The following is a 144,179-nucleotide window of genomic DNA, read 5'->3' as shown; positions in this document are numbered from 1 at the left end:
CGGTTTTGCTACGACTACAATAAAAGATGATTTGATAATGATACAATTACTACGAACTGAGAAAACAAAATAAAAACCCTGAATATGTTGAATCAATAATAACAATTCGTGCATAGAAGTGTGTGTCTATGAAAAAGGTTACTGTTGCAGCAGAAGCTATTCATCAAAACTTTGAATACGATGACACTTGTATCTCTCGACGCTGGTACAAACGTAAAAATGAGATATCGGACTGTCTTTGTCTGACCAAATAGAGAGAGAATGTAGAGGCTACTCTTAATTAAAATTATACTACTGTCCGCGTGAAAAGCATTAGCCTTTACCGAGTTAGCAATTAAACCTTGGAAAAAACCGGAAATAGAAAGGAAAACACGAAAAGTCATTGTGTTTCATAGAGTTAACAGAGTTCATAGAGTTTCAATTGATGTCATTAAGTGTGTGCAATCAAGAACAGTGTATACAGTGTGTGATAAGATCGACAGAATTGTAAGAACAGTGTGGGTTAGTGGCTAAATGCTCGGTTTGAAACTTGTGGTTGCGATATTCGTGAGTTCAAATCTAGTGGAATGCGAGCTTTTAATTCCAAGATTTTAATAGCTATAGGTGGACATACTGAAGTAGACAGACGCGCAAACACACCCATAGTCACACATGCACACAAACTTTAAGATATATATATTATCATTATTATATTAGAGTTATGCTACCATAACACATAGGTCTTTTTAAAGATTTAGAACTTTTCTTGTAATTTTCACTGGTGAAAAGTTATGACTATCATAACTTTGCTACAAAGGAAGCTGCAGCAACAGTCGATATCATTCACTTTTAATAAAAGTGTCACATTCAGAGTAGTCTTAGATCAAACTTGACAGCAAATCTACACATTTGAATTACTCCTTTTATGTATGAAAATAAAATAATGAAACATTCATGCTCTGAGTCAGTGACACGTTATTGGTATGCTCAGGTATATTTTTACTCGACTCTCTTAAACTTTGCTTGCTTTGCTTCCTCCCGTTTCTGAAAGATGTAGAGGCTTAGTTAATACAATTATACGATATTAAAGTCTAGATTTACCTCCTCCTTGAGTACCTCTACAATAATACCAAACCTCTTTTCTATGAGACTTGTTAATAGGTCTGTAGTTTAATAGTCGATAGTTAATAGGTCAGTAGTTTAATAGTCAATAGTTAATAGGTCTGTAGTTTGTTAGACGATAGTTAATAGGTCTGTAGTTTATTAGTCGATAGTTAATAGGTCTGTAGTTTAATAGTCGATAGTTAATAGGTCTGTAGTTTAATTGTCGATAGTTAATAGGTCTGTAGTTTAATAGTCGATAGTTAATAGGTCTGTAGTTTAATAGTCAATAGTTAATAGGTCTGTAGTTTAATTGTCAATAGTTAATAGGTCTGTAGTTTAATAGTCGATAGTTAATAGGACTGTAGATTAATAGTCAATAGTTAATAGGTCAGTAGTTTAATAGTCAATAGTTAATAGGTCTGTAGTTTAATAGTCAATAGTTAATAGGTCAGTAGTTTAATAGTCAATAGTTAATAGGTCTGTAGTTTAATAGTCGATAGTTAATAGGTCTGTAGTTTAATTGTCAATAGTTAATAGGTCTGTAGTTTAATAGTCGATAGTTAATAGGTCTGTAGTTTAATAGTCGATAGTTAATAGGTCTGTAGTTTAATAGTCAATAGTTAATAGGTCTGTAGTTTAATAGTCAATAGTTAATAGGTCTGTAGTTTAATAGTCGATAGTTAATAGGTCTGTAGTTTATTAGTCGATAGTTAATAGGTCTGTAGTTTAATAGTCAATAGTTAATAGGACTGTAGATTAATAGTCAATAGTTAATAGGACTGTAGATTAATAGTCAATAGTTAATAGGACTGTAGTTTAATAGTCGATAGTTAATAAGCCTGTAGTTTAATAGTCGATAGTTAATAGGTCTGTAGTTTAATAGTCGATAGTTAATAGGTCTGTAGTTTATTAGTCGATAGTTAATAGGTCTGTAGTTTAATAGTCAATAGTTAATAGGACTGTAGATTAATAGTCAATAGTTAATAGGACTGTAGATTAATAGTCAATAGTTAATAGGACTGTAGTTTAATAGTCGATAGTTAATAAGCCTGTAGTTTAATAGTCGATAGTTAATAGGTCTGTAGTTTAATAGTCGATAGTTAATAGGTCTGTAGTTTAATAGTCAATAGTTAATAGGTCTGTAGTTTAATTGTCAATAGTTAATAGGTCTGTAGTTTAATTGTCAATAGTTAATAGGTCTGTAGTTTAATAGTCGATAGTTAATAGGTCTGTAGTTTAATAGTCGATAGTTAATAGGTCTGTAGTTTAATAGTCGATAGTTAATAGGTCTGTAATTTAATTGTCAATAGTTAATAGGTCTGTAGTTTATTAGTCGATAGTTAATAGGTCTGTAGTTTAATAGTCAATAGTTAATAGGACTGTAGATTAATAGTCAATAGTTAATAGGACTGTAGATTAATAGTCAATAGTTAATAGGACTGTAGTTTAATAGTCGATAGTTAATAAGCCTGTAGTTTAATAGTCGATAGTTAATAGGTTAATAGTTAATAAAGGGAGCGAGTGGTACTGGAGACTTGCCAGCACCTTCAGCATCAAAGCACTTCAAAGTGCCAGTATAATTTCTCACCAAGTAATAGTATAAATGAAGATATCTTTAGTTGGAACTATTTGGAGTTTGATGCTAGCATAGACCTATTAACTATACTATTATAGTTAATAGGTCTATGAATGCTAGTAACTAGGCATATATTACGGCTTGCCTCTCTAGTCTCTGTCTGTTCTTTTTTATTGCCTTTAGCGCGCAAGCAAGGAGTGTTTCATTTGGATCACTCAACTACAACAAGTGCAGAAAAAGAGTCAAGTGATACAAAATCAAGTTTTGCTGATCAACCTACAAGCAAAGCAAATTCCACTGATCAGCCCATGACTGTTATAAGTTCCACTGATCAAACTATGACTAACCTAAATCAACTCGATCAAGCCACTTGCAAGAAATTGCCAGCACACTGCATCACCCTGTAAGGAAAAGGAGAGTACAGTTTGTCTGACTTTGTGTCAAGGGAGCAAGTGTTGTTATGTATAACAGAAATAATCTGACTTAAGTGTCAAGGGAGCAAGTGTTATTATGTCTAGTAGAAAAAATATGACTTTAGTGTCAAGGGAGCAAGTGTTGTTATGTATAGTAGAAATAATCTGACTTAGTGTCAAGGGAGTAAGTGTTGTTATGTATAATAGAAATAGTCTGATTTAAGTGTCAAGAGAGCAAGTGCTATTATGTCTAGTAGAAATAATCTGAATTATTGTCAAGGGAGTAAGTGTTGTTATGTCTAGTAGAAATAATCTGATTTAAGTGTTAAGGAAGTAAGTGTTATTATGTATAGTAGAAATAATCTGACTTATTGTCAAGGGAGTAAGTGTTATTATGTATAGTAGAAATAATCTGATTTAAGTGTCAAGGGAGTAAGTGTTATTATGTATAGTAGAAATAATCTGACTTAGTGTCAAGGGAGTAAGTGTTATTATCTATAGTAGAATTAATCTGACTTAAGTGTCAAGAGAGCAAGTGCTATTATGTCTAGTAGAAATAATCTGAATTATTGTCAAGGGAGTAAGTGTTGTTATGTCTAGTAGAAATAATCTGATTTAAGTGTTAAGGAAGTAAGTGTTATTATGTATAGTAGAAATAATCTGACTTATTGTCAAGGGAGTAAGTGTTATTATGTATAGTAGAAATAATCTGATTTAAGTGTCAAGGGAGTAAGTGTTATTATGTATAGTAGAAATAATCTGACTTAGTGTCAAGGGAGTAAGTGTTATTATGTATAGTAGAAATAATCTGACTTAGTGTCAAGGGAGTAAGTGTTATTATGTATAGTAGAAATAATCTGACTTAGTGTCAAGGAAGTAAGTGTTATTATGTATAGTAGAAATAATCTGATTTAAGTGTTAAGGGAGTAAGTGTTATTATGTATAGTAGAAATAATCTGACTTATTGTCAAGGGAGTAAGTGTTATTATGTATAGTAGAAATAATCTGATTTAAGTGTCAAGGGAGTAAGTGTTGTTATGTATAGTAAAAATAATCTGACTTAGTGTCAAGGGAGTAAGTGTTATTATGTATAGTAGAAATAATCTGATTTAAGTGTCAAGGGAGTAAGTGTTGTTATGTATAGTAGAAATAATCTGACTTTAGCGTCAAATGAGTGCAACTTAAAACATAGCACTTCACTCTGGCATGTGAGCTTCTTTTTGATTAAAGCTTACTGTCAAGGTGTAGCGATTATAATGAACATGTACAGTGTAAATGGGCTTGTGTAACTCCTTACAATTAGTATATAAAATTGAAGGAAGGTTATTCTCAGAAAACATGTAAGAAGACTGTTGTGTCATGTAAGAGGAGTGAAGTATCATGTAAGAGGAGTGTAGTATCATGTAAGGGGAGTGTAGTATCATGTAAGGGGAGTGTAGTATCATGTAAGGGAAGTGTAGTACCATGTAAGGGAAGTGTAGTATCATGTAAGAGGAGTGTAGTACCATGTAAGGGGAGTGTAGTATCATGTAAGGGGAGTGTAGTATCATGTAAGGGGAGTGTAGTATCATGTAAGGGGAGTGAAGTATCATGTAAGGGGAGTGTAGTATCATGTAAGGGGAGTGTAGTATCATGTAAGTGGAGTGTTGTATGATGTAAGAGGAGTGTAGTATCATGTAAGAGGAGTGTAGTATCATGTAAGGGAAGTGTAGTATCATGTAAGAGGAGTGTAGTATCATGTAAGAGGAGTGAAGTATCATGTAAGAGGAGTGTTGTATGATGTAAGAGGAGTGTAGTATCATGTAAGGGGAGTGTAGTATCATGTAAGGGGAGTGTAGTATCATGTAAGGGGAGTGTAGTATCATGTAAGGGAAGTGAAGTATCATGTAAGGGGAGTGTAGTATCATGTAAGGGGAGTGAAGTATCATGTAAGGGGAGTGTAGTATCATGTAAGGGGAGTGTAGTATCATGTAAGGGGAGTGTAGTATCATGTAAGAGGAGTGTTGTATGATGTAAGGGGAGTGTAGTATCATGTAAGGGGAGTGTAGTATCATGTAAGAGGAGTGAAGTATCATGTAAGAGGAGTGAAGTATCATGTAAGAGGAGTGTAGTACCATGTAAGGGGAGTGTAGTATCATGTAAGGGGAGTGTAGTATCATGTAAGGGGAGTGTAGTATCATGTAAGGGGAGTGAAGTATCATGTAAGGGGAGTGTAGTATCATGTAAGGGGAGTGTAGTATCATGTAAGTGGAGTGTTGTATGATGTAAGAGGAGTGTAGTATCATGTAAGAGGAGTGTAGTATCATGTAAGGGAAGTGTAGTATCATGTAAGAGGAGTGTAGTATCATGTAAGAGGAGTGAAGTATCATGTAAGAGGAGTGTTGTATGATGTAAGAGGAGTGTAGTATCATGTAAGGGGAGTGTAGTATCATGTAAGGGGAGTGTAGTATCATGTAAGGGGAGTGTAGTATCATGTAAGGGAAGTGAAGTATCATGTAAGGGGAGTGTAGTATCATGTAAGGGGAGTGAAGTATCATGTAAGGGGAGTGTAGTATCATGTAAGGGGAGTGTAGTATCATGTAAGGGGAGTGGAGTATCATGTAAGAGGAGTGTAGTATCATGTAAGGGGAGTGTAGTATCATGTAAGGGGAGTGTAGTATCATGTAAGGGGAGTGAAGTATCATGTAAGGGAAGTGTAGTATCATGTAAGGGGAGTGTAGTATCATGTAAGGGGAGTGTTGTATGATGTAAGAGGAGTGTAGTATCATGTAAGAGGAGTGTAGTATCATGTAAGGGAAGTGTAGTATCATGTAAGAGGAGTGTAGTATCATGTAAGGGGAGTTTAGTATCATGTAAGAGGAGTGTAGTATCATGTAAGGGGAGTGTAGTATCATGTAAGGGGAGTGTAGTATCATGTAAGAGGAGTGTAGTATCATGTAAGGGGAGTGTAGTATCATGTAAGGGGAGTGTAGTATCATGTAAGAGGAGTGTAGTATCATGTAAGGGGAGTGTAGTATCATGTAAGTGAAGTGTAGTATCATGTAAGGGGAGTGTAGTATCATGTAAGGGGAGTGTAGTATCATGTAAGGGAAGTGTAGTATCATGTAAGGGAAGTGTAGTACCATGTAAGAGGAGTGTAGTACCATGTAAGAGGAGTGTAGTATCATGTGAGAGTAGTGTAGTATCGTGTATATGTTTTTAGACTAAACAGTAAAACTGAGATGACAGACGTGGGTGATTTAAAAAGTTTCACACCAGATAAAAAGCCGAAAAAAGAAATGGCTCAAAAGGTACTGTAATAAAATTTATATTTTCAGCAATGACTTTGAAGCTATGAACTTATAGTATTTTGATCAGTTGCGATAAAAAATGCATCGTGACTCTTTCATATAGTGATATCGCTGTTGATCACATGCAGCGGCAGCAATCTTTTACACACAGTCATTCTGCAGTCTTTCACAAATAGTAAACTCAGTCTTTCACACACAGTGATAGCACTGTCTTTCATGTACAGTAATACTGCAGTTTATTATGTATAATACAACTAGAGTATCTCACATAAAGGAGCCCCACAGCTTGTTTTAAGCACTAAACTCACAGTCTTACAAGGTTCTACGAAATCAAAGTTTATTCTAACTGCTCATATTTCTCAGCTTGCTCTATTTAATGCAAATTCTTTTTGTCTTTGCAATAGACATACAGTTGAAAAATAGATTTGAATGTTTTTATGTATAATTTTCCTATGTTGGGGACTCTACCGCTACAGACCTAGGGTACACCTTTTTGTTCTTTGGATTTCTTCATTGATCTTTATTTCAACCTCAAAATGATCGCTATGCATGTGCGACTAAAACAGCTTCATTTTCTTTAGTTTTGCTTTTGCCCTCTTGACTCTGGTGCTACATTACTGCCGATTACAGAAGCTCTCCGTATCGTTCTACTTTGTTTGACATCTTAACATCTGTAAGCGATAAGCTGTGCCTGAGAAACACAGTAGTTGCTAGTCAGACAAAGGAGTAGATATTGTAGAGAGTCAGAGAGTAGTTGCTAGTCAGTCAAGAGAGTAGATATTGTAGAGAGTCAAAGAGTGATTGTTAGTCAGACAAGGGATTAGATATTGTAGAGAGTCAGAGAGTAGTTGCTAGTTAGACAAGAGAGTAGATATTGTAAAGAGTCAGAGAGTAGGTGCTAGTCAGACAAGAGAGTAGATATTGTAAAGAGTCAGAGAGTAGTTGCTAGTTAGACAAGAGAGTAGATATTGTAGTAAGTAAGAAAAGTTTAAAACTACAAATATTTTCAACATTTGTATCTCAAGGTTGGCTTTACATATTTATCCAGCTTTGAACAGTAATTTTTGAACTCAATTGTTATAATAACAGTACAATAACCCCTCCAACATCTTGTGTCGTAGACAGTACAGTAACCCCTCCAACATCTTGTGTCGTAGACAGTACAATAACCCCTCCAACATCTTGTGTCGTAGGAATTGTCTGATAAAATGAAACCAGATGAATCTCCCCATCTTCCGCCAATAGAAGCTCTAGACTCGTCAACTGAAGAAATTTTGACGTCTAATGCAGGAAACAAAAAGCATGTCATGCGTATTCTTTGTACTAACATCAAAGTAAGCACTCAGTTACACTCATGCACTCACATAAATGAAAGCTTTTCAAGTTTTCAATGTGTCGAAAAAAAACGTGTGTTGAAAACTTGTCAAGTTTTGATCAAATGTTTCTTTTTCGACACATTTACACGGTCAACAATCTACAGAATTGCGTGTATAATTGACCTGAGTGAGCCTTTTCACCTACATTCTTTGTTTTGTTTTGAAAAAGGAATATTCTTGAACTCCGAGGCACCAAGACAAGTTTTAGTAGGCTAATCTCAAGGCCATTTAATTAAAGGGTGCATTCAGATGAGTTTTACAGCCACTTTTTAACTGCAGTCAAACTTCAAGATATATCAATCCGTTGCAATATTTGCAATGCATGTAAAATTGGTTGGTGTTGGAGCAGACCTTCCTGTAACAATACATGTTAATCTACTTACGTTGTTGCGGAGCTGAAAAACAATGATGAATATTTCAAGAATATGTGTGCATTGCAAAATCACTTAATTATATAAAATATGTAAAAAAGCCAAATATAAAAACTAAATAGCTAAAATAATATTAACAACAAAGAGGTTTGTTTGAATTGAACTGATGATTCAACAATGGATGGGATTGATGCTTGAGGGAATAATAAGATGATATGGTGTAATTTACTCAGACCATATAGTAGTGTAAATAAACTTGAGGTAAACATTCTATTATTTGTAAGTTTTTTTTAGATGTCTACCAGCTAATTTACCTTTACAGTACATGGTACTCCTCATAACTACCTATCATAGTACTCCTCATAACTACCTATCATAGTACTCCTCATAACAACCTATCATAGTACTACTCATAACTACCTATCATAGTACTCCTCATAACTACCCATCATCGTACTACTCATAACTACCTATCATAGTACTACTCATAACTACCTATCATAGTACTCCTCATAACTACCCATCATCGTACTACTCATAACTACCTATCATAGTACTACTAATAACTACTTATCATAGTAGTCCCCATATCTACCTATTATAGTACTCGTCATAACTACCTATCATAGTACTCCTCATAACTACCTATAATTATAGTACTACTCATATATACCTATCAGATGAATAACTGGTGATACACTTGCAGGCACTGAGTGTTTTGCTATCTACCAGTCTGATCTATTGTGGCTATACATCTTTTTCTGGGATATTGGGAGCTTTCGTTACCAAGCAGTATCACATTCACATAGATAGTTACACTAACGGTGAGTATTGTAAGTATATAATATTAGGTCACATCTGCTAGTAGGGACTAAATAACTATGTATACTAGTAGTTATCTACTAGTATACAGAGTAAGAAATTTCTTCTAGTAGTTATCTACTAGTATGGACTAAGTCTATGTATCTTAGTGATCACTTTGAAATATTTAGAACACTTTTGTTCAGATGATTTTTAATGAGAGGCTAACAGAGTCCTTTTTATCCAAGATTAATATCAGTCTAATGTTGTGTGCTGTGACTGAAGCTTCAGAATAAGGTTTTCACAGTTGTCTACACAATGATTTGTCTAGAGCATATGGTGGTTGTTTCAGCTGCCTATTAAACTGTCCCCAGCTCTAATTATATACTGAGTAACATACTAGTCTCATAGTAGCACCAAGTACCAAAATTATTAATGCATAGTGCTGCAGATTCCACTCTTGTGCTTTAGTGGCGTTCTAGCAACAACAGTAACAAAGCGATAATTTCGTGGAGGCTTTGTAATGTGCCTTTGGAAGAAACCTGCTATTCACATAAAAAATTTTGCGATTTTTCAAAAACCCTATGTTGCAAATATAGTCAAGTTTTTCTCCCCTTCCCTAGGAATGATGCTGTTTGGCGTTGGGTTGCTAGTCATGTCTCTTGTTTACATACCCATAACTCATCACGTCTCCTTCTCATCCTGTACAGTACAAACAGTCGCTATATTTGGTATGCTCGCTGCTCAAGTAGCCCTGCTCTGGGAAGTGAATGAAGGTTTGTACTCCAAATATTCCGCTGTTTTTAGCCTTGAACTATCCGAATGCCGGGGTAATAAAATGAGTACCCAATGAACTTGAGTAGCTTATCTCGTAAGCTAGTAGTTTAAACTATTACTAAAACAATAGCCGTGTTTGAAGCCAGCATAATAATCAACTATGTTAGTTAACAACCCCAAGAGCTTTGAGAGTGAGTATTTTAACAGATGTAGTGAATGTCTTCACAATCATGCATCGTTACAGTCAATCAGACATTGTAGTGTAGTGGGTTAATCGCTGGACTGTAGTCCTGGAGGTTCTGAAATCAAATGCAGTGTGATGGAGATTTTCCAATCCCTGATTTTAATCGCTATAACTGGGCATAGTGACAACACATAAACAAACTATTTATTGATATTTATATATAGAAGTTCATGAAATTTTATTTACCTTAATTTAAATGTGATTTCTACCGTGTGACCATTTCATACTAGAGCCAGAATCAAATACAAATTCCATTCAGGGACACTACCCAGGCATTATCTCAAACTTACGACTGCACTACCCAGGCATAATCTCAAACTAACAACTGCACTACCTAAGCATCATCTCAAACTAACGATTGCACTACCTAGGCATTATCTCAAACTAATGACTGCACTACCTAGGCATTATCTCAAACTAACGACTGCACTACCTAGGCATAATCTCAAACTAACGACTGCACTACCTAGGCATTATCTCAAACTAACGACTGCACTACCCAGGCATTATCTCAAACTAACGACTGCACTACCTAGGCATAATCTCAAACTAACGACTGCACTACCTAGGCATTATCTCAAACTAACGACTGAACTACCTAGGCATAATCTCAAACTAACGACTGCACTGCCTAGGCATCATCTCAAACTAACAACTGCACTACCTAAGCATCATCTCAAACTAACGATTGCACTACCTAGGCATTATCTCAAACTAATGACTGCACTACCCAGGCATTATCTCAAACTAACGACTGCACTACCTAGGCATAATCTCAAACTAACAACTGCACTACCTAAGCATCATCTCAAACTAACGATTGCACTACCTAGGCATTATCTCAAACTAATGACTGCACTACCCAGGCATTATCTCAAACTAACGACTGCACTACCTAGGCATAATCTCAAACTAACAACTGCACTACCTAAGCATCATCTCAAACTAACGATTGCACTACCTAGGCATTATCTCAAACTAATGACTGCACTACCCAGGCATTATCTCAAACTAACGACTGCACTACCTAGGCATAATCTCAAACTAACGACTGCACTACCTAGGCATTATCTCAAACTAACGACTGCACTACCCAGGCATTATCTCAAACTAACGACTGAACTACCTAGGCATAATCTCAAACTAACGACTGCACTACCTAGGCATCATCTCAGACTAACGACTGCACTACCTAGGCATTATCTTGAACTAACGACTGCACTACCTAGGCATAATCTCAAACTAACGACTGCACTACCTAGGCATAATCTCAAACTAACGACTGCACTACCTAGGCATCATCTCAAACTAACGACTGCACTACCTACCTAATTTATGTAAAGATTCTAATCAAATTGATATACTATAAACAAACCTACCACATTCTGACAAACTTGAAAGAAACTGGTAGAATTACATGTATATATGGTATCTGATGCTTCAATCACCTACACATAATGCTACCATTGTTGTTTAAAAGAAGTGGCCATTTGGGATTCCATATATGACAGTTTTTCATCAAGCAAACGGTGATATTTTCAATTGATGTCGTACATGTAGATATGGTACCATATAAGCCTTGTACCTGTTGTATCTCATAAATCCTACCTACATTTAGTACCGAATAAATGTGACAGTCTATGAGTTTGAGATCTTGTGGATCTCATGTAACACCCAACACCTTTGCACTTTCCAGCTCAGTTCAGTGGACTAATGATAATTTATGGAACATTCTTTGGACTGAGCACAAGCGCCACCTATGGCTGTGGTATGGAAGTTGTGCCCTACGAGTACGCCGCCACCATGTACTCCTTTGTATCGACTTGTAACGGAATCGGAGCCCTCCTTTCTCCTTACGCAGCTGGTTAGTTCATGTCTCACATTATTTTTTGTCTATAGGGCTACTATGTACCATACTCATAGAGTTGTCATATACCACACTCATAGAGTTGTCATACACCACATTTATAGAGTTGTCATGTACCATACTCATGGAGTTGTCATATACCACACTCATAGTTGTCATACACCACATTTATAAAGTTTTTATGTACCATACTCATAGAGTTGTCATATACCACACTCATAGAGTCGTCATACACCACATTTATAGAGTTGTCATGTACCATACTTATAGAGTTGCCATATACCACACTCATTGAGTTGTCATATACCACATTTATAGAGTTGTCATTTTACACACCTATAGAGGTTTGATGCACTATATCCATAGACTTACTATCTGCTATACCTATAGAGTTGCCATAATATAACAAATGTGCTGTCACAACTAGTAGTTCTATGTCTTTACCTGTACCTAAAGGTAGCTGTAAGTCACTCTTTCTACATATTTTAGGTTTTAATATTTTTACACAGTTTCTTTGCGATATACATCAGTGAAAACAGCTGCCAATATATAGCAATACGTTGATAGTTGCACTAAACTCAGCCAACGGAGTTGTAATCCCTTGCATTTCTGTAGCAAGATGTTACCGCTTGCTCACTAGATTGGCTGGTTTTAAAATGGTTTTCCCTTTGAAAATCTATGAGGAGCAACTTATTCTTTTTGCTCATAAATATTTAGTATATATTATCATTACTGTTATTATTATTATTGTTGTTATTATTGTTGATACTTTTGAGTGTAACGTAAGTGAGAGATAATATATCAGATTAATAGCGAGTTTTTTTTCATAAAATATTTTGCTGAAAAGAACCTTTTAAATACGCTGAAAAGTTTCATTACTTTTACTAAAATAACTTTTATAGTTCATTAAAGCTTTATAGACAGAGACTGCAATAGGTTGACAGGTTCTTTAAAAATATTATTGTAGCTAAAGGTTGGCATGATGTGACAGGTGTTTTAGAACAATATTGTAAATAAAAGTTGACAAAAGGTGAAATGTGTTTTACAATGTCATTGTAGTTAAATGTTGTCAAAAGATAACAGGTGCTTTAGAATACTATTGCAGTTAAAGGCTAACACGAGGTGGCAGGTGCTTTAAAATGCATGAATTATTGCTGACAACTCAAAACTAAAATCTGTACAACTCCTGGTAAAGTGTGTCTCTCACATCAACTCTGGTGATTCACAGCCTACATTCAAGAGAAGGTCCATGCCAAAGGAGGAATAATGCTGGCAGCAGTTCTCTCCTTAGCAGCTGGACTCACACTTCTGCCTCTCAGTTTTATCAACCTACGCAAGCCAAAAAAGTACGTATCATCCTTTGTGGGACAGCAAGAGACAGTCGTACACACAGGCTTTCGCACAAAATATAGGCGTTATTAAAATGGTGAATGATCTGTGAGCTGGAGCAGTTGATGAAAGAAAGATTTTGTTTTCACAGCTGCTGACGGTTATCAATTACAGTATTAAAAGTCATGGTTTGTATTCACCTTCCATTTCTGTCATATTTAAATGCCAAGGCAGAAAAGCAGTGGCACCTGCAAAGGTTCAATTTGATTTTAGTGTGCATTAATTCAGTTCAAAAGGATTCTTTTGACTCACCAATAAATGAAACTATCTAGCCATGAAGTGGTGGTCTACCTGCTTTAAACAGCTAATATGAAATAATATGACCTTTCATCATCCTTGTCTGAGAGATCTGAGTCTGTTGAATATACAGGCAAGTAACAGTACTAACTTACACATGCATGTATGTAGAGATACAACAGTACTAATTTACACATGCATAGAAATCCAACAGTACTGACTGACACATGTATAGAAATCCAACAGTACTGACTTTCACACAAGTAGAGATATAACAGCACAAACTGGTACTCTACGCCACTCTGCTACATTTTCTCTCTATCCCCACTCTACTGACTCTTAAACTACTACCTACTCTCTCTATCCCCACTCTACTGACTCTTAAACTACTACCTACTCTCTCTATCCCCACTCTACTGACTCATAAACTACTACCTACTCTCTCTCTATCCCCACTCTATTGACTCTTAGACTACTACCTACTCTCTCTATTCCTACTCTACTGACTCTTAAACTACTACCTACTCTCTCTATCCCCACTCTGTTGACTCTTAAACTACTACCTACTCTCTCTTTATCCCCACTTTATTGACTCTTAGACTACTACCTACTCTCTCTATCCCCACTCTACTGACTCTTAAACTACTACCTACTCTCTCTATCCCCACTCTATTGACTCTTAGACTATTACCTACTCTCTCTCTCTCTATCCCCACTCCACTGACTCTTAAACTACTACCTACTCTCTCTCTATCCCCACTCTACTGACTCTTAGACTACTACTTACTCAGCCTGATTATTGGTTTAAAAAGCATTTTTGCTACCATTTAATAACAGGCTAGTGGGCAACAACAACCGTAAATAAACATAATGTTTCTTCCGGTGATACAAACAGTAACCATGATTAAACGGTCACTTTAGTTGTACTTGAAGCAAATGCTAAATTTTTTAACAACTGGCCAGAAATATGCGATTTGATTAGCTTGTTGGGCAGACATGTCTCTAAACAACTTATGGTGTCCTTATATTAAACTGAATGGCACTGCTGCACTTGTACCAATTCTTAAAACATCCTACACTTTAATATACATGAATGGCAATAGTATTTCTTCATTCATAAATAGTTGTGAAACCTACTTTGTGAACACCGATGGTGAATATAGCACGAGTTAGTTGCCTGTTTTTATCTTGGAATATCTAACAAACCCTATTGTCCTTAAGTTTATATTTTACTTTCATGTTAGGTAATATTTCACTTACGGTAATAATTCAGTTTTCATGCATTTACATGTATGTCTATCCAAATTGAAAAATTGCTCGAAGTGCATCATTCTGTTGCCTCAAAAATCAGATTAGTACTTACACTGGTCATAAGAAGACTTCAGCTAGTATGAACTATAGCAAACAAAGCAAAGAGTTCTTACTCTATAATAACTTTAGGAAAACTAATGCTATAAAAACTACAAGTTCTAACATAAATGTACTAAAGTTGTCCTCTACAGATGAGGAACAACTCCAATTTGAACTATTCAAAACTACAAGCTCTTCAACTTATTGTAGGTGTTTATTGATTTTGGCTGGTAAAAAGTTGAATAGTAATAAACACAACAAGTTTATTTATGTAATTATTGACCAATATACTTGCCGACTAAATTAAGTGAACAGGGCACCAGTATACACACCATAAATACTCTACCACTATCCAAGGTAAGTGAGTTACGCCATGTATTTCTATCACTCACTCTACCACTATCTAAGGTAAGTGAGTTACACCATGTATTTCTATCACTCTACCACTATCTAAGGTAAGTGTGTTACACCATGTATTTCTATCACTCTACCACTATCCAAGGTAAGTGTGTTACACCATGTATTTCTATCACTCACTCTACCACTATCTAAGGTAAGTGTGTTACATCATGTATTTCTTTCAATCACCCTACCACTATATAAGGTAAGTGAGTTACACCATGTATTTCTATCACTCACCCTACCACTATCTAAGGTAAGTGTGTTACACCATATATTTCTATCACTCACTCTGCCACTATCTAAGGTAAGTGAGTTACACCATGTATTTCTATCACTCACTCTACCACTATCTAAGGTAAGTGTGTTACACCATGTATTTCTATCACTCACTCTGCCACTATCTAAGGTAAGTGTGTTACACCATGTATTTCTATCACTCACTCTGCCACTATCTAAGGTAAGTGTGTTACACCATGTATTTCTATCACTCACTCTGCCACTATCTAAGGTAAGTGTGTTACACCATGTATTTCTGTCATGCAAGTGCCAAGTATTATTGGTACTTTGCCAACAAACATTATGCTTTTTAGCTAAAGCTTTATACAAGCTAATATTATATAGTACTGTCTCATTATAGCTATTAATAATGCTTGTAGCTTTTTACAAAGCTTTTCTATGACCAAACATATAAATACTTGGGTTTTCTGTTATCAAATCAGTTGTCTCTGGAGTGTGCAATAAACCATTCCTCTAATTTAATACTCTATTTAATTGCTTCTGTGCAGAAACATAACAGAAGCTAATTGGCGACAAGGATTTCTCTTTTGAACAGTTACAAAGAGTTTTGTTCAGATTTTATCATTGATAAAATCGATACAAAGAGTTCTAGTTTATTACAAGAGTAACTGTTCAAAATTGCACCACTACAATGGCAGAAGTAGCAGACCTGATCAAGCTAATGCAGAAGCAGCAGGAGGACCAGAGACAGCAGCAAGAGGAGCAGAGAAAGCAGCAAGAAGAGCATAGACAACAGCAGCATGAGGAGTTCAAGCAGCAAAAAGAGGAATACAGACGTCAGCAAGATGAAAGAATGGAGGAATACAGACGTCAGCAAGATGAAAGAATGGAGGAGAATAAGAAACTGATGGAGCTACTACTACAAAACCTACAACGGAAACAAGAAACAGCTGCAACCGCTGTTCCAGCCTTCCCAGGTTTTGACCCAACAGCAGAGCTACTAACAGATTACATAGACAGATTCAACACATTCATTGCAGCAAATTCTATTCATCAAGACAAGATTGCTGGCACTTTTCTCACCAACCAACAGCCTACACTCTACAAGCAGCTTAGTAATATGGCAGCTCAGCTTTCAACACCCAAGCAGATCAACGACCTCAACATGGATGAAATACTGGAATTTCTCAAAGACCAGTATGACCTTAAGCGCTTCATTGTTAGAGAGCGTTACAAGTATTGGAGTGACATGCAGAGGAAACCTGGAGAAACTATTCAAGAGTTAGCTGCCAGAATTCGTCAAGATGCAACTACATGTGCCTTCATAGACATTACAGATCCATTAGATGAGGTTCTCAGAACAAGATTTATCTGCTCTGTAAACAATGAAGCAGTTCTCAAATCTCTCTTCAAGGTCAAGGACAATGAACTCAACTTCAACAAAGCTATACAGGTAGCACAGGAAACAGAAGAAGCAGCTAAAGTTGCCAAAGAGACAGTTTATGGAAACTCGTCTAAAGTCAACAAGGTTGCTCAACAGAAATCAAGATACAAACCAATCCAGAAAAACAACTCTACACCTGACAAGCAGAAGGAAGGAAAGCTATGCTACAGATGTGACCGAACTAACCATACAGCGGATGACTGCAGATTCAAAGCAGCCACCTGCAACTTTTGTTCTAAACAAGGTCACATAGAAAGAGCATGCAAGAAAAAGAAATCATCTGCAGCAGAAAAACCAGTAAAGATGATAGAATGCACATCAACCAAGATGGTGAAACTTGCTGAAAACATCAAACTGGAGGGAGACAACTTCACACTTGAACTGGACACTGGAGCATGTGACAACTTCATCTGTAAATCAATATGGGAGAAGCTAGGAAAGCCAAACCTAAAACCTACTACAGTTAACTACAAATCAGCCTCAGGACATCTCATAGAGACGCTTGGCAGATGTGAGCTAACTGCCCAATTGGATGCACAGAAAGAAGTCAGACTACCATTTGTGATTAGTGCTGTACAAGATCTCAACCTACTAGGAAGAACTGCTATACAGCAACTAGGCATCTCTATTGATGACAAGCTACAACAGAACCTTGTATCAACAATCACAGAGAACCAGCCAGATGGGAGGTTACAAATCAAGTGTAAGGAGATGTGCAAAGAATTTCCAGAAATATTCAAAGACGAGCTAGGATGTCTCAAGAACTTTGAACTAGAGATAAACTTCAAACCTTCAACAAAGCCAGTCTTCTGCCGACCCAGACCAGTTCCTATTGCCTTGACAGAAGAGCTCAACCAAGCATACGAAGCAGGTGTAGCTAAAGGCATATGGGAACCAACTCAATTCAACCAGTATGGAACACCAGTTGTACCTGTACGCAAATCGACAACAGGTCAAGCTGCAGGGAAGATCAGAGTATGTGGAGACTACTCCAAGACTATCAATAATCAGCTAGAAACACATAGGAAACCTATCCCACTACCAGAAGATCTAATCAGAAAACTAGGTGGAGGCTATTGCTACACAAAGATTGATTTAGCAGATGCCTACAATCAAATATTGTTGGCACCAGAAAGTCAACGACGACTAGCACTATCAACACACCGAGGAGTACTACTACAGAAGAGGTTGCCCTTTGGCATAAGCTCAGCACCAGGGTATTTTCAAGAAATCATGGAGCAACTGACACAAGACCTCCCAGGAGTAGCAGTATACCTAGATGATATACTAGTGAGTGGAGCCAATGCAGAGAGCCATCTACAAAACTTACGTCGACTTCTTCAAAGATTAGAAGAAAGAGGGCTCAGATGTAGAAAAGACAAGTGCTGTTTTGCTCAACCTACAGTAGAGTATCTGGGACACAAACTCACTTCAAAGGGAATCACTAAAGGAAAGAAGGCAGATGCAGTACAACAGATGCCAGTCCCAACAGACTTAACTCAGCTAAGATCTTTCTTAGGAGCTACACAATTCTACAGCAAGTTCATACCCAATCTGTCACAACTCACAGGACCATTGCACAAACTGACACGCAAAGGAGAGACCTGGAAGTGGGGCACTGAACAAGAAAAGAGCTTCAACAAACTGAAAGATATGCTATCAACTGATAGTGTCTTAGCACACTTCAACCCAGATCTTGACACTGGAATCTCATGTGATGCTTCAGAAACTGGACTGGGAGCTGTACTATTTCATCGTTATCCTGATGGAAGTGAGAGACCAATAGCCAATGTTTCAAAAACACTGACCAGCACACAGAGGAAATATGGACAAATACAAAAAGAAGCTCTTTCAATCATATTTGCTCTAAAGAAGTATCACCAGTACCTGTATGGTCGACGGTTTATCTTGGTAACTGACCACAGACCTCTTCTCACACTTCTAGGACCTACCAAAGGAGTTCCAGCTCTAGCAGCCAACAGACTAGCAAGATGGGCACTGGTACTAAATCAGTATGACTACACCATAGAATACAGATCTACCCAGCATCATCAAAATGCAGATGTCCTCTCAAGACTGCCAGTTGGACCTGATAAAGAGTTTGATGCAAGAGAAGATGAGGATGATGTTGATACAGTATGCACTATTCACACTATTGGACAACAGCTCAACTCTACAGACTACAATGTTCTAGCAAAGGAGACAAAGAAAGACCCAACACTAGCCACAGTAATGCGCTACACAGCAGAAGGATGGCCTGGTAACAAAGAGATGAAGGAGACTCAGCTGTCACTCTTCCACAAGATCTCAGATTCACTTTCTATCCCTGAAGGTTGTCTTCTATATGGCAACAGAGTAGTCATTCCTGTCAAGTTACAACAGGAAGTATTAAAGATCCTTCACCTTGGACACTTTGGAATGGAAAGAATGAAGAAGCTAGCTCGAACTGCTGTCTATTGGCCTCGCATTGACTCTGATATAGAGGAGACAAGCCGACAGTGCACTGCCTGTGCTGAACACCAGAAGCTTCCACAGAAGTATCCTATACATCCCTAGATGCTACCTGAGAAGCCATGGAGTCGTCTTCACTTAGATCATGCAGTGAACTTCATGAGCAGCCAATGGCTAGTGATGATAGATGCCTACTCAAAGTATCCATGCATACACAGGACGTCATCTACTTCTACCAGAGCTACCACAGACATCTTAGAGGAGATATTCGCACACTTTGGATACCCTCACACCATAGTCACTGACAATGCTACCAGCTTCACCTCAGGAGAGTTTCAGCAGTGGTGTCAAGAGAGAAGCATTGTTCACCTCACTGGAGCACCCTACCATCCAGCTACAAATGGCGCAGCTGAAAGACTAGTACAATCCTTCAAACAAGCCATGAAGAAATCGTCACTCTCACCTAAATCTGCACTACAACAGTTCCTGATGCACTATAGAAGGACACCACTTCCTACAGGATACTCTCCCAGTCAGCTGCTGAATGGAAGACAGATGAGATGCAAGATTGACACCCTATTGCCATCACCCGCACACATAGCACAGTTTCATCAATCCAGAGAAGTCAACCGATCGGCAGAAAAGACAGTTAGCAAGATACACAGCTACAATCTTGGAGCACCATGCTATGCCTTGTATCATGGACCTAGACGCAACAGACAACCTAGATGGGTTCCAGCCATTGTTACTAAGATATATGGAACTCGTAGTCTCAATGTCAAAGTGGTACCAAAGGGACCTACTTGGAGAAGACATGTTGAACAACTCAGACCAAGATACTCAACAGAAGAAGATCAAGACCCTGGAGATAAACCTGATATAACAGAGGAGACAAAACTGCAACTACCAGCCCCTACAACTGTAACAGAGCAACCTCCGTCTAGAAGAAGACCACGCAACCCTCGTCTACCTGATGGAGATGAGTATAGCAGAGACAAACCCCGAAGGTCTAAGAGAACCAGAAAGAACCTTTAGCTTAGTGAGGAGGTGTCATGCAAGTGCCAAGTATTATTGGTACTTTGCCAACAAACATTATGCTTTTTAGCTAAAGCTTTATACAAGCTAATATTATATAGTACTGTCTCATTATAGCTATTAATAATGCTTGTAGCTTTTTACAAAGCTTTTCTATGACCAAACATATAAATACTTGGGTTTTCTGTTATCAAATCAGTTGTCTCTGGAGTGTGCAATAAACCATTTCTCTAATTTAATACTCTATTTAATTGCTTCTGTGCAGAAACATAACAATTTCTATCACTCACTCTACCACTATCCAAGGTAAGTGTGTTACACCATGTATTTCTATCACTCACCCTACCACTATCTAAGGTAAGTGTGTTACACCATGTATTTCTATCACTCACTCTACCACTATCTAAGGTGTGTGTTACACCATGTATTTCTATCACTCACTCTGCCATTCACGGGTATCTAAGGCAAAACAGCAATAAAAAGCTACCTATATTAATTATGAGTTTTTACTTATAATTTAAAATTGTATTTCAGCTGTTATATTGTTTAATATAATGCATGTTTTAATGCTTTGTGTAATTGAAGTATTTATTGTTGTTTTGTTTAGCTCTGAAATGATTCAAACAAAATACAATGTATTTTTTTTAAATTTTGTTTCATCATACGAGTTTTTAACATACAAAGCAAATATCAGAGCGGATTAACTTCATATATTGTCAAGGTATGACTCCAACAATACTTGAGATACAACATCCTTCATAGAGTGTGAAATGCGTTTATTTCTCATGATGTGATGCACTGCATGCCACGTGCTGCAAAAAGTAACAAGTAACAGCACATAATACAACCTTTCAGAAAATGTGACACCAATGTATAATAGCAAACGGTCCAATATGGTTACTAGATGTATTTAAGCAACATATTACGGCACCTTGTCAACCGAGAGTTCCACAGATGAACGCAGACAGCAGCAAGTCCAACAACTTCACCTCTTCAGCTACCTCATCACACAAAACAAACCAAATATCCTGCTATGTCTTGCTTCCACATTTCTCAACTGAAGAGAGTATCGGTTTATCACGATTGGACATTTTATTGGTCTCTCCATCATTACTGTTGCTTGTCGATTGCGCCACAACCTGGCCTACACTTGCGTCTGCACGTGCACTTTCTGCTTGTTTGGTAGCAGCCACTTTTTGAGATGCTGCCCCAAAGAGAGAGTATTGATGTACCTTGATGTCATTTAAATCCCATCCCATAAACTGGCTTTTCTTTTGGGCTAAAACAAAAACATTACTTTTTAGAAAGATGCCAAATAACCAATAGGGCTGTTGAGTAAGGGCATGGTAAGAGTTAAGGGCATGGTGAGTATACTTGCATGTACTTTAATGGTTGGATTATATTAAGCTAGTTTTGGCTCGATGTACTGTCTAATTTTAGATGTCTGTACACAATTAGCAGAAAAGAAGCCCTAAAAGGACCGTCAAATAAAAACCTCATGCATACGCAGTTAGACAACAGATGATGGCAAAAGAAAAAATGGAGCTCTTCTAACAAATCGACAACTCTTCAAACGTAATCGAAATGAAAATTAAAGAAAAGCAGAAGTCCATTGTAATACTATATTCCAATGACTAATGGTTCTAGGTTTCTCTTCTGCAAAATAGCTCCAGCCTGATATTGCCAATGAATCGATTAATGATGGATAATATCAACTTGAAACTAAGAAGTTGAGAACCAGGTCTCACCAAGATTACCTGTGCAAAGAGATCAGTTGCATTTGCCGAACTACTTGCAAACATTACACTCAGCTTATAACCACATTCATGACTTCCGGAACTTGCCGCAACTTACGTACAACATAAATAGTGACACGTCGCATATGGCAATAATAACACAGATAGGTAAGAGGTAAGACAATTCTGTTGGTATCGATGCTCTTGAAGAAGGCCAATGTAAAAAAGTGAAGTTGTCACTTTTTGTTGTCATTCAAAAAAGAACTAGTCACTTTTCTCAGAGTAACATAGGATTTGATATTTATCAAAAAAGGTTGAATATAATATTTAGCCAGGTACGAAAAAATGGAAAATGTGTACAAGAAATTTCTGATTATATTAATAGATTTTCCTACCACAGTCCAATTTTTCTTTTTATATCTTTTACAAAAGTTTGCATTTTTATATTAGTAAAATTGTCATATTCAATTATGACATGTTTCTTAATACAAAGAATGTTGTAATAACCATGAATAGGTTTTAGGTAGCAGAGTGGTCACATTAACAGCACACAACATAGTAACATACAATAAACGTGTAATATGAGGACTCATTCTTTTGTCTACACGTTTATCAGCCAATAAAACTGAGCAATGACAAGAATCTTATGTGGTTTTCTTCCTTGCAACTTGTATTGCATCTTCACAAAGGCTACCATTAAGATACGATCCATGCATCTGGCTTTCCAAATGCCTTATCATTTACCGCATAAAAAAGCTTATTTGCACGTTTAAAAATAAAAAGATAGGACTTCATTCCAACTCTCTTATATTCTACGGCTGTGATTCTACTAAATGTGCTGCTGTAGCTCATGCAATAAGGATCCCTTGATGATAATCACAACTAATATAATAGTAAGCATTGAAGCCAGTCTGGTCATTTTAACTCTTTGCTGCATGCTAATGGTGTAACAACTACACAAAAGATTGTACGAATTTAGATCAGCAGCAGACCACTTAAAAACGCTTAGCATGTTGTACTAACGACACTTATCATGTTACTTCAAGTATTTAACATGTCTCATTATTAACAACTCATTCTCCAATAACACCACATATCTTTGAAGACGTATGAGAATTTTCGATGAGAATACTTCATGAATTCAGATAGAAGGCTTTTTTCTTCTCACTAATCACATCCGCTCCTGTGCAGAAGCCTTATTGTGATATCACAATAATTTCACAATAATTCAGATAGTTTCTCGTATGCCTTGAGCTTTGCTCAAGGCATACGAGAAATTACATCAGAACAACCATGGCAAACATTGCAGCCTAGGTGCACAAAAAGAGTAAACAAAGTAAGGCTACATCTAGCCAACATTGATTTATAACCATTTATTTGCGGTACTTGTACTCTTATTCCAGCAAACCCCCGACTGACGATTTTTTCGCTTCGTGGTTTGAGACGATTTCGAATAAATGACTAATCGCTTATGGAGTGTGATGTCTTAGATTACTTTCATTTTAAAAATCATATAGTGTAAAGTTGAATCGTTTTGCATCAACTAGCACAACGAACCTGGTGAAAGTTTATTCCAGTCATAACCGGCTTCTTCTGTTTTTTTGATTACTTTAGGCTTCCAAGCAAATTGATAGAATGCTACGGCAATAGCATTCCATCCTACCAAAAACCTAACTATATTGAGAAGAGGAATCGGTGCTCCGGCCTTTCCAAAATTGAAATTTCTCATATTCTTGGAGACAGTACGTGAGCCATCGGCTCGAGACCGCCTATTTGTCTACAAGAAAATTACGGCAAATGCGCCGTGACAAAAACTATCAAGCAATGAATCGTTGATATTAATAGACCCAGAGCCGTATAGCTTCACAGAGGCCCGCGGCCAAAACCGGAAACAAAAACGCTTGTTTCTAAACAAAGCTGATCGACATACTGATCTCTAATAGAATTTCATTGATAATGCTTATCTAATTCCTTTGGAGATGCATTATGCATGGCCATCGTCAACAGAAGAGCTAAAGTCAGGAGTTCACATGAAAAAGATGAAAGGTTTTATGGGTGATGAGTGGAGGCTTATGGGTAATGAGTGATCCCATAACAAGAATGTAAAAAAGCATTGAGAAATACTGTATGCTTTTCTGGTGTTGACCTAGATCGTTGACCTAGCTCTGTCATATAGATTATGATGACCTAGCTCTATCATATAGATTATGATAACCTAGCTCTGTCATATTGATTATGATAATCTAGCTCTGTCATATAGATTATGATAACCTAGCTCTGTCATATAGATTATGATGACCTAGCTTTGTCATATAGATTATGATAACCTAGCTCTGTCATATTGATTATGATAATCTAGCTCTGTCATATAGATTATGATGACCTAGCTTTGTCATATAGATTATGATAACCTAGCTCTGTCATATTGATTATGATAATCTACATGTAGCTCTGTCATATATATATTATGATAACCGAGCTCTGTCATATAGATTATGATGACCTAGCTCTGTCATATAGATTATGATGACCTAGCTCTGTCATATAGATTATAATAACCTAGCTCTGTCATATTGATTATGATGACCTAACTCTGTCATATATATTATGATAACCTAATTCTGTCCTATTGATATAGATTCTGTCATTTTTTGATAGTTCAAGATGTTGGATTAAGTTTTGGTGGTTGAGAAAGTCAACATCGACTAAATGTGCATTTTTGAGGTACATACTTTGATTAATACTGCGCTTTTGTGTTTCAATATTAACATACTGTAGTGTTTAGTAATTCCGATGTCTATGACTGAGGAGAAGAAAAAGGTATGTTAAGACTTTTGGACTAGAGCTAAACGAAGCGAGACGAAAACGCTTTGGATCTGACTAGTGAGCGAGACGCTATGTAAGCTGAGGAGAGATTATAGCCACCATCACCTTTCCGGTCAATGCCGCTTATGCCGTAAATGTCGCATTACGCTATATGGTGTCATAAGAAAAGACTGCCTGATGACAGCATGAGTTAAAAAAGTTCAGACAGCGTTGGTGGGAAATTCAATCGCGGATATATATAAGAAAATGTTGGTTGGATTGTTTCTGGGAACTCTATCTGTGTAATATCTCTAACAACAATTGTGTTAAAACATGGCTGAGAGTACCAAAGATGATAAGTTTTGCAACAGGATAGACTTTTCAAGTGATAACCTGGCTACAGCATAGAAGACATCCAAAATGCAGTTTGAAGTATAAAAGATAACTAAAAAGTATTCCGCTATAAGGGACGAAGAGCACATATCGAATGTGTTAGTACAGATGGGAAATAAGAGTGTGCCCATTTACTCAGTTTAAATTTAAGGATACATCAAACTAGAAATTCCCCTGTCATACAGCCCATGACCAAAGTGATATTGGAAAAAAGAAAGGGTACTGATGGTTGAGAAATGCGATATTAGCCGTCAAATGGCACTGCAGTGCAATAGGATAACTGCAATGGTAGCTGTAATGTACTGGGTGTTATTATGTACAACAAACAGCAATAACGAAAGGAAAAGATTATATGTTTATATATCTCCTCGCAATAGGAAAAATGCAATATTAGAAGTAAAATGCACTGATATTATTGGAATAACCAATATTATTAATATAGTAATACAGTAATAATAGAAAACCAATGCACAATTTTGTTTACATTTCAAAACGTCACAGCTAACAATATCAAGAAGTTGTGATGTTTATATAGATTTTTAGAAAATCTATTTAACAAAACTATTTACAAAAAATAATAACAGTAACATATTGTCTAACATCGGTCACTATATACTTCGATCTTGTAAATTCGAATGTTTATTATAATTAAATCTTATAAAATTGAATAATTATTCTTATAATTAAATGTTATAAAATCGAAATATTGTAATAATCTCATGAGAATCGTTAGAAAAAATATCGTTGTTATTTCCTTTACTTTCACTTGGACATCAGTTGGAATACCAAAGTACTCATAAGTGTCCAAAATGTCAGTTACTTTGAAATCGGCAAAAAAGAAACGATTACGTTTCAGTACTTCTACGTTAATTACAGAAACCTTCGGCAATTGGACAATGTTATAGACTGGTCAAATGTGCACATTTTTTTCGTAAAATGTGCACAACTTAATGATTCTATTCTCTGTCGCTTGGCGTTTGATTTGTAGGTCCTAATTTTGAAAAAAATAACACTCGTCAAGTTTTAATAACGATTTTAGGTCGAATTAATCTGTCTATTTATGTATAATCCGATCAGATGGGTAAGGTTTAGGAAATTTCTATGTTTTCTAAGTTTGTATGTGTTTTGTATCGTTATTATACTTAAACGACTCCATTGAACAATGGTTGAATTTGTTGATGAGATTTCGGTACAAGGGTTTGTGATGGCCGTTGATGAATAATTTTCGTGAGTTGTGTGCACATATGCATTTATCATAAATCACCCAAACAATCCCTTCACTCGTGTTTGGTCGTGGGGTTATCATAAATACCCAAACAATCGCTTCGCTCGTGTTTGGTCGTGGGATAAGCAAATGCTGGACACTATTATATTGTGTGAACTCCTCAAGAATGTTATATATGAGCGGCTAAATTCAATATGACGAAGCAAGAAGAAAATTTCATTCATCAACTCATAGTGGAACTACAGAACCAGGCAGATAATATGACTATGGTTTAATGAAGAATGACCTAATTAATGCCCTAATTAGTGACCGAATCGTAGTGGGTGTCAAGGATAGCCATCTAAGAGAATATCTTATGGATATTGATAATCTAGATTTGAATAATGTAGCGAACAGCAAGACAAAACAGTCGAAGCACGTAGAAACCAGTAAGACAGTGAGAGAGAAGCCATGTGACGTCTGTAATAAAACGTTTCATCGTGGAAAGTACTGTCCAACCAAATTCTCATTGTATAAAGCGTGTGGGAAAAGGGGCGGATAATCAAATCCTTCAGGTAACGGAAGAAGGAAGAAGTCGTTGTTTAATTAGGATGTAAGGAGAAAAGAGCAAAACAGGTAGTTCATAGTTCACAACCTTGTCACACTTCTCCTTGGCAAGCTATCTGAAAATTGCGGCTTACTGACTTCACCTATTCACCTGTTCAAGCAGCATTTGGAAGGAACAATCCCCAAAGCTTTTCACAGAACTGGGCGCGATGATAGCATTAATTAAGATTATTCTGAAGAAAGATCACATGCCATTTGCGCAAGCAGTTCCATGTAGAGTGGCAGCAGCAAGAAGAGAACCGCTAAGAAAGGAGTGATACTATGTTCTCATGTCAGTCAGGAGATGCAATTGCGTGAGGTCAATCAAGTTGTGCCATTGCATTACACGATAACTCGTCTAAACTTGCTTCTATCACCATGGCTCTATACCAGCAACACCTATCTTATTTTTAAGACCAGGCCGGAGGATAGTCTATAACTGGCAGGCCGTGGCCTAATAATAATAAACAAGATATTACATATGTAGACTGTGCGCATTATACAAAATCCCAATGGTTCATCGTAAGGTTGGTGGTTTGATTTGGTTGGCAATAAATATAAATACAATTAATTAAGTTTCATGAGTTGGAGTGTTCATTGCAGTTGTATACTACACATTCTGCTCTGAGACTTATACTTGAAGCCATGTATCATAACATACAGTGTAACAAGAAACACAGCAAATTGTATGTAATACACAGGTTATTCTGACGATACATCAACTATATTCATGATGATATATTAATTCAGATAGAATAAACAAGCACTTACTCCTAGAGTCTTGGTGAATATTATAGCATGAAAAATAAACTATCTAGTTAAACATAACCCACGATGTATTATAGAGAATGAGATCACAACTCCAAATATAAAGTAACAATCCATAAAGAGAACATAACTTTTAGTTGTATTGCAACAACAGTTTGGATACAAGTTGAGTTTGTTGCAAGACAGTGGAAGGTTTGAGCAAAATCTGCTCTCTGACTGCCAAGCACTTTTTGTGACACTTGGAAACCGAAATCTTAATGAAAAACAAATAAAAATCATCTAACAATACATCAAAATCTTGAAATTATTCAGTTAGCTCTATTCAACTTTTATTTATGTCACCATACTTCTATACTAGAGCATAGTAACCTTTAATCTTCACATTCCACTGAGAATAGAGTTCTCTCATAACTGAGACACTGGCAGTGATAGTGTTACCTGTAATTAGAAAAGTCAGCCAGTAAAATACTACATATAGTCATACATGATACTGGCCTAGAATTGAACAAGTACATTTAGCATAGCATGATGCAAAGATTTTATTAGCTGTACTTAAGTCAGTATCCATGAAAGTAACTTTCCTACATGCCTGAATAAAAGCTACTACCAATTCTTTCACTGAGGGTTTTCTAATGATTGCTGCCATTTATAAATGATATGCTGCCTATCATAAATTATATGATATGAATGATATGCACTGCCTGTGTAAAGTTTGCTTTAAAATTATTCTCTCTTTACATTTATCCTTTTCTATGTATTTCCTATTTTTATGTATGAATATAATCTTATGTTTGTGCATAGATTATGTATTTGTCATTTTCCAGGTATTTCAGGTGTTTCTATGGCCATTTTATTTTGCCTGTTGTCTGTTCAATAGCAGCCATCTTTGGGTCTTTGTTCAGCTGTATCACTTCGTCTTACAGCGTCCTCTGTTTAGCTCCTGAAATTATGAAGACTTCAGGAGACTCTAGCTATTTTTTGCTGTTGTCTGTTCATGGTTTCTAGATATGCGTTGAAGCATTTCTCTCTTTTAGACAGAACTCTTTTGGCATTTTTTCTGATATATCTAAGCCACCGTTGAATTATTAGTTTTGAACCCAAAAAACTTATTTAATCACCAAAAATATTAGCTGTAACAGCTTTTAACAAGTCTTGGGTTAGCTCCGCAGCCATGTAAAATAATTTCAAACAGAAACATATAGAAAAGTTAAATACATTGCGCGGTAATTAAACTGCTTGTTGATAGGATTACCACCAAAATAGCAATATGATGATATTATTTAGTCATTAACAAACCATTACTTGTGGTACTGTTCATGTCTTGCAAAATTATGGTAGAATCACTGGATGGTTGTTAGTGTTTATTTTTGAAAGCCATTTAAATAAAATAGTCACATGTTGTTTTTAAATTAACTTTAACAATATTTTTTATTACCAGTTATTATTATTATTATTGCAGCAGATTCCCAGATCAAGACAACGGTGTATGTGAAAACTTAAACATTATATTCTTGAGAATTTTCCACAATTCTAAAACTGCCATTATCTGTTCTGTTACAACATGAATTTAGCTAACTATATACAGATTAAACATAGACATAAATGGCAGACCACGTCAGTTGCATAGGTCTGTAAGATTTCATTCTTCTTTTTCTTGATGTCTCCCTTGACCCTGGTCTCGGTCAAATTAGATTAAGCAAACCAGATTAAGGATGCTGATATCAGGGGTGGTCCAGCTATAGCAAAGTGTTTGAAAGAATCGGGTGTCATTACAAAACGTATAACGTTGAAATCCAACAAAACAGAGTCCCACAGTGTCATGGCAGGCAAAAAATGATATGATATTTTATATATGAAAGCTAATATAAAAATAAAGATATTTTTATATATGAAGAGAGTGCTAACATCTGTAAATTATTCAACAAAGTGAATAAGTAACAGTGTCGTGGTCAGAAAAGAAAATGACTTTTGTTGAGTTTTTAGGAATGAAGACATGCGTGCAAAGTTATTATTACAAATCATTGTCCAATGATTTAGGCGATGTATTTAGTGAGCTAGATAATGCCTGGGTGTATTCACTGTGATGGGAAATAGGTTTCTTCAAATCAAGCGCAATGGTCAGTCCAGTGACCTGACCACATTTTGGACACCTTTTAGGAAATACGAGTGGCTAAGAATGCCTTCTGGGTTCTTATCTAGTCAAATAGATTGTAGAGAAGTTTCTGGCCACGAATCTTAAATAGTATATAAGTTATGACAAATTTGATTTAAATCATCCTATGGTAGATTGAGCGACATGTATATTATTAATACGTTAACAGAGCACAGTCTGAAATAGGGTGAACTAACAATTTAGGTGACAATTGAGGTTACAATTTATGATGTTGAGACTGCGTGACTATCTACTGTAGTCATGATAGTGTATAAGCCAAGAGCTGAGCAAGTGGCAGGTAATAGCAGGTGTTGTGCAGAGCAAGTGGCAGGTAATAGCAGGTGTTGTGCAGAGCAAGTGGCAGGGATAGCAGGTGTTGCTCAGAGCGCCAACAGAGCTGCTTTGAAATCTAGGCTCTAAAGCCTGGTTTCCATATGACAGCGCAAGGATCGTGCGCGGCCCAGTGATCGTGCGCAATGCATTTTTTGGGCCGCGATGCAGTGTTTCCATATCGCGTGTAGGCGCCATGCTTGCATTGGACAGGGTGGATAATTTCCTTACTTTTTCATATGAGAGACATATTTCTTCGGAAAAACAGTTCTCCGTTGCGAACTTGCACTGTCATATGAAAACCAGGCTTACTCTTTCGCACAGGAGACCGATTTCTTCGGAGCCACAGCCCGCCGTTTGAATTGTGGGATAGGTTGAAAAGGTCTCGCGGTGTATTGTGGGATACATCATCGCACGCACCCATCGCAAAGATCCATTCTGTTGGATCTTTGCGATCAGCGTACGCACGTCGCGCGATCGTTGTGCGCTGACGTTTCCATATCACAGCTGGCCTACGCACGACGTCGTGCGCCTTGTTGTGCGCCTTGCGCTGTCATATGGAAACCAGGCTTAATGATCAGACTGTCATTGTCATTTAACTTTAGTTTTTTTGATCTGATCTCTCCGGACCCAACAACCAAAAAGATGTGCCACTCTCTGAATATGCTTACAAGATCAATAAAAAACTAAAATGGATCCAGAATTCATTTTACAGAAAAGCACTATAGTAGAAAGCTGGCCAGCAATACCACTTCACCTACTTGAAGCAGTGAAGCCTTTTTAACCTGAAAGAAAAGCTAGCAGTATTAGATGGTGTTTTATGCAGGGGTACCAAACTCCCACCAAACTCATATTCCCACGAAATTTAACGTTTAGGATACTACAGAAACTACATAAAACTGTTACCAAGAAATGACATAACTGTCACTGGCATAACTGCTACAATTAGACATACATGTAGCTATTAGCTATTTGATGCAATTTGATAGATAACCGTAATGTAAATTTTGTTTAAGTCAGCCTTTAACAATTCAAAGAATGCAATTATACCAATTAATACAATGGTATACCAATTATAGTATACCAATTATAGTATACCAATTATAGTATACCAATTATAGTATACCAATTATAGTATACCAATTATAGTATACCTATACTGTCAATAGGAAGCCATGATACTTCTCGAATGTTGAGTGAATAACCACACACAAATCGACAGCAAAAATGGTACAATAAAGGATCTCAGGATCTTGTTTATTTTTGTATATCGGCTCAATCAGATAAATAAATAGCAGCAGGGACAAGTTACGTTGTATATCGGCTCAAGCAGATAAATAAATGTCAGCAGGGACAAGTTACGTTGTATATCGGCTCAATCAGATAAATAAATGGCAGCAGGGACAAGTTACGTTGTATATCGGCTCAATCAGATAAATAAATGGCAGCAGGGACAAGTTACGTTGTATATCGGCTCAATCAGATAAATAAATGGCAGCAGGGACAAGTTACGTTGTATATCAGCTCAATCAGATAAATAAATGGCAGCAGGGACAAGTTATGTTGTATATCGGCTCAATCAGATAAATAAATGGCAGCAGGGACAAAGTTGGAGAAGTTATCATACTTTTCTTATCCTGTTTCTAACTATACAACTAAATATGGCACTGAGAATAAATTGAGTTAATCTTAGACAACTCGATATACAACCAGATGAGTGCTATGACTTAATTATGACATCAGTGCTATGACCGATGTTCTTAAGTCCGTCGACTTAGGAATATCAGCACCTGCAGCAGGTGCTGATGTTCCTAAGTCTCTGTTATTACCTGAGCCACTTCACACCCAAAAACTGCCAGTGGATAAGCTAAAATCTAAATCAAGAGTTAACGAATTCAAATAGCGCACTTACCACCTCTAAATGGTGAAATGATATGATGACTATGAAATGTAGAAAGACAAATCAACGCTATCTCGTTATACAAGCTCTAAATAGCAGCCTGTTGGAGTATCTTACGTCTTTATACTTTTTTGTTCTCAGCAAAAAGAACAAACTGAATGTATTGCTGCATTACATCATATGTATTATGTGTATTTAAATTTAGTGGTTTGAATTACCAAGTATTTTGTTTGTGTTTTCTGTTACCTCTCATACCATATCTATGCTTTTTCTGAATATTGTAAAGGGAATCTTAATGCGATGTTCCTTTATATTGTGTCTGTCTTAACTTCATACGTACAAATAAAATGTCTTTCCATAATATTTTTGGTTTCCGTTTATTGGATGTTCATTGTGTATTTTTAGTACCCAGAGTGGACTTTTGATTCAGTAAACATGCTAACACACAATACCCCCACAATAACCTGTCTCGTATCCTTCAATCATTTACTTTAATAAACAGTTCCTGGGATTTTTTTCATCATGGAATAGTAGTTATTCCCCATATGTATTAGCAGCATTCGATGTCTTCCAATTATCTCACTCTTCTGCTTCACCGATTTCACCATTACCAATTCTATGACGTCTTTCCTTTGGTTGTTCCTCTCTGACTTGCTTATTACTATGGTAACCTACTTTACGCTTGCGACTCGAAGGACTTAGCGCTTACATACGTTTATACCGCAACAGTCTGGCGCATTAAACTACAGTAATTCTATTACAGCTCTAGCGAATCAATGTTGGCTACATCGTATCTACATGTATCGTTCAGCCGGACATATCGGCGGAGAATCTAGTTAGTTTGACACGCCAGAGCGTAATAATATAACATCAGTTTTCACCTTAAATGAGTATTATGCGTTTTGTTGTTTTTTGTAATATAAAATTACATACACAAAAATGCTACATTGTATTTTTTAAATAACAAAACAGTTTAATTAGCAATTTTGAATGATCAATTATTTTACATAAAACAGTCATATTTGTTTTTTCACGCGCAACTTCACAACCTATATTTTAACCGGAAACCTAAAAACACATCTGCGTAGTTTTTGTATTTGTTAACTCGATTTCGTTCTAACGAACTTCAGCTTGTAGCCTTGGGGCTGTTATCCAAAATGTATAGTGTCTAAAATAATACAGGTAACGCGATTCAATGGGAGAATGTGTTTCATAGCACCGTTTAGGCTAAACGAGACTAGATTTACAGACAAGAAAGTATTTCCATATCATGCAAAATATTAGCTCGGCCTTGAGCTTGTTTTATTCTAGATTTTATTGTTCCAACTTGTAATTTGTCATAGATAAATGCTTTAGTTTATTTATCTTGGTAATTGCCCCTTTCTCAAATGATTAAGGAGTACCGCATGATGCAGGTCTCCGTTTAGCTTGTTGCAGGCTTTACATCAGATTTGGTGGCCGCGTATATTAAAGAAATCAGTCCCGGTTCGTTTTGTCTCCGAAATATTTGTTTTCTTAATAGCTAGCGATTGATAGCCTCACGTTCGCGCTTGCATCTCAACTTGTATTACGTTGATGTTAGTGCCATTGCTTACCGTTAATCTAGTCATTCATCTATTATTTCAATATGCACCACAATGGCGAGATAATTTAATTATATTGTATGAATTCCGTACATACAATCTCGCAACCCCGCTAGTAATCGATGACCATCATTCAGAATAGCTTATTGTTGTTGATAGAACTAAACCTAAAAAACAAGGTGTTCCGTCAGACCTACTCTTGTTGATTCACAGGCTTTAGGAAAATGGCACAACAATATGGAGAATTTGTTTGGTTTAGTAGTAAAATAGCACTGTGTACCTTAACGTTTGCGCAGACATTGTTTAATCCTCACTTTATTTTCTATAAACATACTATAAAAGGTAAAAAACACCAACTCAAATTTATGTTGTTACATTGGTACTTTTTGTTGTTAGAAGCATTAAGTTTAGCATTGCTTGTTGATTTTGTTATGATTATACTCATAGTTATTTCAAGTTTTAGACAAGCATAAAATATAAATTTCACGTGTTTGTGAATCTAGATTCTCTCTCTAAGAAGCTTTGCTGTGCTTAGAAATATGTTAAGTATTCGCATTTAATAATATAAATATTGTTAAATGCGATGTGATGCATAAGCAATACTAGTTTTTGAAGTGTAGATGTAATTTCAAGATACCAAATAAGCTTTTAAAAACCATATCCAAAGCAACTTGCCTGACAAAAGCTTAGCCCAACAATTTATTGTAAAACTCCAATATTGTTTAAGTAGTATTCCTTAGCTTTTGGTAGGGTATCGAGTCAGGAAAGCACCATAAAAAACTGGTTCAGTGATATTTCACCAAATATTTATTTAGTGAAAACTACCCTACAGGATGAAAGTATTCGTATTCGCTAAGTTAAGTTTCGCGCAACTTGCCTCTATCATGCATATTCGCGGACTAATTTATTCGCGGAGGAACACAATCACTCTCTATTAAGAGTTAACTCTAATGTAGCTAGCAATAGAGTTAACCCTTCACCTGCGTACACCCCGTGTTTAGGTTTCTATTTAGCTGACAACTACGAGTTGATTATGCTAAGCTATAAATTTTTGGCTTCACCCAGAGGTTTTCATGAATGTGCATCAATTTGGAAGCCTTTGATGAACCCACAACCTGTAGTAAGTTATGAGTTTTTTCGACGTAAAGCGCTGCAGGAGATTTTTTGCGATGATGATGCCGTGCCAAATTCTGAATAACTTGTGACAACCTTGAATAATTTTGTATAAAGAAGTGTGATGCGTTGGCAATGGGGTTAACTCGAATTCCGGGCGATGATTTAAAGAAAATTTGGAACTCGGCTACGTTTACTACTTCTGCCTAGCGACTAGTTTTTAATTTGAGGCAGTAGTTATTCTCCCTTATGTTTAAAAATAGAACTAATTATTCGCGGAATTTAATAATTCGCGGGATCGGCTGTTCGCGAAATTGCGAATTATTAAATCCATCGAATATTTTCATCCGGTAGGGTATACTTTTTTGAGATTATCTTTGAAAGTTGAGGTTTTCTGTAAGCAGATGTGAGCGCGAGATGTGAAACCGAGTTGGTCGAGAACCGAAGCGTTCGAAGACCAAGGTTCCACTGTACTTCAGATGGCAGCACAATTCACCATTGCAATAGCAACTTTGAAAAATGGAGTTTACTGATCAGTTTAATCATCCTGAAATAAATTCCTAATTAGTTAATGGTTATGCAATCTAGCTAGAGTTTTGTTTAATCAAGAAGTCGTGAAATATAAACTGGTTGTTTATTGGGTTGTGGTGATTGTAAACACATGAACCTTATCAAAGAAATGGTTAAGTATATTGGATAACCTTTGTGAACAAGACTGTTTTTCTAACAATGTATTATTTTTAAGGAAATACATATTTTTTATAATCAAGTAAAACTATTTACAAAATATGTAATGGTTTAGTGTGTCGTATAAATCATTTTATTGAAACATTGCGAACACTCTAGCGACCAAACGAGGCAGATCAACCAGTCTTTGGTTTTGCTACTAGTTGACCCAATCACACGTGCGGTATGAGTATATATTTGTTGTACATTGGAGGCTTGGCCGCAAGTCATATTAATTTGTCATTTGTAACTCACAATTAAGAGTCTTGTCTCGCATAGATGTTTCTAAAGTAGTCTTATGCGGTCATTTTTTGGTTGAGGTTGTGGTTTTACTATACTAATTTTGAATTTTATTTTCATTAAAGCTGTAGTGATAACATGCATTTGACTTGCTGACCTCCCACAGCACAATTACAACAAAATGCGTTAACTACAAAAATGTTAACACACGATCAACTTGGTTTGCAAGCCTGCCATGCTCTAGCAAAATAATGCAACAATAATTCCATGGATCAAATTGCCTGGAACCAGCAATGTTTGATTCAGATACACACAGAGACATGCATATTGCTAAAAATATTTGTTGCAAAAGTGTAAAGGAGTCATGCTGTGCATAGACTGTTTGATTCGGTAACCTCAGCGTTGATGAAACATTCATATTGGTCAGATAAATGTCCAGTTTTAATGCAATGCTTCAACAGATTCATGAACAGTAAATCAGCCAAATTAACTTTTATATATATATATATATATAGATAAAAAACTGCATCCAAGTGATATGATTGGCAAATTTGTTTTTGCTTTCTAAGCAAATTATTCAATGGGGGTTACCACAAAAGTGCTTTTCATCTTAAATAACTGCAGCTTAACTGAACCAAAATTCCAGCCTAAACCAAAGCCGACAATTTATAACAGGGTATGGAGCTCAGATAGTTTTCAATTTTCTTGTCGCCAGACTCCTTGGTCACCACTTACAGTTATGAGCAAGCTTTCCCATCTCTCAAATTCACTGCTTCATTTTTTTCTGGTAGACTGACAGTCCCGTATGCCATTGAAGGCTGGCAGATGCAATAAGTGTGTCCAAAATTGTTTGATAGTGTGGCATAGTGGTTTGCTCACCTGTCTACAAAACTCGTGTTTCAAGGTTTAATTCCAGTGCAAAGCAGATTCTTGTTTTTATAATTTCAATGCTATAACTGGACATACAAAAACAAACTAACAATCACTCGAATTTATATATAGACTAGCCGAATGGTTGCATAGGTAATAGAATAATTATTTAAAGAATTTGAGTAACTTATCTGGAAAGCTAGATCTTCACTAAAATCTTCACTAGAACACGCGTGAAGGTCAACAGCATTAGTTATTAACTCCAAGAAAGCGTTTGAAGCCCGAGTGTCTCAATCAATGTAATGATTATTTGCCGAAATAATATTCATGGTATTCTGTCTAGCTGAATGGTTCTGTTCACCGCCTCTCAATCTGGAGGTCCCAAGCTCAAATCCAGTGCTGTGGGGATTTTTGATTGCTAGATTTTAATTCCTATAATTGGACACAAGGTTTAACCAAAAGACAAACACTGCAATTTATACATACAGTCAAACATGAATAACTCGAACTTCACGAGACCGAGCGAAAGTGTTTGAATTATCAGAGCGTTCAAATTATCAGAGCACTGTCACAAGTCCATGTATTTACTTATTTATTAGTAGATACATGTACATATACAAACTATAATATAAATCAAAAGCACAAATGGCTTATTTCAAATTAAATGCTTCTAATGTAAAGTTTAAAACGTTTTTATCAAAAAGTGTAGAGATTTTTCTATCACTTGAGATTGGTTAGTTGTTTGAGGTGATGTTATTGCCAGGACGTTTTATTAGATTGACATTGGCAAAATGTCGCAGAGCCACATTTTCTTCTTTTTAGGCTCTGCCCATTTTTGCTCTTACGCAAAAATGGGCAGAGCCTAAAAAGAAGAAAATATATATAAGCTATATGAGCACACTCTGTATATGTTTGAATGTGGTTCATTGCCTGTCATACATGTATGCTTATGTATATTTTAAACATGAATCAGTACTTAGAAATATAAAAATGTGCAAGATCTGAGATGGAATCTTGATTGTTGTTGAAATGCTCAAAAGAAAAGACATCTTTTTCTTTTGAGCGTTTTACCCACGATCAGTTTTGCCGATTTTTCTTGAAGTTTATGCAAAGATTACCTCACTTTACCTGGCTTCCAAAGGGCAATCGCTAAGCGGATGTTTGGTATAAATCAAATTTCACCAAACCTTTAGAAAAGTCGTTGACAAAAATATTTTGCCGATGGTGGTAATAACGACGCTTATAAATTACGAAAAGTTGAAGTTTACCTCAATGGCTTGGAATAAAGTGATTTTCTAAAGCGATAACAACCGTTTCGGTAGCTATTGGGCAAAAAACAGTTCGAGTTAACAGTGTTGAGTTCGAGTTATCTATAGCAATTTATCATTGCGTGGGAACGGACCAAAGAAACCGTTCGAGTTAACCATGTGTTCGAGCTATCCGCGGGCGAGTTATCCATGTTTGACTGTATATATATATATATATATATATATATATATATAGATAAATAGATACATACTTTTTCCAACCACCACTTTTGCCGAAGTTGCACGAGTTGCTGAACTGCCAAGATTCTGTGATTCTCTGTTACTTTTTAATTGGTTATTAAAGTTCTTCATTAAAACTTTATACCTAAACGACCCGAGTTATCTAAGAATGCAATAGGTAGCTTCATAATTTTTCACAATTTCAAGTTATTGGCGTAGAAGTAGTTCGTATAAAACGTTTTGAAAACTTAAAACACTATCAACTTACATACAATATTTTAAATTTTATCCAGTAACAAGTAGTCTTCTGTCACTTGATGAAAACATGCATGTTTACAATCTACATGTACTCTGAAACATCTACTCTGTCAACATGTTAGCTAGTGATGTGTGCTTGCTCTGTGTGATATTGTATGCAAAATGCTAGTCTAAGTTTCTAAATGCTTACCTTTCCTAGAAAAGAATTATGTGTTATGCAATATAGTTTAGATCAGGGATCGCCAAATGATTTTGGCCATGATCCACTATAGCCCAATCTGAAAAATTAAAGATCCACAACAAGCTGAAGATATGCCTTTCTCCTTTTACCAAACAAAAGCATGCAATTATTTGTGTATATCTTAAAACAAGGCGTCAAATACAATTTAAAAAATTTTTATTATACATAATTTGATTAAAAATCAGTGAATGAATGTCCTGGAATAAATATGTCTGATATCAGTGAGAAAAATGATGTGTTAGCTTTGACTTCACAATACCATCAAAACGTGGTTTCTTGCTACTTACATCAACTCTTACAAGTTCTTGAAGATGAGGATTTGTAAATCGTGTTCTATGATCGTTTTTCACAAAATCCATTGCTAAAAACAATGATCCACATAGGTTAGTTTCGGCGAAGCGAGTAAGTAGCCTTCTAGCTACACTAGTAGTTATTTGGTCCTTTTCCAAGCTTACAGGTGGTGACCAAATAAATGACCAGAAACATTTACAAAAAACATTTTTTAACTAAATTTTTAATATAATGCTTCAAGAAATTTTGTCGACATCCAACTTGACAGATCCACTAATAAGGCTAGAAAGATCCGGTTCTAGATCCGCTATTTGGCTATAGCTGGTTTAGATTATTGGGGATGTTTAGGCTTTGAGAGTTAGTAAATCATATAGTCTGGCTGCTATAGAGTTTTGAATTGTAAACAAGCTGTGTTCATCCATGTCTTCTTGTCACACTTCGTAAAACTAAGTTTGATAGAAACCATCTTGTGTTAGGAATCTATTACCCTCTTGTGTTTGGAATCACCATTAGAATCTACAGAAATTTTGCTATCAGTTGGAATGATCAACTCAAAACATTTAATTTTCAACTTTAGGGACTTATATCCAAGGTAAAACATGGTTTTCGTTTTTTGGCTAGTTACTGCGCAGCAGGGTTCCATTCCTGGCAATCTCTTCAATAGATTGTGCTTTATTTTAGATCTGTCGAGATAACTAACCCTAAGGCAACGTAAAGAAGCACATTCTATCGAATGTATTGAAGCAAGGATGAGTGAGTATTTGTTCTGTTATCTCTAATCACGCCAACTCTAAATCTTGATCTGCAAAAACTTGTCTCCGTGATTACCATAAATGTTTTTAGCTATAATGCTTAAAAATAATGTTGCAGCTTCATAAAATATTTTCCAATTTCTTAACATATGGATCTACAGTGGATCAAATTATTTCACATATGTTGTAGTGGATAGCGTACAAATGATCTGTTCAATAATTCTTTGTCTATCACAAGAATTTGTCTAAAATATATGTTGAAGTTAGGAATTGTTATTTGGCATGCATAGCAAAAAAGTCTGGGAGGTATTCAGTATGCGAAAACATCAGAACTTTTTTGTTCCAACTCTGATTTCAGAGTTCAAAAACTGGCAGTTGGACACGATTGCATTACCATTTGAAACAATTTGGCCAACTTGTTAGTCTAAAATAAAATTTTAATATTTCACCAAAGAAGTACCTTATTAATAAAACAATGATCTCTTCAAATGGTAAACATTTACTAGTTATCAAGTTACAACATTTAACTATTTACAAGACTAGTTATCCGAATATGTAAGATTTGAGTCATTTGGGGCCTGTGCATAAGTAGTTGATATAAAAACTGACCAAGTAACCACTGAACCATGGGAATATTTTTTTTACAACTTTACTCTTTCTTGAAAAGGATCAAGTTGCCTTAGCTCTACACAAAATTGGAGTCGCCTACTCAGTTTTATTTAAAATTATTATCGTAAAACATGGACATTAACATCGAATGTTGTACCTAGTGGTAAGGATTATTAAGATATTACTGGTCTATTAGATGAGGCATGGAAAATGACTGGGGGACTGAGATGAGACTTTCACCCTAATTTAATATTGAACTTGAACTGTTAATGGAAAAAGGAGTGTTTAAATTATTCTAAAGTTTAAGCTAGTGAAATCTGAATCACTATAAATGAAATATCATATCATTAGTGTAATGAGATGATTAAATTGTACGTCTGTTTCCTGTCATTAATATCTCATAGCACTTAAGTTCGTTTAGGAAAGCTTTAATTGAGTGTAACTGCTTGTTACCAGCTTGATGTTAGTACTTGAATATTCTACAACAACTACACTTACAGATAGTAGACTAGTTATTCACTTCTGGACACTTATTCAGCTGATAAGCCAGTGATAGTTTGGTACTTCAGCCTTGTTACTCATGCCTAAAAATCCAGATTACAAGTGGCAAAGAGGCTCACCTTGTAAGTCATCATAGGGGACTTTTAAAAATGAAATCTATTTGATGTGCTACAATACAAATTGCTTATAAAATAAACGTAAATCTATTAATTACATTATACTCTAGCTTTGTTGGCTGCACTTTCAAAATGGTTCTTCTTCAGATGTATGTTCGGAAGCTGATTTTTTTAATCTCTGACCTCACGTCAAACATTCGTTTGTACAAAAGAATGCATTAATAAATCCGGCATGGCACGCTAGCAAACCTTTCATGAAGCTGGCTTCCTGAAAGCCTGGCTTTCCTTTGCCTCTATGTCTATGTATGGCAGGAACTGCCATACATAAAGGCTTTTCTTTGCTTCATGTCTATGTATTGCAGGAACTGCCCATTCTCTTATTTGATCATGACAGTCCTCGCTGGGTAATTCGCTTCCCTGATTAGTTAGCTCATGTCTGTCTCATCTCCCTCCCTCATGCATCATATTTGCTTGATGAATGGGTTGTTGATGCAGTTGTCCTTGGCTACTTAGCAAGTGTAATAACCATGGAGTGCCACACATTTGATGGATGGTTTTCGCATAACCCAGTATGCTCTAATTGTAATCACATTCACGTACGCCTCTCTTAGTAGTCTCCTTGGGTATAATAAACGTTCATTCAGTCGAGTCGCTATCTCTTTATGTAGCTTCTAGTGTCCCTGCAGCGCACATTCTCCTTTCATGCACGAACAGCTAACAAGTTATTCCGGTAAGTCAACCTTGTTTATTTTGTTGCGAACTTCTTCCTATAACTCCAAGGGCTTGACATTCATTTGCCTTTCACTCTTCCTTGCTTCAGGGGCTCAGTTTGTTGTTTTAACTGTTCATGATGTTCTGAAAGGGAGGAGGCAATACAACCTTTTTCCTTTGTTTATAGTTACATCAGTGCTATGGGCCACTTTATTTTGATCCTTTGACTAATTTACCGTATGGTGATAGTGGCGACACTATAGACAACCTATTCATATGATCCATCTATTTACCATTGCATCATCATACGCTCTGTTAATCTTGCTAGTCGAATCTACCATTCAAAAACTTGTAATTGTGATGCGGTTTGTGTGAAGTACACATAAATTGTCCAATGTGCGTTACATGTAATTCTTCAACATTGACTTGAAAATATAAGGTCAAATTACTTCAAAAAACACCCAGGTTATTGACCAGTTCAGCTCATATGCTAATTATTGCTAGTCCAAGATAAATTCTTGAGTGGTCAGTTTAAATGCGGCACAGGCATGAAGCATGCAATTGCATTAACAAATCTTTCTTCTCCCTTACATGATTGGCTTTCCTTGATCGGAATTGCAAACACCTATTCTCGACATTGTGTATTTAAGAGACAGTTCTACGTATTGTCACCCCAGCAGCCATGTCTTTGATGAGTCAGAGAGCACCTGCTGATATCCTTCATTTGTTATCAGCTTTGAGTGGCCGCACTTGACATTCAAAGGTCTTTTGGCATTATTCACTCTATGGTGTAACAGTACATGGATTGGTTGCTAACGGTTTTCCAACAACTGTCAGTTTCGAAGCATTGCTTTAATATCTTGATATTGTTTTTTCACTTACCTTCATGGCTTACTAAGTCAAAATTTGCAATGAAGTATGATTGTAAGGTATCAAATTATGTTTTTAACATGTTATTAGTCGTTGACCGCTGCCTGACTTGCCAATACATTCTCTGCTCCATTAGTCAAACACGGCGTGTTTACGAGAGACGAAATACGCTAGTAAACAAGAGCCTGATATCAGCGCCAGGAGCGCTGTTTGGTACGCAACTATTTCAGCGTCTCCTCTTATCATCCCCGTCACCTGATACGAGGAAAGAGATACTGTTTTTCCCGAAGGAGCACAATGGATTTGGAGTCATAGGAGGGACTGCGCAATGTTGGATCAATGATTTCATCATAGAGCTCTTGTGTACTTAATAGGCCTGACCTTTCGAAGCACCCTAAGAACAATGAGCTGCACATGTATAAACTGGAGGAGTATTCAAGCAGAATGTTTACGCCTCGCTCGCTGTGATAGGCAGCCAGTCGCATGATTCGCGCGGGTGTGTTGTTTTGCCAGCCAATTACATTAGCTCAATGAATACCTTAATCGGCTCTTAATCTCACCCATAGCAGGTTTCACTTAGTTATACTCGTTGTTGATGTCGGTTCATTAAACTAGTGAGGTTCACATGTGAGGATATACGAGAACATTTTTGCCATGACAAGACATTACCTCTGCAGTCTAGGTTAGTATCCATTTATATCCTGCTGGACTCTTTATACTTGCCTTCCAGACACTACTCAAAACAACATTACGCTCTTTGACTGTAGGATCTATTATAGTTAGGATTAGTTTAGCGAGAGTAGTAAAGCTTAGAGCATTTACCTAATGGCTTTTAACTGGTAGATACATATCCGGTGACTAAACTAGTAGAAGATGGCCAGGTATGCAAAATGATCAAGGTAGCTCTAGTCGAGATGAGTGAAATGCTTCGGAGAGACTGTTTGATTGTTTTTAAAAAAACTAGTTTTGACAAAGTTTGTAGAGATTGTAGGTTTACTGCTATGTTCAAGTTGGTGCCATCTGTAATCCTATGGTACATACTTTTATCGAACAATGGTTATTATTGGTACCCATAAACATGTTGCTATACCTAGTATAATACAAAATTTATTGGTGTCTGAGTACCGGTGTTGTTCTCACCGAAAATAATGTTAAAGTGGTAGGATGATAAATTAAAGCCCAAAAAATCTGTTGGTTATGCTGCCATGTTCCTTGTGATTGGTTGTAGCATTTTACAGAATCTGTTTAGAAACCGTACAAACTTCAATGAGCTGTGATATTAACAGTCTCATAAGGTTTCCATTTTATAATTTTGAGGGTCTGGCGCTTTGTAGCATTTCTTGCCAAGTTTGAACCAGTGGGTGGGGGGGGGGTGATATTATAATGCACTACAATCAGAGGCAGTTCTGCTAACTTTCATTTACATAATTATTAGATAGCTCAAATTATTTTATGTAAATCTTTGCCAAACATGCATTTCACGACTTAGAAAATTCACAAAACAATCACGACAACACAAGTACCGATAAGGTCTTTTTAGAAGCAGTCATTTATTGAAAGTAGGTGTAGTCTATGCAGAAGTAACAAGGTGGCTGAAAGCTTTCACAGGAACAGTTATACAGAAAACTGGTTCAAAATCTTTTGGTCTCCACTAGCTTAGCGTATTATTGGCATTCGAAACCACATTATTCATTTTCTAATTATAATTTATGCATTTACAAACAATCTCCATATGTCAGTATTCGAAAACTGATTTTCAATAATACAAGAGGTAGTATTTACCCAACTCCACATCCGTGTCAAAAAAATGACAACAGGTTCTTTATTTGATGCATTTACGATGTCAGAATTGTCAGGTAGTTGTACTTTGTGCCCATATTCTTTAGTCTCGCCATTCTTATGGATGATGCAGAATATAGAGGCTAGGGTCCCTTCGGTGAAGTGAAACTTGCTTTGAGCTCTTACTTTGAGATGAATTACAGCTTATAGTATAATCATAGCAGTGTTTATCCACTTACAAACCAGATCTTTTAATCTCCGCAAGTACCAGCACGCTATAAAATCTCTATCCTTTACCATTAAGCTACTACCTAAATAGTTGCGGATGAGCAGTTTGTAACAAGATCTACAAATATTTCACAATATACAACATTTTTAGATTTGGCAATTGTTCAACAATTTAGGAGTTGCGCATCCTGTACACATACTTAGACGTTCAACCAGTTGTAAGTTGTAAAGCATGAAAACCAAGCGTTACACATGAAGGCAGTTATTTATCTAAACGCATTCTCACAAGTCTACTCTTTTACCCACAAACTGCTATTTTTGTTGTTGGTAATTTAATTACATACTGCATTTTATTTAGTGGAAACAGTGTGGAGTAGCAACTTACTAAAAAAGAACAATGCTTGCTTTCAGTTCAATTGCCTACTAAATGACAACCAGTTGTAGGATCAGGTATTTTGCTGTTGCACTCTCATGGAAAGTATAGCGCAGCTGTTGAATGCACCTCCTTGAACAGTGTGTGCTTGAGCAAGTTACAACTCTCAACTTGCATTGCATAGGCTCATTCGTGTCAGCTTTTCTGGCTGAGCTGTCTTTTCATGTGTCCATTTGTATTCTCTCTCTCAATCTGTCGCTAGTATCATGAGTTTCATATGAAATAATTACTAGTGACGCTTTCAAATACTGTGCAACTAATCAGTTTTTGTCACGGTGATAGTATGACACAAAACTCAATTCAAATAAAGTCAATTAGTCTTAGGAGGATAATACGTTGATCAATAGTTTGCTTAGTTTTTACATGCTGCACTTCAAAATCTGCTGTCTAATCGAGTAGGCCCTGATTTGGATCATGTTTATGTACTAGTTAGTAGAATGGATATTGCAGGTGATCCCGCTGACTACACTGATTCCAAAGTTGAGAATCGAAAAGATACCATGGACTATAGCCAGAGGGGAGACATATGTGCCACCCAGTCCATGCGTGACATAAAACCGCTGCTCCCACCCTACCCTGGACTCGGCACCTTGCCTAATGGATTTCCAGGCCTGAATGGCGTTGGTGGGCAGTTGCCTGAAACATCTGCTTCTGACGCAATGTTTCTGTCCTCTTTTGCTGCTGCTCAGAGAGGTAGGTAGGCCTTTTCATGAAACAATGCAACCTTGATAAAGTGTTCGTTCTACTTTCGAAATTTGTCTTCCACAAAGTTTATCCTAACCTCATAAGGCAGCTGGCATGTGCTTTTCATTTTTTATCTGGTTATTTCAGATCTGAGGTCTGTTTGCCCTTAGGTTTTTTGCATAAACACTTAAACGTACAGAAAAGGTCGCTACCTACTCAGACCCCTATCTAAGTTTGGCTAAAAGTGCCAGTGTAAATCATTCAAATATCTGTAGGCGGCATTCAAACGATTTCACTTCTGTTTGATTGTGTTGTTTAGCCACTATAGGAGGTTTCATACCAATTAAATCTCACTAACTATGTTAGCCTCTCCTCCAACTATCAACATTTTTTAAAACATTCATCCTCTGTTGACATAGAATATTGAATCATCTTGAATCACTTGGGGGCTTGCCACTGGCCCGCTAGGCTTTATAGTTGTTCATTCCGGAAGATCCTCAGCGAGCAGTTGCTATTTTAACTATCTGTGGTTTCAGAGTTGCCTCAGTGAAAAGCATCTCAGTCGTGAGCATGTCCTGTGACATCAAAATAAAGTTTGTTAGGCTTGACATCTCAGATCATGAGCAAAACAGTAAAAATGCAATACTATTTCTTCACCAGAACTACCACCTTTCTACAAATAGCTTATGCGCATTAGCTTCCAGGTCTGTTTGACCTTTCTTTGCTGCGCTAATCAATATTTCCTGTGCTGTGCCTGTACTGTGCACAGTCAGGTTTCACTCGCCAAGGCTCACTATAGGGCTATGGCTTATGATTGTTCAAGCCAACAACAAAAACACATGAGCTCAAATGAGATAAAAATATCTTTGTTAAAAGTGAGTGAGGCATGTTGACAGTGTAGACTGGTAACGTGTTTAATATTCGTCTAGTTTTGTGAAGATCCTGTACTATTATACATCGTCAACAGTTGATGGATGATGAGAGACACCTGATCCTCTATGCTATTGTTCCTTGTAGTAAGGCTCAAAGCGATTCTAGTAATGTTGTTGGCTTTCCACTTTTCCTTCCACAATCCATTCACTTGTACTTTCTGTTATTATCTCTTATTATATTGTTGCTGCCTAATTAATGTGTGGATGATGTTTAGAGTCATATGTCCAAGCTTGTCGGCGCACAAGGATTTGGCAGTTAGCATGTCTATTGCAGGAGGTATGTATGACTTCCATGGGTCAATGAGCCTAACACCACCTGCTAAGAGCCCTTCACCTCCTCCACGCGTATACAAGCCGTGCGTTGTGTGCAGTGACAAGTCATCGGGGTACCACTACGGTGTGAGCTCATGCGAAGGCTGTAAGGTGAGTCCGCATTCATTCTAGTGCCACTTTTATACGCATTCCTCTTAATCAATCTTTTGTTATGCACTGTTATGTTATTATGGATTATATAGAATAACCTGTCAGAGATTCAATAGTCTTTATTTTTGCCAAGTTGATGCTCATCCATGCATGCTTTTACGTGCTCCTACTTACGTAAGACGAGTTGTAAGACAATCCGTAGCCGTTTCTTACACCAATGTTCAATTAGAAGCATGGTGGCAATAGATTCACATCACAATAGATCACAATAGATTCACCGCATTGACATTTTATTACTGCCATCCTTTCACATTTCTACCTACGACAATCATTTGTGTAAATGACTTACCCAAATGCAGTCTTAATCCCATTTGACTCTTGCCTGAACTTTCTGCATTGTCTGAGCCATTATTATTAGCTCAGATTGTCAAGGTCACTCTGTGGAAACTCCACTTGACTTGGCTGTAACGAATAGGTCAAGCAACAGCTTTGCTACGAGGATAGGCTGACAAGGTTATTTTCATCAGTCATTGTAACAGCGGTCATTGTAACAGCACTGTGTTATTGTTAACTCTTCGCATTGATCTCTCTCAATTCTCTTACTGGTTCTTTCAGGGTTTCTTTAGACGCAGTGTGCAAAAAAACATATCATATACATGCCAGAAGGACTCAAATTGTGAGATCAGCAAGGTGACCCGTAACAGATGTCAGCACTGTCGTCTCAAAAAGTGCTTTGAGAAAGGAATGTCAAAGGAAGGTAATGAGTGAAGCTTTCTGCACTATATGACTCATTCCTCATTCTTTCATCCTCCTTTTCTTCTTCTCCATCTCCTTGCCTTCGTCTAACCTCTCTAACCTCAGCGTTGTCTCTCCCCTTGAAAATAGCTATGCTATGAGCGCTACACATTTCATTGATGCCTGTAGCCAGGCCTTCAGTCGTGCTAAGGGTTCCGCCTGGCTAATAGAACTTTTTAACTGTTCGTTTGAATGGAATAATTTAAGCTCTTTGTTTATGAAAAGAAAACAGGGATTACTCGCTATCATGTCAAGGTTTTTTTGACATTTAAATAGATAAAGCTTTTTGGTATTTATCAGCGAGATTGTGGTAGCAGCAACCTCTGCACAAGTGACCAAGAGAAAAAATCTACAGAGAATCTCTAAATGTTTATTCCTTCCTCTCTAAAAATGCCATCTCTCACGTCTCTTTCTAGTTGTATTGTGTCTGTTTGCCTCATCGGTATGTTCTGTATGTTTGTTTACAGGAGTATTTTGCAAAATGAACACCTTCACATTGCATACGAGAAAATCATTTGTGGTGCGCAATTGCTCATGATGCACTATGTATAGCGAAATTATCCTTGATGCACTATCTATGAGCAAAAAGTTCAAGGTGAACAGAGTTACCCTAAGCAGCCGGAAAAGTTGAAAAAGAAAATTTTGTGTTAGTTTTGAGGATACAAATAGGTGTAGCAAAAATTTGTTGATAGATTTTATATAAAAAAACAGCTATTGGAACTCCGCTTTCTTATTATTAGTTTTTTCAGACTAAGCAGCGGTAGTTCCTCGTTATAGACCCATGACACTGACCATGTGTTGGTAAACCAAGTAATTATGGTTGTCGTAACACCTCTATTTGAACGCCGCTTCTATTTGACCGACACTATAGGAGAAGAGTTGAAAAATAGAGCATCATGGCATTCAAATAGAGGTTTCACTGTACAGACAGCAGGTTGCGACCTTAAACTTGTTAGTATTGCACTTTTCTGCAACATTCTATTCTTTAGTTTATTCTTTTCAACATTCATCAACCCATGGAGTTATTACATTTTAGCTAACTATGACAATACCTAATCATCAACATTCATCAACCCATAGAGCTATCACATTTTAGCTAACTATGACAAGACCTAATCACTATTTCTAGCCTTCTTTTTATCTCCCATGACTTTAGTGTTGGCTGGTACATCTCGATATCATTTGTTTATAATATGTTGCTCGGAATATCTAATTTTATGCTACCATTTGTATTTTTAAAAATATTTCATAGATTACCTCTTTAGCTTGACTTTTATTAGTGAAGATTGACACTTACTCATTAGGGTAAGGTAAAGCATTGAAATCATTGTTTTCAATGTTCTGACACATCTCTGCAAATTCATCTATGATTGATTCACATCTCGATGTCAATACTGTTCAATATTGGATCACCCAGGCTGTTCTTACTAGCTAGTGGCAAAGTTGCTTTTTGTTTGTGTGCAGATGTTTTTCACTACCTTATTATTTATTATTTGCTGTTAAAACGTATTAAAGACGGTTGATGTTATAGTTATTTGCTCATCTGTGGCCTGGCTAACAAACATTAAATGCTTAATTGTTTGGTTACAGCCGTGAGAAATGACAGGAAGAAGAAGCCATCTGTAGCATCAGGTGGAGGCACGGGTGTTGCGAGTCAAATCAATGCAAACTCGAGGCCCTCCGAGGCAGTCAAAGCACTGACAGACAAGGATGAACAGCTGATAGAGTTGATTCTAGATGCTCATAGGCTGACTCTTCCAGGTGGTCCTTCTTCACAGCCTCTGAAGCTAGCCCCACCAGTCAAGGTAGACATAGCAGTCTCATGGTATTCTATCACGTACTTCTTCTTGACATAGATTACTTTTTTGTGTGCCCCTCTTCGTTGTATGGCCTGCTTGTCTTAAAACATTTCCTATCTCTTTCATATAGATGGAGAGTGGCTCTCTCCCAAGCCCAGCTACGGCTTCTCCTGTTCCAAGCACTTGCTCAAACATGACAGGAGAGTCCTCTGACAGTAGACCTAGCCCGGACACAACTACTCTCGACTCCCTCAGCTTACTTAGTCCTGAGACTCCAGGAGTGCCATGCTCTCCCTCTCATCGACCTGGATGGGACAATGTCGACGAGCTCAGCTCAGAGGGAATAGTCAAAGTTGTTGAGTTTGCCAAGAAAGTGCCACACTTTCTTGACCTGAGCGTATCAGACCAGATAACTTTGCTAAAGGCAGCCTGTTTGGAGGTGCTGGTGAGTGATTTCTTGTACTTCTGCTAGATTCATTCTTTCAGTCATGTTTTTGAACGCAGCTGCTTGTTGATCACAACATATGCATGATGAGTGGACCTGATGCATGCTCTTTGTAGATATTGAGGCTATCTATGAGATATCAGATAACGAGTAATACTCTCACATTCTCCAACGGCATCAGTGTGACACAGTCGGAGATGGAGAGGGGAGGCCTCGGACCCCTCGCTCATGCTATTTTCAAGTTCTCCTCAGACTTGCAGCGAATGAACCTAGATGAAAAGGAACTTTCTCTCCTCTCCGTAGTTTGCCTCCTCGCTAGTGGTGAGCTTCTCATTATCACGTGTCCTTCTCGTCCTTCCCTCATTGCTCTCCTCACTCTCACTCCTTAACCCATTGCATTGGCCAACTCATTTGATATACATGTATGCCGAATTATGTTGATGCACTATTTGCAAATGTGTTGCACATTGGTAAAGATTATCAAACGAGTTTCACACGCCAGAACTTTAAGAAGTGACAACTTTCTAATATTCTGATATGTGATAAAACTGAATTGGTTTTGCCTCTTGGTCTGCTTTGAAATTAATCGTGTCTTAGAATGTTTACGACTCCAACCTTGAAACTCCTTGCCTCATCAACCTTGACACTCCCTGCCTCATCAACCTTGACACTCTTTGCCTCATCAACCTTGACACTCCCTGCCTCATCAACCTTGACACTCCTTGCCTCATCAACCTTGACACTCCCTGCCTCATCAACCTTGACACTCTTTGCCTCATCAACCTTGACACTCCATGCCTCATCAACCTTGACACTCCCTGCCTCATCAACCTTGACACTCCCTGCCTCATCAACCTTGACACTCTTTGCCTCATCAACCTTGACACTCCCTGCCTCATCAACCTTGACACTCCTTGCCTCATCAACCTTGACACTCCCTGCCTCATCAACCTTGACACTCCTTGCCTCATCAACCTTGACACTCCTTGCCTCATCAACCTTGACACTCCCTGCCTCATCAACCTTGACACTCCCTGCCTCATCAACCTTGACACTCCCTGCCTCATCAACCTTGACACTCCCTGCCTCATCAACCTTGACACTCCCTGCCTCATCAACCTTGACACTTTCTGCCTCATCAAGCTTATCGCCTTCAAGAACCATTCCTTTACTGTTTCCCACTTGGACACAGTTACGTTAGGCTCTGGCAGCTTCTGCCATTTGCAGTGAAACTTTCTGAGAATTCTGCTCAGCAATTAGGCAAGCAATTCACTTCGTTACACTGATGATAGGCAACAAATGATATGTTGACCCTCGTCCTTTTGCAACAGAATTCATCATCAAACAGCCCGTGTTGGTTGTAGTAAATCGATTGTAATTAGAAATTACATGTTAATTTTGCGAGCGTTTTGAGCAAAAATGCGCAGTGGCCATGCAGTAGCATGAACAAATGAAAACTGCATAGTCCTAGAATTACAATTGACATCTGTCAGCGATCAATTGGCTGCGATTAATCACCTCAATAGAAATTAATCACAAATGAATTGTTAGAGATTATCATTGGTACAGTCAGTACATGAGGCTCGCTGTTTGCAATGTGTTTGTTTTTCAGACAATTTGAAACTTGACAATTGCCTGTTGTAAACACATCCATAGCTGCTGTTATTGTCACGTTTTAGACCGGTCTGGCCTGGAACGGAGTAGTGAGGTAGAAAAAGTGCAGGAACCATACTTGGCAGCACTTCAGCACTACATACGGCAAAACCGGCCTAATAGACCTCACATATTTGCTAAGCTTCTCATCAAACTTACGGACTTGCGAAGCATCAGTATCAAAGGTAGGGCGGAGCATCGGTATTAAAGGTAGGGCGGAGCATCGGTATCAAAAGTAGGGTGGAGCATCAGGATCAAAGGTAGGGCGGAGCATCGGTATTAAAGGTAGGGCGAAGCGTCGGTATCAAAGGTAGGGCGGAGCATCGGTATTAAAGGTAGTGCGGAGCATCGGTATTAAAGGTAGTGCGGAGCATCGGTATTAAAGGTAGTGCGGAGCATCTGTATCAAAGATAATATACATGATATTGTGTGTTCCATATTATCAATAATGGAATGCAATAATGCTCTTGCTACCTGTTGACAGGTGCCGACAAGGTACTACATTTGGGTCAGGAGTCGGGTGACAATATTCCTCCTCTTGTTGTGGAAATGTTTGACCGGCAGGAGAATGTTTGTATAGTGTAGGTGAGCGTCTGTGAACATATCACTTCTATATTATGCCTTACAATCGATACACTGACACGCATTTCTTATTTTCTCCTGTCCCTTTTTTCACTTTATATAAGGTCTATTTCTCAGGCAAATAAATGTGATTTTTCAATAAATGACAAAATTTTACTATGTATATGTGCCATAATGTTGAATTAGCCTGATACACCGACAAGGTTGTGAGAAGTTTTTGGTGCTGGCAGCAAATTCTTGTGCTGTCTCTTTTTTCTTATGGAATATACATGTAGAGTATTATTACACACCAGAGCGTGCCATAAATTTTCTCTCTTATTTTATTATATTATTTACATGCTACTGAATGTCAATATGTGTTAGTATTTCTATCATGAATTATAAATTCTGTTTTATACTATTTATATAACATGGCAATGTACGTACATACATTTGTTGTTCGTTCTGTTCTATAAATTGCTAGGTTCTATAACAATTTTTTGCATAGTATTCCTCTGTTGGATTTGTATATGTCATTGAAATATATCAGCCTAATCACTCCTGTTCTTTTTCATCTACTAGCTGTTAGTCTTAGTGTGGTTGATTGATTTCCTGTGTCTAGCCTAGCAATATATTTCCATGCAGTAACACACGGTGTAAAATGGTCTTAGTTTGCTGCTCGCAAAACTTTTAACTACAAGAGTAAGTAAACATAAAACTACTAAAGTAAGTAAACATAAAACTACTAGAGTAAGTAAACATAAACACATTGCGATCTAAGTTAATATGTATATTTATAACTCACACCAGTTTCTTTCTTTGCTATCAAGCTAAATATCATTCACCATTTTTACCTCTGGAAATTCTATTCTAGTTCTTTTTATTGACCTTACAGTTGGAGTTATATGCTCAACATGGTCAAGTATGTATAAGTAGGATAGCACTAACAACTGTTCAAATGCAAATATGAAAGGTTTGGTGTAAGCCTACATTTGAGAATAATTTATCTTGTTCATTGCGTGACACCATGTACATTTTATGAACGTAACTTCAACCAAACGCATGTCCACATACATGTAAGGTGCTGTAGCAGGTAATGTTTCTGCAGCTTTTGGATTGTGTAACTCTGATAGATTTGTTCATGTCAAGTTGAGAATAACCTGGTAGTGCTTCGAAGTAGGTAGTGTTGCTGTTCACAAGCTACGCCTCCAGGAATTAAACTCATGGATGTAAAGCTAAGCGCATTGCCATGCAGCCAGCTTGCAAGAATCGTACTTATAATGATCTCTCACATCATCATGATCTGAGCGTCATAATCTCTCACACACTCATGATCGTCAAGCATGCTAGTAGTAACCAAACAATCATTCCACACCTTTGCCAGGTGGCTGCATGGCGTAGTGGTTAGCGCGCATGTCCATAAAACTGCTGTCTTTGAGTCCAATTCAAGTGAAATTTTTAGCATGTGTATTTTAATCTAGAACAGACATATAACAAGCATATAGAAAACAAACTGGACATATAACAGACAAACAAACTGGACATATAACAGACAATCACTTGGTAATAGTAATAACCAGGTAAATGCACCAGTAATAAAAAAATTCCACAAAAAATTTATTTTCATCAACATACACAACATTTACCATTCTAACTTTTAAATGAAGGCATTTGTTTATTTCTGTGTGTGCCAAGTTTAATCAAGTTTGTGCTATATACATATATATATATATATATATGTATATACATATATATATTTATATATATATATATACATATATATATGTATATATATATATATGTATATATATATGTATATATATACATATATATATGCATGTATATATATACATATATATATATATATGTATATATATACATATATATATATGTATATATACATATATATATATGTATATATATACATATATATACATATATATATGTATACATATATATATATACATATATATATATGTATATATATATATATACATATATATATACATATATATGTTTATATACATATATATATATATATATACTTATAGCATTTTATGGTAATCTGGGCCCATATTTTTTTAGAACACTGGTAGTCTCGTGCGCCATTAAAGATTGGCAGGTGTAATAAATATGTCCAAAATTATTCCATAGTATGGCAATGTGGCAGCGTATTTCAGTGGTTAATGTGCCTGTTTGCAAAACTGGTGTTTCTGAATTCCAGTGCGAAGCAGTTTTTTTATTTCTATAATTTTATTGCTATAACCAGACATGACAAACAAACTAACAAACATTTAAATGAATACATACCCTTTCCAGCCACCACTTTTACTTGCTTAACTGCTAAGAATCTGTGATTCTCTGTTACTTTTTAATTGGTTATTAAAGTTGTTCATTGAAACCCTGGACCTAAACAACATAAGTTATCTAAGAATGCAATAGGTGGCTTCATAATTTTAGACAAATCCAAGCTAATGGCATAGAAGTAGTATAAAACATTTTCGAAACTTAAAATTCTATCTGCTTCCAATCTTTAAATTTTATCCAGTAACAAGACTTGTTACTGGACAAACTGGACATATAATAAACAAAGTGAACATAATTATAACACACAATCACATATCCAGTAACAAGACTTGTTACTGGACAAACTGGACATATAATAAACAAAGTGGACATAATTATAACACACAATCACATATCCAGTAACAAGACTTGTTACTGGATGCGAAGAAGACTCACAGACAGAAGACTACTTAGCAGTCTTCTGTCATTTGACGAAAGCACACGTATTCTGTTAGCCTAATTCTAATTATAAGCTACTCTTGCTATTTTGAGTGCCATTTTATTTAAGCTCCAATCTCTTTGTTTATTTTCATCCCTGAAACAAAGGCTAAAAATGGAAGGAGGAAAAGTGACACGAATAAGACTACCTGATAAAGTTACAAGTTTATTATGGCAGTTCATTACTGAGAGGACCTGACAAAGAGCTTGCTCGCTCACCTCACGAGTCTAATATATGATACAAGATTACTATTTGTGAACCATGTGACAATGAAAAGGGTATTAGCAATTGCCAGAAGTGTATTTCTATGGATAATGGAAAGTTAATTAGCACATAGTTTTGCAGGCTGAATTTGAAAATACCTGTAGGGTGTTACTCTACATACAGCTTACATATAATAGGCCTCTTTCTCTTCATAGGCCACTTACCATTTCCTCATTGGTAAGCGTGTAAATATTGCACAGGCATTTTTATCGAAAGTAGATCAGAAGCTAGTCGCATTTCGGGAGGTTATGATGTTTCCCAACTATGTCTTGACACTTAATCATTTGCAAGAAATGAGTGATAACTAATTGAGGAATAGTGACAGATATATCAATGACCAGATGGTGCCAATTACATTTCTGATGGCAGCTAAAGAATCAGTAAACTTTCTTTAGAAGTTAGGAATTAGACTCGAGCCATGGAAGTTCCTACTGTGAATTTTCACCTCATACCCAGCTTACGGCAAAGCACATATGCTTTGCCGTAAGCTGGGTTCTCATTAATTCAGCTGAAAAACTCTACTCGCTATTGTGGTAGAATGTCAAATAGCCTTTGGCTTCTAAACTTTTAAACATTCATAATAAAATGTAAAAAGGTTCTGCTGTTTATGAGTCCATAGAGTCTAAGCAAAGTTGGGAAATTGACAAGCCAACATATTTAAGACTGATTAGTTTTGAGCTAATCTGCTTACATGTGACAGGAAGCACCTGCCAAGCACCCTATGAGCAAATTAAAAAATAATCTTTCATGTAACATTTAATAAGAATTGACAGATACATACCTCAATGTTGAGCCCACAGACTTAACAGTACTTCTTATCCAAAGTCCTGTTTGCTTACTAATTAGAAATGTCAAGAGTAGAAAACAACGAAGAATTAGTTCATCAGAGTTACTCCTAGTTGTTCATCAGAGTCACTCCTAGTTGTTCATCAGAGTCACTCCTAGTTGTTCATCAGAGTTACTCCTAGTTGTTCATCAGAGTTACTCCTAGTTGTTCATCAGAGTTACTCCTAGTTGTTCATCAGAGTTACTCCTAGTTGTTCATCAGAATTACTCCTAGTTGTTCATCAGAGTTACTCCTAGTTGTTCATCAGAGTTACTCCTAGCTGTTCATCAGAGTTACTCCTAGTTGTTCATCAGAGTCACTCTTAGTTGTTCATCAGAGTCACTCCTAGTAGTTCATCAGAGTTACTCCTAGTTGTTCATCAGAGTTACTCCTAGCTGTTCATCAGAGTCACTCCTAGTTGTTCATCAGAGTTACTCCTAGCTGTTCATCAGAGTTACTCCTAGTTGTTCATCAGAGTTACTCCTAGTTGTTCATCAGAGTCACTCCTAGTAGTTCATCAGAGTTACTCCTAGTTGTTCATCTGAGTCACTCCTAGTAGTTCATCGGAGTCAGTTGTTCTAGAATATAAGAGAAATAATAAGGTACTTCTACCCGCAACTACCACTCTAAATTCTCGAAACCATGGCCATTCCTATTACCAAAGACAATTTGACTTTTTACAATGAACTTAAGATCTTTGGCTTATATACTTCTGTTTTGTAAGTTCTTTCTTTGCTCATTGTGAGGTGAATATAACTCCTGAAAATGTTTTTGGAGCTGAGAAATCATCTTACTAAAATTTGAAATATCTTGAAAATAGAGGAAGTGGCTGGGTATGTGTTTGAGCTGGCAGGCAGTAACCTGATATTAATAAAAGCTCTGCATAATGTAGTTATGTCTCTTACTAGTTGATGCTTACGCAGAGCTGGCTCCTAGGCATCAACATTTGTCCCATCTTCAAAATGCGTAGCAGTCACACTGTGGCAATGAAACTGGGTATACATTTTAAAGACCACTTTGTTGTAGAAATGTGGCCCAAGTCTATATACAAATGCATACCAAAAGATAGTGTAAATTCTACAAAGCTGTGTCCAAATAATTTTAAATTTTAAATTAAATCATTTACAAACAGACAAACAGATTAAAATCAAATTGCCTGTTTGTGTCAAGTGATACCTAACATATCAAATCATTCAATTAACAAAGTGTTACAATGTCAACTGGTTAACTTCAGATATACAAATTTTTAATCGTTACTCTTTGCCATTTTGTCTTTTATTTTTCTCAGAAAAGAGGATGCAGAAAAGAAATATCATTGACATAGCATGGTAACTGACGTTAGGCATTTTAATACCAGCATCATATTACTCGAACTGCCTTCAATAGGAAATTAACAAGGACTAAATTGCTTGAAATAATATATACTTTCATTTTATAACCAACAACTTATCATTCCAAAGATTGCATAGACAAGTACTCATTAACAATTTGATTTGTTTATCAAATCAAACCGTAAATCAATTTAGTGTTTTCAAAATAAATCCAAAATCATGTTTGTATTTGTCCAAATCAAATCAATGAATCAATGAATCTACTGCAGCTAACATGACCCAAGTCTAAGAATTCTACTGCAGCTAGCATGCGTCAAGTCTAACAATTCTACTACAGGTAATATGCCTCAAGTCTAAGAATTATACTACAGCTAACATGCCCTAAGTCTAACAATTCTACTGCAGCTAACATGCCTCAAGTCTAAGGATTCTTTTACAGGTAACATGCCTCAAGTCTAACAATTCTGCTACAACTAACATGCCCCAAGTCTAAGAATTCTTGTTCACAAGATTGGTCTAGAGAATGATCGATATGGCATAGGAATAGTTAAAAAAGTTGAACAATTGCTGTCGGAAGGCAAACAAAAAGTTATGCAGACAGTATGAAGGTGGACTCAAAGATCTGTTAGAGAAATGTTGTTTCAATTTACAGATAACGCTTGTCAGCTAGTGTGTACAAATACTTGCTGTTGGTTACTTGGGCTGTTGTTACGTAACCAACCAAGCACCACTGTCAGTATTGACTACTTTTCTATTTCTATTATTATCTACATGTATAACTAAAGCAAATGACCTCTCCATGACCTTTATATATTTTGTAATGGATTGTCCGGTTGCATACAACTCACGTTGCTGTATGGCTGTAGTTACTAAAGATTTCCCAGAGAAAGCAATTGCTATATTTATACTGATCAAGCTGCTTTTTTAATGCATAGCCAATATGCTGAGGGAGGATTACTGCATACAGCTTCTCTTGAGAAGCAACTGGACAGAACTACCAGTACTAGTACCACTACTAGTACCAGTACTAGTACAGAACTACCAGTACTAGTACAGAACTACCAGTACTAGTACAGAACTACCAGTACTAGTACCACTACTAGTACCAGTACTAGTACAGAACTACCAGTACTAGTACAGAACTACCAGTACTAGTACAGAACTACCAGTACTAGTACAGAACTACCAGTACTAGTACAGTACTACCAGTACTAGTACAGAACTACCAGTACTAGTACAGAACTACCAGTACTAGTACAGAACTACCAGTACTAGTACAGAACTACCAGTACTAGTACAGAACTACCAGTACTAGTACAGAACTACCAGTACTAGTACAGAACTACCAGTACTAGTACAGAACTACCAGTACTAGTACAGAACTACCAGTACTAGTACAGAACTACCAGTACTAGTACAGTACTACCAGTACTAGTACAGAACTACCAGTACTAGTACAGAACTACCAGTACTAGTACAGAACTACCAGTACTAGTACAGAACTACCAGTACTAGTACAGAACTACCAGTACTAGTACAGTACTACCAGTACTAGTACAGAACTACCAGTACTAGTACAGAACTACCAGTATGCATGTGAACCATGTGAACCATGTGAACCATTATCACAACTGGCTGCTCACTAGCTCCAACTATTTACTAAAAAAATATATCTTTTTCTGTAAAACAAGCGCTCTGTGCAGTGGGTCGCCAGAAAGATGCTAAACAGCCATTGCCCCAATATTATCTTTTCTGACTTCAATTTAATTTATAACTATGTATTGTTTGTAATTAAGTCTTTTCAACAAGTTGGTGCATAGACTATTGGCACGCATCAATATGCATAAATCGCTAGCACGGTTGGTATACACTGGTCATTTGAGTGTTTAGCTCTAATGCACTCAAATGTTTTCCTATTTGGAATTTTATATATTTCAGAGTACATTTTTTTCATTACTGGGTTATTAATATAATATTTGAAACAAAAACAGCATATTTTTGTTTTGTAAACAAACACTATGTGATGCACTTACAAAAATGTTTGTCTGAGCTCAATAGTGAAGCAAAAATCTGCTTACATGCTCTCCGGCTGTTTAATCTGAACAAGAATATTTATTGGTTCTTCATTTTCATTACGAACTTCTTATATTATTTTTATTTGCAGCATTCAACTGAGTCAACTTCAACTAGAATAGTTCAAATTAATTGTTATATCAATTTCGAGTTAATATATTTTGCTAATTCGACTTCGGAGTAATCTTCTCTAACTAGAATACTCTATGTCTAAGTTTTCGCAAACGATAGGCCAATTACACGGATTCACTTCGCGCGACCTTTGAAAGTCATTTAATCTGGAGCTATCGACAGTCTAATTTTAAAAGCGGCTTCGATAGGTTGCTAAAGCTTCTGCGAAACAATGTCGCATAAAAACATATATTATTCTGACAAATATTACGACGATGAACATGAATACAGGTAAAACTTGTTTAGCTATACTTTTTCATCCACCTACGGACAGTCCGATGTCGATATATCCAACGTGCTTTATTTATAGCATTAGTCTTTTTGAGCCGTCGCCTTCGACTGTTAGACTAAAACCTGTTTCACTCGTATCCTTTTTGATTGTTAAACTGTTGGATAGGAATTGAGATGGAATTTTAAACAGTCTTTAAGACATATATAACGATTATTTTGTTATTAAGACATATATACAGGTGTTTTGCTCGATTGTATTTCAGTCAGCTGAGTTTTTATTAAATTATTACTGAAATTATGATTATAAACCGCAAACATAAGTTGGAGAAAGGGCGAAATAGTCGTGATAAGTGAGAAGGCGATAAAACAGGAGAAATAAATAGTTAACAAAGGAGAAAAATATGGCAGAAGTTGAGAAATGAAAAGATATTAGGCTATCTTAACTCTTTTATATGTATATTTGTTGGGCTGTATGCATATTAAGAAGAAAAAATTGAATGAAGAGGGAAAGGAAAAAAAGGGATTAGGAGAGAGCCATTGAAAAAATGTAAAACACCTAATTGAAAAGAAAATTTTTAATGAATATTAATGCAGTTGGTTTCTGACTTGTAATTACCTTTGCATACGATTTGGTTTACATACAACATTAAATCGCAGCAAATGTGACTTGACACCTGGAGTGGGTTTCAACATATGGCATTCAAACTTTCTCTAAACATTGCAGTACATATATATGTGGTTCTCTTACTAACCAAAGTTCAATGCTTTCCTTCTATAGTTTTGACAGTGCAAGTTTTAGGAGGATTAGCCCGCGTGGTAGTATCAACAAAAAATGAAAAGCTAGCCTAAGACTTTCCTTCAAGTTGAAGTAAAAAATTACTAATTAGTGAACGATTTGAACTAACACATTTAAAAATTCTCACCGAATTCTTTGAATCTATCGTTATTAAAAAAAGTTGAATGATATGAAGAAAAGACGACTTGAAATGAAAATAAGGAAAAGGCTGGATACTTAAAGATGAAACATAAATCTAGCGTCAAAATACAAATTGGTTAAGTTAATGTTCACATGGAGTAAATAATACTATCGAATAATTTCATACTGCTATCGTCCCGCACCCACAGCTTCATTTGACTGTCTCTGATGTAAAGACATCGTCAAGTGACAATGAAAACCTCTATATTGATTATTACTTTGATATAATAGTTTATCGCTTATAATTTTTTTATGTTTGCATAGTTTCATACAACTTATTTGTTTCAATGCGATACATACCTGAAGATTTTTTGTGTCGTAATTTACTTGCGCATTGTAATGAATCAAGTCAGATACATTGTATTCCAAAAAAGAATTTTGCCAACGTACAACAGTTTTAATATACAGTAGGGAGCATTCACTTTCTAAGGATTTTACGTCGTAAAAATGTAGCTTACATATAAATAGCCTGATCTATTTCAAGATCTTCCCAAACTCGCCCCTTTCACCTTTCAAAAATAGAAATAACTCAACTGCCAAATTTAATAACTACAGTAAATTTGGTATTATTGGTTTGTATCACAGGTGTCCTTTAGTGGAATATTGCCGAGCCGTAGGCTACACACAAAAACAAAGGTCAAGGTAGTTATGAGCAAAAACAAAAGTATGCATCCAAATATCTCACCAATCTGATGAGCAGCACACAGAAAAGCTAAACCAATCGACAGGACCACCAATCATGTTAAAATATTCCAAGTTTCAAGTCATGTCTGGTGCAACTCACCTTATCAAAACTTGTCCCTATTAATTTGAGACCATCCGATTGCTGTTTTTGAATGGTCGCTGCTAGCCTAGCGTCCTGCTTCAACGCCTCAGTAACTATTGGGGCATCGCTGAGTGCTCCTGAACTTTTCACCAATAGTTACTGAGGTGTTGAAGCAAAACAGTAGGCTAGTAGCAACTATTTCGAAAACATCAATCGGACAGTCTCAAATTAATAGGGAATTAGGGACAAGTTTTGAGAAGCCATAAGGTGAGTTGTACAAGACAGGACTTGAAACTTGGAATATTTTGATGATGGATGGTCCTGTCGATTGGCTTAGTTTTTGTGTGTGGTGCTTCTCATCGTATTGGTGAGATATTTGGATGCATACTTTTGTTTTTGCTCACAACTACGTTGACCTTTGTTGTTTTGTGTGTGTGTGTGTGTAGCCTATGTAGCCTAATTACAGTAATTATAGGGAGCATCCACCTTTAATGTCAACTTGAATCAATTTTTTTTTTTCACGTTAGAGCAAGGTCTACGCTGCAAAAAATATTGTAAACGACGGTTACAATAAATTGAAAATATAGATATCTCAGATACTCCTAGGCCAAAGGTTGGCAACCTGCGGCTCCGAAGCCGCATGCGGCTCTTTCATACCCTCGCTGTAGCTCTTTCATTCCCTCGCTGCGGCTCCCTCTGACTTTAGATTTTTTCTTTTTTATCATATGCCATATTCATAAAAATTCATAAAAATATGGAAGTATTATCACTAGATTTTGTTATATAATTTAAAAAATTTTAATTATGGTGAAAAATCAAATATTGCTGCTTGTATTGCATCATTATTTATGCAGCAATAAAATCCCCAAAATTACACCAGCCGACACGATACTTCTTGAATTTTTTATCCCAAGTAGGCAAACTGGCGAATACTAAGAAAAGAAAAGCAACAGAAGAAAATAAATGAGACTGGTTCACCAATTTGCTTAATATGTAATGAGAAATGTTCGCTTACTCACCGTAAGCTTAAGTTTTATATCGAGCTTTTTATTGGCCTTTCAATTTACGTGAGAACATCACGTGACAAGACAATAACCAAATGTAATGGCAACATCAGAGAAATAAACTGATTCCAATCTGCGGCGGCTTTTCGTTTTTTAGCTTTTAAGAGCTTGTAATCATATTTCCACATATTTGGCACCTACAACACAACAGTAAGACATGGTGAATCTTTTGATACAAAATAACTGTAATGTGAATTTTGTTGCAAGTCAACATTTAAAGTGTGTCGATGATGTTTTTGTAGTCAAATTCCAGACAGTGCGTGGGAATGACCGTCATTATGTGGCCACCATAAAAGCTTGTGATGTAGAAATCAGGGAGTTTGGAGGCTTACGAGTTTAGAACTTGTTATAATAATTTGTTATGTATTCAGGGTGACCAGTCCTGGGTAGAGGAGAAACAAATACTCGGTCTCCTCACATGCCCAATTTTAAACAACAATTTACAGTACGTGTGTGCTGAATTCGCTATAACTACTATCTCTAGATGTGAGTGAGTTATTCAGAGCTTCCACAGTTATTTGCATTCTCGGATAGATATTTAACTGAATAGCTAGTTATTGCGCATTTGTGTTTAACGTCTTTACTAGTGTCATGTATTTGTTATGTGTAATACTTAATTTTATAAACTATTATTATGTTATTTTATGTAGATATACAATTACGCTAAATGTAAATTCTAATCAACAGTTTTGTTTCGTATAGATTTCAACACAAATAATTAGCTAATAACCATATGGAAATCACAGCGTCACACCATACATATTTTGTTGGTCACGGCATACACACACCCTCAATCTTGTACATGTGCTATTCTTTTAACAAGTCGTCTGCTTATTAATAAAATACATCTTTGACACCATGCCTATCTCACATGTTAAAGTTTAATGGGTGGTACTAGTCGCTTCAAAAAGTTTACAATTGGAAATTAGGTCCACAAAAACCTCTATTTTTGTGATGTCATGTCATACATGCCTTAACTCGGCCTTCATGACCTCAAGATCTGGTCAAATTAAACAAAAGTAGCATCTAGTTGTTCAGAGTTTCATACTCTTTCAGATGGGACAATTCAAAGTTGCATATTTTTAAATGAAAAAGCAGAATTTAGTAAAACCTTCTCCAACGGTCACATAATAAATTATGGACATGCCTATGTGTTAATTTTAGAGATAGCAAAAATTTCACTGGACAGTATTAACCATTCTGAAAATGGTCCTGGGGAAAAATAGGTGAACATTTTTTCTTTTGTCTATTAGACATTAGTTACAGGCTTGGAAAAGACCATATTTTTTTTTGAAAAAATATGTAGCGGAAAATCATGAAAGCGAAAAGGGACAAAGTTTGACATTAACACTTTGAAGCCTGGATATTGATTTGAATAAACACTAAATCCTTTAATTTGAAGCTTATATTTGCATTAAACCATAACTGTCACGATCAACTTTTATCGTATTTACTAGGTAAATCAGACACGCTGATTCCGATTTTGTACTCAAAATAAAGGTTAGTCCACTAACCTTCAAAATCATTTAGGCTTTTTTAAAGCGTTTCAATATCCGTTTCGAAAACAACACAATCGGCATTACAAGCTCCGCCCATAAATATGTGACGAAACCTAGCTTTTTCAGAACCAGAAGTTAGGAATGTTTAGTCCGATTTAGAATAATAGAGATGGGTGTATGTTTAGTCCGATTTAGAATAATAGAGATGGGTGTCTTAAAACCTGTTATTATCTAAATCCAGCCTGTAAAATAATTTCAGTTTTTTATGAAAGGGATATAAACTATTTAAAATTGCTCGCAGCTTGTTACATGACGTTTAAATGGGCTGGACGCCGAGAAAAATGAGCTCAAAAAGCGCAGTTTTATCACGAGCTAGCGTTGTTATCGCGCTTTTCAAATATGCAATGCTAAATAGCTTATCTACCTTTCAGAAAAGACTGATATTATTTTTAAGGCTGAATGTAGATATTAATGGATTTTAAAACACCCATCTCTATTATTCTAAATCGGTCTAAACATCTCTACGTAACATCTGTTCCTAAAAAGCTAGGTTACGTCACGTATTTATGGACGGAGCTTGTTATGCCGATCGTGTTGTTTTCGAGACCGATATTAAAACGCTATAAAAAATCCTTCATTACTCTGAAAGTTAGTGGCCTAATCTTTATTTTGATTACAAAATCGGAATCAGGGTGTCTGATATACCTAGTAAATACGATAAAAGTTGTTCGTGGCAGTTATGGTTTAATGGAACAATGAATGGTCCTCTATAAATATTGCCTATAAATCCTCTATAAATAAACCATTAGTAATAACATTTGATAAAAAGTAAAAAAAAAAACCATGAATTGTTGGGTTTTTCGACCCAGTTTAAACAAGGTTTAAACCACCTGGTTTGAACCGAGCTAACTCTGATTAATTATATCAGATAGAGTAATTCTCATCTGATCACATTTGTTGTATATAATTATGCTATATTCTTTGCACATGTGTTTTCACATGGTGCGACTCGAATAACTAAATGCCAAGTTAGAGAAGGCATAAAATTTTGTTTGAAATATAAATATATTAGCTGTACTACCCGGCGTTGCCCAGGTAATAAAAAAGTCTATGGTCAGAAAGTTGATTTGTATTTAACATATAACAACATTTGCCATTCTAACATTTAAACTGCATATCATGAGAGAAGTGTTTTGTGTAATTGAAGTAAATAAGAGAGAAAATAAAAACAACTGTAAAGGTTTTCAAACCTTGTCAAACAACTTGTGAACTTCATATCATGAGGAAAATGTTTCGTGCAGGTCAAATAAATTAAAAAAATAAAACGACTATGAAAAGGTTTAGATGTAAAATAATTAGCAAGTAATAGCTAAATTAAATCGGCTTTGCTGCGATTACGATAAAAGATGATTCGGTAATGATACAATTAATACGAACTGAGAAAAAAAAACAATCCTGAATATGTAGAATTAATAATAACAGTTCTTGCATAGAAGTGTGTGTGTATAAAAAAGGTTACTGTTCCACCAGAAACTATTCATCAAATCTTTGAATACTACGATACTGGTACCTCTCGATACCGGTACTAATGTAAAAATGAGATATCGTACTGTTTTTGTCTGACCAAAAGGAGAGATAATGTCAAGGCTCTTCCCACGGAGTCACCATAATTATTCGCATGAGAAGAATTGGCCTTGACCCCAGATATAGTAATTGAACCTTACGACAAATATTTCTTAACAGGGGCATCATGACGCGTGACCGCATCGGTAAAATAATCAGCATGCGCTATAGCTGGAATGACACACAGATCCACATACTTTGAGAAATATACGTGTATATATTATAGGTGTATTTGATTGAAAGACTATAGTAACTATTATGCTGTGCTATGCTGGCACTGTGCTGTGCTACCCAGCGTTGCCCGATAATGAAAAAGTTTTTGGACAGATAATTGATTTGTATGTGCTAGCACATGCTGTGCTGTGTAATAAAAAGGTCTTTGGACAGAATATTGATTTGTATTCAACATATAACATTTGTCACTCTAACTTTCAAACTGCATATCATGAGAAAAAGGTTTTCAAACCACTGTAAATTTAAAAGTTTATAACTTTCAGCGATGTACAGCTTTTAATAACGTACAGTTCAACCTATTCTAGCGGAACTGTTCTAGCGTTGCTAACTGAATTTTTTGAGATCGGAAACAATTTTTCCCATTAAAATAAAATTATGTAGATTTTAATCCGTTCCAAAATGAGAAAAACTTGGGTAAATTCGGAGATATACTTCGGTATTTTTATCATTATTTTACACCATAAGCTGTACTGTATACTGCATACTATAAATAGAAACGGGTATATATAGATCAAGTTTAATTTTAACAAAATGTTTTATATTTATGATGATGGAAAAAGAAAGCAAAAGTAAGCATTTCGTACATTTGGCTTTTAAAACATCCAAAGCATTAAAGGTTAAAACACAATACTAAAAATTGCAAAAATAGATAGTTAAACAGCAAAAAATGCAACAGATAATTACATCATAGGAAAAAGAAAATATAAACAGCAATGGCCTGTTTACTTTACATCTTTAAAGGAGACTCATCCTCCAAAACAATTTAGGGTAACTCGACTGCAAGGGTTATCTCCCTAGCAAATTTCTTCGGTAGAGGAGGCCTCGTCCCACATGGTTTCTCCCTTTTTGTAAAGAATTTATGAAGCGTAAAATGCTTATCCGTTTCCGGAGCTTTGCTAATTGCAATGCGGATGCTCCAGTTTAGTCGAGAACCGAATTTATGTTCAAGCTTCGAGGCAAACAAATCTCCAAATCTTTGGTGAAAACCTAAGGCTGAAATAATTAGCACGCGCGTGCTGTATATTTTATAAAGAAATGTATATGGTCGCTATGGCATTCTAGCTCAGTGGTAGAACATCCGGATAAAACACTCGCCGGGCGGTGCGAAAATCATCGTGAGTTCAAATCCATCAGATTGCGGAAAAATCAAGATTTGAAGATCTATAGTCGGTATGCGTACCAACATACAAACATATGTACAAACAGACATACTTTGAGAAATATATATCTAGATTTATAGGTTAACCGGCAATTCTAAAATTATATTTATTTGTAACAATATAATTATGATTTTTTTTTCAATGATTTCCATGGAAGTAAAGTAAAAAATCATGTTTGAAGTTGAAAAAAACATGCGAGGCAACCTTCTGGCTGGCTGTGATGTAATGAGGCCATGTTTCGGCAAGACTTAGACATGAATTACGCTACGAACTAGCCAATATGTGAATGCGAGAAAAATTAGTTTATGTAAGTCATGAATTTCACCATAATTATAACTCATCAAGACAGGTGTTTTTATGCTTTTTCTTATAAATAGATCAAGTAATAAACGTTCACAGCAAAGACTATCTCTGATAATGCGGAGCGCTGTTACAAGCTGTAGTTATAAACTATCAGTCTATAGTTAAGACTCTGATTAGTTTACCACCTTGCAACATCAACTTCTGTACATGCAGATCAAGGAGTAAATAATTCTATCTTCTTAATACATCCCACATTAAGTTTCGACGGGGTCACTATAGAATTACATCAGTCAATTTGGGCGTCTCATCTTTTACTAGATACTAGATATTTTGCGAATATCTAGTATCCTACGATTGGTTTTCGCAATTTGAAATCACAATTTGAGAATGTTAATAAAACCAGCATTTGGTTAAAATACTCAAACATCTTATTGAAATCTCAAAGAGTAATGTTGTGTGCTAATGTGATAATGAGTCAATTTTTGAGCTATTGGCTAACCTTTGAAATATGAAAAATAAACTGACATGATGTTGTGCGAGACATACATATTTGGTACAAAGTACAAATAAAGTTATAGTAAACCAAAACTCTTGTAGGCTCATAGACTTAGAATGTGGACAAGCTTATAACAATAGGCCAAAAGAGTACCATGAACTTCTCCATTCCGTGAGACGTCAGTAAGAAATCTTTAAAACAGGCTCTAACTTAGCTGTTTTTTTGATAACCTTCAAGTTTTGTGTCAGTTTATACTGGTTAATGGACAGCGACGCTTATATGTAGAGAAGCTGGATAATAAGCGTTAGATAACAGGTTTGTGTTAGAGTAAGTGTGAATGTGATCGCTATTTGGCATGAACAAACTATTTAGGCATTGAGGTCTGTGTTATGTGGTTGTTGGTGTTCCTCGATGCGCTACCCTGTCTTTGTAGGCATGTTATACTACCAAAAGATATAGCCAAGTTAGTTCCAACTACTCATTTAATGACCGAGCGTGAATGGAGAGGAATTGGTGTACAACAGAGCCAGGGTTGGGAGCATTACATGATGCATGGTCCAGGTAGTGATTTTTATTTATCTTACGCATTCTATTTTGACGATACGTACAAGTACATACATCGCTAACCTTACAATGTTATATTAAAATGAGGTAAGCCAATGATGACACACAATGATCGGCGGTCACGCTTTCTGACTATCGTACAAAACTTTGGCTTACATTTTGTGCATATCACAAGCTGTCAAATAGTATGCCTACTCCCTGTCCAAATTCTGGTCTTAGTATGTTTACTTGATGCTTCTAAATATTATTCTAGATTGTTGCATGCTTAAGGTATGCGTGACAGTGGCACAGTTTACAAATTGTACGAATCGTTAGGGATTCTTTAGAAATCTTTCTTTCTTGAAACAATAACACAGGTCAGTAAGCCCATTACATAGTATTGTCATTATAGTTGTGTTGCTGACTATATACAATGCTCTTTGCAATGCGTCAGTACTAGTGTTGGGCCGGTATCTAATTTAGTGCCAGATCGGATATCCTTGCACATTTTTATCGGTTTTCCCGGTATCGGTATCCTCGGTATTTACCATCTTCGGTATCCTTTGCCAACTAAGAAAGTTCAGTATTGTCGGTACTATTGTTCGGTATGTAGTTATCAGTGTGTCTTTAAATGGTTTAAACTTTAAATCATAACTGTCTCGAACAATTTTTATTGTTGTGCAAAAAGTAGCCTGTGCAAAAAAACACATTCTTTAGTCAGCAGTATATTGTTACGGCAAAGAGATCCCTTGTTTTAGAAAGCCAAAAAAGAAAAGAAAGATGGAAATATAACTTTCATGATATATGTTTTTATTGTTTATTCTATTAAAAATATAGTTATTGATACAAAGGTTATGTATAATAAAGAATAGATAGATAATGGCAAGAGGCTCTCTTTGTTAAATATACTGAAACAGTTTAAAAAAATCTTACTATCACATATTGTAATCAGGTAATGTAATCACATAATTATACGCAGTCCAATTAGAGTCCAGTCCCGTTAGAGTCTTTATACGTCCTCCCATCTGTGTAGAACTCCCAAACCTTCGAGGCTAGTGGCATTATCAATGTAACGTAATATAATAGTAGATACAGCAAGCGTGGAAATTTCCGTTGAATTTGTTCGCCAATGCGTGCTGAGATTAGCAAGTTCGTCATGAAGCGTTTTAAAAATCTCTCCAGATATCCGTATAACCATTTACCGGTAGGCTTTTAGGGATAAATACCGATCATATCAAACCGGCCGCGGATACCTAGCTGACACCGAAAATGATTGATTTCCTCGGATACCGAGAATCCCTCGGTATCGGTAAGAGCGGATAAGCCAATACCGGCCCAACACTAGTCAGTACCGTGTCATTTTTGCAATTGGAGGCTTGTGAGAACATCATATATGATAGTCCAACATCACATATGATAGTGTAGCATCACATATGATAGTCCAACATCACATATGATAGTCTAACATCGCGTATGATAGTCTAACATCATATATGATAGTCTAACATCACATTTGATAGTCTAACATCTTATATGATAGTCTAACATCACATTTGATAGTCTAACATCACATATGATAGTCTAACATCACATATGATAGTCTAACATCACATTTGATCGTCTAACATCACATATGATAGTCTAACATCACATTTGATAGTCTAACATCACATATGATAGTGGCCAATTCCATATATTCTGGACACTACATTTGATGACCATAAGTCATGGTAGATTTTTGTTGGAACAACATAGAACTGATTTGCTGCTTATTCTAGGTAGCCTCTGATGGTGTTTAGTTTCCACTTATATTTCATGGTTGTGGAGTTGTCCATTTAGCAACAAAATTAAAAAAGTACACTTTCTGGACACTACTCGATAGAACTGTGAAATTTGTTTCCGATTAGAATTTATCGAAGCACCCAGGTTTACTAAAATTAAACTTGGTTTACATTGGAGTATCACGGACCAGCTTTCCAATGCTGTATATGTGACCTCTCATATGAAAATCAACCAAAATGAGGGCTTTTCAGATTTTGAGTTAGTAACATATATGCAGAATATTGTGGAGAATTTAAAGCATTTTGAATTTTTGATTTAGCTTTAGTAGTTTATGAGATATTGCGAATTTTTGAAAGGCACGTCAGCCAAAACTCTCAAAATCTGAAACGGCGAAAATCGCGAATAATGACGCCTCACAGAAGTAGGTTGTTTACGTTAGGTTCTCCTTGGATACGGCCATTTGTATTTCACTGACTGAGGTGAAACTTGGGCTATAGGGGAAGAAAGCATGCTGAAACAGCTGGTGTACACAATTTTAAGGTCAGGACAACAGAAGACTGGTAAACCCTGCTCTCAAATTGAAAAAAAACTGGACATTTTTACGCATCCCTACTTTACACTAACAGCACATTAGGAATAATATGAGAAGCTCCTAGGTATATCACCACTAACTGATAGGCTTCAGGATGCAACATCACACCTGAAATCCATACTGAGGTTTATTTTGCCAAAACAGTGTCTAAAAAACACAAGGGGTATTAGACCCAAAACCACGATTACATTCCTACTCACACCTGACTCAGAAAAAGGCTAAAATTCATGCTATGGTCACGTTTTACGTCTTTTACCATGAGGCTTTGGGCAAACTAAATCCTCATTGCCAAAACGGCAAAATTCTCGAATGTTAGTATGCAAGTATTCTTGGCGGTCAGTCTAAACCTTCAGATTTTATCACATTCGGCTGTCCATTGATACCTTCAAGTCTTACATCATACGTCATGGCAGGGGAGTCTAGATACGTCTGAACTTTTACTTTTCCTAAACAAAACAAAAGCATGGCTGTGCATCAATGTGACCCTGGTAGCATGGTTAGCAAACAGTACACACAACAATCTATGAAAATAACCTGTCGTCGTACCGGGTAAGCTTGACTGAATGAAAACTTGTGAAAGCTCTCTGAGTCACATAAAATTCCTCAATTCCTTTAATTTAGAACTAAAACCTTAAATTCCTTTAAATTAAAATTAAATTCCTTTAATTTAGAATTTCCTTTAATTCCTAATTAATTTAGAAAAAATCTAAAGAATGAGTTGATTGGCAACGGATTCTGACTCTGAGACACCTTTACGAGTAGTAGTCTTAGTGGCCTAGTGGTCGTGTGACCAAGGGATTGATTCCTCATGCCATATGGTTAATGTCAGCAGGCAAAAAATAAACACACCAGCATTGACACATTGAATAAGTCATGTGGCAACTGGCAATCAATTATGAATAAAGACACACCTAACTCAGGCCAATGAGTACGACTGATCACTGAGTCATGTATTGTATGATGTAATTTTATGTGACTCAGGGAGGCATACACTGGGCCAGCAACTAGTAGGCTACTACATCCATACTATTACTACCAAAAATAAACGGGAGATCAGAAAAAATTCAGTAAGACTCGCCATGATATCTAAAGTTGTATCTTGCCCTTTTTCTGATCTTCTCCGTATGCGCGAAAGGTTTTGTGGTGTTCCCGTCATTTACACAAGTAGAAATTCGGCCCATGATAACTAAATCTAACTCTGTCTTTGACATTCCTTTATTGTAAGTCAGGTGACTGGAAATGAGAGTTCTGTCAAACTTGTTGATGCAGTCACACTTGCAACTGAAGCAAATAGGTTCATCAGACACCATAGGATGAGTTGGTAAGCTGGCAGCAGGTGATTCGGAGTCATTAACTGGAGTACTATACGGGTAACAGTTTATCCTTTGGTAGGTTCAACATCGTCTTCTTCATCGTCAATAAATTCGGGCATCCGAGCTTGCAGGTCATCAGTAACACGAAAATCTGGATATCTAGACATTGTTTCTCCATATTCAACATCAATTTCCTCGAGCAATGTGCCAAATTCCTCAGATTCATTCAAATTAAAAAAGTTTTTCGAAGTTTTAGAGTCTTCACGAGTTTTGATGATGCCACGATCGCATAGCAACGACTTCGATCGCAAAATTTCGGCATAAGGATCCAATGAAATCACTTTTTAACTTCAAAAATGAATTCCTCGCACTCTGATTGATCTAGGGTGAAAGTATAAACAAAGTAGCCATGTGCTCCCCAATAAACCTAATACAAACTTTGAAGCTCCATTGCTAATAATAGCGAATGCCGACTTTTGGTCGATTTTCACACGAGAGGTCACATATATAGAATGGTTTTAATCAATTCTAGACTGAGTACTAGCAAAAAATGAACACACCACACCTTCTGGACACTACGCTCTGGACACTACACATTTGTCCACTGCGTATTGTCTATAGAACTTGACTTTTCTCAAAACTTTATTAACTGTATTTATTACAAGTAATTGATAAAGTTACTTACAGATAATATAAGAGGACAAAAAACATTTGAATATTATTATGACTAATAGAAATGTAAGTTTATAATAAAATTATTTCCGAGAGCAGCAAGGCAAAAAGACATAATTAAAAGTACTTTTTCTTGTATTTCTCGTATTGCTTGCTAATAGCTTGGAAGTTTTCAAGTTTGTAAGATCGAAGCATCATTATGGCTTATAATTGGCACCGTAGCCAAAATAAAATTGGCATGAACGAGTTGAGGCTTGTCATTCGCAGGCCATTGGTAAGTTCCATTTGAGGTGGCAGTCATGAAATTAACATGCATCTCATTTTGATCATTGATGATCCATATTCATAATGGTGCGTTTACACTGGCCGACACCGACTCCGATTAGGTGCCAATACCCCGACTCAGACAGGTACCTCAGACATTTCACGTCAGGGTGCCGACACCGACTCCCCCTTTACATTGAAACGATCGAACGATTTTTGTAGGTACCAACAGCCAATCACAGCGCTTCGCCGTTCTGACCTTCACCCGACCACGCGAAGACGAGTATACATAAAATCAACGCGCTTGATGTGGAAAATTATATACTAGTACTACACTACTACTGCTTCTACTACTACCGCTAGAAGCAACTACTGAATGTCGAGCAATGAATGAATGATGAGGCAATGAAAGTCCGAGCAAAGAACTGTACGTACAGTTCTTTCGTCCGAGTAATTATAATAAATAAAATGAATAATGAAGAAGATTGAATGGTGAATGTATATTAGTGGTAGTAGTAGTGTGGTGGACGCTGGGCCAACACTTTACACTTCTTGTAATTATATGTTTGTATATATTTCATATGTCTGTAAATATTTTATTATGTGTGTTGTCCTTTTCATTCTCTTTTTATTGTTGGCCTTGCTACTCGTTATGCTATCAATTGCCGTCGTTTATGTTGTCATATCAACGCACTAGCAGACCTAATTATTGGCCATTTAAACATTGTTAGCCGGTGTTCCTACTCGGTCCCGTTAGCTGGAACGGGCAATTTTATTGTATATAGGGGAGCAACGCTCACGCCTTTGGGGTTTTGCAGCAGTGTTCTTTTGACACAAAGAGGACATCTACAGCCTGGTTTGAAGATGCAGCTGCATTGAAAAATTCAACGGCATGCTTCGCTTCGACTTAACCAGCTTTCAAACGTGTCCATACAGATCTTTTCACACACTCACCCACACCACCAACCACGCCTTTGCCGTGGCTGGTAACAAAGTAGTTCCCCTGAAGTGACACATCGAATGTCTTTATAAGATGATACAGAATAGAAAAAGGACACTTTGACTTGATCAATAATAATAAGTGAAGGAGTTACTAGTTTTGGCTATCATGAGTAGAAAGATGACTATATTTAGCCATTACTTGCTAATGATTTCACATTTACATTTAAACACCATTACATTTTTTTTTCTAATTTATTTCAAAGAAACACTTCTTTCAAGCTATGAAGTTTTAAACTTACAGTAGTTTGAAAACCTTTACAATTGTTTTATTTATTTTTGATTTAATTGTCCTGCGCAAAACCTTTTCCTCATGATATGAAGTTTGAAAGTTACAGTTGTTCGACAAAGTTTGAAAACCTTTAAAGTTGTTTTTATTTTCTCTCTTAATTTATTTCAACTACACAAATGCTTGTGTAGTTTAAATAAATTAAGTGATTTTAGTTTCAGTTCTAAACTTTCATGTTTCCTCGAACAGCTTCCTAGACTGGTCTGTCTCTCCCTCAACAAATAATCTCTTCACCACCCAATAATCATAGTAAATGTGGAGTGCAACTATTCTTTGATATGTCTAGGACCTTATAAAAATGCTCCGAACACACTTGTAAAAAATTAATAGCAATTTGTAGCTACAGCTTTCTCGCTTCTGGACACTACGGTTTCTTCTGGACACTACAATATTTTGGACACTACTAAAATGAATACCATTTTTTTAAACTGCTGAACCACTGTGAAACAAAAGCTTTGCTATTAAAACTATCTGTAGAGGGATCTAACATAGGATTTAAAGAAATTTTTTTTAAATAGTGTGTGTGGGAAATATAAGAACTTTTAAAGGTTTTCCCTTCTGGACACTACACACGGGTTCATACGTTTTTTTGTGTTCATATTTTTAAGGATTAAAGTTGAAAAAGACATTTTTTTTATTTTCTGTGATTATTGACAATGTTAGCATGCATTATAATTCATAGTGTCTTTGAGAACGATTGTATAGTTACACAACATGACCATAAGGGTTATCAGTATTTTTTAGATTTTAGCTCTTCTGCTGAGACACTGTCTTTGATACACTATATATATTTATGTGGCAACACGAGGTTTAAAAAAATAATAGCATCATGACCTGCATACTTTTAGCTTCATTTTGATACCCATATTCTTGTTGTACCTTGAATTTGTACGGAATTGGCCTAGCCGTAGTCTAACATCATATATGGTAGTCTAACATCATATATGGTAGTCTAACATCATATATGGTAGTCTAACATCATATATGGTAGTCTAACATCATATATGATAGTCTAACATCATATATGTTGATCTAACATCATATATGTTAGTCCAACATCATATATGATAGTCTAACATCATATATGTTAGACTATCATATATGTTAATCTAACATCATATATGTTAGACTATCATATATGTTAGTCTAACATCATGTATAATAGTCTAACGTTATACATGATAGTCTAGAATTTGCCACACAAAGAAATTATCGCTAACATAATTATAGGCTTATTTCTATTGCAATTTTTGGAATATGCATTGCTGAGAGTTTTAAGTTTATAGCATGTTACTATCGTTAGAGACCAGCAATAGTATACCGCTGATGTTATTACTTAGTGTTATTGAAATTATTACTGCATGAAGGTTGTAAGGTCGGGTCAGGATAAGCTTGTTCCGTGCTTATTAATGTAGCAAATCAGTGTACTGTTATAAACTGGCGAGTTTTGACAGGTTTCTCTTTTGCAGAAAAGCATATACTCTGCTTTAAAAGAAAGAAGACCGTTCCACTGCAAACTCAAAACAAGTAACCCGTGCTCTACAATTCTTGGCGTTTGGTATTCCTCTTCCAGAGATTGTTGTCAAGTCCGTTTTAGATTCCAGCATGCAATATTATATATTGATTTATAGTATCCTGTTTGTTCATCTTTCCTCTCTACATGTTATAACAGCACAATTAGGTATTCCTGTTATTTTTTATATTGCTGATTGAGATGTCGATGGTGATTGTCTGTAGTTGCATGTTTTACGCGTTCTCTGTCCTTGACACGAAGGCTGAGTAACGTTTTTATATTTTCATGTTTGACTCTCTGCATTACTTGCATTACACGAGACTTCATTGATATCTATTAGCTCTTTTTCAATATGTTCTGTTTAAAACCTTCATTAGTGTGTAGGTTGGTAACTACCAGCTTATTCATTCATTGCTGGGATGTTACAACATTTGCATGGTTGCCTGAGGCACTTCAATTCTAATAATGCTGAGCAAAGAAATGAAGTTTTTACTAGAGTAAATGAATGTAATTTTTCATCAACATGATCAATGATGTACTAATAATGATAGTGCACATGTATAAAAACAGTGAAAGGAGTAAACCTATTTATAAATTAAATTCACATCAACCTAGAGCATATTCAATAGTGGGCAAAAAGAGTACCTAGCACAGTCTTCTCTCTTTTTGGGACCTCAAACATGTATGCGCACTTCTGCACACATGGCTTGTTTCCCAAACATGATTGCTATGTATCACGGACAGGTCTGAGAATACGGTCATTGAACAGAGTATTGCTGTAAATGTCTAACTAAAGCTGTGTTTTTTGCTGAGTGTCACTTTCTTTTCTGCTGATTTGGATTTGGGAGAGCAGGTGGCTGCGCTGTAGCCGCTGTATGTACCACTATCATCAGACGCTCCCTCTGCCTCATCTTCAAATGTTACTTTTGCAGCAACATTTTTTTTTCTGTAGCATGATTAAACACAGATTGGCAATCTATTTGTATGATGAGATAAACAGCAAGAAGTGTAAGGAAGCTGATGTGGTCTGATGAGTAAACACATCGTGTCAAGCCATTGTAGGACTCTAGTAACTAGTCTAGAGTGGTTAGCAATCATTGTCAATTCTATACCCAGTTATTTCAGTTCTGTACCTGATAATTATGCTTGCTATAACCAAGGTCTTAAAGGTTGATCTGCAATAAAATTCATTACAGACCAAAGACATTACAGTTATTTGGTATCAAAAGATTCACCATGTCTTACTCTGTTGTGTTGTAGGTGCCAAATATGTGGAAATGTGATTACAAGCTCTTAAAAGCTCAAAAACGAAAAGCCACCGTAGATTGGAATCTCTTTATTTCGATGACATAGCCATGAAATTTGGTTATCATCTTGTCACTTGATGATCTCACGTAAATTGAAAGGCCAATAAAAACCTTAATATAAAACTTATCGTAGCACTAGTTTATGACAAACACTTAGGGTTTTTTTGAAGACCCTGTATCAAATATAGATGCTCGCTACTTCACAGTTTTGTTTCGGCCTGGTCTAATTGGCAAGTCGTAATCTGTTCATGTGACCCAATACTTCGCAAATAATTTTGGCAGCACTTTTCGATTATCACAGGTGACCAACAGGCTCATCATGTTCATCAGAGGATGATATGCAATCGTTCAAGCTAAGATTAATAAATTAAAAAGATTTTTATGGTAGGTTTTGAGATATCAGTGCTCAAAGTGGCAGCATTACGATGCCGATAAAACAGACGCGTAAGAACAATAGACATGGTTTTATCGAATGCGTGAAGTATATTTGTGAAAATATTTCGACGAATAAGGTTGCATGAAAATGTAAACAGAAACCATCTCCCACAACTGCGTCACATTTCAGCAGTTTTTCAAAGAAAATCCAAACTACGGCGGTCTCGTGTGGCTGCGATTAACTGTTCGTTTTTGAGCTTTTAAGAGCTTGTAATCACATTTCCACATATTTGGCACCTACAACACAACAGAGTAAGACATGATGAATCTTCTGAGACCAAATAACTTTAATGTGAATTTTGTTGCAAGTCAACTTTTAAAGATTGACAGGTATGATAGAATGGGCAAGTGAGAATAGTGAAATTGTGGGAAGAGATTATCTCAACTTATTGGATTGCTTATCGAATCGATAAGACATTTGTACATGCCGACCTATATGCAGCCATTTCTAAAGCTTTGAGCATATCTTATTAGGGAGTTCTACGTATATGCCTGACCAAAGTAACTTGCTGCTAACCTAGGGGTGTTTCCTGCAACCAATGAAGACAAACTCCCTGCCTTTCTTATCGCGAAATCTGCATCCAGCTGTGGGGTTCTAAAAACCAAAAGCATACATGTCTTTATGAACAATGCTTGTAAGAGAACACTGCTTAGTTTGGTTAAAATTTTTTAAAGCTTCCATTATTAGCTATTTCCTATAATTACATGTTTCATCATTTTAATCAAGTGTAATTCTAGACGGACAACTAAAAAGGCTTATGCATTGGAGTTGGAATTTGCTTTAACACCTTCACTGAAGGCTGCTACAACGGACAGAGAAATAACTGTTTTTATTATTACATAGAACCTACGCTGAACCACGGCGTGCTTAAAGCACAGTCTAAAAACAAGATGGCGATGGACGAGTAGAGTCCATATGTACTATCATGCAGATTCCATGCTTAGTCTTTCCTAATTGAGGGTAAGTTACTGGTAGCCATAGTGATGAAACACTTGGTCAACATGAATACATGTTGACTGTTAAAGAAAGTATACATTCATAAATGCGAGTGCTGCTTGTTAGTGGCAAACTATATCCTACTGGTTAATCTCTGTTCAGATATGTAACAATTGACTTGCATGAATTCCCTGAATGAATTTAGCCTAAGAACCCCTTTACAAACCTGTTAAATGGTGATGGGCTCGCGTGTGATGCCCGTCGCTTGCCATATGGTGAGACAGTTGTATCTTGCAGATCTGAGGAGCTGATAAATTTTGTCATAGCTTCAGGCTTGGACAAATGCTGAGACGAAAACTTAGCATATATTGAAGATATCGAACTCTTTCTTTCCTTTTTCTGGTACAGCTTCTTGATGAACGTTACACGCTCTCTATTGTCTTTGCTAAACAATATTGAATTAGAACGCAATAGAGCTCAAGGAAAAATATGCCAACCTGATACACTGCTTGACCATAATACCCATAGCTGTACTCTGAACTTCTTTGTCAACAATCAATATCACCAGCTGTACTCCATGTTGAATCTGCTGGAGTACATTTTATTACCTACAGGCTAGAGCCCAACACCCAAACCTTTATGGTGATAATAATGTTCATTCACCACTGATCAACTTATACATGAAAGAGTTACAGATGCAGAAGCCCAACATCTCATAGCAACAGTAAGCATTTGTACCGCTACCACAGCTTTCGAATGCAGTGAGTAGACAAATCCAGCTTGTAAATTGGCTAATGAATGTTAAAGCCAAGCTGATAAGATATGACAAATAGTTTAGGTAAATCATTGAATGTATTATCAGTGGGTAGAAGAACAGATGTGTGAAACAAAAAGGTGAAAAGAATAATGAGAAATGAAAATCATAATTGTGGTGAAGCAAAGTGAGGGGGCGTGAAATGAGTTTAGTTAGTGCTGATAAAAAGCCCTGGAACAAACACCGATTAGAACATCATAAAAATCTTTATTTAAACAGCATCTTAATCAGTAAATATAACTAAAGGTAGACAACAACCACTAGGCAGAGAACTGTTCAGTTAAGACCGTTCTTGCCGGAAGATGAGACTAGATAGGTAATGACACATTTTATATAAATTTGTTCACATAAAAATGTTACAACACGATAAAAAAATAGCACATAAATAGGAGGTAAGCGTTGGAGATACATGAACAATACCTTCCACAACTAGAAAGCCCTTAACCGATACAGACAGGCACAGCCAATCTTAGGCAGCGGTTATATATACATTGCGTGTAGCCTAAGAGCAATAGTTGAAAGCGAGCGTTGTTGCGGAAACCCTTGTTATTGCCGTTCCATCTGTGAATACACAAGCTACCATCTACCTTCTCTTGTCTCCCGACTCTAACAGGACGTCCCTGTACATATCGGATTTGAGAAACCTAGGGTAGCAGTCATTCTTCATCAGGTCATATATGCTTCTCTGGGCACGGTCCATGCAGTACCTGCTTGGTGTGGTCATTTCTTCCAAGGTTGCCTGCATTACCTGCCTGTCCAAATTTACTTCAAACTTGGAACTGCTTTCAAGGAAATCCCTAAAATGTGCAATACAGTTGGGTTAATTAAAAACTCCTTTGACTTGTATGTGTATGAATTAATGCGCATTAACCACTTTTCTTCTGCCTACCTGCGTATCCTCTCAATTTTTGTAGCGACCTTTGACTGAGGGCTTTGTCTAAGGTCTTCACAGGCTTCCCAAAAGTAGAGGTTTTCAAGGCTATATTCCTGCTGAAGGAAGGTAGCAAACAGTCCTTTTCCATATCTATCCTTCATTAAATCCTTGAAGCTCAAAGCCCAACTTTCAAAATCAAGACGAGTGTGCTTCTTCTCCTCCCTAGCATACAATGTAAGAATCAATGCTCTTCCACAGACACGAGGAGATAAATACAAACAGGTAAAGTGTTCTCAACAAATTCTAATTTAAAACCATTCCTAGATCTTGCAAAGCACCCCTAACTTAGCAATGCCAACCTAGTCCCGTTACTCACAGGTCTAATAGATCTTCATAGAAATACTCATCGATGGCGATCCATGGGTTGGTGGAATCTCGCCTGCATATGAGAGCATCATGGAGCAGGTAGTTCTCACAGTGGTTTCCCAGGCTAACGATACAAAACAAAGAGAAATTAAGGTACAAGAAACAAGTATACATTAATAGCAGTGATTGCTGAGGAAGGCGAGTCCAATTTTTGAAAACTGTACAAGCCTCATATAACCATCAGAGGGGAAGATTCGGTAATAGGTAAGACAGACACGAGTGGTTAATGGGTAAGTGGCATAGCGACGGTATGAGTATAGATAGTACGAGTATAGATGGTACGAGTATAGATGGTACGAGTATAGATGGTACGAGTAGAGATAGTACGAGTATAGATAGTACGAGTATAGATAGTACGAGTATATATAGTACGAGTATAGATAGTAAGAGTACAGATAGTAAGAGTATAGATAGTACGAGTATAGATAGTACGAGTATAGATAGTACGAGTATAGATAGTACGAGTATAAATAGTACGAGTATAAATAGTACGAGTATAGATAGTACGAGTATAGATAATACGAGTATAGATAATACGAGTATAGATAGTACCAGTACAGATAGTACGAGTATAGATAGTTCGAGTATAGATAGTACGAGTATAGATAATACGAGTATAGATGGTACGAGTATAGATAATACGAGAATAGATGGTACGAGTATAGATAATACGAGTATAGATGGTACGAGCATAGATAGTGCGAATATAGATAGTACGAGTATAGATAGTACGAGTATAAATAGTACGAGTATATATAGTACGAGTATAGATAGTACCAGTACAGATAGTACGAGTATAGATAGTTCGAGTATAGATAGTACGAGTATAGATAATACGAGTATAGATAATACGAGAATAGATAATACGAGAATAGATGGTACGAGTATAGATAATACAAGTATAGCTGGTACGAGCATAGATAGTGCGAATATAGATAGTACGACTATAGATAGTACGAGTATAGATAGTACGAGTATAGATAGTACGAGTATAGATAGTACGAGTATAGATAGTACGAGTATAGACGGTACGAGTATAGATAATACGAGTATAGATAGTACGAGTACAGATGGTACGAGTATAGATAATACGAGAATAGATGGTACGAGTATAGATAATACGAGAATAGATGGTACGAGTATAGATAATACGAGAATAGATGGTACGAGTATAGATAATACGAGAATAGATAGTACGAGTATAGATAATACGAGAATAGATGGTACGAGTATAGATAATACGAGTATAGATGGTACGAGTATAGATAATACGAGTAAAGGTGGTAGGAGTATAGATAATACGAGTATAGATGGTAGGAGTATAGATAATACGAGTATAGATGGTACGAGTATAAATAGTACGAGTATAGACAGTACGAGAATAGATAGTACGAGTATAGATAGTACAAGCATAGATAGTATGAGTATAGATAGTATGAGTATAGATAGTACGAGTATAGATGGTACGAGTATAAATGGTACGAGTATAGATAGTACGAGTAGAGATAGTACGAGTATAGATAGTACGAGTATAGATAGTACGAGTATAGATAGTACGAGTATAGATAGTACGAGTATAGATAGCACAAGTAGTAGTATTTACACTGTGATGGTTTTCTCTCTTGTCTTTTCAGAATGTTGCCAGGCTTTGTCAAGATAGAGTTGCATAAACTTCACCTATAAAGGAAATACAACATAAAAAGCTTTGCTCACTACCAGTTACTAGAGATGTATCAGCCACCAGTAGACACAAGATAGGAGAGATCACCAGAAAAAGCATTGGCACAAACAATCCAAGTAGAGAATGTATAAATGTTAGTTGGTATGTGCCACTTGCACAGAGGCCCACTTGTACACTTGCTCTCTGCCCTCACATATGTTCGACTCTGCCTAGAGTTGACACTGGACACTTGCTCTGTGCCATCACATTTGTTTGATTCTGTCTAGAGTTGATACTGGACACTTGCTCTGTACCCTCACATATGCTCGACTATGTTTAGAGTTGACGCTAGACACTCGCATCAAGCTTTTGCATGCTCTTGATCAGTGCTTACTAACACGCAGCCATTGATTTTATAATTATTAACTGAGACCTAAATGAATATCTTTTAATACTGTATAACTTGCCTTTAGGTGAATATTGATAAGAACATGCGAAGAATTGGGTATAAAATTAATATAAGAATTGGGAATTTACCCATAAACCGAAGTCACTTAAAGAAATGAGACAGAGAGGTTAAAAACAAGCAGATGAAGCGGAATCAAATGCAACTGCTTAGACAAGAAAGGCTGCTATGATTCTAGGCCACTAGAAAACAAGTGTCAAATAATGATGCCCAACTACAAACACAAACACCTACAGATCATACAGACCTTCTTGCGGAGTATCTCTATTTTCTTGTTCTGGTTAGTAGCCTCCATACAGATAGAGTCTCTAGTGAAGCCAGTAGTGGTGAAATGGTGCGTCTTCTGGGCCGACTGGAAAATAGACATGTTTTATCTATCTAGTTCAAGAACAGAGCAGTTGCTAATAACTGCGCAGGTTCCAACTCACTCTTTCTACTGATCAACACATGATCCACCTCTATCTACCCACACCTTTATCTACCTACACATCTATCCACCTACACATCTATCCACCTACACCTCTATCTACCTGCACCTCTATCTACCTGCACCTCTATCTACCTGCACCTCTATCTAACTACACCTCTATCTACCTACACCTCTATCTACCTACTCCTCTATCTACCTACACCTTTATCTACCTAGACATCTATCCACCTACACCTCCATTTACCTACAACTCTATCTACCTACACCTCTATCTACCTACACCTTTATCTACCTACACCTTTATCTACCTACACATCTATCCACCTACACCTCTATCTACCTACACCTCTATCTACCTACACATCTATCTACCTACAGCCCTCCATCTGCTTAACTCTCATTTCACCTACACCTCTATCTACCTACACCTCTACCTACCTACACCTCTACCTACCTACACCTCTATCTACCTACGCCTCTATCTACCTACGCCTCTATCTACCTACGCCTCTATCTACCTACGCCTCTATCTACCTACGCCTCTATCTACCTACGCCTCTATCTACCTACGCCTCTATCTACCTACGCCTCTATCTACCTACGCCTCTATCTACCTACGCCTCTATCTACCTACGCCTCTATCTACCTACGCCTCTATCTACCTACGCCTCTATCTACCTACGCCTCTATCTACCTACGCCTCTATCTACCTACGCCTCTATCTACCTACGCCTCTATCTACCTACGCCTCTATCTACCTACGCCTCTATCTACCTATGCCTCTATCTACCTGCACCTCTATCTACCTACACCTCTATCTACCTACGCCTCTATCTACCTACGCCTCTATCTACCTACACCTCTATCTACCTACGCCTCTATCTACCTACGCCTCTATCTACCTACGCCTCTATCTACCTACGCCTCTATCTACCTACGCCTCTATCTACCTATGCCTCTATCTACCTGCACCTCTATCTACCTACGCCTCTATCTACCTACGCCTCTATCTACCTACGCCTCTATCTACCTACACCTCTATCTACCTACGCCTCTATCTACCTACGCCTCTATCTACCTACGCCTCTATCTACCTACGCCTCTATCTACCTACGCCTCTATCTACCTACGCCTCTATCTACCTACGCCTCTATCTACCTGCACCTCTATCTACCTACACCTCTATCTACCTACGCCTCTATCTACCTACACCTCTATCTACCTACACCTCTATCTACCTACACCTCTATCTACCTACACCTCTATCTACCTACGCCTCTATCTACCTACGCCTCTATCTACCTACGCCTCTATCTACCTATGCCTCTATCTACCTGCACCTCTATCTACCTACACCTCTATCTACCTACACCTCTATCTACCTACGCCTCTATCTACCTACACCTCTATCTACCTACACCTCTATCTACCTACGCCTCTATCTACCTACGCCTCTATCTACCTACGCCTCTATCTACCTACGCCTCTATCTACCTACGCCTCTATCTACCTGCACCTCTATCTACCTACACCTCTATCTACCTACACCTCTATCTACCTACGCCTCTATCTACCTACGCCTCTATCTACCTATGCCTCTATCTACCTGCACCTCTATCTACCTACACCTCTATCTACCTACACCTCTATCTACCTACGCCTCTATCTACCTACACCTCTATCTACCTACACCTCTATCTACCTACGCCTCTATCTACCTACGCCTCTATCTACCTATGCCTCTATCTACCTATGCCTCTATCTACCTGCACCTCTATCTACCTACACCTCTATCTACCTACACCTCTATCTACCTACACCTCTATCTACCTACACCTCTATCTACCTACGCCTCTATCTACCTACACCTCTATCTACCTACACCTCTATCTACCTACACCTCTATCTACCTACGCCTCTATCTACCTACGCCTCTATCTACCTATGCCTCTATCTACCTATGCCTCTATCTACCTGCACCTCTATCTACCTACACCTCTATCTACCTACACCTCTATCTACCTACACCTCTATCTACCTACACCTCTATCTACCTACGCCTCTATCTACCTACACCTCTATCTACCTACACCTCTATCTACCTACACCTCTATCTACCTACGCCTCTATCTACCTACGCCTCTATCTACCTACGCCTCTATCTACCTACGCCTCTATCTACCTGCACCTCTATCTACCTACACCTCTATCTACCTACACCTCTATCTACCTACGCCTCTATCTACCTACACCTCTATCTACCTACACCTCTATCTACCTACGCCTCTATCTACCTACGCCTCTATCTACCTACGCCTCTATCTACCTATGCCTCTATCTACCTGCACCTCTACCTACCTACGCCTCTATCTACCTACACCTCTATCTACCTACACCTCTACCTACCTACACCTCTATCTACCTACACCTCTATCTACCTACACCTCTATCTACCTACACCTCTATCTACCTACACCTCTATCTACCTACACCTCTATCTACCTACACCTCTATCTAATAACCTATTGTTACCATATCACTACTCAACAAATATGTTTACATTCTCTATCTTTTGAACACATTCTCAATTGCTCTCTTAGTCTGAGTGTTAGCACTTAGTCTGAGTGTTAGCACTTAGTCTGAGTGTTAGCACTTAGTCTGAGTGTTAGCACTTAGTCTGAGTGTTAGCACTTAGTCTGAGTGTTAGCACTTAGTCTGAGTGTTAGCATTTAGTCTGAGTGTTAGCACTTAGTCTGAGTGTTAGCACTTAGTCTGAGTGTTAGCACTTAGTCTGAGTGTTAGCACTTAGTCTGAGTGTTAGCACTTAGTCTGAGTGTTAGCACTTAGTCTGAGTGTTAGCACTTAGTCTGAGTGTTAGCACTTAGTCTGAGTGTTAGCACTTAGTCTGAGTGTTAGCACTTAGTCTGAGTGTTAGCACTTAGTCTGAGTGTTAACACTTAGTCTGAATGTTAGCACTTAGTCTGAGTGTTAGCACTTAGTCTGAGTGTTAGCACTTAGTCTGAGTGTTAGCACTTAGTCTGAGTGTTAGCACTTAGTCTGAGTGTTAGCACTTAGTCTGAGTGTTAGCACTTAGTCTGAGTGTTAGCACTTAGTCTGAGTGTTAGCACTTAGTCTGAGTGTTAGCACTTAGTCTGAGTGTTAACACTTAGTCTGAGTGTTAGCACTTAGTCTGAGTGTTAGCACTTAGTCTGAGTGTTAGCACTTAGTCTGAGTGTTAGCACTTAGTCTGAGTGTTAGCATTTAGTCTGAGTGTTAGCACTTAGTCTGAGTGTTAGCACTTAGTCTGAGTGTTAGCACTTAGTCTGAGTGTTAGCACTTAGTCTGAGTGTTAGCACTTAGTCTGAGTGTTAGCACTTAGTCTGAGTGTTAGCACTTAGTCTGAGTGTTAGCACTTAGTCTGAGTGTTAGCACTTAGTCTGAGTGTTAGCACTTAGTCTGAGTGTTAGCACTTAGTCTGAGTGTTAGCACTCAGTTGTTGGCAATCGGTTGTTAGCAATCGGTTGTTAGCAATCGGTTGTTAGCAATCGGTTGTTAGCAATCGGTTGTTAGCAATCGGTTGTTAGCAATCGGTTGTTAGCAATCGGTTGTTAGCAATCGGTTGTTAGCAATCGGTTGTTAGCAATCGGTTGTTAGCAATCGGTTGTTAGCAATCGGTTGTTAGCAATCGGTTGTTAGCAATCGGTTGTTAGCAATCGGTTGCGCATTATTGACAGATGCTCACCACAGGACGATGAACTCTCCAAAAACTCCTATCTTGACTATCTTCGATGTCTTTATCAGATTTATTGCCTCTGTTGTAGCGAGTTACCGCATCTTTTGCAATTTCCTTTAGCTTGCTCCATGAGACCTTGTGCGTTTCAAATATCTCATTGAGAGTCGTCTGCAGAGCACAACATGTATGATGAACATAATTATCCATTCAGTTGTTCGGCTACTCACATACGCGAAAGCACTCGTGTAAGGATGTATGAGCTAGCTCACCTGTTCACTGTTGTTCAATGCCTTGCCTTTTGCTTGCTTCTTGAGCAGGTATACAGCTATAGGATGAGAAAAGAAATTGAGCTGATAACTCACAAGCCTGTCCAATATCAGATGGAAGAATAGAAAGCTATTTCTAGTAAAACCTGACAGTACTGATGTGGTGCTAACAGCAAACAACAAAGTAAATACAGCTAAACTTCTACCTACAATTGCCTCTACTTACGACCGTCTCTACGTACAACCGCCTCTACTTACGACCGTCTCTACGTACAACCGCCTCTACTTACGACCGCCTCTACGTACAACCGCCTTTAGGCCTTGTATATTAATCATCATTTTCAATTCTAAAACTACAGACCGCTGAACCTACATGGCTGTTTACATGGTTTTTCTAAGAAAAATAACAATGTAAACATCTTGTTATCTTCTTAATTTTCTTTTTAAAATTTTATGGTTGTTTACTCAATTTTATATACATGTAATACATTTGTTCTAATGCTATATGCAACTACCTAAAGTACTTATTAAGGCGACGTCATAGCCTTGGCTCTAGAACGACATATAGAAATGTGACGCTTCAACATAATGAGAAGATCTTGAATGCATTAACTTTGGAATAATACTAGTCTTAAAATTATGGATATTATCAACAAATACAGCCGGTAGATGTCTATGAAGATAAATCTATGAAGATAAATTATAGGAAATATTAATAGTTAGTGTATAACAAAGAAGGCCTGAAAACTGGTAGGAATCATCTGAATACTTGAACTAACATTTTGGGTTATCTTATTTCTACACTCCACAAGGATAAGATAAGAAACAAGGTTACGATGAGAAACACGGCTAAGACGAGAAACAAGGCTAAGATGATAAGCGAGGTTACGATGAGAAACAAGGGTGAGACGAGAAACAAGGCAATGACGAGAAACAAGGCAAAAACGAGAAACAAGGCAATGACAAGAAACAAGGCAAAGACGAGAAGAAACACGACGAGGAACAAGGCTTAGATGAGAAGAAAAAAGGCTAAGATATGAAATAAGTTTTATATAGTTACTTTTCTAAAGTGATAACTGTCTAATTACACTCACCGTACTCCTGGGGTGCCACCTCCCACTTCCTACTAGGCCAAAGTGCTGGCCTCTGTAAAAAAATATCGCATGATAACAGCATCTGCAACACCAACATCAGAGTGTTTTAACACCAACTTCAGGGAATGTTTTACCACCAACATCAGAGAGTTTTAATACCAACATCAAGAAGGGTTTCAACACCAACATCAGGGAATGTTTTAATAGCAAGCTATATTAGTGTTGCGGTGGAAAATGAATGTGTTACCTGAATTCGGTAGCAGGAGTTGTCAAACTTCACAAATGACAGCCGTTCATTAACTGGCACAATGTATCCGAGACGATAGAGGGCATTGGCGATATGTAGGGCCTCCGCCTCTGTCGGAGTTAGTAATTTCAAACGCAGCCACTGAACGAGCTCCTTGCCTGAATACAGAGCATAGACAATGTTTCTCATCTCCCGCTAAAGTGATAATACACAACACACCAAACAAATGTACCAAACTATTAGAAAAAGCGTGACAATTACACAGCAGGTTAAATCAGTGCGCGATATCTAGAAGCAATCAAGACAGGAAGAAAGTATACTTCTAGATGCGATAAAGCAAACTCGTCATCTGCGCAACAATAATATCTCAAATAGAGAAGAGACTCACACACAGTGAAGGGATTAATGAAATTGAAGCGGAAATCATGTGCTTACCGAGATCTGTAGGGATGGCCTGCAGTGGGAAAAGGAGCTGACATATAGCGTTAGTATTTACAGACGAACAAGCGTGTTAGAGTGGATACACCATGGAACAACAGCGGCACCCAAGAGCATAATAAAGAGATTTAACACTCCTGAGCTTCAGAACATGACTCTACAGGGTAAAGGTATAGAGGACTTACCCGTACAGGCATTTGCTACGGAACTAAAAAAACCCTTTTGCACTTTCATTTCGAGGCCACTTTTGGCTTGTCTCATCTCCCACACAAGCTTGTCCATCTACAAGGAATATGAAAAAATAGACACCAAGAAGGTCAAATAGCTCTCACGTATATCCTGAACATACACTCACCCTGTAGTAAGATGATTCTTTGAGTATAGCAGAGTGATTTGACTCAATCAGTGATACGGTAAGCACACGCGTCTCGTCATCGCTCGCCTTCTCAACACAGGAAACCTTCAAGTATAAAAACATTAAATCACAAAAGCTTTCCAGGTGGGTTATTCAAAGTGATAAAATAATTATTCTATTACACAAGCAACGCCAAGCATCGGCTAGTAATTGATATAAGTAACTGTGCATTCGCATTAGGTAGGTAGTTGAGACAGCTAGGTAACTAGGTAAGAGGATGTACCAGCTATTACAGGCAGTCATAGAATGCTGATAGGAAGGAGATAAAACAACTATTACAGGTAGTCATAGAATGATGATAGGAAGGAGGTAAAACAGCTATTACAGGTATTCATAATTCTAATACGAAAAAGATAAAACAGCTATTACAGGTAGTCATAGAATGCTGATAGGAAGGAGATAAAACAGCTATTACAAGTAGTCATAGAACGCTGATAGGGAGGAGATAAACAGCTATTACAGGTATTCATAATGCTAATACGAAAGAGATAAAACAGCTATTACAGGTAGTCATAGAATGCTGATAGGGAGGAGATAAAACAGCTATTACAAATAGTCATAGAACGCTGATAAGGAGGAGATAAAACAGCTATTACAGGTAGTCCTAGAATGCTGATAGGAAAGAGATAAAACAGCTATTACAGGTAGTCATAAAATGCTGATATGAAGGAGATAAAACAGCTATTACAAATAGTCATAGAACGCTGATAAGGAGGAGATAAAACAGCTATTACAGGTAGTCCTAGAATACTGATAAGAAGGAGATAAAACAGCTATTACAGGTAGTCATAGAATGCTGATAGGAAGCAGATAAAACAGCTATTGCAGGTAGTCATAGAATGCTGATAGGAAAGAGATAAAATGGCTATTACAGGTAGTCATGGAATGCTGATAGGAAGCAGATAAAACAGCTATTGCAGGTAGTCATAGAATGCTGATAGGAAGCAGATAAAACAGCTATTACAGGTAGTCATAGAATGCTGATAGGAAGCAGATAAAACAGCTATCACAGGTAGTCATAGAATGCTGATAGGAAGCAGATAAAACAGCTATTACAGGTATTCATAGAATGCTGATAGGAAGCAGATAAAACAGCTATTACAGGTAGTCATAGAATGCTGATAGGAAGCAGATAAAACAGCTATTACAGGTATTCATAGAATGCTGATAGGAAGGAGATAAAACAGCTATTACAGGTAGTCATAGAATGCTGATAGGGAGGAGATAAAACAGCTATTATATGTATTCATAGAACATAAACTTTTATCTAAATGAAGTATAGCATAGCCGACACTCCAAAACTTATCCGGTTAGCTTAAGCTTACCCCACTCATTCCGACTTTCAGACACTTGTTGATGGGGCTTACTCTTCAGAGCAGAGAGAGAGAAAGTGAAGGAGCTGAAGCTAGAAATAGTTGAGTATAATATTTACAAAATTACACATAAAAGAAGTCTATAGGTTTAAAGTCGGGTGGATTCTACTTTGATATGTATATATCAAAGTATCATGTATGTACATGTATGTACACGTATTGGCAATTAAAATATTGTAGCACCGTGTTTAAGCATACCTAACAGCCATGAGCAGCCCAACTCGACCGAGGCGCTTACACAAATTGTTGTATTGCTTTATCGATGTTAAAACCTATGCATAAAACACCAGCTTCAACTGATATTGTATGAGTGTTGGTATAACTGGTGTTGTACGAAGGGATGTAGAAGTAGTAAGCCCAATGTAAATGCAATGTAAATAAAAGCTCAGAAATAGAATAAAGAACAACTCAGATATACTACAGATATCATAAAGTGAAGAGCAGAGAACTTTGCCAAACCACTTGTTTTTATTTCAAATAAAGTCAAGCTACAAACTGATTGAACTACAATTAAATTATCAATGCACGTCAAAATAAATTCATCAAACCAAAATAGGTCCCCTACAATTCAAATCCTAAATAATGACCTGAAACTATTAACCAACTCATTGAGAAAGGAAAAACATCAACAAAAATTAAAGTAGACATTCTAGAATTAGGTTACGCCATCATCAGTTTCTATGTCTTTTTCTTTATCCCATTTAAACAGGCATACTGGCTAAACTGCATCGACAGCACCAGTGACACAAGTGCCTGGATTTACTGCATCAACAGCACCAGTGACACAAGTGCCTGGATTTACTGCATCAACAGCACCAGTGACACAAGTGCCTGGATTTACTGCATCAACAGCACCAGTGACACAAGTGCCTGGATTTACTGCATCAACAGCACCAGTGACACAAGTGCCTGGATTTTAGATATAGGCAAATGCTTAACTGTAGATAAGCTTTATTTTGACTTGATTCGACAATAAAAATATGTTTATGATATAATTCAGAGAAATGTAAATGTTTTGTAAAATAAAACAGATAGATGTAGTGAGCTATTCCTCGAAAATGAAACATCTCAGATTTTGACCAAGAGGCTGATTAATGGCAAGTATTTACTGTTTTTTCCTGGAAATATCTTAAACAACTTTTTTCTGTTTAGGTCAATCGCATTGGAAAAATGGAAATATGCACAAGGTAAAACGTATACCGCCTCACTCCTACATAAACTAATACACTAAATATATCTATATACATATAGACACAAATCATAATGTTTTTGAGTTTTTCTCATATTTAAACAAACCATTTTTTAATAAAAAGACAGAATCCTCGATACTCAAATTACTGTCACTAGCATAAAGATATTTTATTATTATTGGCTCCAGTGTAATACACTATTACTGTCAGTGGTACTCCAGTGGTACACAATCACACAAATTCTATCCAGACAGTATTACAGACTCACAGTTTGAGAGCACTGACATTGTTTTTGTTTTCCGTTATTGATGATGGGCTGCAGAACGAGTTTGATGTAAAAAAGCAAGTTGATAGCATCATTATGATACGATTCAAAATGGCAGGCTAGATACTTCGAGTAAGATGATCTATAAAAACACTTTGGTTTTATCATGTCAAAGGTCAAAGGTTTCATTCGTCTGAAGGAGAGTATTACATATTTAGGTTGCATATGATTAAAGGAGAGTGTTGCATGCCTATGGTTTAATATGTTGGAAGGAAAGTGTTACATGTCTGAGGTTTTATAATTGAAGGAGAATGTAACACTTCTGAAGTTTCATGCGTTTGAAGGAGAGTATTACATGTCTAAGGTTCCACATGTTTGAAGAAGAATGTTGCATATCAGAGGTTTCATGTTGGAATGAAAGTGTTACATACTGCGCAACCACACTATTTTCTGATGTTAACTTCAGCAACAAACTTCCATAGAATTAATAGTTTATAGATGAATTTTAGACAAAATCTGCAAAACAAGTAACCGGCAATAAAATGAGACCAAATTTCTGTGAAATCCAAATTAACTCTTATGCAAAACTATATGAAAGTAAAAACTTACTCAGTGTGATTCCTTGTTCTCATTAAGGACATTTTACCAGGTTGCTTATTTCACAACTTAAAAAAGTAACCCTATGCAACTACTAAATAACATTAATAACTGAAAGAATTCCTACATATTGGAAAGAAGCGGACTTTTGAGCAAGGAATAGATCCCTCACACGAGTATCGCCTTATCACTACCCAACATAACAAGCTTGACAACTTAATACGATAGACAACTTGACTCGCTAAATGACTTAATACACTAGACGACTTAAAACACTAGACAACTTAATACACTAGACGACTTAATACACTAGACGACTTAAGATGCTCCAAAATCCTTTGTTTTTATTAATGAAACTAACCATCTTTTTAATCTATCATGAACGCTAGAAGCACTGCTGTTAAACTCTCAACATAAACCACAAGCTATATAAAGACAATAGGTTTTTACTTACAAAGCCTGAACGCATAGAATGGGTCGTACACAACACAGATGTAAAACCAGATTAAAAAACAGTCAAAGCAATAAAAACAAAGACAACACCCAAACTATCTGACCAAGTTGTTTATGAGCCTCTCGATTAAAATGAACTAATAAGACAGTTGGTTAAGTATTTCAGCAGTATTTCTTTGGGAACCAGATGACAAACAACTGTCCAACATATTGAACAAACTTACCAGACAAGAGGCTGCCTTCAAATAATTTTGGCACAAACAAGACGGGTGGTGAAACAGGGTGTCATTGAGCGCTTTTAGTCTGGGGATAATCTGATAAGAACAGTAAGCTGATGGCAAACACCTTGAAGGTTGACTTGTAATAAAACTCACATTACAGTTATTTGGTATCAAAAGATTCACCATGTCTTACTCTGTTGTGTTTTAAGTGCCAAATACGTGGAAATGTGATTACAAGCCCTTAAAAGCTCAAAAACGAAAAGCCGCCGTAGATTGGAATCTGTTTATTTATCTGACGTAGTTATTACAATTTGGTTATCGTCTTGTCACGTGATGTTCTCACGTGAATTGAAAAGCCAATAAAAAGCTCGATATGTAACTTATCGTAGCACTAGTCTATGACAAACACTTCGGTTTTTACAGAAGACCCCGTCCGTATCAAATAAAGATGCTCGCTACTTTACAGTTTTGTTTCGGCATTATTCAATCGTCAAGTCGTAATTTGATCACATGACCCAATACTTCGCAAACAATTTTTGCAACACTTTTCGATTATCACAGGTAACCAACAGGCTCGTCATGATTATCAGACAATGATACGTACTCCTTCGAGCTAAGGTTAAAAAGTTTAACGATTTTTTACGGTAAGTTATAAGATATCAGTGCTAAAAGTGACAACATTACAATGACGATAAAATAGACATGTAAGAACAATAGACATGGTTTTATTGAATGCGTGAAGTATATTTGTGAAAATATTTCGACGAATGAGGTTGCATGAAAGTGTAAACAGAAACCATCCTGTAACAACTACGTCCTATTTGAGCAGTTTTGGAAAGCGAATCTAAACTACGGCGGTCTCGTGTGGCTGCGATTAATTGTTCGTTTTTGAGCTTTTAAGAGCTTGTAATCCCATTCCCATATATTTTGCACCTACAACACAACAGAGTAAGACATGGTGAATCTTATGATACCAAATAACTGTAATGTGAATTTTGTTGCAAGTCAACCTTTAAGTTGTCTCACTAAAAGCTAAGTTTTTTGTTCCAATAGAACTTGAATGCTTAGCTGTTGCATTTAGTTTAGCATTACCAACTTTAAATACCAAAAATTTGGCATTGTGAAATACAATATATACCCATCCATACTGAGCATTAAACTGAGTTCATTTTGAACCAAATATCATTAAACGCTCCAAAGAATCAGTCAATAATATCACATCTATAAAGATTTACTATTAGAAGGTAATGAATGCCTCGAGTTTCAATAGATGCCAAAGCAGTCTGAGCATCAATCCAATGACAAGGAAGTTAGCAATAGTCGTTTATACCAGATACCCTGCAAGGAAGACTGAAAACATTTAATGTGAAGTTGAAAGAATACAAATAGATTAAGGATGCAAGAGGCAAGCTATTTAACAAAAAACATCAGATCTTTGACCCACACAACATGTCGAAACATCCGATCTTTGACCCACACAACATGTGGAAACACCAGATCTTTGACCCACACAACATGTGAAAACATCAGATCTTTGACCCACACAACATATGAAAACTGCTTTAGGCTAATGGCCATCTTCAGTCACTGACTTAAGCTCATAGATCTGAACACAATAAACATTGATAGATAAGTTTGGCAGAATTGTATATAGAAAGGATTAAAATGGTGATACCGCAAGCTCTATGGAACACTTTGGAGCAACTAAATCCTAGCAACAAAAGATTTAACTATGATTCAAAAAGCTCAGCATATTGTATATGGCACAATAACTGAGTGGGACAACAGAAATATCAAATAGAAGCCTGGGCACAACATGGATGAATATCTGAGAAAACCATCAATAAACATTAAAAAAGCAAGATAGTCTTTCATAACTTTGGTAATAGTATCTGACATAGATGAGCCAGCCATCATGCATAGTACAACAAATTAAGAAAAGCTCAGATGATGGGCACAAGGAATGTCTGTTCTGCAAGGTTTCCTGAGCCGAAGCAAAGAGTAATTGATAAAAATACGTTTGACTGAGTAAATATGGTGGCAGTCAACTGATCAGAAAAAGCAGAATGGTTATCAAACCAGACTGAAGCAGTAAAATTGGCTACAAGCAAAGCTAAAACAACAAATAGTTATCAAACCAGAAAAACAAACCTGCAGGTGCAACACAGAAACCTCACTGCATAACCAAGCAATCACCAATGTCATAAAATATTTGCTACCATAAACTCGTGCCTCCTAATATATCAGCATTTTAAAAAGGCCTCAATAAATACTTTAGTCAATAAACATGGTCTCGTGAGTTTTGGGCAAATTTGAGGTAGAAGCGACCTTGCCTAAATCTATGGGTAATGTAGATGCCATGATCACTGAAAGCTGTGACAGCAGGGCTTCAACAACCAATCAACATGGATGAGCAGTAAAATGTCCTAGATATGTAAAATGATAACAATGCAATAATCAGTGCTGTTTTGTACTGCTAAATAAGCAACGTAACTAAATTGTGTATCGACGTAGTAGATATTGCGCAATGTCTCATAGCGTTAACTCCTTTTCAGATGAAATTAACATCTAGCTAACTAGTGCATCTTTCAGGCCATAATTTCATATTTTAATTTTTGTTACCAAAATATCAAAGAAAAGAAGCTAATGATGCTTATATATTGACAATAACATAAAATAAAGCATTAAAAATTGTACTTTTACATTCTAGGTTTACATAAAACAGGCTGACCTGAAAGAATGTATGGCATGGATGCTCACAAATAGGTATGATATGTTTTCATATACTTGTTGCAATTCAACTTTATCCGTCCATAAACAGTTTATTAAAAAAATACATGGGTGGCAAAAGTATTACATGGTACTATTGTAATAATGCCATCATAACTTTATGAGCGGCTCCTGCAGCATCACGTAATGATACCACATTTCTTCATTATAAAAAATACGTCAATCTTGCTAATAAAAATTATGTCAAAAAGAAATTGTACAGGTTTCATAGGAAAGATGTACAGGCTATTATATAGAGTTAAGAACCCAAAAGGAACAAAACACAGTGTGTCAGGTAGTCACCTAACACACATTCCCTTTCCAAAATAAAGTTGATGTGTTGTGTAAAATATTTATTAGCGTATTGAGAGTTCACAGATGGGATCCTGGAGACAGTTGTTGAAAAATGTGTTTGGTTAGATATGCTAACTATCTATATTCAACACACTGCAAAAACGAGAAAGTTTCAACTCAAATTGCCACCAATAGTGTGATAGTTTGTTAATGAATGATCCTATTATTATCATCGAATTGTTAACAATTATGATGTTATTTGGGAGCGTATAACTTTCGTTATAATCAGTCAGCTCATCTGACATGCAGTCCCAGTTAGGTCTACACAACCAGTCTAACAATAGATCATCCAACACTTAATACATTAATAGCACTTCTAATGTGCTTTCGACTACCAAAACGATAAGTGTAACTATTCGTCATCACACCAGAATAATTACATGTTTTATCACTTGAGCACTCTAAGTTTTATAATAAAAAACAGACCTCCGCAATAATCTACGTCGTCGAATTATATATGACCCTTTCCATCTGAAAACAACATCTACTCGCTGATTTTTAAGTAACTGGTTTACGGTAAATTTGGAACCACGGCAGTAAGAATTGTCGTTGCAATTTTTCTGGTTCGTCGAGGAATATTACGCGAAGTTATCAATAGGTTAGCAACTCGGCGAGCCCAAGTGGAGGCAATATACGTATAGCAAGGCCAATGAAAAAATAATTTACCGGTAGACATCAAAATTAATTTATATTTGTCATTAATTTGCATGTTGGTTAATTTTTTAATAAATGTGTATAAATGTGTAATTCACGAATGATCTTTTATCAGAAGTAGATTTTTATTGATCGCGTGGGTTTTAACGATAATCGAAGACCGACTCGAAAGCCTAGTAAACGGAGAGATATTATGAGCAGACAGTAGACAACGCCCATAGACAACGTAATACGCATGGCATGCACATAAATACATGTATATCTGTCTAGAGGCTATATGCACAGTTTGTATTTTTGTTATATAATAATAGGTGAATATGTGTAAGCAAAAGAATAAGATAAAAAGTGATGACATACAGACCTACCAACCCAAGAGTGGGGCAATGCGTGAGATTTGGTTTTGGGGCAATTGATGTATCAATGATAGTATATATAAAATTGTGGAAATTGGGTCAAAAATCTCACGCATTTTCATTTTTTTTGGGTAATTGCGTGAGTCCCACGCCCATTGCGTGAGAGTTGGCAGGTATGATGACATATTAGTAAATGAATTCTCATGCTTTTTTGCCTCATATTGAGGATCTTAGGGAAAAAACTCCTTTCTGATTCTGACAGCAAATGGCTAAACGCACGTTCTACGCAGTGTCTCGTTGAAAAATAAATTTTTTGCACCCTTTGTTTTGTTTTACTGCTTTTAATTATTCAAATCTTTTGGCTTTGACTAAATGATAGATATATACAGCTTTACTATTACGTTGAGTAGTGTACATACATGTATACGGTATGTAAAGATTTACGCACACGCTTATCTGACAATTACATGTACATGTGTAGATATAAAATTATCTCCTGATGATATTAGCTGCATCAACCCCTCTCCCCCTTCTAACACCGGCACCGATTGGAGTGCCCCTACCGTAAGTTACAGCCGCATTTTCAGACAACGGATGCGATACCCTAAACGTCACATATAAGCTGCTTATTTACCCGGATGAGAGTACCTTCCATCTTGTTTCACTCTATTCGCGCTTTAATTCACAAATTCGATAAAGATGGACAAGAGTTTGGACGACATTATTAGCGCAAACAAAGGAAAATATTCATTAAAAAGAGGTGGACGCGGTGGTGTTGGTAAAAGAGGAGGTAGTGGTGGAGCTCGAGGCACAATAAGTAAACGCGGTGGGAACGTTCGTCGTGGTGGTTTTAATTCTCCCAGAGGCGGCGTTCAAAAACGAGGCCGTCAATCTAATACGTACAACAGGGTTAGTGTCTTTTAAGTAGCTTTTAATGTTTCAGTGCTATAATACGATTTGAACTATATTACAATATTGTCACAAGAGCACTTTCAGCGTTTGCAAGTTTTAGTCAAGTAATCTAACAACAACGTTATTGAAAGAATGTGTTAGGCCTACTGTATGAGAGTTTTTGTAAATGAAGATTGATGGATTTATAGAGCAATAGCAAAGGATTAGTGATTGGTGGAAAATCCTTCCCAAAACTATAGGTTTGCACTCAGTGTAATATTTAATGTAGACTACAAAAGTGTTTGACATTCATCTATAAGTCATCTGGGGCATACAGTAATTCTAATGATGCTATTGTCCACGATTAAAGTAATTTTTTGATCAGTTTAATCTACTTTTATTCCCTGGTTTATGACCACTAGTATTTTGATGGAACTGTAATTCAACCTTGCAGACTGAATAGTTTGTGTGGTTCACCCTTGTTGTAGGGACCGATGCCCGATGTCTGGGCGCATGACAAATTCGCAGATAGCGGATCAGTACGAACTACAACTGTTAATCGAGCTGGAGCTGGAAAGTTATTGATTTCAAATTTAGACTTCGGCGTCAGTGATTCTGATATTGATGTAAGTTTTCTGTGCTTGTCTGTTGTTGCTTTCTTGATGTCCATGTAACTGTCATTTAGAGCATGCTGTTTGTTTGTGATTAAGGTTATAATATTTATCTTTTGGAGGTTTCGCTGGTGTTAAAAATTCCGTCTATTTATAACATCATTATCATGATATTTCATTTTTTAGCAATAATTCTAGTGTCAGAAAAACAGAAACCCAAGTTTCTAGACAAAAACACTCCCAATTCAAGTTCTAACCTGTGACATCAGGTTGTCCGTTTTGTCAGCAAAACATATACATATAAATTACGATGCCAATGATTAGCCTTTGGATGAGCTTGAGACAAAACTGAGTTTCTGTTAGCCATTCTCATACATTTTCTCCTAGCCACCATGCTATGTTGTTTTTGGTTACTGAACATTGCAGATAATTATAGCATCCTGTATTAATCACATATGGAATGGCGGTTATCGAATTACACTGATCGATTGTGCTGAGTGAGCTGGAAAAGAATTTATCTTTACACAAATTGGAAAATTACAAAAATATGTAAAACAATTTTTTTAGTTAATCTATATAAAGCCTTTTGATAATTGACACATGTTCTTCTTTAATATGTAAGGAATTTTAACGGACAATTTTTAGAAAATCTGATAAGTAAAAATATGATCAATTTTATCATAAATAGGCCTATGTAGGATTTTTTGTCAATATTTTGTAACGATCACGAATCTGTTTTAAACATTCTCATTTATATGTTGAAAAATTCGGGTTTTTGGGCGAAATTACCAATAATATTATTCAAAACCCAACATGTAAAATTATTAATCTGCTAATGTAAATGGTAATGTAATGATATTTGCTGTTGTCATTTAACCTTTAGCGAGTTTCGGATATTTTCATTATTAAATTAGAACTTTTATAGCGACTATAATTGTTGATGTTGAAAACTTGCTGATGGCAGCTCATAAAAAATGCATATTCAATTCGTAAAGAATTCATTTCATGCAGATTGTGAACTAATTGTATTAACGTCAGAAAAAGTGGGAAAAAAATATTTCCAGCTCATATTGTTCAAATTAAACTCATTATTCTTCGATGAGCCGGAGTAGCATGTCTTGTGTCAAGTATTGTGATAAAAACACTTTGAGTCCCATGCAATGTTTTGATTGCAATCAGGATGGGGAAAATCATGATATTTTTTTTAATTTTAAATCAGATTTTTTTTTTAAATTACTAGCTTTTTTTCATGGCTGCCAACATAATATTATTTTGTTGAAGTATGCCACATGAAAACATTAGCAACAAAACAACTTTGCATCACTTAATTAAATGTCGTTTTTATTTTAATTTTGACAAGTTGTGCAGTTCATATTCACAATAGACCCTCTCTATAAGTCCCATTTTTTGACATGGAAAAAATCATCAAACATGATTTTTTTAGGGTGATTTTAATCAGCCAACCTTGATTGCAATCATGGCTTGAAACACAAGTGTCTGGTTACCAGGAAGAAATGTAAATATGTGATAAGAATAACAGGATCGAATATTTAATTCAGAAAAAATTGTGATTGTTTTGCTATTTATGCGCGTACATAACATTTGATGAAGATTGAATAGGTCTGCTGGATAGCATCTATCCTTGGAACTGTGGTGGCACCATTTCACTTGGACGCCTAGAGACCTTGACTAGCATTTTTATGCAGTGCCCCTTTGCCGTACTATTTTAATCCGTTCCAGCGTTGGCCAAAGGGGTATACAAACCCATAGTAATTATATAATGCAAACATCCCTTGATAAAGATCATCAAAATTTTATATAACTAGTACAATTTTTACTAGTTATATAAAATTAAAAAAAATTTAATTTTATATAACTAGTAAAAAATTAAATGTTAAAAATTGGTAAACAAAATGGTATGTTAAACCATGATGTCGCGTACAACTTTTATTGTATTTACTAGGTAGTCAGACACACTGATTTCAATTTTGTACTCAAAATAAAGATTAGTCCACTGACTTTCAGAGTAATGAAGGCTTTTTTACAGCGTTTTAATATCGGTCTCGAAAACAACACAATCGGCACAATAAGCTCCGCCCATAAATACGTGACGTAACCTAGCTTTTTAGGAACAGAAGTTACGTAGGGATGTTTAGACCGATTTAGAATAATAGAGACGGGTGTTTTAAAATCCATTAATATCTAAATTCAGCATTAAAAATAATCTGTCTTTTCTGAAAGGTAGATTAGCTTATTTAACATTGCATATTTAAAAAAGCGCGATAACAACGCCAGCTTGTGATAAAACCGCGCTTTTTGAGCTCATTTTTCTCGGCGTCCAGCCTATTTAAACCAGCTACGAGCAATTTTAAATAGTTTATATACCTTTCATAAAAGACTGCGATTATTTTACAGGCTGGATTTAGATAATGTTGGGTTTTAAGACACCCATCTCTATTCTTCTAAATCGGGCTAAACATTCCTAACTTCCGTCCCTGAAAAAGCTAGGTTTCGTCACATACTTATGGGTGGAGCTTGTAATGCCAATAGTGTTGTTTTCGAAACGGTTATTGAAACGCTTTAAAAAAGCTTAAATGACTTTGAAGGTTAGTGGACCAATATTTATTTTGAGTACAAAATCGGAATCAGCATGGCTGATTTACCTAGAAACTACGATAAAGGTTGACTTGCAACAAAATTCACATTACAGTTATTTGATATGAAAAGATTCACCATGTCTTACTCTGTTGTGATGTAGGTGCAAAATATGTGGAAAGGTGATTACAAGCTGGTTTCTGTTTACACTTTCATGCGATCTTATTCGTCGAAATATTTTCACAAATATACTTCACGCATTAAATAAAACTATGTCTACTGTTCTTACTCGTCAGTTTTATCGTCATCGTAATGCTGTCACTTTTAGCAGTGATATCTTATAACTTACCGTAAAAATTCATTAAACATTTTAACCTTACCTCGAAGGAGTACATATCATTGTCTGATAATCATAACGAGCCTGTTGGTCACCTGTGATAATCGAAAAGTGCTGCAAAAATTATTTGCGAAGTATTGTATCACATGATCAGATTACGACGTGCCAATTAGACCAGGCCGAACCAAAACTGTAAAGTAGCGAGCATCTATATTTGATATGGGGTCTTCGGTAAAACCCGAGTGTTTGTCATAAACTAGTACTACGATAAGTTTTATATTGAGCTTTGTATGGCCTTACAATTCACGTGAGAACATACGTGACAAGACAATAACCAAATTTCGTGGATACGTCATCGAAATAAAGATATTCTAATCTACGGCGGCTTTTCGTTTTTGAGCTTGTAAGAGCTTGTAATCACATTTCCACATATTTGGCACCTACAACACAACAGAGTAAGACATGGTGAATCTTTTGATACCAAATAACTGTAATGTGAATTACCTTTTTCACGTGAAGAATGCCGAGCTTAGAGAAGTCGGTCATCGTATCTCTTTCAGACGTTGTGAAGTGTTCCGCGAACAGCATATCGGCATCTTTGTCATTTCGACATAAGCGCACCGACTGCCAAATTTGGAATTTCGAGAGAAATTTTTGTCGAATTTGTATGGCGAATTAAGATGTGTGTGCTGAGGATGAAAAATCATCATGTTCCCTTCGTAAGACGAAAAAATCGTTTAATGGACATTGTAACCCGAGGGCGTGCTGTATATGTACGCAAAACATTGCTTCAGTCTGTGTTATTTACTTATTTTTTGGTTTGTAGGAGTTGTTTGCTGAATTTGGAGCAATGAAGAAGGCTGCAGTCCATTATGACAAATCTGGTCGCTCACTTGGCACAGCTGAGGTGTGGTACGAGCGGCACAGTGATGCCGTTAAGGCTATGAAGCAGTACAATGGTGTACCGCTTGATGGTGAGAAGCCTCCATCGCAGATACTGGGAGATGGCTGGAACAACGCTCCACAGTCTGCTTTTATAATTTTCTACTATACTGGTTCCCCTGTTGTGCTCTCGAGCATCCTTGAGGAGGTGTGGCTGTTCCTCTGTGGCAGGACTTGCGGCTAGACATGCTCATGCGCTGGACCAACGCTTGCTCTCTCAGGAACAACTTGAGTTCTCTGTCGCTTGATAGAAGCTGTCTCATTCTGGTGCATTTTTTCTCTAATCGTTCAGCAATCTTAGCTAGGGTTATAAAGTAAATGGTGGTCGCACAGTTGGACGTCCTCAGCAACAGTATGGGTAAAATGTAGTAAAGCCATCATTGCTAGCTTACGCCAGATTATTGGGTGATACTGTCAAAATTTCACCACTATATCACAAGCGCATACATTGTAGGCAGAGCTATGAGCATCAATTTGGTTGGGGCTGTCGCCAGCACTTCAGCTCAGGTTCCAGCTAACCGCAGACTAGGAGCACCTCGCAGGGGTGGATTCGCTGCCAGATCACCGTATGTTGGCCTTGTCTATGTCGAAATAGTATTGTCCTTGTATATGAGATTGAATTAATCTTTTTACTACTTACACTTCCATTAATAAGCATTAAACAGTAAGTCATTAACCCTTTCAGGCCTGTTCCCGAATATTTCGGGATGAGTTCTGTTTTCTTGTGGCCTGATCCCGAGTGTTTCGGGACAAATTTTGAGTCGCTTTATTGCTTAGCCTTTTAGCTACATCGGTTTTATTAATTCACCAAACGAAGTTTAAGAGCATCATTTTGATACCCAACATGTAATTGGACAAAAGATCTTTGACTAACAAATTACGCGATAGATGTAAACTGTTCTGAAAGTTTGTTGATTGCCGTTTTGGAAAAAGTTTATCTGGACATTGGCAAACTTCTTAAGTGAATTAGATGTGGTAATCAGCTCAGGTGAAGAAAATGGCAACAAAAGTAATGTTCAAGAAGAAAATTAGAACATTGTCATGGAAGGCGGTAAGTTTTACGTGGCACTGTATAGAATTAAACCGGTAAACAAACGAAAAAAGAACCGAAATTTTGGTTGTGATTTTCAAACAAACTATATTCTAACTGTGTAAGAGATGGATTTTTTTTTATGCTACACATGATTTTAACATTGTAATTAACTCTTTTGCAGGCATATCAACATAATTTTCGTTTTGTGATACTGACGCTAATGGGCAGAGCGACTATTATGTCGCCACGCGAACGTTTTTATAACTCGATTTCTGGTTACATTCATGCCTTTTTTGTTTAATTTTTATACCAACAGCAAGCTAAAATAAATTGCTTTTTGTTAGCAGCAAAAAATCAGCCATTTTGAGAAATAAAACGATCGTTTTTGCAATATGAAAAATCTGAAATAAAAATGTATCTAGATAAATTTGGGAATTTGGTTTGTAGCTTGTTTCTGCTTTCTGAATGTTTTCTCAGAGTGCCACATCTATAATTTACCGTCATGTCGTCCTCCAAAGGCTTTAGGCAAAGGCAAGACTATATTGGAACAATAATAAGCACATGGTGTTTGGTAGTGTTGTGACATGGTGTTGGTTAGAAGCTCGTAACACCTGTGCTATTGCTTGGAGTTGAGAAATATTTTTTTTGATTTGCTGCTGATAAAGCTTCCTATCAATTTAACATAATCCAACAATGTCAGTACCCAAAATCTGCTTGTGAGCTGCATTGAAACATAGACATTCACTTTGATCAAAAAGATTTTTCACGGAAGTACTGCAAATTGTGGTTAGTAAAAATTGTAAAGGTACACAGATATTCATATCAAATTATAGTCTGGAATATTTCCTTTAAGCTGCAAAAAACAAATCTACATAATTTTAAAAAGTACTCCAATTATACTCAATTTCGTGCAGCTCCATTTTAATTATAAGGATACTGAAAAATAAATTAGGCTTGGGGGACAGTCAACCGATAGCTAATTAGTAATGAATGGGTTAAACAACAGATATAATGGAGAGTTGTTCCGCTGAGAACACTTACGCAATTTTTGTCAGATTTTTTGCTTTCATCTTCACATTTATCTGCTGTACAGTTTCTTGATGCAAAAAAATATATTCATCTTGGTTGCAATAGCTTCATTCCCATAAATTTCATGTGCAAAATGATGACCATTGTGTTTTGTGGAACATTTTACTAAAAAGTTGAAAGCGGTAACGTTTTGTTTGCTCTACTCTTTTACAAAAAAAACAGGCAGTAGTAACGGTGCAAGTCAGGAGAGAAAAATGTCTAGATTTTTTTGGCACAGATTATAATATCGAAATGGGAGTACTTCACAGTCTCCCTTTTTGTTCTTGCTTGGAAGTGGTGTTGAAAGTTGAATTTCGCTATCTTTGTGCACTGAAAACTGTTTTGTAGTTGTATTTATGTCAAAACCAGTGTTAATTGTTTCTGCTTCGGTCAGCCTTTTATTTGATACGCTTTCAAATGCTGCTGACTCTGCATTTTTATTATTGCTTACGTAATACTTCATGCAGAAATCCGTGCAAAAAGTCAGGAAAGGTGCTGGTTGTTTCATATTTTAGTGCAGGGGTAAAAGTAAAGATTCTCTATATGCTGCCTTCATGATTAAGTTTAAAAACAAATTCGTATGCGCAGTAAAATTCATATAGTAAAGACAAAGTCATCGTGTTTTAGTTCCTAATGCGAAAAAATTGTATAACAGGTACATCGTAACCCGAGGGTGCACTGAATTTAACAACGTTGCATAAACGTTTGTTAATATGTTTGCTACAGTTGGCAGCCGAAACAGGCTTTTTATGTGACATAGAAGAGGGTTATGAGCGTCAATCCATTGTAAGCCGATTCAGATTACCACAATGATGCTAGCAAATAATAAGCTACAAAACTGCAAATTTATAAGGTATATAATAATAATCTATCAAATGCTACAAATATATATTCAGGAACAAATGACATAAAAAAACCATATTTATAATACATTCAGAAACAAAAATTAACATTGTAAGACAACAATTAACATTTTTGAAACAAAAATAGTAGCATCATTTGCTCGACCAGTTATGTTATGATTGTTGTTCCGATTTGGAACCATTTCATATTCTGGCTGTTCAATACCTTCCACTGAGTCTTTCGACCGCGATTCCTCTTCTTCACAGCTGAGTTAGTCTACATTAGCATCCAAACATGTTTTTACCAGTATGGGTTACATGATCATCAGTAAGACTAATCATGGGACCCTTACTTCCTGCCAAATGGCACAAACAATTTCTGCAGCATTTTTTCAACTATTACATGTGACCAACAATCTCATCATGTTTATCAGAGGATGATATGCACTCCTTCGAGCTAATGTTAACAAAATAAACCAATTATTAGACTAGGTTTTGAGATATCAGTGCTCAAAGTGACAGCATTACAATAATGGTGAAATAGACGCGTAAAGACAATAGACATGGTTTTATTGATTGCGTGAAGTATATTTGTGAAAATATTTCGACGAATAAGGTTGCATGAAAGTGTAAACAGAAGCACATCATATTCAACTACGTACGTCCCATTTGAACCTGGTTTGGAGAGGGATTCCAAACTACGGCGTTTTCGGGATGGCTGCGATTAACTGTTCGTTATTGAGCTTTTAAGAGCTCGTAATCACATTTCCACATATCTTGCACCTACAACCCAACAGAGTAAGACATAGGGAACCTTTTGATACCAAATAACTGTAAAGTGAATTTTGTTGCTAGTCAACATTTAAGAAAGTCAAATAATGGCGGTCAAAAATAAGTTGCATTCAAATATAGGTTTTACGAACCTATATTTGTCTTACGGTTTTATCTCGAACCATGCAGTCAGAGATCACTACAGTTTCCAATAGATGTTATGTACAATGGCCTTAATATGGGTGAAAAAATACAAAAGCATCCTTATATTGACCACAATTTGAAATGCTGCCACCATCGTGCATTAATAATTTAAAGCCTAACCTTGTATATACAAACAAGTAGTACAAACAATACAAGCCTAACCTTGTATATACAAACAAGTAGTACAAACAATACAAGCCTAACCTTGTATATACAAACAAGTAGTACAAACAATACAAGCCTAACCTTGTATATACAAACAAGTAGTACAAACAATACAAACAATACAAGCCTAACCTTGTATATACAAACAAGTAGTACAAACAATACAAGCCTAACCTTGTATATACAAACAAGTAGTACAAACAATACAAGCCTAACCTTGTATATACAAACAAGTAGTACAAACAATACAAGCCTAACCTTGTATATACAAACAAGTAGTACAAACAATACAAACAATACAAGCCTAACCTTGTATATACAAACAAGTAGTACAAACAATACAAGCCTAACCTTGTATATACAAACAAGTAGTACAAACAATACAATACAAGCCTAACCTTGTATATACAAACAAGTAGTACAAACAATACAATACAAGCCTAACCTTGTATATACAAACAAGACCGCCTGATCCTATACCGTATTAACAACTTTCAATCGACTTTGAATGTACATAGGGTAGAAATATTTTTGAATTGAATATCATATTGAAGTTCCAAGCTTGTGGAACTCAATCAAAAAACAGAAATTGAATATATAGTCAATAACTTTTTGTTCACACTTTGAAAGATCATGTTTTAGAGGTAACTAAAGGAAAATAGTTGGTATAGCCAGAGTCTAGTAAAGTATGTATATCGTTATATATCAGTTTGAAGTTCTTGTTGCTGAAGAGAAACTAGTTTTATTATTTAATTAGCTTGCCTAGTTTTTATCTCCATTAAAATGATTCCAATCAGTATGTCAGTAGAAACTAATGTTCTCATGACAGCTATTTATCATTTCTGTGTCAGTTAGAAATGCCTTCACTACTTCCACAATATCTTCATGAATAATATCTTCATAACTAATATCTTCATAACTAACAGTCTAATCAACTTGAAACAGATATCGTGCTGAAAATAATTACTGCACTTGAAGCAATTGAAGTTTATTAATCCTTTGTAAACCGCGAGTGCAAAAAGAACTAAATGTTCTAACGGCAGCCATTTTTCATTTCTCGGTCTGTTACGTTTCCTCTACAGGCGATCAAATTTTCGTAATTCTCCGTAAACTAGAGGTACGAAAGTGCTGTAAGAACTTGCTATTTGTTGACAGCCCATTCTTCATTTCTTGTTTGGATAGAAGCGCTTATATCTCAAGAACCTATGCTTTTATAACATATATCTCAAGAGTTCTATCGATTTGAAACTTAGGAATTGTACTGAAATCCTATACCACAGAAAGTCACCCAAATTTTGTCTTCCTCATTAAACTGGAAGGACGTAAAAACAAAGCGAAACTATGCAACGAAATTTACTCGGTATAGGATCAGGTTGAAAGACATATTTCCTAGCTATCTTAGGCCCCGGCTTAAAAGTGTTAAAACTTAGCTCAATGTAAATACCCTATGTAATGAGCTATAAATTGTCTCAGTATTGATCACTTTGATTTTGTCAGATACAGAATCTTGAAACTGTATCCTTTGGCTTAAGTCCAGACATCAGGAAAATGTCCAAACCTTGCACTTGATCAACCTGCATGGTTTTGGAATTGAGATGTTTTTCATAATTTTTTTTTCAAAAATTAACATAGAAAACTGCTGTAAAATATATCTGTATGCATTTAAATTTTAAATACACCCCACCCTTACAATTACGCAATCTCACTGGTTTTATAGACTAATTGTGATAATTTTACAGCAATTTGATGAGGACTGCACATTTTTGACATTCTTTACAACGATTTTCTCATTTTTTCTTTACAGCAAATTCTATTCTGCAAAGTAAAACTAATAACAAATATTTTGCACGTGTACAATAAGGCAAAACAACAAAATATTCTTATTATAAATGTGGTTCTACGATGTAATACATGCACTTATCGATCGCCTTAGTATTTATGAACAATTGCGCAGCTATCCTATTTTCCTTTTCGTCGACACATTTAAGTCTATATGACAAACTAGAACGTCGCGAAAGTTATAAATGCGGTATACGCGTGGCGTTTTTTCTTCCGCAAGTGCGGCAAGATAAACTAACATTGAAATAGAATTTGAAAACTCCCGACTTTTTGTTATGTGGAATTTTTTACGTAGTAGGAAGCAAAAACTTTTCATAAATTTTTTACGTTATCTGGAATTTGTTATAGAAGGTATAAGTTGTAGGAGCATCTACTGTAGTTGTGAATCGGACAAACTACAGTCAAACATGGATAACTCGAACTTCACGGGACTGAGCAAAAGTGTTTGAATTATCAGAGCGGTCAAGTTATCAGAGCACTGTCACAAGTCCATGTATTTACTTATTTATTAGTAGATACATGTACATATTCAAACTATAATATAAATCAAAAGCACAAATGGCTTGTTTCAAATTAAATGCTTCTAATGTAAAGTTTAAAACGTTTTTATCAAAAAGTATAGAGATTTTTCTATCACTTGGGATTGGTTTGTTGTTTGAGGTGATGTTATTGCCAGGACGTTTTTTAGATTGACATTGGCAAAACTTGATCGTTGTTGAAATGCTCAAAAGAAAAGACATCTTTTTCTTTTGAGCGTTTGACCCACGATCAATTTTGCCGATTTTTCTTGAAGTTTATGCTAAGATTACCTCACTTTACCTTGCTTCCGAAAGGCGATCGCTAATATAATATCGCAAATGTAAGCGGATGTTTGGTATAAATCAAACTTCACCAAACCTTTAGAAAAGTCGTTGACAAAAATATTTTGCCGATGGTGGTAATAACGACGCTTATGAATTACGAAAAGTTGCGGTTTACCTCTATGGCTTGGAATAAAGTAATTTTCTAAAGCGATAACAACCGTTTCGGTAGCCGTTGGGCAAAAAAACAGTTCGAATTAACAGTGTTGAGTTCGAGTTATCTATAGCAATTTATCATTACGTGGGAACGGACCAAAGAAACCGTTCGAATTAACCATGTGTTTGAGCTATCCGTGGGCGAGTTATCCATGTTTCACTGTATATTGTATTATACTGATGTGACTGATTAGTCTGTTGTCTGGTGTCGCACTGAACCGTTATCTGTAAGATATTCCACTGCTTGTAGACGGGGTAGAGGTTCAGGTGGAAGGGGCAGAGGTGGTCGGGGCGGTAGAGGTGGAAGGTCACGTGGACCTCCACCCAGCGCTGACACTCTTGATGCCGAGCTGGATGCTTATAGAAACAAGGTTAGTTATATACTCCGTCTGTTGTACAAATCTATGATGCTGTTTGATTGTAATAGATTTCTAGCACTAGCAAACCACCTGTTTATTCTATTAATAGATGGACACTGCCTAGCTTCCCAAAGGCTATGTGAGGACTCAACTAACTCTATTGGGCTCAGAACAAACCTGTCCAAATACATCTTCAACGTTTGCGCCGTTGTTGCTGCAATTTTAGTTAAGTGGTTGGAATCGGCTTTTCTGCTGTTTTTTGACTCAAAAGATATTCTATTATGTAAATAATGTATAAATAATGCTGTATTCAACTGGGTCATAGTTAAGAATAAAAATTAGGATCTCTACTTATGGTTGCTAATGCTTTATTTAGTTGCATATTTATCATAAAACTTCTCATCTCTGATTATTCCAACACCAACTGAACTATAATATGGCATGTGCTTGCACAGTTTTTCATACATACTGTTCATCCATTTCTATGAGTATGTTAGACGAGACAAATTTGGGTCACTTAGTAAATGCTATTATCAAGGCGTCGTTATCCCCTTGATTACAAACATGATACATTTAAGGAGCTTGAGAATTTAACTCACAAATCCTTATAGGCACTAGCATAGGTGACCTGTAATGCAAGACTAGCTAATATGAAGATGGGCGCTGTAACGCAGTATCTATCATTAACGTCATAACTCGATACTGGGAACTGTGCGTCGCATAAGAGTTATCTCATCTTGACAAAATGACGATTATAGGTATGGCATAAAAAATCGCGTTTTTCCTTTAAGCTGGAAGGATGAAAAGACTTGAGTCTGGTTAATAGGTAGACTAAAAGTAAAAAGTTGGATATACAGCTGTTTTATTTATGCACTGATGCTGTGCATTATTTTAGTCTTTATTTTATGCTGTAATGTTCTATATTTTGAGACATTCAATGGAGCCATAGCTTTCTGTTGTGTCAATACTCCGTGTTCCAAATGTTTTATGTCACACGGATCCTTGACACATGTGTATAGCCAATGTCCAAACTCGGCCTTCTGGAGACGACCAAAACAATGTACCGCTTGTTCTCTACGACTATTTCACTCTACTGCTGTCTGCTAGCAATTTTTACTGTTTGTTAGGTGAAAGGTGAAAGTGCTAAACTCCGTGCTGAGATAATGCAAACGTTCTCTGTTTATGGCGACCTTGAAATCTTTGGGAGTTCCTAGAACAAACTGTATGATGGATAACTAAGTTGAAAACATTTAAGTCGCCATTAATGGTGTTGACTCTTTAAAACGGTGAGAAAGTAGGCTGCTACCTAAACAAAACCCATATCACACTTCAAATCAGTTCCGGCTGTTGCAAAAAATGCTATAGTTGATGCATATGTGACATGATTACATTATGTTACAACACTAACTGAAAAAAATTGGCAAGTGGAGCATTTAATTTAGCTCCAATATATTTTGTTGTGTGGCCTGAAAAAAAACTTATACTACACACAATTAATTGGCCTTCGCACATACATCAGTCTTGAATTTGCTTTGTCATCGTGTTCTATATTGACAATGATTAGTTTGTGCACTTTGGCTTAGGTTGTATGAACTGATTTGATTATTACTGGTTTAGACGTTAGTGAAGGTGTTGAGCACAACTGATATTCACCAGCAAAGGATACTTCTTTAATCTATATGTTAAACAATTCAAATACACAACTAACAAAATTTTATAGCAATAGAGTAAAGCAGTGTTTAGATGCTCAGGTTCTGTTCTTTACGTTGTACAGGGTTGGTATTTTAATGGACTTTTCTTGAGTACATCATGGAAATGTACTGGTTGCAAATGAAGATTACTCCTGTTATTTTGGTCGTCACTAGTAGCGATTGGCAGAGCTGTATTCGTGTCATCGCCTCTAATTTTTTTTCGCTGTTCTCCTAGCTGGCTGATTGAAGGATTTTCTCTGATGCATTCCTTCCACCGAAAGTTTCTAATCTGTCGGTGATTCTAGGACTGTTTCTCCTGATGGTCCTCTGGTGTATCACATGTTTTATTCGTTGCAGCATTGCATGTTCTTTCATGTATGTTCCATGCTGTAGGTATTGCTCCTTTTTTGTATCTGCTTCTGCTGAATTGTCCCTACAACAAGTTTACTACGTAGTCTTCCACTAAGCATTTAGGCAAACCCTTATTTTAATATTTTATATGGTTAAAATCTTTATGCGTGATTTCTGCGAAAGAGAGTGAGATAGTACGATGCATATACATATAACAAGTATCTTTTTCTCAATGTTAATTTGTTAAGCTCCAGAGTGGTCTAAAACTAAGATTCAGTAGTGTAGTGTTTGGTCATGGAACATTTGGTAATAAGAGTCTATTCATAGAACATTCTATTAGAAATGGAAAAGTGTCATTACTCTTGAAATGTCTTTCCTAGATCAACAAATTATCTTTAAAATGTCATGCATCAGAAACAATGTGCACATTGCTTTAGGTAAGGCAACTCCAAAGTATTTAACACCATACACTGGTTTAAGAACTTGACATTGGTTTGTCTAAAAAGGCATTTATTTTTAGTGTGAGTCATGCCGGGCTACACACACAAGAACTTGTTTCGGACGTTGTCAAAGAGCTCACCAGTAGGAACAAGTGTCCAGAGTCTCATCCGTATGTGCGATAACACTATCAAAACTGCTAAGCCGTTCATTCACATAGCCTACCATTGAAACACCTATGGTGTTTTTGAAATTCCAAAGCGTAATCATTTGAATGCATCTCTGCCAGATAGGGTGAAAAATGTGGTAAATTTCGCGGTTGTTCCATGAGGTTGCGTTAGTGGTGGCCAGAGTTAGAATAATTATGGGAGAATATTTTCTCTCTCCAAGCTGGGCGAAACTGATCCACACAAGCAGTTGGGTGTATCTCTCATCTGACAGAGTGATGTAGATGAGACAACTCCACATATAGGATAAGTATTGATTCATCAGGTTTACATACAGCTGCTGTTCCCCTGCACCCCTCTGCAGCTTCTTTCACAGTAGATATAACGCGTATTGCCACCATTTCATTAAGTTTGTCCTTGACTTTGGGTAGTAAAGGTTGTGGCACTGAGCAGGCTGTATAAATGTACAGTATTGTATCAATCATTGAGACCAATTTCATAAGAGTAGTCATTGACGAACCTCAGCCCTTAAAAACTGCAGGGTATTGTTGATAGGTTGAAGTTTGGTTATCTTTAACATGTAGCACATTGCATGCCAATAGCTTTAGGCTTGTGCAAGCTTCCCAGCTTAGCAAGTTGATCTGTTGATGTGTGACAACATACATTGTCTCCGCTGTATATGCTGAACAATGTTTGAGACATGTTGTCAATGTACACACACACAGGCGATGATACGATTGCCTGGAGTGCGAAGGCCTTACTTAGCTGAAGCGAGTTTTGATACACGCGCCACAAGCTCTGGCGTTTTCATAACCGATGCATCAACTCCGAGTTCAGTTTGAACTTTGCTAGCTGGCCACTCAGATTGTGTATGGAACACTTTTTATGTCTAGATCATCATAAAAAAATCTCACTTCTTCTAATCTCATATTCATCCAGTGCAGAATTGATTTGCTTGGCACAGCTCGTAGCTCTAAAAACTTTCTCCGGTGATCCATTTTCCTACTGTTGTTATAACCTCTACAATAGCCCGCAATACCCACAGGCACTTGAATTGGCCCCCACCTGTTGGTGTCAACAGAGTATGAGTTGGTTTCAGCAATGATATACAGCCCCCATGTGGGGTCTGTATATCAATGGTTTCAGCTCCTCCTTGTTGGATCCAGCAGGTTGCATGACAGAACACCTAACTTAGGCTCAGCACAATCTGTTGGATACAATGAAGCATATAAACGGTAATTATAAGAACTCTAAAACTCAAAGTGGAAGTTGTCACCTCTGCCTCATTGATTGTTCAAGCGAACGCGTATCTCCGTGAGATATACATCTTTATATATCCATGTCCGAGTCTAAGCCATAGTGTGCTCACGGCGTCCTCGACACGTCGTGTAGACTGTATACATAGGCAGAGCCATCGAGTGTAACACTCGATGGCTCTGGACATAGGTAATAGACAGGATTGCTACTGTGGTCAAGGCTATTAGCCGGCCCGCTGTGAACTTTTCGTAGGTTAATTTGCGTGTCGAATAACTTACATAATTAATCGCCTTTACCAAATACATACCGACTTTTGTTGTTCGCCTGGTGGTACATATAAGATTATCCATCTGACGCTTTGTTATTTGACGATCAGTAATTTCACCGAGTAGTTACGCCAAACACGAGGTTTAACCGACTTGAAGACGGTGTATATGTATACAAAGGTGTATATGTTGTAAAATTCACTGATTTTTGAACTACACTGCGGTGGTCTTGCGCATTCATAAGGCGCAATGGCCACCTATAAGCAAGACATGCCACCCTCAGGGGGCTACCATCCATACGATTTTGTGCGAAGAGTTAAACCGCGACTCATTAGTGGTAACGTTGCTTTGCTCTTTATATTTATGAATACGTTATATATACTGGAGAAATGTAATTCTTTTGACTTTGAGACAGATTTCAGATATTAATTTTATTTACAGGGAATAGTTTTCATTGATATGAGTGTAAATATTTGCTTTCTTGTGGTTTTGCCCGTGTTGTGCCGCTTCGTTGCGCAACAAGTTCGTTTTATTATATTAAGTTAACTGGCCATTCCCTTTACTGCACTTTGTACATGTTTAGTCAACAATATCAGTTGTTATGCTTGAGTCGATGTTGTTCTCGCACTAACATAATGTTTGTAGTAAAATGATCAATAGGTGCGTCTTTGCTGATGCAATTTAGATCCAACAATTTCCCTTACCAGCATCATCAGTAAAAGCGAATGTGTAACATGCTCTTATCTTTCAGCGTTACATTTTAATGAACAATTAGTGGATGAAAGTTTGAGTCGTTAGATTTGGATCAGGTCTCGGATCAGATCAAGCTTATGTTTTTGATGCAAATATCTTGCTCGCTATAGATTTAGCCCAGCTATCTTACCAGTTGCAGGTTGTTTACTTTGCTGAATTATCCGTTGTTTTTGTAGGTAAATTTCTTTTTCTTGGCTTCGCTGCTTGGACTACGGCAGCGCTTGCAATACATAGATGGGGATTTAAAAAGAATGTTATGTGAGTTGACTGCTCTAGCAAAGTTGAGATAGATCAATCTAATACATTTATTATTGACATCAATTTTTAAAAAGTTTTCAATTAATTTAAAGGTTGACTTGCAACAAAATTCACATTACAGTTATTTGGTATGAAAAGGTTCACCATGTCTTACTCTGTTGTGTTGTAGGTGCAAAATATGTTGGAATGTGATTACAAGCTCTTAAAAGCTAAAAACGAACAATTAATCGCAGCCACAAAGATCGCCGTAGTTTGGATTCTCTTTCCAAAACGGCTCAAATGTGACGTAGTTGTGGGAGATGGTTTCTGTTTACACTTTCATGCAACCTTATTCGTCGAAATATTTTCACAAATAAACTTCACGCATTCGATAAAACCATGTCTATTGTTCTTACCCGTCTATTTTATCGTCATTGTAATGCTGTCACTTTTAGCAGTGATATCTTATAACTTACCGTAAAAATTCATTTAATTTTTTAACCTTACCTCGAAGGATTGTCATTGTCACTGACATTTTCATGAATTAACATTGTCTGATAATCATGACAAGCCTGTTGGTCACGTGTGATAATCGAAAAATGTTGCAAAAATTATTTGCGAAGTATTGGGTCACATGATCAGATTACGACTTGATGATTAGATCAAGCCAAAACTGTTAAGTAGCGAGCATCTATATTTGATACGGAGTCTTCGGTAAAAACTGAAGTGTTTGTCATAGACTAGTGCTACGATAAGTTATATATCGAGCTTTTTATTGGCTTTTCAATTCACGTGAGAACATCATGTGACAAGACCATAACCAAACCGTAATGACTTTTCGTTTTTGAGCTTTTAAGAGCTTGTAATCACATTTCCACATATGTGGCCCCTACAACACAACAGAGTAAGACATGGTGAATCTTTTGATACCAAATAACTGTAATGTGAATTTTATTGCAAGTCAACCTTTAAGGTGTTTGCCATCAGCTTGCTGTTCTTATCAGATTATCCCCAGACTAAAAGCGCTCAATGACACTCTGTTTCACCACCCGTCTTGTTTGTGCCAAAATTATTTGAAGGCAGCCTCTTGTCTGGTAAGTTTGTTTAATATGTTGGACAGTTGTTTTTCATCTGGTTCCCAAAGAAATACTGCTGAAATACTAACTATAATGTGAATTTTTTTGCAAGTCAACCTTTAAATTTTACATGAAAGTGTGAGGAATGTTTAACATAAAAATAAATATTGTGAAAAGTTCAAGCTGTTTTCGCTAAATCGAAAGGTTTTGTCAATAACCAATGAGGAAATTTTCAAAAAGGCCTGTCAGTAGACTGATAGTGTTGCCTCTTCTAGTTGTTTTTGTTTCATAATCTCTTGTTTGATGTTATATGAAGGTATTCATTTTTTATCGTTGTCATCAATTATTTGAAGCATTTGCCAATTTATTGAATGATTAATACTGATGGAATACCTCTGTAGTCTTGCCGGCCTTTATTACAGACAATCAATGTCAGCATGATGTATATGTGTATGTTTATTTGAAGGCAGGTAAACGTCGCAGGAATAGTAAAATGACCAACTATGTAAGATTACTCTTATGATCTGGGCTATCAAAGTCTAAAACTGAGTTGAGGTGTTTGCTAGTGAAGCCAATCACTAGTCTCGGTATTTCTTTGAATCAAAGAAGTTTCTACTAGAGTTGCGCATGTATATTTACTAGAGCTGCCCATATATATCTAATAGAGCTGCACGTATATATCTACTAGGGCTGCACATATATATATATACTAGAGCTGTACATATATATATCTAGTAGAACTGCACATATATATCTACTAGAGCTGCACATATACAGTTTTGAAATATATATATTATATATATTTTATATATAAAATATATATATTATATATATTTTATATATAATATATATAAAATATATATTTTAAAACGAGCACTGAAAAAATAGAACTTTGAACATTTAAATGCAGGCCAAAATGTTCTATTTTTCCGATTTGTACCTTTTCCTTTTTTGCTAGAGCTATGTTTGCTAGAGCTATGTTTGCTTGTAGTGAGCCAGAATTAGAGAATAGAGAAGCTCACATAGCCATGGAACCAATTCTTCTGGCGGAGAGAAATCGTCAGTAAGTGTCCTCAAATGAATTTTATAACCATTGAACGGGTTGCCTGGCTGCATCAGTATCTTAGTATTAGCGTTATAGCCACTTTCATAAGAACTCCTTACAGATGTTATCATTTCGATTCTACAGGTTGCCAGTTTTCAGGTCTACCTTCCCCCCCCCCCCCATATCAGTCTTATATGCACATTTATATTTCTAGGCTTTATATGCTGCACGTTTCAGTCTCATGAACATCTGTTCTCGGTTTCTTAGATTCCCCTGTTTTCATTTCTATAGACTTCTCAATTTTCTTAACAGGCAGCAGAACTTCTTAGTCTGCTGCCTGTTTTGTAGGAGGTATCATTTCTTTAGGTAGTTTTTTCTTTAGTTTGTATACAACAAAGTTCACGAGTAGATTGGAAACCAGCAGGAATATTTTTGTCACAATAAAACAAAGATAATTATTACTCCTAAAACGTTTAGCATTCCACAAAATAATAGCAAATGATATTAATTGAAAGATTATAGTACAGTCGCAACCTTACAACACTAAAACTTGGCCATTAGAATAATTGGAAGATTATTGTGCAGTCACAACCTTACAACACTAAAACGTGGCCATTATAATAATTGGAAGATTATAGTACAGTCACAACCTTACAACACTAAAACTTGGCCATTAAAATAATTGGAAGATTATAGTACAGTCGCAACCTTACAACACTGAAAGTTGACACTACCTTTTTGCATACAAGATAATCATCTGCAAAGCTGCCTGAATGACAGAGGTAACTTTCTGTCAGTTGGTATGCTAAGAGTTAACCGCTCCTAGCATACCAACTGCCCGTACTGAAACAATGGTCCATTAACCTATACATACCTACATTTGGCATAGCCACCAAGTGTATAGTTTAGAATGGCAGTGAAACAACTTTGTACAGGAAACAATTAAGTTTTTCTTTGTCACAATTATTATTTCTTATACAAATGTTCATACGCATTCCATATGTTATACATTCAAATACATTTCCTCACGCATGCACATACATATATACCATAAAACCTATAATTGAACGCCATGGCGCTCTACTTTTCAACCCTTTTTCTATAGTGCGCACTGGGCAGAATAGAGGTGGCGGTCAAATAGAGGCTGGCGTTATATTTTTTAAACGGCTCTTCAGAATTGTGGGAAGATAAATTTAGCCCTTTTACGGGCATGGCGAATGTCGCCTATATTTGACCTTCGTTTTCCGATGGAACAATATTAACCCTTTTGGATGCAATCAATCTGCTAACTTACCTCCAACTTGACAAGGATCTCTTAATAAGTATGCATTGAGAAGTTGAGAAATATCTCTACCAGTTGATATCTGTTGCTTGCAATTAACCCGCAATGATATTATAGCCTGTGTCTTGCTTTGCAATCTGCTGGAGCTTTTGATGTTTGTTTCATTTTAAATTGAAGAGGTTTTTTTATTTTATATCCATATTTAGCAATGTTGCATAAAAGCTCATTGCACTCATTGATATGTTTGCTACAGTTTGCAGCCAAAACTAGCGTTTTATGTGCAATAGAAGAAGAGTTAGGAGCGTCGATCCGTTGTAAGATCAGATTACCGCAATGATTCTATCAAATATTATATATATAGATACATGTATATCTGTTTTTCCTAAACTAATCACAATGTCTACCTGTGAAAAAGAATGAAAACTAACCTGATTCTCATGACCACTTTACATGATGATATCTTCGCTGTAGATATTGTTGCTAAAAGATCCTGTGATGCCCATCATGCAGGAACAAGCCAGTCAAGCTTTCAGCTGGCCTTGTATTTCTCAATTTAGATTATTCTATGCAGAGCTAAAGTTGCCAGTAAGCAACATGCGCTACATTTAATAGAATTTAATTAATTTAATAGACATTTAATGTGTTTAGTAGAAGTCGAAGTTGTCTACTCATATCTGTTTGCCCCAAATTTCAGTTTCCACTTAAGAACACAGGCTAGGTCGCTTAGAGACCTTATTTTTCTAATCGTGTCGATAATCTCTTTGAACTCCCCTATACTTACAGGCATAAATATAACATATGAGGTAAACTTCTGCCTCAATTAAACTCCTAACATGGCTGTTTCTCGCTTCTCCTTTCAGTTACCTCAAGCAGCTTGTCAGAAACCGTGAGGCAGAGAAAGAGATAATGAAGGATGTGCCAGGTTGGGTACCAGGCACCTTCTATGGCACGCCTATCTACTACCGTAAGGGTGTCTGGGATGACCTTTCCATAGAGGAGTACTATGCTCACTCGCAATACGAAAAGGGCTACCATAAGGAGGTGATGGAGCGTCACTGGCACTAGCCTCTCACAAGCCTCTCACAAGCTGTTGTTGCATTGAGCACTAACGTTTGTTTGTCTATCTTATACAAATGATTGATGTAGCCGAGAGCCTCACAAGAGGAACTGGCTGGAACCAATAGGATCCATGTTTGGGTTTCATACTAGTTTTGTGTTGTCAAGCTTGTTAGTTTGTATTGTAATACATTGAAGTGATCGGTTGTATGCGGGTTGTATGCGCAATGGCTGTCTTCTGATTATTTTCTCTTACTAGACGAATCTTTTCATACATAAGATCTCACGAATGCAGATCAACGGTTTTCTATTTAAACAAAACAATAAGTGTCAAATGAGGAGATTGACAAAAATGGACAATTAATGGTAGAGTATGAGGGTAAGAGATTAATTCGATGTGTCATGTCACAATGTCAGTATTAAAATAAATGTGAAAGTGTGAGCTCCTAATTTACATATAGTTTGCAGTAGTTAATAGGTCATCAATATAGTTTATAGGTCATCAATATAGTTTATAGGTCATCAATATAGTTTATAGGTCATCAATATAGCGGATATTCCTAAAATTCAAACATGCATCGACAGAAGTGCAAGTTTGGGGTTGGACAAGTGCTACACCCGCCTTCATCCTCTGATCTAAGCATTGGCTCTGCTTTGGTTCAGCGACGGTCACCTGTCTCACTAAGGGTGGCATTTGGTAATTCTCGTAGATACTTAGCAGAAAAGTCTATGACAGATTCTTTGCTGCCTAGGATTGGCTGGAGGTGAGTTTGCTGCTCCTGAAACATTGTTCAACTTTGAGGTCTGTAGGAGTTGGGAATACCAGTTTGTGTTGTGCATCCATCTTATCACTGTAGGTCACGTTCAGCATTCACTGTATTCGTGATATGCCATCAGCTGATGACCTGGCTAATCTTATATCCTCTTGAACTGATCTATGGGTGCGTCTCCATAATTAGCTCTATATCAAGCAAAGAATTAAAATGCTTTAGAAGTAGGAGACCTCGTTACACCGACAATAGTCACCAGGGGCTAAAAAATTGAGTGAAAACATTAAGTATAAATTTAGGAGTTATCTTCTTCATGGTGTTATTAGAAGCGCAACTCCCACTTTATTATCTGGAACTAAGTCATAAGATCTATTAATTTTGTTTAGGATTACTATCAGCCTACTGATAAAAACAAAGTTAACAAGACACGGAAAGTGGACTTGGTGAATAGATTTCTCAGTTTACCAGCAGTTTTGTACACGATGTGCATGATTTCACAATCTTAAGTTTCATTTTTACATTGATCCAAAGTTGTAACTTTTGGTGCGAATATTGGGCATGACATACCCTTAGGTGAGCCTGTGTAAGTCTGTTGTAAAAATGAATGTTTGTTTATTTTATGAGTAAGTCAGTGAGATTAGATTCTACCTACACAAATCAAACTTGCTTTGGTATTATTCATCTTGGTAAATCTTGCACAACATTTTGCTAGATATTCAGCGACATACATTACATTCAGCGACATGCAGAGTATTCAGCGACATACACAACATTCAGCGACATACACAACATTCAGCGACATACACTACATTCAGCGACATACACTACATTCAGCGAAATACGCAACATTCAGCGACATACGCAACATTCAGCGACATACACTACATTCAGCGACATACACTACATTCAGCGACATACACTACATTCAGCGACATAAACTACATTCAGCGACATGCAGAGTATTCAGCGACATACACAACATTCAGCGACATACACAACATTCAGCGACATACACTACATTCAGCGACATACACTACATTCAGCGACATACACAACATTCAGCGACATACACAACATTCAGCGACATACACAACATTCAGCGACATACACAATGTTCAGCAAGCTTTGAATAAAAGTGTTTTACAAAAATTAAATTGTTTCAGACTTCAGTAGTCAGGTAGCAGCTCATTTCATATGTTTTTAAAACAAAGTTAAGAAAGTTATGTAAGAAATTGGTCAATGAAACCTTTTAGGGTGGAGAGTTAGCTGCCCCTGCTTAAGCAAGATCTTTGGTAGCACAACAGACGGACAGAAAATAAATGAAGATAATTTATTTTACCTGATTGCTTCTCTTGTAACTATGATTGGGCTAGCAGTAAATAATGAAATGGTTGGTCTGGTAGTAAAGAATGAAAGGGTTGGTCTGGTAGTAAAGAATTAAAGGGTTGGTCTGATAGTAAAGAATGAATATAAAGCTACCATAAATCACAGTATGACAAATATTATAAAGATTTGTTTTATTTGTTAATAAATGAAAGTTCATTGTATATCTATAAGAATTAAATTCTAACATTTCCTACAGATGCACACTAAGTGGTCACCAAACCTTGCTAATGTGTATCACAGTATCTAGTGTAATATGTTGGTATTAGACCCTGAAGTAGTGACATTAGGGTAGAAAGCATAGATATAGATTTTAGCATAGCGATATTAGACTGAGAACTAGCCAGATTAGACTCTGAGCTAACATTTAGAACTGAGAGCTAAGCACAGCCTAGGTAGAAGTTTGATGATAAAGAACTGGGAGTTAGCAGTTTTCACTCATCACAAAAGTTGTACAGGTTAGTTTCGCACAAAACAAAAGTATGAGTCATCAGGAGAGGATGTAAAACAGCTTGAAACAGTCTTTCAACAGAAGCTGGTGCAAGACAACTCTGGTTTTCCTTGACATGCAGAAACTGACACTGCTACTAGACAAACTCAACAAATATTTTTATAAAGCAGGAGCCGGTGAATGTCAAAACATTATTTTAATGGTCAAAGTATATGGTAAAATTGTCAACAAAATCAATGTAATGAAATAAAAAATTTGTGATGAACTCGTTGAAAATAATTAATAATATAATAAGAATATAAATAGCTATATAAGTGTTTATTTGTCAAGTTTTGCAGCTTTTGTAGTGCTAGTGTACTAAAATGCTACATTTGCTTTTTTAAGATGAGAACATTTTCCAGTGAGGGAAACAATTCCGATCTTGCTAATTTTGCTGCCAGTTTTTAGATACTCCAAATTCCCTTCTTTATAACAACCGAGTCAGAATAGAACGCTAATCTGACGGTATTTGATACAGGATAAAAAGGAATGTAGCATATTATGGCTGAATTGAAATGAACAAGGAACGCCTGGAGTATAAGAGATCTGCAGATACACCCTCGACTCTCTGTTTACCGAGCAGGTTAAGAGAGATTAACTACCTCCCACGAAATGGTTAGGCATATCCGATAACAAATGTAAATACTTAATGATTGACGGAGCAAACCTAATGCATGCGTGTGTTAAGGCTGACGAGAATCATGCAGACGCGTAAATAGATACAAGTCCGGAATGCTCCATACGCTCTATCAGCAGGACTGTATCAAGCATTCTCTTCCTACTAGCAAACATTTAGATACAGTTAGTGGACCAGTATAGTCCTCAGTGCATGGTGGACCAGTCTAGTCCTTTATGCATGGTGGACCAGTCTAGTGAAATAATTATTTTGGTTGGAGTTTGTCTAGGAAATGACTAAAGGTTTCAACTATGGAGCAAACACTCATTAGAGGGGAGTCGAACAGCGAGTCAGCGTTAAGGAAGAGAGTGTAAATTGTATGGCTAACTAAGGCCCTAACTACTTTAGGGAAATGGCCTGTATGTGCTATTTATAGCCAGGAAACACATCCCTCTGATAATCTCCGCTCCTTTGGGAAATAGAACTTTATTAGGTACCAGATTCCCAGAATGAGTTGGTATTTTTAAATAAATTTATTTTTGATTGACTACTCAGATAAGACCGTAGAATAAAACAAAATGAAGAAGAAAATATATGATGTGCCTACCTTGAGACCAGCAGTTATGGACCAGATGAGAGCTGATCATGCAAACTTGCATCCAAACAAATCCATAGGCAGGGCTAAAAAGGCTGTTCTTCATAATTGCATAATAACTTTCCAATTATCTTCTCATACTCTCCCACAAACAGACTTGCCACTCAGAGCCGCTGCTCCGCTGTTCCGTTGTTCCGTAATTAGAAATAGCTGCTGTGTATCTCTTACACATTTCAAATAGTTATAGCGGCAGTAAGAGAAGTCAACATGACTTAGACAACTGAGAGAGAAACACGTACATACGTAGGAAAATAAAAATAGGTTTTTGGTGGAGTCGCTATACATCTGTCTCTAGGCTAGTGGTAGAAGAGTTTATTTTAATGTGGTTGTGCATAGGAGTGTTGTTTCTTTCTGAGGGGTTAATAAAAGTTGGGGGATTAAGGGGTTCTCTTTCGCAGTCGAGCTCATCAAAATCGGAAGTTATGGAAAGTGTAGAACGAGTTCGGTGGCTGCCGCGCACTGATGGACAAGTTTCGATGTGCTGGTTTGGAGACTTGTCATCATTTTCTGTTTCTCTGTGGTAAAAGTAATTAAAGTTGGACACTATTACGGGCACAGGAAGAGCGATCATGAGAACGCCAGTTATGGCGCAGAGTGAGCCAACTAGTTTACCCCAAGGAGTTGTTGGACGCATGTCTCCATAACCGACAGTAGTCATTGTCACAACTGCCCACCAGAATGCATCAGGAATGCTTTTGAAGAAGGTATCATCATTGTCAGCTTCCGCGAAGTAGACAGCGCTCGAAAACAAGACAACTCCGATGATGAGGAAGAAGATGAGCAGCGCGAGCTCTCGGAGACTGGCTTTGAGTGTTTGACCAAGAATTTGCAGACCCTTAGAATGTCTCGACAACTTGAATATCCTAAAGACGCGGACTAGACGGATGACTCGGAGAATTGCCAGAGACATGGCCTGGTTCCCTCCATCCCCATTGTCAACTACAGCTACTTGAGTTGACTTTTGATCATCAGCGATGACTGTGCCAAGGGTAATGAAGTAGGGCACGATGGCCATGATGTCTATGAGGTTCATAACGTTTTTAAAGAATGCGAGTTTATCAGGGCTTGCTGCGAATCGTACCAACAACTCGGAGGTGAACCATATAATGCAAGCGGTTTCAATTATAAAGAAGGGCTCGGAGAACTTGGGTACATCATCTTCTGTGATCAGTTCTCTGTAGACGGAAGTGTTACCCTTGTCTCTAGTCACATTGTCTACTCTGTAGTGCTTAAACTGCGGCAGCGTTTCTAGGCAGAATGTGACGATAGATAAGAGAATAATGACTACAGAGAGGATGGCGATTACCTTGGCCGGCATAGATGACTCAGGGTATTCGAACAGCAGCCATACCTGCTTCTGAAAGTCATTGGAGGGAAGTTCCTGTTCTTCTTCTTTGATAAACCCTTCATCCTCTCGAAACTTTTCAATTGTATCCTGCCCAAGGTCATAAAATTTGATCTCTTCAGAAAAAACGTCAAGTGGCACATTTACAGGCCGCCGTAAGCGGCCCCCGCTCTGATAATAATATAAAATTGCATCAAAGCTCGGTCTATTTCTGTCGAAGAAGTACTCATTTCTGAGTGGATCATAGTACCGGTTACGCTTGTTCGCGTTTCCAAGAAGAGAGTCTGGAAACTGAGCTAATGTTTTAAGTTGAGTCTCGTATCGCATTCCACTAACGTTAATAACCATTCTTTCTTGGCACTCATAAACATTACCAGTGCCTGGTTCTGTCTCTGTGCAGACATCGTCAGGAATCTTTGGAAATGATCTGAAAAAGAGAGAGCCTCATCAGCCACTGTGATTGCTACAAGTTACTAGTCATGCGATGCATTAGCAGCAAGTAAAAAATTACCAACAGAACAGTACTAATTACTAGTCACTCATTCATTTTCTCATCGCTGACCCTCTTCTGCACTCTGATAGCTTTGACCTTGAATAGCAACACAACTAGACAGTCACGGTCCTTTCACCACCCTCACGTTTTTTCCAGGTCACCTCGTAAATGGCTATCAGCAAGACCTCGATCTCACTAATTTACACACATATCTAATGGCATGCTATGGCTTAGACAAATTGTAAGCGAGCAGCAATCTCTTCCATGTGTTATATCGACGGCCAGTCAAACTAGTTGGCAAATGCAAGGGTACCTGCTCAGTCCAGGTATAAGGTGCCATGTTAGTCAGTGCCTATGGCTACCACTGATTGTCAGGGTGCTAGCCTATAATTGTCCCAAGCCACTAAAACTTTCTGAGCTATTCTGAGTTTTGTAAAGTGCTTGTTTAAGAAGTCTTTGATGACGGAGGCCAGGAAACACAGACTCCGCTGAATTTGAGTAATCTAATAAGAAAAGCGAGTTTGTTGCTACCGATGTTACCCTCAAGAAGTAGTTTATCTTAGCTACAGCTACAGCTATCGGTCGATGCTGACGATAGTAGACACATTGAGAACATTACAATTCTCGTCAAAGGCCATCACAAACACAGGTCAGCGATTCTCATTTCCTAACTTCTACCCAAGAGAGTTCTTTCGTAAGACAAGCTTTTTTCTGCGCGCCATTTGCCAATAGTTGACAATTCAACAATATGTATCCACAACTGATTTATTTTTTCCAAATACGCAGATAATACTTTGCTTTTTAGCTACTTTATTGTTAGCCATAAGTTCTACAAGCTCTGCAAACAGTTCTACCAGTGCCACCTGTAGCTACCTGTAGCCACCTGTAGCCACCTGTACTCCTTGCTAAAACTTCTGGCTGTTCAAGGGTTAGGTATTGAGATATTTGTGCTATATCATTAGATATACTGACAAAAACGTAGCTCTATCTCTATCTATAAACAGTTAAACATAGCTTTATACATCTATAGACAGTTAAACATAGCTCTATATATCTATACACAGTTACACATAACTCTATGTATCTATACACAGACCAACAAGAAACCTTCATGTACACAAAGCAGGCTATAAAACTCATATAAGCACGTTTAAACTAACATTGTCTTAATGTGTATAACTACATGTAGGTGTACAAGTAGGGTGCACAGCAATGACATATATACATATATCGTGACATACATATCGTGTACGTTGGTATACATATACCCACATACGCGCACTATATGCATGTGGACATATACAAAATACATGTGCGTGGGTAGATGTGTAATACATGTATGTGGATATCTGTGTAATTTGTGCATGTAGGTATACACATAATCTATACATTTGAATATATGCATAATATATGTATTTGGGTTGATATGCAATACATGCATGTGTGCATGCATATGTAAAATATGCATTTGGTTATACGTGTAGAACATGCTTGTGTATATGTGAGTGATACATACATGTGTATATGTGAGCAATACATGCGTGTGTATATGTGAGCGATACATACATGTGTATATGTGAGCGATACATGCGCGTGTATATATGAGCGATACATGCGTGTGTATATGTGAGCGATACATACATGTGTATATGTGAGCGATACATGCGCGTGTATATATGAGCGATACATGCGTGTGTATATATGAGCGATACATGCGTGTGTATATGTGCGATACATGCGTGTATATGTGTGCGATACATGCGTGTATATATGTGCGATACATGCGTGTGTATATGTGAGTGATACATACATGTGTATATGTGAGCGATACATGCGTGTGTATATATGAGCGATACATGCGTGTGTGTATATGTGCGATACATGCGTGTATATGTGTGCGATACATGCGTGTATATATGTGCGATACATGCGTGTGTATATGTGAGCGATACATACATGTGTATATGTGAGCGATACATGCGTGTGTATATATGAGCGATACATGCGTGTGTATATGTGAGCGATACATGCGTGTGTATATGTGAGCGATACATGCGTTTGGATAAAACTCTAATAGGCATATTAATAATATGCATGAGTAGGTAAGTACTGTATAACCATAGTGCATGAGCACGCGTGACTAATTTATGAAAGAGACAGATACGCAAGTATATCTATGATACATAAACATGATTGATAAATAAATGTGTACACGTACTATACAGATGGAGAAATGTTACATACACAGATGTACGAAGTGCTCAAGGATATTTGGTACACTTATACCGGGACTTGTAGCTGACCACTGGTATAGCTGATAGTAAGACAGCATCTATTTGCATTTACTCTTCACTTATTTATTGATTGTCAAAAGATTTTAATTTCCCTGAATAGTTAAAGACAGGCTGGCTAGCGTCAGACAAACTGGCAGCATCAGACAAACTGGCAGCGTCAAGCCATCTCTAGTAGTCAGTTAATTAAAAACTATTTATAAAATAAGAAAAAGGCTCTGAAATGCTCTGACTGCTGGAGACCCAGAGTATGGCATTGTTCCTTTCATTTGAAATGATAAAGTTGACGACCCCATTCTCTTCTTTGTAACCTGAAAACCAGTTACTGGGTTCTAATACATGTGAGACAGGAGCTATCTAGCAGCTATCTAACAGCTAGGTAGCGGTGAGACATAGGGTACTGTCAGTGAACTATGACGATGGAACTATGTTTAGCTGCACCAACTCACAATTTGCTGCATTCAGAGTTAATGTTTTTCAACTCATGAGTTGCGCCTGTCGGCTGACGGACAGTTGCCTGATCAGCATTCTTTTACTCTCCAACGTTATAAACTGGAGTAAGTTATGTCAGCAGCTTATCGCTCTATTCAAGTTGCTCTCGCGAGCAACTATTTATAGCAGCCTTTTTATTTAAACCTCTTTGAGTAAAACAACTTATTAAATACACCTTTTGTTTAACTTTGAAAGACACTCACTCACTAACTATACCACACAAGTATATGAGAAGGCATCGTGGAGTCAAATTCTGGCAGCGTCTGAGATGTGATTGTTTAACGACCTTCTACTGCATAACGTTTTTGCTACCTAATTTCCTCTAATCCTGCATGGCTTATTCTATCTGCGTATTGCTACTACCGTCACCTCTGTACCACAATCTCTACCCTTCCTGTGTATTGCTACTACCGTCACCTCTGTACCACAATCTCTACCCTTCCTGTGTATTGCTACTACCGTCACCTCTGTACCACAATCTCTACCCTTCCTGTGTATTGCTACTACCGTCACCTCTGTACCACCATCTCTACCCTTCCTGTGTATTGCTACTACCGCCACCTCTGTACCACAATCTCTACCCTTCCTGTGTATTGCTACTACCGTCACCTCTGTACCACAATCTCTACCCTTCCTGTGTATTGCTACTACCGTCACCTCTGTACCACAATCTCTACCCTTCCTGTGTATTGCTACTACCGTCACCTCTGTACCACAATCTCTACCCTTCCTGTGTATTGCTACTACCGTCACCTCTGTACCACAATCTCTACCCTTCCCATGCAGCTCATATGACTATGTGTGACAGCTATACATGTATAACAGTCGATCCGTGTGTTCCCTAATATATGCTCTTCTACTCTAGTCGGATTTTTTCTGTTAATCAACCAAATGCTATGAACTTTCTGTGTTACAATAATCATAAAAAGAACATACTGTACTACTGCTACAAGATTTTTAGAGACATTCAACTTTCAAAGGATTTCCTCGATCAAATTAGAGCCAACCTAGTTGGCCAATTGCAATGTGAATGCCTATACTAACCATTCACAATACAGGCTATCGAGCAGTATTCAAGGCGAGATATACAAATGAATAGAACAGTATACTTACCTTTGTACTAGTACCTGGTATGTACTCACACCAAACATGCATCTTATCATCCAAATGATTAGCACTCGACCTAATCTTTCATTAAAAAAAATTTTCAATTTATACGGTCAAACTTTTTGCTAGCAAAAACATTTGAATGTCAGAACTTATTTGGGTTAAGTAAATTATGGTATCACTAGATTTTCCGTGATAAAAAAGCAAGTCAGTCGAGTTGATGCAGGATTACTAAGAGCAGGAATAAGAGCGGGTGAGAGTGAGAAGCAGAGACCTTGAGCTTGAGTCGACTACGAAAGCATTAGACTGTCTGTGCAGTGAGTAATGATTGTTGGTGTTGTTGTTGTTAGGGTGCCTGTGTTTAGGGTGCGGATAAGGGTTACTATGGTGATGCACTCCTGCAGGATGATGTCCATAGCCTACACTCCCATCCAGCATATCTCCAACTCCAACAATGGCAGCCTCCATATTGTAGTCTGCCCAAGTCCTTACTAAGTATGTCCTTGCTATCTAGACACATCTAGAAGAGTGGCTTTTAAAGAGTATCCGCGCACACTCACAACGCTAACCACTCATAAGAAATGCTCGCCTCTACATGAGCACCTGCCAACACTTGAAACAGTATGTACGTAGAATTGCAGTTGAGCCACGTGCGCTGCCCATTACAGCCTATCAATCCTAACTCAATTATCTTATTCAAGCCAGCAATGATTAGCGAATCAACACAGAGTACAGCAGAAAATTATTTTCAAATCTGACAAGGTTAGGGGAAGACAACTCTTCGGGAGGCTTGAACTAGTTCATCGTGTATGCTTGAAATGAAGGAGGTTTCAGTCGCACAGACAAACATCTCTTGCGATGTACACTTTCTCAGCAGTTTAAAACAGGCTAAAACCAACCAACTATAGAGAAACTAATTGTGGGCCACACGGAACTTTCTGTTTTATGAGATAGTAAAACAATATCTTCATGGAAGAGGCGTAAATACTAAACACAAATGAAGAACAACCTAAAACCTGTTTTATTACTCCTACTCCACCCTGTGGTAACCCATAGCAAGGGTCTGCAATATATGAGTATCACTCCTACTCCACCCTGTGATAACCCATAGCAAGGGTCTGCAATATATATCACTCATACTCTACCCTGTGATGACCCATAACGAGGGTTATCAATATATGAGTATTACTTATACTCCACCCTGTGATGACCAATATCAAGGGTCAGCAAAACAAGGTATTACTTCTGTTTACCTCGAGTTGAGCCCCATCAGTTGTCCGCCAATGTCAATCACGATATTTATAATCAATTCTCACCAGTTATTCATAATGTAATTGAAAAGAATTTAATCAATATGTATACAGGCATAATGGGTAGTGGCCATAAATAGATATCTTAGATTATGGGAAGAGTTAAAGTCTCAGCTGGTTCCTTAGACATCTGAATCTATTTCACTCTATCTATCTACTCTCTTGCATTTTTTCATCTTGTCCATTTATATTCTACCCCTAAATGATAGAATCTCCAGCTTTCTAAACCAATCCAGCTTACCTAACTCATTATTTTGATTTAAATGCTGTTATAGAACGCCTCAGTCATACAACAGAAAAGGCTGTTAACATGCTCATGCGCTCATAGAGCTCCTACGCGCTCAGTTAATCTCATAAAGAGTACTTAACCCGCGTTCATACTAGCCATTTTGCAAACCGAGTTTTCGTGGCAAATCTCTGAACGATTTTATAGAAGCTAGATTTTTATAAGCCAGATTTTTTTTATTTACATTAGGCCTGGTTTGGACTGAGAGTGGACCATTTAGACCAGGGTCAGATAACTTCAGCTGACATATTTCTAATGAGTCATGCTTCGCATTTTGTTAACTGTTTCCTACAATGTTCCTCGTTGACGTTTTTAGCTAAGTTTTTTAATAAGTTTAAATTGTTTTGTAATAAGTTTAGTAATTATTTTGTACTGTCCAGCTTATTACTATTAATGCATAACTTTAGGGAAGACGATTTGCTAACATAATCTGCTTCAACTAATTTAGTAACGGCATAATAATTGAAGCAGATGCTTCAATTATTATACTGTTGCTATAATCATTGAACCTGAGCAATAATTCTGTTGATAGCACCCTTCAGGGGTGCTATCAACAAAATTATTACTCGCGAGTGAAGCTACGACATGCACAAATATGAAGACAATTATGGGTTCGTTCACTTTAAATGTCGATGTGTGACTCATTGTGAAAGTCATTTCATTGGCTACTCAAATTGAAAATCAGCCTAGAATTGGCCATCGATCGGCCACTGTCCGACAAAATTTTTCTCTGGACAAAATTGCTTTCGAGCTCGTTTGCTCTGTTCACGCGATGCGATTCTTGGTCAGTAGAAAAATCAGTCAGAGAATCAACATGAAATCGGCTGGTGTGAACGCAGATTTAGACTTACGTTTGTTTTCATACAATTATCGTACATTTGAAGAACTAGTCAACTTACTATCAACAAAACTCCTGTTTTTTCGTGTGATAAAAAACTGATGGACAGAGAGTAAGTAGTCAGGACTGGCGTGTCTCCTACCCTACTACTAGCAGTCAAAATTGGCCTCTTCAATCTACAGCCTTTCGCTTCACTTTAGCCCATGCTCATTTTCTCACTCAATTTTCCTCCCCCAACCCTTTTTTTCCTTTTATTCAACATCCTCTCCTCCCCTTTTCCTCATCATTCTACTTGTGGCGCAAAGACCTGATGTTTAGCCTCGACAAGGAAGCCAGAGAACGATCAAACCTGCCTAAGGATAGTGTCTATTGTGGGATCCTATAAACAACTTCATCACCTCAGCAATTAATGTTGTTGATAGCCACGCTTCCAATATACAGATGTCTCTGATTTCTGTGCTAACCTTCTGGTTTTTAAAATTGAACAAACAAAAATGTTTAATTCTTTAATTTATGTTATTTCCCAAAGACACAAACTTATTGAGGTTGAGTTGAGCAGAAGATGTTTGTGATCAGTTGAGTTGAGCAGAAGATGTTTGTGATCAGTTGAGTTGAGCAGAAGATGTTTGTGATCAGTTGAGTTGAGCAGAAGATGTTTGTGATCAGTTGAGTTGAGCAGAAGATGTTTGTGATCAGTTGAGTTGAGCAGAAGATGTTTGTGATCAGTTGAGTTGAGCAGAAGATGTTTGTGATCAGTTGAGTTGAGCAGAAGATGTTTGTGATCAGTTGAGTTGAGCAGAAGATGTTTGTGATCAGTTGAGTTGAGCAGAAGATGTTTGTGATCAGTTGAGTTGAGCAGAAGATGTTTGTGATCAGTTGAGTTGAGCAGAAGATGTTTGTGATCAGTTGAGTTGAGCAGAAGATGTTTCTGACCGTAGCATCTTTCAGGAATTAGAGTACAAACTAAACAAAGATATCATAAGACTCTTTAGGCCGAAAATTCAAAGCAGTCATACTCAGCAGGTTGATACACTCAATACAGCCATAGAGTCTGTCTATTACTGTGAGAGGAGTGAGTCAGTCTATTACTGTGAGGAGAGAGAGTCTGTCTATTACTGTGAGGAGGAGAGAGTGGTGTAAAATGAAATGAATGGCCGAGGCACGAAAGGCTAAAAATTTGCGAGTGACGATGACAAGAAATGTTATGCAGGTGCAACTATACTTATAGTCCACTATATACTTACAGTGGACTTACAGGTGTACTTACAGTCCATCAAGCATCGCCACTATGGTAGCCATAGTTGCAGAAGATTTGCTAACTGACCATCCCTCTAAACCAGCTCAGTGAGTTGAGGGATGCGTCTGACCCTCTAGTCTCCCAACCGCAATAGTCCCGTTTCAAGAGTTCCTTGAACTGCTTTCGTTTTACGACTCAGACAAGAAGAGAAGTGAGCATAATTATACGCAATACGTCAGACTTCTCAAACCCTCACGCTCTCCTCTCTTGCCTGTTCATTTATATCCAAAACAGCATTCTCTAGCGACACCCAACCTCTCGCTGACGCATCTAAGCACTCGCTGACTAGTTGCCTGGAAAGCTCTTAGTGAAGTAAATTGAAGAGAAAGTCTGCTATGGGTGCTAGTAGTTGAGGCCTGATTGTAGCGAGCTACCCACAGGTAAAGTGCCTGTCTGATATCGGCTCAATATATTGATGCAACTCTAGCATTTGTGATGCTGCCACGAGCATGGCCAGGTGTCGCTGTCCTCTATTCACAATAATAGCAGTACTAGCAGCGTCATATCCTTCCAGATGACTGCCTCCCTTCCTCTCTGACTCGCTATACCCTCCATTCACTTGTCTCATCAAATATTTATCGTCACCTGTTAAGGCCAGACCATCCTTCTGAGCAACTGAGAAGGACAGTCCTGAGACGCCATAAGATTATATAACGAGATGGGCAGCGAGACAAGGCGGCGAGACAAAGTAGTGAGAGGTCATAGCAAAAAAAGCAGGAAACAAAGACAGCAGCAAGCAAAGTAATTGAGAAAGGCATCGAAGTCATTCGTACATCAATACATACAGCCGATGTTTTTATTAAAAGATCCAGTCTTACAAAGAGGCCAGCCGCAGACTTTGACAGACGTAATGCTGCTAATCCATTGGTCGAAACATACTACTGAAATCTACACCAATAGTTTGTTTGTAAAGTATGCTAGCGAATCAATACTTGTAAATAGTTGTATATTTTTAGATAATTCTTTGTCTGTTTACCTATGTCACGGGTCATTTAAAAACCACCTTCCCCAGCAGCTGTCATACAGTTCATTATACCTCTCTAGTCTTATAGTGTACTTGACTGTTGTACATCTCTAGTCTTCTAGTGTACTTAACTGTTGTACCTCTCAAGTCTTCTAGTGTACTTAACTGTTATACCTCTCTAGTCTTCTAGTGTACTTAACTGTTGTACCTCTCTAGTCTTCTAGTGTACTTGACTGTTGTACCTCTCTAGTCTTCTAGTGTACTTAACTGTTGTACCTCTCTAGTCTTCTAGTGTACTTAACTGTTGTACCTCTCTAGTCTTCTAGTGTACTTAACTGTTGTACCTCTCAAGTCTTCTAGTGTACTTAACTGTTATACCTCTCTAGTCTTCTAGTGTACTTAACTGTTGTACCTCTCCAGTCTTCTAGTGTACTTAACTGTTGTACCTCTCTAGTCTTCTAGTGTACTTGACTGTTGTACCTCTCTAGTCTTATAGTGTACTTAACTGTTGTAAAATCTAGTTCTTGTTTTAAACCGAAAACAAGAAATTTCTTCATACAGCTTTTTGACAGTCAAAGGGAATAAATATTACAAATTTATGAAGTCGAATGCCATTTTATGTTAGTTGAGAACACTGGTACAATGGGTTTCATCAGCTGCAAACCGCTTGGTTGACCTAGAAGCAGACGGTTCAGATGAAAGGCAAAGAGAGCCCTGTCATCATGTCTCAACTTTGACATAGCACAGATTCTTTAAATAGCGAGTCAAAAAAATGTCTAATTGTTTCAAACAATTTTTACTTGTCCAAGAATGTCTAAACTTTGTCCAAGAATGTCTTGGCTTTGTCAAAGCGTGTCTTAAATTTGTTTAAATGTATCTACACTTTGTTTAAACGTGTCTAAAACATGTCTATGACCTGTTTTAGCTGTATTTTTGTTTTCAGCGTTCTTAGCTAATGATTCAGCTAATTTCAAGAAGTCGAGTATTTTAAATGCTTTTCAATCCTTGTATGGCTTTGCTAGGAGTCAAACAGGTAATAATAAATGCTACTAACCCAACAAACCATGACTTTAGGTTAAGAATAGGCAGCTATTAACATAAATCTATTAACTACTGTTAACACAAATTAGTTAACTGATGTTAACACAAATCTATTAACTGATGTTAAAACAAGTCCATTAACTATTAATATGTACAAACAATTCAAATTATTTTTATGTTTCAAGACATGTAACCAGTTACAAAGACCTGATTTAAGAATCCTTCTGCATGTTTTAGAGAGCATTTGGCTTTTTATTTTGCATACACAGGCTAGATTGGCACACATTTTTGTTTGCATTAAACTTCTATCATCATCTGAGTAATTGACTCGCACTCAATCCTATTGCATAATCTGCGCTCAGGTTTCATCACTTTCTGCTAATCGGCGAACATTAAATTCCTAAGTTAAGAATGATCTCATATTGGTAAAACTCTAACGATGTACCTACGAGTGGTTCATTTACACCCTGGCCTTGACTCGCACAGACCAAACCTCTACCTAGTTCCTACTCTATTAATTCACTCGTTTACTTTTGAATAAATTTTTACTGATGGCTACAGACTCTTACAGAGCATCGCAACAGCAGCTAGTAATAAAACTACCTAAAAAATTTTGCTTGGAATTAAAGCAAATGATCTGAAGAGTAGCAGCTTGCTTACGGGCAGGCGTGTGCAGGTGTGTGCGTGTCACCCTTCAAGAGTCTGACAGCTCCAAGTCTTAGTGAACTTTACTCTCTCTCAAAGCAAAAGAGCAGCATTATAGTGGTATATTGTATTAGAGAGCAGATACTGATATGGCTGTGCATAGATGAAGGCATAGATGAAGACATAGACATAGACATAGATATAGACATAGATATAGGCATAGACATAGATATAAGCTTTAATTAAACATTCAAAGATGGACTTACACACAATTTAGTAGATTTTATCAGAAATTATTGTTGTTTTTTATCATTTGAAATTGTTTTTAATGTTTGAGGTGATCCGACTGTCAGGATGTTTCAATATTAAAATCAACGAAACTTGATTGCAGTTAAATGGCTCAGAAAAAAATACGTGCAGAATGACATCACTAATTGTTATCATTGTGATAGTTGGTATCGACTATTGTGTTCAAGTTGCAGCGCTACGTGTCTCTATTCTGTCGATCTCTTTCCATTTATAGATGTCATAATCGTACTTTCGCTTGATCTGAGTGTTTCAACTGCGATCAAGTTTTGGCGATTTTAATCCCGAGACATTCTGGCAGTCAGATCACCTCAAAGATAAAAAACAACTGAAAATGCTAGAAAAGTATCCATTCTTTTTGATAAAATCAAGCAAAACTGTTTGTAAGATCTTTAAGAACTCCATTTTTCTTCCATCAATTTATGTCCTTCAACAGTTTCAGCATTCTGAGCACATAGTTGAGAAAGACAGCACTTCTACTCTGTAGAAGCAAAGACAACGAGCTCTAATTGCAGATTTAGCTGATTGTTTGTGAGACTGCGAACTTGACCATAATTCATTTATAGCTGGTATCTAGTATTTTGGTCCAATTATATTAGGCCAAATGATATTCGATAATATTTGTGATCTGGGCGAAGAGCTAATAGAGTTCTATTGCATTAGTCAAGAACGAATAGAATTCGATCAGCTCTGGTAACCTACAAAAGTCAGCAAACCACAGCTCGAAGTTTCCATCATATTTGTCGTCGTGAATATGAAAGTTGGTAGTATCCTATTTGAAGTCATCAGAGAGAACTTTTCCCAGCAAATGAGGCAAAAGCTACGTTATGAGGCACACGCGGGTGTTTGAGGGGGCTGTCAGGATGCTCAGTGTATTAGTAACCTGATTACAGATGCGACGGTTCCCAGATGTCAGTAATTATGTCATTTTGTGCACGGGTCAGCAACGCAATTATCTAGCGTAATTAGTATGGGAATTCTCACCACCAAATACAGGTGAGAATACCAGGCATGACAAGCTTCAACCAAACAAACCAGCGAGCGCATGGTTAGAGCCATATGAGATTGAGGGATGAGTTTTATTTGCGGCACGCCTACACATTTAGGTGAGTGAACTGCTAATCACAAGTAATAGAGCTGCCGTTTAAGAGTGATGGGAATGCCATCTCAGCAGGCTATCAGAGTCAAGCATTGGAATAGTGCAGTATTCCTCCCGCTGCCACGCTCCTACCCTTTCTCAATGAATCTAATCATCCTCACTCTCCAGCTCCGAAACTCTCACTTTCCCTTTTTACACATTTGTTCATAATATCAGCTATATTAGTTTAGTAAACATAGGTTTAGGTGATTGAAAATAAGTGCTTTAGTTGAGTAGCGGGAGTTGTCTGACCGATGAGAGAGTAATTGTATACATCAGAGCTGCGCTTTAAAAAGCTATCGTCATTCTGTTGAATTAGCCACATATTGACAGTTGTACTTAGTTGATGTCTAATAAAAAACTACCTAAAATGGGATGTTTAGTAGTCAATTGGAGAGAACAGGATTTTGAAGTAGACTATAATTGTATGACTGTTTAGTTACTCACTCTGATCTAGAGGAACGTTAGCTGATACCAGAGAATAACAACTTTTCTCATAGTGATGACTGATTTTAACACAAGCCAGCAGCTCAACTCAAACACCAACATATAATGATAATGTAATGATATGATATAATGATAAAAAAACTAGAAAAAAATAAGCAAGTTGTTCGGTTAATGTTTTTTTCGTCAAACTGGGTGACTGCATGACTGGGTGTTGAGTTCAAAAGAAACCCTAAAACTGTACGAAAACTTCGAGGAGGGGGCCACAAAATCAAACAGGTGAAGAGAATGTCTTTCCCCGGTAAAGGAAGGCAGAGAGCTTCCACTAGAAACATACAGACAGACATACAGAATACTTTTCTATGCAGGCTTGATGAGACTTGTGAATTTAAGCACCTACTTGATTGGACTGTATAATGTTGATGCCTCATTGTTAAATACAGGCTGCGAGCATGATCTACAAATCTCTTTCTTTTTGTTCGGCTCCTCGTGTGCTCCGGGGTTTGAACTTCTGCGGTGACGACTGGCCCAGCTGGGTACCTCCCACATAAGCTCTGACACGCGAGAGACTGGAGAGACAGACTTGACAGCTGTCGGTCGCGGCAGCTTGAGATGCAAAGCTGATTTGAGTGCTGATCGTTCGATCTGCTGTCGCTGTTTCCTGTAGGCAGCCTGTTGATTTGGTCCCACTCGCTTCGCTTCTTGTCCTCTGCTGACATCTTTTATCATGCTGGCAGCTTCTTGTGGCTCCCGAGTCAGCGAATACAAACTTTTTGTACTTCAAAGCACGAGCAAGCATACGGTTTGCTAGCATAACTCCATATGCAGTCGATCCCACCAGATTCCTTAAGAAGCTTCCTCTTTTGTATGACGCTGTCTTCTTGGAAGTGAGATGCTCGAACAAGCTTCACAAGCGGGTAGCCATTGTTGAGAGGGTATCCGCAGTAATTACACACCTACATCTGTTTGTGCAGCGTCTCAACAAGCTCTTTTATGTCAAAGCTGCGGCAGCTTAATTCCTGCTGCTGCCTTTTAGTGCATTCTCTCTTAGCTGACAGTTGAGAGTTGAGAATGGTCGCTTTAGAGTTGCAATGCAATTAAAGTATCCAGGATCTCTTTCAATTTGGGAGCTCAAGTGTTCTTTACTAATCCCCTACGCCTACACTTTAGCCTCTGAATATTAACTTCTTATTGCAGAACCAAGGTGGGGTAGGAAGGGAGAAAATACCTTACGCCCTTATAGAATAATTTGTTAAATGCAGGATATCAAAATCAGCAGAAGCTTGTGATAAGATGTGAGGCTCTCTAAGAAACATTGCGCCCGTTCAAGAAAATACCGAACAGAAATTGAATTTTTTTAGATTATTGCAGGCTGAGAAGGAAGCCGGCTCTGGATCCACCCCTTTATAAACAGATAGATTAGGAAAAGCATAGGCTAACAAGAAGTTTAGTATGGCAGCTGGAATACACGCTGCGCTGCTGTAACATCTAGCTCAAAGTGCGCTGTCTGATGTAAGGAGAGTCCAAACATAAATAAATGAGATAATGAATCTTGCTCAGACAAACTGAGAGATGGGATAAGTGCTTGGATGGCTTCTTAAGGCCAGCTCCTCATTTAGACTATACATGTTTGGATGCGAGCCAACCAAACTACTAGACTAAAGCCTATCAAATAACTCGTGCTGATGCAAGTTGGAGGTTTTGCAAGTTGGAGTTTTTTAAAGTTTTTTGGTCATTTTGTAGCAGGAGGACATAATAATAATTTGGGCCAATCTGCAGGGTGATCTTGTAAAGCTGAGAGATCGGCAACGAATAAAATAAGACAAAAAAGAGTGAGATAATCGAAACTTAAGAGGAAGACACGAAAATGAGACAGATGAGAACAAACAGAAGTAGTGGGTGGGCGGAGCCAATGAAAACACGAAGATTATGTATGTTCTCGGCATAAACACAGAAATGCTTCTAATCAGTATACAAATGTCCGTCATGGCTTCATAAAGTTCATTAGAAGTCAGAGAGGGCAACTCCTACTTCTGTGGCATAGGTGTCTAATAGAATGCGGTGAGGAATAATTGGAGGAAAGGCTGGTAAGACTGTAACAAGGCTATGGAATACAAGCCGATACCTTTAATCACCGAAGAAGAGAGCCACAAAATGTAGAAGGTAAAGAGGACATCAGAGCAAACTAGTGTATCATGAAATAGGATATGGTATACTCCTGATTACGAGCGACCCTTAAAAGGGCGAAACTGGTTAGAAAAGCTAAGATTTGTCCTATCTTGCTCGCTCTCTTATAAAAGGAGAGAAAGTGACTAGGTTAGAGAAAATACCAATATAGACTGAGAGACTCTCATGTCACTCTTGCTAGCAGCTTGTAATATCTGAGGGATTAAGCTAGTTAACAGTCGCTTCTTTCAAGTGCTTCTCAAATGCTGCCTCTCTATTAGGTTTTTGGCAGGATTAATGGCCGTTAATTCTGGAATGTGTTTACAGACAACTCCAAAATCTGCAGAATGAGAGCTGCTCCTAAATGAGACAGGTAAGTGAAATGAGAACAAAAAATTTAATACAACTCAAAACTGTCTAGTTGAAACCACGCCATTGGTACCTGGTGGTTTATTTACAAGCCTGGTAAACAGGTCCACAGGTAAACTAAAAAAATCATGAAACTTGAAACCCATAGTATGAAATTGTTTGAAATTTGGAATGAGGGCTCAATCGGGGTTGTTTACTCCTGAAAGTTCAATACAGTTTCACTGAATGTCTCATATATATCACACATATGATACAGTCTCACTGAATGTATCATATATATCATACATGTGACACAGTCTCACTGAATGTCTCATATATATCACACATGTGATACAGTCTCACTGAATGTCTCATATATATCACACATGTGACACAGTCTCACTGAATGTATCATATATATCACACATGTGATACAGTCTCACTGAATGTATCATATATATCACACATGTGACACAGTCTCACTGAATGTCTCATATATATCACACATGTGATACAGTCTCGCTGAATGTATCATATATATCACACATATGATACAGTCTCACTGAATATCTCATATATATCACACATATGATACAGTCTCACTGAATGTCTCATATATCACACATATGATACAGTCTCACTGAATGTCCCATGTATATCACACAAGTGATACAGTCTCACTGAATGTCTCATATATATCACACATGTGATACAGTCTCACTGAATGTATCATATATATCACACATGTGATACAGTCTCACTGAATTTCTCATATATATCACACAAGTGATACAGTCTCACTGAATGTATCATATATATCACACATGTGATACAGTCTCACTGAATGTCTCATATATATCACACATATGATACAGTCTCACTGAATGTATCATATATATCACACATGTGATACAGTCTCACTGAATGTATCATATATATCACACATGTGACACAGTCTCACTGAATGTCTCATATATATCACACATGTGATACAGTCTCACTGAATGTATCATATATATCACACATGTGACACAGTCTCACTGAATGTCTCATATATATCACACATGTGATACAGTCTCGCTGAATGTATCATATATATCACACATATGATACAGTCTCACTGAATGTCTCATATATATCACACATATGATACAGTCTCACTGAATGTCTCATATATCACACATATGATACAGTCTCACTGAATGTTTCATATATATCACACATATGATACAGTCTCACTGAATGTCTCATATATATCACACATGTGATACAGTCTCACTGAATGTATCATATATATCACACATGTGACACAGTCTCACTGAATGTATCATATATATCACACATATGATACAGTCTCACTGAATGTCTCATATATATCACACATGTGATACAGTCTCACTGAATGTATCATATATATCACGCATGTGACACAGTCTCACTGAATGTCTCATATATATCACACATGTGATACAGTCTCGCTGAATGTATCATATATATCACACATGTGATACAGTCTCACTGAATGTCTCATATATATCACACATATGATACAGTCTCACTGAATGTCTCATATATATCACACAAGTGATACAGTCTCAATGAATGTCTCATATATATCACACAAGTGATACAGTCTCACTGAATGTCTCATATATATCACACATGTGATACAGTCTCACTGAATGTCTCATATATATCACACATGTGATACAGTCTCACTGAATGTCTCATATATATCACACGTATGATACAGTCTCACTGAATGTATCATATATATATCACACATGTGATATAGTCTCACTGAATGTCTCATATATATCACACAAGTGATACAGTCTCACTGAATGTATCATATATATCACACATATGATACAGTCTCACTGAATGTCTCATATATATCACACATGTGATACAGTCTCACTGAATGTATCATATATATCACACATATGATGCAGTCTCACTGAATGTCTCATATATATCACACATGTGATACAGTCTCACTGAATGTCTCATATATATCACACGTATGATACAGTCTCACTGAATGTATCATATATATATCACACATGTGATACAGTCTCACTGAATGTCTCATATATATCACACAAGTGATACAGTCTCACTGAATGTATCATATATATCACACATATGATACAGTCTCACTGAATGTCTCATATATATCACACATGTGATACAGTCTCACTGAATGTATCATATATATAACACATATGATACAGTCTCACTGAATGTCTCATATATATCACACATGTGATACAGTCTCACTGAATGTATCATATATATCACACATATGATACAGTCTCACTGAATGTCTCATATATATCACACATGTGATACAGTCTCACTGAATGTATCATATATATCACACATATGATACAGTCTCACTGAATGTCTCATATATATCACACATGGGATACAGTCTCACTGAATGTCTCATATATATCACACATGTGATACAGTCTCACTGAATGTATCATATATATCACACATATGATACAGTCTCACTGAATGTTTCATATATATCACACATATGATACAGTCTCACTGAATGTATCATATATATCACACATGGGATACAGTCTCACTGAATGTATCATATATATCACACATGTGATACAGTCTCACTGAATGTATCATATATATCACACATATGATACAGTCTCACTGAATGTCTCATATATATCACACATGTGATACAGTCTCACTGAATGTCTCATATATATCACACATGTGATACAGTCTCACTGAATGTATCATATATATCACACATATGATACAGTCTCACTGAATGTCTCATATATATCACACATGTGATACAGTCTCACTGAATGTATCATATATATCACACATGTGATACAGTCTCACTGAATGTATCATATATATCACACATGTGATACAGTCTCACTGAATGTTTCATATATATCACACATGGGATACAGTCTCACTGACAGTTAAACTTCTCCCAGTGAGAGCATTGTTCTCATAGATTCGATAATGTTTTTAATGGTTTTGTCATCCCTTTTCAAACACTTAAGTTTTTTAGAGCAAATCACTGACTTTTCAATTTCTCAGCATGAGCATTAAAAAGACTTACTTTCAGAAGTCTGCTATGGAAAAGACAACTCCAACAAAGTTTAACATAAAAATGGTTAGTCATTTTGAATTACAGGCTGTAGCAAAATAGATGATCACTGGAATCTTACCTCTCTCATGCATAGCCAAAGGTCAGAAGTTAGTCTAGGCTAAACACTCGCCAATGAATGGTTGAATCAAGTCATGAGCAAATGTTAACACCTGATTACATGCCTGCCAACCCCACACAGGTATTTATATTCAGGTACAAGTGTCGATGGAAGACAGTAGGAATGGACTTTAACACCTGGCAGCTTACATAAACAAACGTTAACACATTCTTCCTTTTTTCAAAATCACCTAATGTACTATATTATAGTAGACTATATTTTATTATATTTTATTATATTTCGAACAAAATCACTGCTGTTTTTATTGCACTGCATAGTTGTATGGGTTGATATCTAAATTTAGCAGACAAACTTGTTCCCTTGT

General features: G+C 36.9%; 6 protein-coding genes and 2 long non-coding RNA genes across 13 annotated transcripts in view; 5 read left to right on the top strand and 3 right to left on the bottom strand.

Moving 5' to 3' along the window:
- LOC137392855 (uncharacterized) overlaps nucleotides 1-13,450 on the top strand; it is a 22,647-nt gene extending 9,197 nt beyond the window's left edge. The window contains exons 5-11 of the mRNA XM_068079191.1: nucleotides 2,843-3,062; nucleotides 6,275-6,362; nucleotides 7,556-7,696; nucleotides 8,816-8,933; nucleotides 9,534-9,686; nucleotides 11,628-11,795; nucleotides 13,027-13,450. Of these exons, the coding sequence (XP_067935292.1) occupies nucleotides 2,843-3,062; nucleotides 6,275-6,362; nucleotides 7,556-7,696; nucleotides 8,816-8,933; nucleotides 9,534-9,686; nucleotides 11,628-11,795; nucleotides 13,027-13,220 (1,082 nt within the window). The 3' untranslated portion in view covers nucleotides 13,221-13,450. The remainder of the gene's footprint in view (nucleotides 1-2,842; nucleotides 3,063-6,274; nucleotides 6,363-7,555; nucleotides 7,697-8,815; nucleotides 8,934-9,533; nucleotides 9,687-11,627; nucleotides 11,796-13,026) is intronic.
- A 19,886-nt stretch (nucleotides 13,451-33,336) lies between these two features.
- LOC137392857 (retinoic acid receptor alpha-A-like) lies at nucleotides 33,337-52,903 on the top strand. 2 transcript variants are annotated; one of them, XM_068079195.1, is made up of 10 exons: nucleotides 33,337-33,419; nucleotides 39,728-39,799; nucleotides 45,496-45,738; nucleotides 46,936-47,084; nucleotides 47,700-47,841; nucleotides 49,470-49,684; nucleotides 49,809-50,123; nucleotides 50,240-50,444; nucleotides 51,803-51,961; nucleotides 52,261-52,903. In XM_068079195.1, the coding sequence occupies exons 2-10, from the start codon at nucleotides 39,796-39,798 to the stop codon at nucleotides 52,359-52,361; spliced, it is 1,533 nt and encodes a 510-aa protein (XP_067935296.1). In that variant the 5' UTR covers nucleotides 33,337-33,419; nucleotides 39,728-39,795; the 3' UTR covers nucleotides 52,362-52,903. The 2 variants fall into 2 exon arrangements, with proteins under 2 accessions (XP_067935296.1, XP_067935294.1); XM_068079193.1 differs by lacking the exons at nucleotides 33,337-33,419; nucleotides 39,728-39,799 and adding an exon at nucleotides 43,119-43,287.
- Nucleotides 52,904-68,951: 16,048 nt separating this feature from the next.
- Nucleotides 68,952-76,633, top strand: LOC137392866 (uncharacterized). The gene is made up of 2 exons (XR_010978259.1): nucleotides 68,952-69,059; nucleotides 76,063-76,633. It is a non-coding gene; the product is annotated as an uncharacterized lncRNA (long non-coding RNA).
- Nucleotides 76,141-97,346, bottom strand: LOC137392853 (regulator of G-protein signaling 6-like). Of its 4 annotated transcripts, none has more exons than XM_068079187.1 (16): nucleotides 97,297-97,346; nucleotides 90,974-91,053; nucleotides 89,589-89,693; nucleotides 89,419-89,515; nucleotides 88,796-88,953; nucleotides 88,549-88,600; nucleotides 87,458-87,513; nucleotides 87,198-87,356; nucleotides 83,273-83,377; nucleotides 82,503-82,576; nucleotides 80,850-80,963; nucleotides 80,489-80,695; nucleotides 80,187-80,396; nucleotides 79,012-79,230; nucleotides 78,366-78,443; nucleotides 76,141-77,052 (listed from the first exon to the last, which is right to left on the bottom strand). In XM_068079187.1, exons 2-16 carry the CDS (start codon nucleotides 90,980-90,982, stop codon nucleotides 76,893-76,895), a joined length of 1,803 nt encoding a protein of 600 aa, XP_067935288.1. In that variant the 5' UTR covers nucleotides 90,983-91,053; nucleotides 97,297-97,346; the 3' UTR covers nucleotides 76,141-76,892. The 4 variants fall into 4 exon arrangements, with proteins under 4 accessions (XP_067935288.1, XP_067935289.1, XP_067935290.1 ...); XM_068079188.1 differs by having other exon boundaries at nucleotides 97,251-97,312; XM_068079189.1 differs by adding an exon at nucleotides 89,231-89,249 and having other exon boundaries at nucleotides 76,142-77,052; nucleotides 89,419-89,693; nucleotides 97,251-97,303.
- Nucleotides 97,347-98,507: 1,161 nt separating this feature from the next.
- On the top strand, nucleotides 98,508-110,900 carry LOC137392862 (THO complex subunit 4-like). Of its 2 annotated transcripts, XM_068079204.1 has the most exons (6): nucleotides 98,508-98,786; nucleotides 99,257-99,394; nucleotides 103,138-103,285; nucleotides 103,708-103,819; nucleotides 110,442-110,562; nucleotides 110,660-110,900. In XM_068079204.1, the coding sequence occupies exons 1-6, from the start codon at nucleotides 98,577-98,579 to the stop codon at nucleotides 110,672-110,674; spliced, it is 744 nt and encodes a 247-aa protein (XP_067935305.1). In that variant the 5' UTR covers nucleotides 98,508-98,576; the 3' UTR covers nucleotides 110,675-110,900. The 2 variants fall into 2 exon arrangements, 1 of the variants encoding a protein (XP_067935305.1); XR_010978257.1 differs by lacking the exons at nucleotides 110,442-110,562; nucleotides 110,660-110,900 and having other exon boundaries at nucleotides 103,138-103,520.
- LOC137392865 (uncharacterized) lies at nucleotides 103,843-110,431 on the bottom strand. Its single transcript, XR_010978258.1, has 3 exons — nucleotides 107,782-110,431; nucleotides 105,288-107,291; nucleotides 103,843-103,931 (listed from the first exon to the last, which is right to left on the bottom strand). It is a non-coding gene; the product is annotated as an uncharacterized lncRNA (long non-coding RNA).
- A 3,930-nt stretch (nucleotides 110,901-114,830) lies between the features above and the next one.
- Nucleotides 114,831-120,383, top strand: LOC137392864 (NADH dehydrogenase [ubiquinone] 1 alpha subcomplex subunit 13-like). The gene is made up of 4 exons (XM_068079207.1): nucleotides 114,831-115,057; nucleotides 115,650-115,731; nucleotides 117,778-117,849; nucleotides 119,974-120,383. The coding sequence occupies exons 1-4, from the start codon at nucleotides 114,970-114,972 to the stop codon at nucleotides 120,176-120,178; spliced, it is 447 nt and encodes a 148-aa protein (XP_067935308.1). The 5' UTR covers nucleotides 114,831-114,969; the 3' UTR covers nucleotides 120,179-120,383.
- Nucleotides 120,384-120,484: 101 nt separating this feature from the next.
- LOC137392856 (potassium voltage-gated channel subfamily A member 1-like) lies at nucleotides 120,485-130,353 on the bottom strand. Its single transcript, XM_068079192.1, has 3 exons — nucleotides 130,086-130,353; nucleotides 124,036-125,855; nucleotides 120,485-121,130 (listed from the first exon to the last, which is right to left on the bottom strand). Exons 1-2 carry the CDS (start codon nucleotides 130,277-130,279, stop codon nucleotides 124,361-124,363), a joined length of 1,689 nt encoding a protein of 562 aa, XP_067935293.1. The 5' UTR covers nucleotides 130,280-130,353; the 3' UTR covers nucleotides 120,485-121,130; nucleotides 124,036-124,360.
- Nucleotides 130,354-144,179: the final 13,826 nt, after the last annotated feature.

Source organism: Watersipora subatra, chromosome 4 (assembly GCF_963576615.1).
Source record: "Watersipora subatra chromosome 4, tzWatSuba1.1, whole genome shotgun sequence".
Classification (NCBI taxonomy): Eukaryota; Metazoa; Bryozoa; class Gymnolaemata; order Cheilostomatida; family Watersiporidae; genus Watersipora; species Watersipora subatra.
Note: the sequence above shows the minus strand (reverse complement) of the source record. Positions and strands in the feature narration are given on the sequence as shown.

What these genes read in the sequence shown, in the direction of transcription:
- LOC137392857 (XM_068079193.1), top strand. Translation starts at nt 43,260, where the DNA reads ATGACAAGACATTACCTCTGCAGTCTAG. An exon ending in ACATTACCTCTGCAGTCTAG is followed by an intron (nt 43,288 to 45,495) that starts GTTAGTATCCAT and finishes TGGATATTGCAG; the next exon opens with GTGATCCCGCTGACTACACT. An exon ending in GCTCATGCGAAGGCTGTAAG is followed by an intron (nt 47,085 to 47,699) that starts GTGAGTCCGCAT and finishes TGGTTCTTTCAG; the next exon opens with GGTTTCTTTAGACGCAGTGT.
- LOC137392853 (XM_068079187.1), bottom strand. An exon ending in GGAGAGTTCATCGTCCTGTG is followed by an intron (nt 83,378 to 87,197) that starts GTGAGCATCTGT and finishes TCTATTTTCCAG; the next exon opens with TCGGCCCAGAAGACGCACCA. An exon ending in GAGTCGGGAGACAAGAGAAG is followed by an intron (nt 79,231 to 80,186) that starts GTAGATGGTAGC and finishes AATATTGTTTAG; the next exon opens with CAAAGACAATAGAGAGCGTG.
- LOC137392862 (XM_068079204.1), top strand. Translation starts at nt 98,577, where the DNA reads ATGGACAAGAGTTTGGACGACATTATTAGCGCAAACAAAGGAAAATAT. An exon ending in CAATGGTGTACCGCTTGATG is followed by an intron (nt 103,286 to 103,707) that starts GTGAGAAGCCTC and finishes CATACATTGTAG; the next exon opens with GCAGAGCTATGAGCATCAAT. An exon ending in GGATTCGCTGCCAGATCACC is followed by an intron (nt 103,820 to 110,441) that starts GTATGTTGGCCT and finishes CACTGCTTGTAG; the next exon opens with ACGGGGTAGAGGTTCAGGTG.
- LOC137392864 (XM_068079207.1), top strand. Translation starts at nt 114,970, where the DNA reads ATGGCCACCTATAAGCAAGACATGCCACCCTCAGGGGGCTACCATCCA. An exon ending in TAAACCGCGACTCATTAGTG is followed by an intron (nt 115,058 to 115,649) that starts GTAACGTTGCTT and finishes TTGTTTTTGTAG; the next exon opens with GTAAATTTCTTTTTCTTGGC. An exon ending in CTGGCGGAGAGAAATCGTCA is followed by an intron (nt 117,850 to 119,973) that starts GTAAGTGTCCTC and finishes TTCTCCTTTCAG; the next exon opens with TTACCTCAAGCAGCTTGTCA.
- LOC137392856 (XM_068079192.1), bottom strand. Translation starts at nt 130,279, where the DNA reads ATGGAGGCTGCCATTGTTGGAGTTGGAGATATGCTGGATGGGAGTGTA. An exon ending in GTAGTCGACTCAAGCTCAAG is followed by an intron (nt 125,856 to 130,085) that starts GTCTCTGCTTCT and finishes TCTCTTTTTCAG; the next exon opens with ATCATTTCCAAAGATTCCTG.